This window comes from Staurois parvus, unplaced genomic scaffold, assembly GCF_062004578.1.
Source record: "Staurois parvus isolate SC_StPar_1 unplaced genomic scaffold, SC_StPar_1.0 ptg000829l, whole genome shotgun sequence".
Lineage (NCBI taxonomy): Eukaryota > Metazoa > Chordata > Amphibia > Anura > Ranidae > Staurois > Staurois parvus.
In genome coordinates this window covers 922,844-1,051,714 of record NW_028318625.1, presented here as the reverse complement: position 1 = coordinate 1,051,714, position 128,871 = coordinate 922,844, and the positions used below count along the sequence as shown (strand labels likewise).

At 41.9% G+C, this 128,871-nt stretch overlaps 2 protein-coding genes across 2 annotated transcripts; one reads left to right on the top strand and one right to left on the bottom strand.

Annotated features, from left to right (window-relative positions):
- Positions 1-30,570: 30,570 nt before the first annotated feature.
- ROPN1L (rhophilin associated tail protein 1 like) lies at positions 30,571-102,826 on the bottom strand. Its single transcript, XM_089655246.1, has 6 exons — positions 102,714-102,826; positions 62,145-62,296; positions 55,779-55,902; positions 43,787-43,948; positions 36,428-36,603; positions 30,571-30,733 (listed from the first exon to the last, which is right to left on the bottom strand). The coding sequence occupies exons 2-6, from the start codon at positions 62,273-62,275 to the stop codon at positions 30,667-30,669; spliced, it is 660 nt and encodes a 219-aa protein (XP_089511372.1). The 5' UTR covers positions 62,276-62,296; positions 102,714-102,826; the 3' UTR covers positions 30,571-30,666.
- Positions 102,827-103,069: 243 nt separating this feature from the next.
- On the top strand, positions 103,070-124,933 carry DAP (death associated protein). Its single transcript, XM_089655251.1, has 4 exons — positions 103,070-103,259; positions 110,552-110,657; positions 116,551-116,593; positions 120,071-124,933. Exons 1-4 carry the CDS (start codon positions 103,205-103,207, stop codon positions 120,188-120,190), a joined length of 324 nt encoding a protein of 107 aa, XP_089511377.1. The 5' UTR covers positions 103,070-103,204; the 3' UTR covers positions 120,191-124,933.
- The last annotated feature ends 3,938 nt before the right edge of the window (positions 124,934-128,871 follow it).

Sequence of the window (128,871 nt, the reverse complement as noted above, 5' to 3'; positions counted from 1 at the left end):
TCACAGATGAGAGCAGGTTCACCCTGAGCACATGTGACAGATGTGAAAGGGTCTAGAGAAGTCGTGGAGAACGTTCTGCTGCCTGTAACATGGTTCAGCATGATCGGTTTGGTGGTGGGTCAGTGATGGTGTGAGGAGGCATATCCATAGAGGGATGCACAGACCTCTACAGGCTAGACAATGGCACCATGACTGCCATTAAGTTTTGGGATGAAATCCTTGGACCCATTGTCAAACCCTATGCTGGTGCAGTGGGTCCTGGGTTCCTCCTGGTGCATGACAATGCCCGGCCACATGTGGCAAGAGTATGTAGGTACTTCCTGGAGGATGAAGGAATTGATACCATTGAATGGCCCCCACGCTCTCCTGACCTAAATTCAAGAGAACACCTGTGGGATATCATGTTTCGGTCTATCCGACGCCCCCAGGTTGCACCTCAAACTGTCCAGGAGCTCAGTGATGCCCTGATCTAGATATGGGAGGAAATACCCCAGGACACCATCCGTTGTCTCATTAGGAGCATGCCCTGACGTTGTCAGGCATGCATACAAGCACATGGGGGCCAGTGCACGCCTTCTTTGTTTGTATCAGTGTTCCCTTAAATGTTGAATAGACATCCTCAAGAGTTGGTTCTGGCCAGCTCAGTGGATTGCTTCAAAAAAAGGCCTGAATTCTTTCTTAGATACACAGAATATAACTGGATACTAACATTTATAGGTAAAGTTGCTCCAGGGAATATCTGATTGCCTCTCGGGGGATCAGGAAGGAATTTATTTCCCTGCAGGAGCAAATTGGATGGTGCTTTGCTGGGTTTTTGTTGCCTTCCTCTGGATCAATGGTGGGTGTAGGATTATAACTTTTTTTTTCTATGGTTGAACTGGATGAACTTTTGTCTTTTTTCAGCCAGACTAACTATGTAACTATGTAACCATTGGCCTACCCACTTACAGGAACATCTACCACCATTGCCATTAGTTACTGCAACCCAGCAAGTGCTTCTGCCATCTCCTGACAGCTTTTTGCCTAAACTTTGCAACCTGCTTAGTGCATTAAAGAAACACTTCCCAAGTTAAGTGCCACTTAAAGGGATAGTATCTGTTCTTTCTTTTTCGTCCCTGGTATTAATCGTTTGAGGGACTGCAACTTTCATCTTTTCCCACTTAAAAAGTCTGGATTGTTGTAGTGCACCAACTGGGCCCCAACGAGCATGCGGAAGGTTCCTCACTGCTTTAAAGGGATGTTGACTACGCTAATTAAAGGAGCTTCTTTCTATTTCAGATTTATACCTTGCCATCAGATCCTAAGGGCCCAAAGTGAGCTAGTTCCACCTTTGATAGTTTCCTTGCTCACTGGGGACTAGAAGCACCTCAGGTTTGAGGTTTTGAGATAACTTCTGAATAGCAGGCCTGCCAATACTGATTGAGATTTTGCTGTATGTGTTGGTTTCTTTGCTTAGAGTTACTAAGAGTGATAATTTCCATTAGGTAGATATATACCACTTTTTACTGTTTGACTGAGCTTACATTCGGGTTTAATATAGACATCATATCAGTTCACTGTGTGAGTCTATTTTCTGGTGATAATTTACTCTGGTCAGAAGAGTACTGTGGTGTTGACAGGGGTTGGGCTTTCAGAGAGGGATTCAGAGCGACAGGGAGCCTGAAAATAACTCAGTGACTCCTAAGGGGGTAGTGCTACCCCTAGTACAAAAGTTTTCATACTGTATGAAAAAATATTACACATGTAATTATGTCATGTATATACAGTATGTAGGCAGTCTCCTTCTAAAAATGTCCATGACCTGCAACAAGAATATTCCCCACAACAGAAAATGTGTTGTATTTAAAACACCACTGAAAATCTGTGCAGTGTGCTATAAATGTTGCAGCTGTGATGACTTTGGAATTTTCGCTCAGTGCTAATTTTTCCCTTTGAATTAAGTCCACTCCAGAAATGCTAAGGGCTTGTTGGCCCTCATCTATTTAATAAATGTGGTAGGAGGGGGGATTAAAGGGAATTTGGGCTAGGAGAGGGGATGGGGGGGGGGATTTGGGCTGGGAGAGGGGATTCGGGGGATTTGTGTTATGAGGGGGGATTTGGAGGGTTGTGCTAGGATGGAGGATTGGGGGAGTTGTGCTAGGAGGGGGAGATTTGTGCTAGGAGGGAGATTGTGCTAGGAGGGGGGATTTGGGTGGGAAATTGTACTAGGAGAGGGGATTGGGGGGGAATTTTTTTCTAGGAGAGAGGATTGGGTGTGTGTGGGGGGGGGGGGGGTTGTGCTAGGGCAGGGGATTTGGGTGGGAATTTGTACTAGGAGAGGGGATTGGGGGGGGTTGCTAGGAAAGAGGATTGGGGGGGGTTGTGTTAGAAGAAGGGGTAGGAATTTGTACTAGGAGAGGGGATTGGGGGGGGATTTTTGCTAGGAGAGAGGATTGGGGGGGGATTTGGGTGGAAATTTGTATTAGGAGAGAGGATTGGGGGGGGGGTTGTGTTAGGAGCAGGGGCGGACTGACAACTCATGGGGTCCCGGGCAATAGGGGATCATGGGGCCCCTGTGTCCTTGCCCACACTCAAAAAAGCCTATGAAAAAGATACCAGGGGCATCTCATGGGGCCCCCTACTGACTCTGGGCCCTCGGGCAGTGCCCGAGTTTCCAAATGGTCAGTCCGCCCCTGGTTAATAGAAGGGATTAAGTGGGGATTTATATAAGGAGGGGGGATTTGGGGGGAAACTGTGTTAGGAGGGGGGATTGGCAGGGAGGGGTTATGTGCTAGGAGGGAGAATTGGGGGGGTTGTGCTAGGAGGAGTGATTTGGGGAGAATTTGTGTTAGGAGAAGGAATTGGGGGGATTTTCTGCTAAGAGAGGGGATTGGGGAGAATTTGTGTCAGGAGAGGGGGATTGGGTGGTGTGGTTGTGGTAGGAGGAGGGATGGGGGATTGTGCTAGGAGGGGAGATTGGGAGGAGTTGTGCTAAGAGGAGGTGAGATTTGTGCTAGGAGGGGGATTTTGGTGGGAAGGAAGGATTTGTGCTGGGAAGGGTAATTTGGAGAGGGTTGTGCCAGGATGCGGGATTTAGGGGGATTTGTGCTAGGAGGTGGGATTGGAGGGATTTATGCTATGAGGGGGGATTTGGGGAGAGGATTTGGCGCAAGGTGGAAAATTTGAGAGGAAAGCGGATGTGTGATAGGAGGGGTGGAGGCGAAGTATTTTTGGGGGGAGGGGGTGCAAGTAGCTGGTCTTGCCTAGGGCCCAAAATAGTCTATCACCGGCCTTGTATGCGAGTACACGTATGGTGTGCGGAGTCAAATTGTAAATGTCCTATTCCCATTGCATATCACCTACTGTAACAGCACAACTTATCCCCTGTTATCTGAAGTGAAACACATGAAAACACCTTCAGCGTCTGATTGACAGCTGTATTAGTCAAGTAGAAGTCAGAGTGGGGGATCACCTTCTTCACCTGTCTGTTACTTAACCACTTCCAGTTCGGACACTTTTACCCCCTTCCTGTCCAGGGCAATTTTCAGCTTTCAGCGCTATCACACTTTGAATGACAATTGCGCGGTCATGCAACACTGTACCCATATGCATTTTTTACCATTTTTTTGAGACAGATAAAACTTTATTTTGGTGGTATTTATTCACTGCTGGGATTTTAATTTTTTTTGCTATGTAAATGACAATGTCCAAAAATTTTGAAAAAAAGGTGTTTTTCTTATAAAATTTTGCAAATAAATAGTATTTCATCTTAAATCTTGGCCACAATTTATTCCGTTATCTTTTTAGTAAAAAAAATAAGCCAAATTAGTTTATAACCAAAAATTATAATTTTTAAATATTTTTCTTACATTTTTATTTTTTTTTATATTATTATTTATTTTATTTATTTATTTATTTTTACATACTGTCACCCTAGCAGTACAGGGTCACCATGGTGACACTGTACTACGTTTGGGTGGTGATGAAGATTTTTTTTTTTTTTTTTTTTTTTTTTTACACTGATTGCTTTTACACCCATATAGGATGTAAAAGCAATAATTTCTCTTTCTCTCTGTCTGCATTCTTGCAGCTATTGAGAACTACTGAGTGAGCTGTGATTGGTCACAGCTTGTCACATGGTACAAGGCTGTTGTGAATAGCCTTGTACCATGTGACCTCTGTGATTATTCACAGATTTCACATGTAGTAAGCAATGATGTCACAAGTGACATCTTGCTTACTACTTTGCATGTGATCACTGATTGGCCAATCAGTGATCACATGATCGGGACCTCGTACAGAGGTCCCATCCGACAATCGGTATTTCACTGTGGGCACCGGATTGCGGTGCTGCGCACTCCCGGGGAGTGCGCACAAGCAGGGTGCGGGGAGGCCGTTTATAAACGGCCACCCGACCCTGCAGTGCCACCGTGCAGCTGTTTATATACAACTGCCGACTGGGAAGTGGTTAAAGCAGTATTAAACCCCAAAACAAAAATGTAATACATTGCAACTTACCAATCCTTAAGTTAAAGACAATGTCAACCCAAAATTTCATAAAGGTATCCTGTTCTCTTTGTATTGCTTCCTTTTTGTCAAATACCTGGTGTTCCTCCCAGCCACGCCATTAAATCTTGACCACACTAGGCAAGAGAGCTTAGTGTGGTGAGTTCTCCAGCCGTGCTGAGAACTCAGCCTGCTCTCCTACATTGATCAGACTTGTGCTGACACCCCCCCTCTCCTATCTCCCGCACAGCTATTCACTGGAAACATCAGTGTGCTGCTGCCTCTCCTCCCCTAGCTCTCTGAGCTCCTTATGCAGCTAAGGGTGTGATCAATTGTAAAAAAAGAGATAAAAAGTTATTTACATTTTTTTATATGTATAAATAGAGATGAGCGAATCGAACCAGGCGAAGTGGAATTCGTTTCGAATATCGGGAAAAATTCGATTCGCATCGAATCCGAATTTTAGCAAACTTCGGGTGCACGAATCGAATTTTTCCCGATCAGCCGGCAAAAGTGTCACTGCAGAGAGCTCCGCTATTTCTGACAGTTCTGACAGTTCATTTACAGCGGTTGAACAATTGTATCTATTTGTTTCCATTTAGGATACAGATGTTTTTATTCGTAAATAAATAGATACAATGTTTCAACCGCTGTAAGTGTGAATGAACTGTCAGAGAACTGTCAGAAATAGCGGAGCTCTCTGCAGATACACTTTTTGCTGTACTGGAATACTTCTTCTTTTCATTCTTCTTCTTCTTTTCATTCTTCTTCTTTTCATTCTTCTTCTTTTCATTCTTCTTCTTCTTCTTTTCATTCTTCTTTTCATTCTTCTTCTTCTTCTTTTCATTCTTCTTTTCATTCTTCTTCTTCTTCTTTTCATTCTTCTTCTTCTTCTTTTCATTCTTCTTTTCATTCTTCTTCTTCTTCTTCTTTTCATTCTTCTTCTTCTTCTTTTCATTCTTCTTTTCATTCTTCTTCTTCTTCTTTTCATTCTTCTTTTCATTATTCTTCTTCTTCTTTTCATTCTTCTTCTTCTTCTTTTCATTCTTCTTTTCAATCTTCTTCTTCTTCTTCTTCTTTTCATTCTTCTTCTTCTTCTTTTCATTCTTCTTTTCATTCTTCTTCTTCTTCTTTTCATTCTTCTTTTCATTCTTCTTCTTCTTCTTCTTTTCATTCTTCTTCTTCTTCTTCTTTTCATTCTTCTTTTCATTCTTCTTCTTCTTCTTTTCATTCTTCTTCTTTTCATTCTTCTTCTTCTTCTTTTCATTCTTCTTTTCATTCTTCTTCTTCTTCTTCTTTTCATTCTTCTTCTTTTCATTCTTCTTTTCATTCTTCTTCTTCTTTTCATTCTTCTTTTCATTCTTCTCATTCTTCTTCTCATTCTTCTTTTCATTCTTCTTCTTCTTCTTCTTTTCATTCTTCTTCTTTTCATTCTTCTTTTCATTCTTCTTCTTCTTTTCATTCTTCTTTTCATTCTTCTCATTCTTCTTCTCATTCTTCTTTTCATTCTTCTTCTTTTCATTCTTCTTCTTCTTCTTTTCATTCTTCTTTTCAATCTTCTTCTTCTTCTTCTTCTTTTCATTCTTCTTCTTCTTTTCATTCTTCTTTTCATTCTTCTTCTTCTTCTTTTCATTCTTCTTTTCATTCTTCTTCTTTTCATTCTTCTTCTTCTTCTTTTCATTCTTCTTTTCATTCTTCTTCTTTTCATTCTTCTTCTTCTTCTTTTCATTCTTCTTTTCATTCTTCTTCTTTTCATTCTTCTTCTTCTTCTTCTTTTCATTCTTCTTCTTCTTCTTTTCATTCTTCTTTTCATTCTTCTTCTTCTTCTTTTCATTCTTCTTCTTCTTCTTTTCATTCTTCTTTTCATTCTTCTTCTTCTTCTTTTCATTCTTCTTCTTCTTCTTTTCATTCTTCTTTTCATTCTTCTTCTTCTTCTTTTCATTCTTCTTCTTTTCATTCTTCTTCTTCTTCTTTTCATTCTTCTTTTCATTCTTCTTCTTCTTCTTCTTTTCATTCCTCTTCTTCTTCTTTTCATTCTTCTTCTTTTCATTCTTCTTTTCATTCTTCTTCTTCTTTTCATTCTTCTTTTCATTCTTCTCATTCTTCTTCTCATTATTCTTTTCATTCTTCTTTTCATTCTTCTTTTCATTCTTCTTTTCATTCTTCTTCTTCTTCTTCTTTTCATTCTTCTTTTCATTCTTCTTCTTTTCATTCTTCTTTTCATTCTTCTTTTCATTCTTCTTCTTCTTCTTTTCATTCTTCTTCTTTTCATTCTTCTTCTTCTTCTTTTCATTCTTCTTTTCATTCTTCTTTTCATTCTTCTTCTTTTCATTCTTCTTCTTCTTCTTCTTTTCATTCTTCTTCTTTTCATTCTTCTTTTCATTCTTCTTTTCATTCTTCTTCTTTTCATTCTTCTTCTTCTTCTTCTTTTCATTCTTCTTCATCTTCTTCTTTTCATTCTTCTTTTCATTCTTCTTCTTCTTCTTTTCATTCTTCTTCTTCTTCTTTTCATTCTTCTTTTCATTCTTCTTCTTCTTCTTTTCATTCTTCTTCTTCTTCTTTTCATTCTTCTTCTTCTTCTTTTCATTCTTCTTCTTCTTCTTTTCATTCTTCTTTTCATTCTTCTTCTTCTTCTTTTCATTCTTCTTCTTCTTCTTTTCATTCTTCTTTTCATTCTTCTTCTTCTTCTTTTCATTCTTCTTCTTTTCATTCTTCTTCTTCTTCTTTTCATTCTTCTTTTCATTCTTCTTCTTCTTCTTCTTTTCATTCCTCTTCTTCTTCTTTTCATTCTTCTTCTTCTTCTTTTCATTCTTCTTCTTTTCATTCTTCTTTTCATTCTTCTTCTTTTCATTCTTCTTTTCATTCTTCTCATTCTTCTTCTCATTCTTCTTTTCATTCTTCTTTTCATTCTTCTTCTTTTCATTCTTCTTCTTTTCATTCTTCTTTTCATTCTTCTTCTTTTCATTCTTCTTTTCATTCTTCTTTTCATTCTTCTTCTTTTCATTCTTCTTTTCATTCTTCTTCTTCTTCTTTTCATTCTTCTTTTCATTCTTCTTTTCATTCTTCTTCTTTTCATTCTTCTTCTTCTTCTTCTTTTCATTCTTCTTCTTTTCATTCTTCTTTTCATTCTTCTTTTCATTCTTCTTCTTTTCATTCTTCTTCTTCTTCTTCTTCTTTTCATTCTTCTTCTTCTTCTTCTTTTCATTCTTCTTCTTCTTCTTTTCATTCTTCTTCTTCTTCTTTTCATTCTTCTTTTCATTCTTCTTCTTCTTCTTTTCATTCTTCTTTTCATTCTTCTTCTTCTTCTTTTCATTCTTCTTCTTTTCATTCCTCTTCTTCTTCTTTTCATTCTTCTTTTCATTCTTCTTCTTCTTCTTCTTTTCATTCTTCTTTTCATTCTTCTTCTTTTCATTCTTCTTCTTCTTCTTTTCATTCTTCTTTTCATTCTTCTTTTCATTCTTCTTCTTCTTCTTTTCATTCCTCTTCTTCTTCTTTTCATTCTTCTTCTTCTTCTTTTCATTCTTCTTCTTTTCATTCTTCTTTTCATTCTTCTTCTTCTTTTCATTCTTCTTTTCATTCTTCTCATTCTTCTTCTCATTCTTCTTTTCATTCTTCTTTTCATTCTTCTTCTCATTCTTCTTCTCATTCTTCTTTTCATTCTTCTTTTCATTCTTCTTTTCATTCTTCTTCTTCTTCTTTTCATTCTTCTTCTTCTTTTCATTCTTCTTCTTCTTCTTTTCATTCTTCTTTTCATTCTTCTTCTTCTTCTTCTCATTCTTCTTTTCATTCTTCTTCTTCTTCTTCTCATTCTTCTTTTCATTCTTCTTCTTCTTCTTTTCATTCTTCTTCTTTTCATTCTTCTTCTTCTTTTCATTCTTCTTTTCATTCTTCTTCTTCTTCTTTTCATTCTTCTTTTCATTCTTCTTCTTCTTCTTCGTCGTGCCCCGTGACTGCCCAAATGAGTGAAGTGTGCGGTGATTCTAAGATCGACGGCACTCATCTGCATGTCATACTGACTGACAGTATTATTTCTCTTCCCCAGCAGACTCCAAGGGCATTTAAATTAAAGGTACAGTGTTCTGCACTAATATAAAGGCTCTCTGAAGCCTAGGAACCCTTTAAATAAGTTAAATTCGCGGCGAATAAATTCGCATTGAATCGAATTTCTCCCGCAAATTCGGCAAATCAGCCGAATCGAATTTTTGAATAATTCACTCATCTCTATGTATAAACAAATGTTTTGCCCTTCATTTCTATGTTAAACTGAATTAGTTGGTATGCTTTAAGTGGCTGCATCAGTTTTCATCAGTAACATGCTTCCTGTCTTAGGGTGTCTCCAGTTTGAATGGAGGAGCAATGGAGACACCTTTGAGCAGCATCATTGATTGTCTAGGAAGAGGGTAGTGTTGAATGCACTACTTGCAGATTGAAGTGGACTCGACTAACAAATTAAAGCCAGATTCCAGATAAATCTTTTTGGGATAAAGGTTTTACAGGAATAAATAAAAGCTGACCATTATAAGCACCCCTGTCACTAACTTCCACTTTTGCTGGATAGCTTGGTCAGTTGAAAAATAACAACAGGTGAAAATGAAGAAAAAAATAAAAAATAAAAACAACTAATGCAGCCACCACATCTAATAATTGCAATATAATACATTTTGTGTTTGGGTTTAATACCGCTTTAGGTAATGCTACAACAGTTTTGTACATTCCCCTTACCATGTCCCACAAAATGTCCTGCAATGCAAAACCCAGAATTAAGCATGTGAGTGTGAGGGGTACCAAAGAATGTGTTTATAAACATGATAAATCCTCTATTTATTTGTTATTTTACAGTAGGCATATAAATAGCACAAACAATTTAAGCAGGCTTTACATAATTTACATTTGTAGGCGGGTTATCTCGTTTTCCCAGCACCTCAAAAGCTCTGCTCTTGTAGAGGTCACAGTCTATTAACCACCTAATGCCCAGAGCACCTTCTCACATAGACCTATGTTTTACTCGTGGTCCAGGTTAAGGCTCTGGGAATCCGACCCAGGACCAGTGGCGGACTGACAACTCATGGGGCCCCCGGGTAATAGGCGATCATGGGGCCCCTGTGTCCTTGCCCAAACTCAAAAAAGCCTATGAAAAAGGTACCAGGGGCATCTCATGGGGCCCCCTACTGACCCCCGGCCCTCTGGCAGTGCCCGAGTTTCCAAATGGTCAGTCCGCCCCTGCCCAGGACCCATGACACATGAGGGCCCCTTTCACCTGGCACATGATACAAGAGGAGAAAGGTTTCTCTCAGCGGCAGGAAGGTAACCATCACCCACTTCCGAGCCAACACCACACAAAGTCCTCTTGTATACATACCGCAGAGCAATTAACTTCCAAATTTACTCTTCCCCAGCTGCAGCTTTAGAGAGGCAGGTGGTTTATTTGCTTTGAACTCTATTTAAATGAACATCAATATCCACTTAAAGTGGAACTACACTGCATCTGAGCACCTCAAACCAAAAACGCTATTTACATTTTAACATTCAAAGCAAACTCACCTATTCATCCATGTCTCCACGCTTTTTTTTTTTTGCTTAGAAATCACTCAGAGAATCACACTGAGAAAAACACCCCATAGCATTTCTGGCCACAGCCATCTTGGATACAGGCATATGATTTATGTAGCAGTGGATGCACTGAGCAAGCTAGACACTGAGCCATGGGGAGCAGAAAAGAACTGTCAAAAGACCTGCGTAACTTTATAAAGAGGGAAAAGGATATAAAAAGATATCCAAAGCCTTAAAGTACTGGTCAATAAGTGATAAATTCAAGAATCTCTTGATACCAAGCCAAGATCAGATAGACCAAGAAAGATTGCAGCCACATCTGCCAGAAGAACTGTTCAGCATACAAAAAAAACCTTCAGATAACCTCGGGAGGAATACAGCTTGCTCTGGAAAAAGATGGTGTGGTTGTTTCAAGAAGCACAATATGACAATACTTGTACAAAAATGAGCTGCATGGTCGAGTTGCCAGGAAGAAGTCTTTACTGTGCCAATGTCACAAAAAAACCCACTTACAATATGCCCAACACCTTGACATGCTTCACCGGGCTTTTTCGTTGTGTTCACACAGTAAAGGCTTCTTTCTGGTGACTCGACCATACAGCTCAATTTTGTTCAAGTATCACTGTATTGTGCTCCTTAATACAACCATACTGTCTTTTTCCATAGAAGCCTATGTTTCTCCTGAGCTTACTTGTGGGTTTTTCTTCGTATCCCGAACAATTCTTCTGCCAGTTGTGGCTGCAATCTTTCTTGTTCTACCTGACCTTGGATTGGTATCAGGAGATCCCTGCATTGGATTCATATGATCACTATCCTTAAGTAAAAGACAGTTTTTTGGCATGGTCAGTCATATTTCTAATATCAATGCCAAAATTTCACGATTTCTGCCAGGGAATGCAAACTTTTGAGCACATCATATGATATTATGGTATTGCATCTATATTGTGCAGTGGTGTACTTTCTATTTTGTGCTGCCCTAGGTAACATTAAAATCCTAAAAAAGGGGAGAGAGAACAGAGATAGATGTTCCTCCAGCACACACCTCCGGAAGAAAAGCAGCCCGCCATCCCCAGAGATATGGTCAGGAAAACCAAGTGTTGTCCTTGTGTAGGAACGAGAGTTGGCCTCTATCTACACCCTCCAGCAGCCCGCAGCCTCTCTCGGATCCTATGGCAGAGCTCAGGCAGTGCCTTACCTGGTCCCTAATCTCTGTCACCTGCATGCGTGTCCCTTCTTCTGGGGGGCAGTGCCGCCCCCCTGAAAAATGCCACCCAAGGCAAACGCCTTGTTTGCCTCATGGAAAATACGCCCCTGAAATTGTGACGTCATATGACTTGTTTTTGTATCCTTATCGGTTATTCATTGTAATGGTGAACCTTTCTGAATAAATATGTAAAAAAAAAAAAAAAAAGAGGCATGGCTCTTGGCAGAATTGCCTTGGCATTCAGTGGCACGGGCAACAGGAGTTAGATATTTACAGTCTTCTTTTCAGGCAACATGCTTTTATTATGGGCAACAAGGTCACTTTAATATTTTTAAAGGCTTTATTTCCTATTACCATGCTAAATTTTTAAATATTTCTATTAATGAACACGATCTTAATGGTGATTAGAGATTAGGGATTCGACATTGTGAAATTCCACACATGAAAACTGGGGATGAGAATAGGAGAGAGAATATTCCTGTTATAACATGATAAAGATATTTTCATGCAGAGATCTGCACACCATGCTTATGGCCACATTACAGTTTCTGTATTTAAATTGTTAGTTGTAATTGGTATGTTTTCTTGCCTATAACTCTAGTTTGCTGTATACAGGTACATGCATGTCCCCCAATATCATTGCACTAATGAGAACTAAAATGAAGACACTGTTATATTTTATATAATAATAATAATTTTACCATACTTTCCATCCAAAATAAACTTGAAATTGAAAAAAAGTCTTTATTTTATTTGTAGGTTACTTTAAATGCTTTATGCCTGAAAGATAAATGCCATGATCTATAGGACAAACTGCAGAACTGGAGTATGTAATGTACAGCCCAATGTAGAGTGCAGAGGTCAGGAGTATTAGCATGCAGGACAGAAGACTGTTTGAAGTTGTCAAGAGTAGGTAATGCACAGTATGGCAGCTATAGGAATGTAACATACAACACAGTGTACAGAGTAAAGCAGTCAGGAATATGTAACACAAAGTACAGTAGACAGAGTATGATGGTGTCAGGAATGGACTTGCCAATAGTGGTGGGACTCACTTGCCTTGTGGGCTGCAGTACCAGGCTGGCCAGCGGGTGCTCTCAACAACCAGAGGTTCACTTCGGCAATTAGCCATCACCTGAAGCTGATTGCAGGGGTTGTATTTAAGGGATGGCCAGACCTGTAGTCTGTGCCTTGGTGTGTGTTTTTCCATGGGCCCCTGTATCTTGTAACCTGCATTCCTGTTCCTGTTTCTGCCTGACTTGTTGCCGACCCTGCCTGATCCTGGCCTCTGCTGACTTCTCCTGTTTGATCCCTGGCTTGTGACCCTGACCATTCTCTGCCTGACCCCCTGTACCTACCTGTCCGTTAGTTGCTGTACCCGGCTCGTGACCTGACTACTCTCCGCCTGCTCCTCCTGTACCTACCTGCCCGATAATTATCGACCCGGCCTGCCTGACTACGTTGTGCTCTATATGTGTATGTACTTGTGTATCTATATCAGCTTAGGTTTGGGTTTGTTTCACCTTGTTGTATGTATTTGTGTTAGCTTGGGGTTTGGTGCACTGCGTTTATGTTTGTATTGTTAGTCTTAATAAATTATATTATTTACTATATCTGAAGCCTACGTTTCCCTGTGTCAGTCCACACACTTCTGGTCGCACCCGCATCCCTGACAGATGGTCAGGAGTACATAGTACTATGTAAGCAGCTACACAACGTACCAAAAACTACCCTTCACAGCACAAATTTACCTCCACCCAGCACATGCCCCCCCCCCAAATTCTCCATCTCCACTTCACAGGAAACAAATTTCCCCCCAAATAAAAACTCTTCACCCCCCAATCAAAACTCTTCCTCAAAAAGAAATTCCATCTTAGGAAAAATCCCCCCAAGTATAAATCCTCACTTAAAACACTCCTCAGAACAAATCCCCCTACCCCACTGTGAACATCCCTCTAACTAGCACACCTACACAATCACAAATGCCCCCCTGCCCAGCAACACCCACCCCAAAACACATGACCTTCTTCCTAGCAAAAAAATCTTCTCCTCTGCAGAACACTCATCAGACTTCAGATACAGTAGTACCTGCAGCAGAGGGAGGGGAAGGTCTCCCAATTTTCACTTAGCTGTGTCATGTGACACATCAAAGTCAAGAAGGATCCAAGGAATGTGAACCTAGGCCTAGTGATAGCCGTATGTTGAAGAACAGCTGTCAGCTAAATGACAAAGATTGGTCCACTTGTGACCAACATAACTATATAACAGAATTTGCTCACAGCTATTGTATTTCAATGAGTAGCATTACTGGTAGGGATGAATGAAGTAGAATTGCTAATTTAGTACTCTTTGAGTCTTCTGATTAGTTGCATGTCTGATCTACATGGAATGACTCTTTCTACATGGAATGACGCAGCCAGGGACCAGGTCGCGGCCCCCGAGTAACACCAGCTGCGGTAATGGGTGCCGCCAATGGCGTATAGCTGGTGGGAACCAAATGGGAAACGATAGCGTAGTCGGACAGGCCGGGTCGATAACAGCGGGACAGACAGAACAAAACGGTAGATAAGAATTCACAGGTCACGAGCCGGGTTCAGTAACGGGAGGTCAGATAAAGGGATAAGCCAGAGAATAGTCTTAGTCAAAGCCGAGTCGGTTTCCAGGAGAACAACGAGAGTAGAACACGAGCTTGCTGCAACACAATCATACAGGACACGAATGCAAAGAGCAAGTGCAGACAGCAGGCTTAAATGTGATCAACCACACCACTCTGGGGGATGGACCGCAGAGGCCTGAAAGCATAAAAGGCTCCCACCATGATTTGCAGAAACCTAAGATGGATGCCAGAACATAGAGCAGCACCAACTCTGAGGAAAGGTAGGACCTTGACAAGCATACAGTCGGTATAAAAAAGTATCACCCCCTTTAAAATAATCACATTTTGTTGTTTTGCAGCCTGAAATGAAGACAGACACAGTTTTTGTTTTATCCACCTGTATTTACTTATGACATCCAATTGAAAGATATAACACCAACATGTCAGAAAAAATATTCAAAAACAGAATCAGTTGAGTTGGAAAAAGGATCACTCCCACCTAAAAATGACTTGTAAACTCAATCAGGTATAGCTAATCACCTTCCCAATGGCACACAAAGCCATTTGACTTTCAACTGTGATTAGCTGTGGTCATTATGATTAACCCATCATGAAAAAAGCTTTCCTGGAGCATTTCAGTCCCTGATAGTGCAACTGAAGCAAACAATCAACTATGGATGGCAAGACACTGTCAGAAGATCTCTGGGATAAAGCTGTGGACATGCACAAGCCAGGAGATGGATACAAAAAAATCCAAAGGCTTTATCAATGTCTAGAAGCACCGTGAAGTGTATTATTAAGAAGTGGAAGGTATTTGGTACAACACAGAGCCCCCCCCCCCCCCGGATCAGAGTTCAGATACTTTCAATTGATCTAAAATTGTCACACAAGCCTGACAAGTCTGTTTGGAGCTTACACAGGACTTTCTTTTTCTGGTTTTGGTGGCTGGAGAAAGAATAGACATGATGCTGGGCTGATATACTCCTATTAAATGTACCTTTAATTTTGTGGGCAAAGGAATTGTATACTTTACTGTAACTAGTTACATAGTTACATAGTTAGTCTGGCTGAAAAAAAGACAAAAGTCCATCCAGTTCAACCATAAAAAAAAAAAAAAAAAAAAGTTATCCTACACCCACAGTTGATCCAGAAGAAGGCAAAAAACCCAGCAAAGCATGATCCAATTTGGTCCTGCAGGGGAAAGAATTCCTTCCTGATCCCCTGAGAGGCAATCGGATATTCTCTGGATCAACTTTACCTATAAATAGTAACCAGTTATATTCTGGGTGTCCAATAAAGAATCCAGGCCTTTTATAAAGCAATGCACTGAGCTGGCCAGAACCAACTCTTGAGGGAGTCTATTCCACATTTTCACAGCTCTCACTGTGAAGAAACCTTTCCGTGTTTGGAGATTAAATTTATTTTCCTCCAGACATATAGAGTGCCCCCTTGTCCTCTGTGATGACCTCAGGGTGAATAGCTCTACACTAAGTTCACTATGTGAACCACGGATGTATTTATACATGTTGATCATATCCCCTTTAATCTCCTCTTCTCAAAAGAGAATAAATTCAGTTCCTGTAATCTTTCCTCATAGCTGAGTTCCTCCATGCCTCTTATCAGTTTGGTTGCCCTTCTCTGTACTTTCTCCAGTTCCCCAATGTTCTTTTTATGAATTGATGCCCAAAACTGAACTGCATATTCCAGATGAGGTGTTACTAATGATTTGTACCGGGGTAATATGATATCTCTCTCTCTGGAGTCTATACCTCTTTTAATACAAGAGAGAATTTTGCTCGCTTTAGAAACTGCAGCTTGGCATTGCATGCCATTATTAAGCTTGTGATCTACCAGAACTCCCAGATCCTTCTCCACCATTGATTCCCCCGGTTGTACTCCCCTAGTATGTATGATGCATGCATATTCTGCGCCCCCAAGTGCATAACCTTACATTTATCAACATTAAACCTCATTTCCCACATAGTTGCCCAATTAAACAGAGCATTGAGGTCGGCTTGTAAATTGGAGACATCTTGTAAGGAAGTTATTCCACTGCACAGCTTGGTGTCATCTGCAAACACTGAAATTGCATTTTTAATCCCAATCCCATTTTTAACTAGTCCTTTAGGAATTTCCCATCAGAGGTCATCGTCCAAACAGTGTAATATCTGCTTGTATAGACACATTTACTTGTGCTGACATTCTTAAATGTAAGTCTGAACAAGACTGGAGTTGCTTCCAGCAATGGATCCACATCATCACGGAGCTGGGTATGATCTTTTACAGCCCCAAGGCATGTTAAGTATAGGTTTTAAACTGAAGCAGTTTGTAACCTTGTAGCCATCAAGTAACACCTGTCTACTTTGCTTTTATTTGCTTCTGGCTGTGTTGTTAAAAATGCTGATACTAAAATTACACTGGACTTTGAACGAAATAAATTGTGGGACCTAATGTTGTGAATTAAATATGTCCTGTTCTATAGCCTAATTATTGAAGTGGAGGAGAATTTAAAGGCAAGTTTTATATTTTCAAGGATGGGCAAACCTTTAAAACTTTTGTCTGCTTGTGACTTGCCCAATTTGCCTCTGTGCCAGCTGTAATCCTTTCAATCTACTGTTAGATTGAAAAATTAAAACTTGATTGAATTAACATGTCCTTGATTTAAAGGATTATTAAACACTAATTCTAAAATCTGCTTGGCTATGGCTACCTTTTAAAAGTTCACTACAAACAAAAAACAGAAAATATGCAACATTCAACACCCAATCATTCATCTAAGGGCCGTTTCACACTGCTACACTGTGGTTTGGCCATAGCGCTGGTGCAGTGCGGGTGTACCTGCTGTTTTCTATAGACTTTCTATTATGTCCCACATTTTTGGCGCATTTTCTGAAAGTGCTGCTGTGCCTCCTGAGAAAGCAGGGAAAAGGTCCCTGCTCCATTCGTATTCATAGAGTAGTGGTTAATGATTCATACTCTGAATGGTCTAGGGTTATCAGTGGTGTACCCCAAGGTTCAGTGTTGGGACCCTTACTTTTTAATATATTTATAGATTATATAGGGTCTGAGATTATAAATCCCATTTCAGTCTTTGCAGATGACAGCTGTGCAGTGGAATAACGTCCTTTTAGGATGTCTCCAACCTCCAAGGCGGCTTCAATGCACAGGTTTTTTGGGCAACTATGTGGCAAATGAGGTTTAATGTTGATAAATGTAAAGTTATGCACTTGGGGGCTAAGAATATGCATGCATCATACATACTAGGAAAAAAAAAACCAAAACAACCCCCTCCCCAAAAAACCCAAAGAAAATGGGCAGACTCGATGGGCCACTCAGTCTTTTTCTGCCATCATTTTTCTATGCAAATAAAATATAAATAGACAGGCGCTACATTTGCCCAAACAATAAACTTCATATAGTGCAATAAGTACAAGATTAATACCACCTGAGGGTTATCTCAATTTTGGCCCGTGGAAAAATTTTTTAGCCTACGGTATTCCAAGCCAGGTCTGACCCTGCTTAATTCCAAGATCAGGCGCATTCAGGGGGATGTGGTCGTGGGCAGCTAAATGTGCTTAGACCAAAAATATATTGTAACCCCTCCATATAGCAATTCAACCAATAATGAACATGTTAAGTAAATAATAAAATAACATAAGTATAATAACAACTCTTGTAACTGTCCCAAAATAGAGTATTAGAAAATTCCAAAGTGGGTAAAAAAAAATCAAAAAATGTGAAAAAAAAACAAAAAACATATTAAAAATAAATGTGACTGTGATCATAACTGTGAAGTGTAGATGACTCACCAGATCCTTTGAACCCAGTTATGGTGACTTCCGGGTCCGGGAATAGCTAAGTGAAAGCGAGGCTTGAAGTGCAAAGCGGCCATCTTTAAAAACATATATGCCTGAAACACTGGTGCTGGTTTACAAGCACCTGTACAAGTGAGTGGAATATTTTTGTCTATGTGATTTTGATTCCTATTAAAGAAATACACTTAGATAAGCTATTCATTTGTCTGATTCATTCATTGTCCAGCTGGGAGGAATATCTAAAACCAACCTAATGTATATTACTGGAAAATCTATTGGAATCCCTTTTAACTGGCTATAATCCATGGAGGTTTAGATTAAAGAAAAAAAAAACCCAAAATATATAAAAATATATAAAAAAATAAATGTGACTGTGACCTTCACTGCATGTTCATAACCGTGAAGTCACCGGGATCTCACCAGATCCTTTGACCCCAATTATGGTGGTCAAATGCGCCTTTGGTTATATAGGGAACCACCCTTTCTTGTTGGATTCTCCATTTTTCTCCCTCTAAATCTCCATGGATTATAGCCCGATATAAGGGATTCCAATAGATTTTCCAGTAATATACTTTAGGTTGGTTTTAGATATTCCTCCCAGCTGGCCAATGAATGAATCAGACAAGTGAATAGCTTATCTAAGTGTAGTACTTTAATAGGAATCAAAATCACATAGACAAAAATATTCCACTCACTTGTACAGCTGCTTGTAAACCAGCACCAGTGTTTCAGGCATATATGTTTTTAAAGATGGCCGCTTTGCACTTCAAGCCTCGCTTTCACTTAGCTATTCCCGGACCCGGAAGTCACCATAACTGGGGTCAAAGGATCTGGTGAGTCATCTACACTTCACAGTTATGATCACAGTCACATTTATTTTTAATATATTTTTTGTTTATTTGCACATTTTTTAATTTTTTTTTTACCCACTTTGGAATTTTCTAATACTCTATTTTGGGACAGTTACAAGAGTTATTATATTTATTTTTTTAATTATTTACTTCACATGTTCACTATTGGTTGAATTGTTATACGGAGGGGGTTACAATTATCTTTTTGGTGGAAGCACATTTAGCCACCCACAGCCACATCACCCTGAATGCACCTGATCTTGGAAGCTAAGCAGGGTCAGACCTGGTTAGTAACTGGATGGGATTCTGCCTGGGAATACCAGGTGCTGTTGGCTAAATTTTTTGTATGGACCAAAATTGAGATAATCCGCAGGTGGTATTAATCTTGTACTTATTGCACTATATGAAGTTTATTGTTTGGGCAAATGTAGCGCCTGTCTATTTATATTTTATTTGCATGTTGTAAGTGTTAATTGCACTTAATTAGGGGCAGCTTCACTTAGAATAGAATAACACTGAGACAAGATTTGTCTAGGGTCACTATAGTTGGCCCAAATTTTGGGGGCCTTAAACTATACAGAGTGATTAGTTATAGGGATTATTTGTATATACATATCCCTTCTATATTGTATTTTGATTTTGGTATATATATATATATATAGCGCCTACCTATTCTATCTTTATATAATTTTTCTGTTTCTATGAGTACAACTGGGGGAATCAATGGTGGGGAAGGATCTGGGAGTTCTGGTAGATCATAAGCTTAATAATGGCATGCAATGCCAAGCTGCGGTTTCTAAAGGGAGCAACACCAGTCTTGTTCAGACTTACATTTAAGAATGTCAGCACAAGTAAATGTAGTTATGTAGATATTACACTATGAACGATGACCTCTGATGGGAAATTCCTAAAGCACTAGTTAAAAATGGGATTGGGATTAAAAATCCCATTTCAGTCTTTGCAGAAAACACCAAGCTGTGCAGTGGGATAATGTCCTTACAGGAGGTCTTCAATTTACAAGCTGACCTCAATGCACTGTTTATTTGGGCAACTATGTGGCAAATGAGGTTTAATGTTGATAAATGTAAGGTTATGCACTTGGGGGCTAAGAATATGCATGGATCATACATACTAGGGGAGTACAACTGGGGGAATCAATGGTGGAGAAGGATCTGGGAGTTCTGGTAGATCACAAGCTTAATAATGGCATGCAATGCCAAGCTGCGGTTTCTAAAGCGAGCAAAATCCTCTCTTGTATTAAAAGAGGTATAGACTCCAGAGAGAGAGATATCATATTACCCCGGTACAAATCATTAGTAACACCTCATCTGGAATATGCAGTTCAGTTTCGGGCACCAATTCACAAAAAGGATACCTGAGAAATGGAGAAAGTGCAGAGCAGGGCAAACAAACTGATAAGAGGCATGGAGATCAGCTATAAGGAAAGATTAGAGGAATTGAATGTATTCTCTCGAGAGGAGGAGGTTAAAGAGGGATATGATCACCATGTATAAATACATCAGTGGTTCATATAGTGAACTTGGTGTACAGTTATTCATGTTAAGGTCATCACTGAGGACAAGGGGGCACTCTTTACATCTGGAGGAAAAGAGATTTAATCCCCAAATACAGAAAGGCTTCTTCACAGTAAGAGCAGTGAAAATGTGGAATAGACTCCATCAGTTCTATAGATTGCTTTAAAAAGGCCTGGATTCTTTCCAAAATATACACAATATACCTGGATACTAACATTTATAAGTAAAGTTGATCCAGGAAATATCAAATTGCCTCTCAGGGGATCAGGAAGGATTTTTGCCCCTGCTGGAGCAAATTGGATCAGGCTTTGCTGGGGTTTTTTGCCTTCTTCTGGATCAACTGTGGGTATAGGATTACGTATATAGGATTGTATAAATTCCCTACCCCCCTTTTATTGGTTGAACTAGATGGACTTGTGTCTTTTTTGAAAAAGACTAACTATGTAACTTTAGGACTTTAACCTCCTTGGCGGTATTCCCGAGTGTAGCTCGGGGTAACATTTCAGTACCAAAAGCGGTAACCCCGAGCTACACTCGGGCTTACCCTGCGGCACTGCTCCAGCATGTATTCTTCACTTACCTTACCCTGCGCTCCCACGATGTGTCCCCTGCAGCGTCCCCGGCCATCTCCTCCGGCCGATGCCGGCATCCGGCTTCTGTGTCCTGTCCCTGTGACGTCGGGACGTACGGGCGCCGCCGTCGGCGGGAAATTTAAAAATTTTAAAAAATGTCATTTTTTTTTTTTTACATTTTACATAGTAAAACATTGCTGTCTCAACCAATTTCACATACATATTGTCCCTAATGCTTTGTCCTGCGCCCTGCCTGCATTTTGTCTGTTCTTTCTGCCTGGAAACTGAGAAATGTCCATGGCGTCCAAAAAGTGTCCCTTTAGGTCAAAAGCGGTTTAGACCAGCTAGAGAACAGCGATAGTAAATCAGAACCACTTGCAGAATTGAGTGATAATGATTCGTGGGGAAATTCGTCATCAGACACTGAAAACGATTTTGCGACTGAGCTCAGCAATGTGCGAACTTGGCGCTCTATTTCACATTTCAGTGTTTTTGGTTTGATTATATTATTGAATTAAATCTTTTATTATTTTTATATTATTTTTATGATTATTTATTAAATTATAATTTATGATTTTGTGTTTCAAATTTTATCATCCCCGGGATGTTTACTAGACTCTTGTTCGGACAGATTTCAGTGAGTTTTTCCTAAAAATTACAGCCTACAATAAAAAAAATACATATTTCCATGCAAAAAAATGGTACCGCTTTCAGCACCAAAAATCTGAAATAATCATACCGCCAGGGAGGTTAAGGAGCCTCAATGCACAAACAAAAATAAATACATTAAAGTAATGTTAATCAAGTGTCAAAAAGAATTTACCATGTTGGCTGGGGACCTGCCCTGGATCCCACTGCTGAATCAGGTGTGTTTCCTGTTTGAGCGCTGCTTCCCTGCTGTCACATTCGTATGGCCGTAAAAAATACCTGAACAGTGCCTGCATCTGATTGAATGTATACACCGTTTGAAGAAGCGGGGCAGAAAATTGTCATCCAGTTTTTCAATTAAAGGATGTTGAGTCAGCTAAGGCATGTAATTTCTTGAATGTAATGCAGGACAATTTCATGAGTCAAATGGTGGAAGCCCCAACTAGGAATAATACTCTGCTGGACCTACTGATTATAAGCACTCAGAGCTGATCACAGATATGGAAGTAAGGGATAATTTAGGTAACAGTGATCACAGTAGTTATGTTTGCCCTATATTGTAGGAAAAGGAGACATGAGGGTTGGACAAGAAAACTCAATGTCAAAAGAGTCAACTTTACCAAGCTGCAGTCCATGCTACACTACATGATACTAAATGGAATCAAATTCTTGCAACAAAGACCACTGAAAGAAAGTGGGAGTGGTTTAGGATCTTATTAAATGATGGCATAAGTCAGTGCATTCCAATGGACAACAAATATAAAACAACAAATGTTAATCCTGCTTGGCTAAATACTAAAGTAAAAAGGCATATTAGGGAGAAAAAAATCTGTCTTTAACCCTTTCACTGCCAGGTCCATATGGTGTACAGACCTACAGCACTGCTTCAAGCTAGCCAGGTCCTTATGTCGCACGGACCTGACATTTCTCCTTCTACTATAGGCTCATGGTCACTTTGGAGACCATGAACTTATACCAAAATTGTTCAGTAGACAGTTCTGAACAGAACAATAGCTGTGCTCAGTGGATGACAATTCACTAATCAGAGCTATTCACCTAAATTGTGGCACCCCCCTCTTTCTTTCCTTAATGAACACAGACAGGGATCTGTGCTGATCCCTTATTTGTTTATTTCAGGCACTTATATAGCGCCGTCAATTTACGCAGCGCTTTACATATATATTGTGCATTCACATCAGTCCCTAACCCTCAGGGGAGTACAATCTAAGGTCCCTAACTCACATTCATAAATACATATACAAGGGCCAATTTAGATAGGATCCAAATAACCTACCAGCATGTCTTTGGAATGTGGGAAGAAACCAGAGTACCCAGAGGAAACCCACACAGGCACAGGGAGTACTCTGTGTTCATTTATCACTGACACATACTGTAGTAAACTGTGTTTATTACGTATCAGTTTATGAATGAGTAGGAGTCTAGGCAGAGATCTTTATTTATTCATGTGCATTACAGCTAGGGCTACAGAGAAAGGGACTGAACTCTATATCTTCAGTCCCCTTCTCTGTCTCAAAAAATATACATCAGGGGTCTGTTTAGACCTCTGATATCTCACCAAAGCCACCACCCCCTTAAAAAATTTACAAAATATTAAAAACAAAATTATAAAAAAAAAATTAAATAAAAAAAAAAAACTTAGTATGGCCTGGTTCACACAGAGCATACTACAGCATACGCCCCTGTGAAGCCATGTTTACCTGCTTGGGGATGCCTAGGTATTCAAATTTATGCCATTTATTGGCCCCTTCCTTTTGTCAATGAACAGGATGAGCAATCGATACCAGTCGTTCCTACTGTATGTCCATTCATATTTGAAGCATAGAAAACTGTGTTTACTATTATTATTAATATTATACAGTATTTATAAAGCCCCGATAGTTCGCTCAGCGCTGTACATTACAAAGGGGGACAGAACATGTGATAGAACAATAACAATACAATGCAAAACACGAGGGGATTGAGTCCCCTGCTCTTTCGAGTTTACAATCTAGGAGGGAGGGGATGGTGGTACAGGAGGAGATAGCTGTGGGGAATGGAGTGGTAGGAAGAGTGGAGGAGGTCAGCAAGTTAGCAGGGGGTGGGGTAGGCTTCCCTGAAGAGATGGGTTTTCAGGGTGCGCCTAAAGGAGAGGAGAGTAGGTGATAATCTGATGGGTTGGGGCAGGGAGTTCCAGAGGATGGGTGACACCCTCGAGAAGTCCTGGAGGTGGGCATGGGAGGAGGAGACCAGGGAACTAGAGAGAAGGAGGTCTTGTGAGGAGCGGAGTGTGCATGCTGGGCGGTACTTGGATATTAGGTCAGTGATGTAGTATGGTGCTGTAGTTTGTAAATGAACAGGAAGCTCAGCACAGTGTACTTCTCATTAATTCACTGTCCAGTGCGGTTGAGGCTGTAGAGAAAGGGACTGGGGAATCTCTGTCCTCAATCCCTTTCTCTGTCCCAAAAATGAGATATTACGCATCTGTTTAGACCCCAGATATTTCACCAACGCCCCCACCCAACTGGGCCGCTAAAACAATTGCAAAAAAAATAAAAAGTGTTAAAAAATAAAATAACAAAAGAAAAAACTATTGACACCATCCACTACTCTACTGACCCCGTTCTGTGCCCTACTGACACCATCATCTGCTCTACTGACACTGTCCACTGCTTTATTGACTCACACTGTCCAACTTTAGGGTAGGCTAAGTTTATATTTTTACAGTGAAATTTTTTTAATGATATTTTTCTAAATTTTTCTTTATTTAGGCCTTGCTAGTTCATTTCTTAAAAAAAAGGGGGAGCTCAATCCTGGTTTACTTTGATATCTTTCATGGTGTTTAGGTAGATCTCCACCTCTCAAAGGTTGTCTACTCCTGATATACAGTAGAGGTTGAGAATAAATAGTTCAGTCTCAATGTTTGCTGATGATACAAAGCTAAGCAGGATGATAACTTCTCAACAGGATATAGCGACTTTACAAAAAGACCTAGTTAAAATAGAGGAGTGGCCAGCTATATTTTAAATACATCAAGGGGTGAATAAGGTTCAGGAGGGCAGTATTTACAACATACTTCCCAACTGTCCCTAATTTAGAGGGACTGTCCCTCTCTTGGGACAAAGTCTCTCTGTCCATCTTTCCTCCCCATTTGTCCCTCAATTTGGTCTGATTTATATACCTGTAATAAAAGCACTTTTTATCTACAAAAAAGTGTTTTAAAGCGCTAAACACTTCATCCAATTCCTATAATGTTGTATTTATACATTTCAAAAGCTAATATAAAGGAATAGTAGCAGTAAAAAAGCACTTGAGGGTTTAACCAACCATTTTCTGTTTATTAATTCTCCATGTAAGGGAGATGTGGCAGGGGCTGTTTCTTATGCTTACCTACTTTTGTTAATAGGTATCCTGCTTTCCCGTCTCAGAAAGTTGGGAGGTATGTTTCAATATGAAGCCAATATCAAGAACATGGGGACATGACCTCAAACTAACTGGAGGAAAGTTCAAAACTTCATTATTTTAAGGAAAGAGTAGCTGATTCTTGGAATAGACTTCCAGCAGAAGTAGTGAGTCAGTCAACAGTAAGTGGATTTAACCATGCTTGGGACAAACATAGATTTACTGTAAGACAAAAAAGTTTCAAAAAAATATAAATTAAAAAAGGATGGGGACAAACTTAAATGAGCACTTGGTCTTTTTCCTGCCATCACTCTTCTATATTTTCTATGTTTCTGTATGGCCGATGAGGCTTAATGTTGAAAAATGTAAAGTAAAGCACTGGGGAGCTAACAATATGCATGCAAATCAAGTAACTGCAAGTGTGTCCCAATGGACATGAATGGGGTGCAGGCATGAGTAAACACGGCCCTCAAACAAGTGTATGCTGTAGTATGCCTGGTATGAACAAGATTTTCAGAGGGGATGTGACTGCAATATACAAATTTCCAAATGGTGACATTGGGAGAAAATCTAAGATGTCTAAAGAAGACAAGTGGCCATACAATGAGTTTATGACTCCCAAAGACCCACTGCTAGTGGAGTACATACAAGTTGCAAATATTGATCCCCAGTTTTCAATGGAATGAGACCTTGCAGTTTTGCTATAAGAACACAGGATACATAGATTATAGTTATTCACATTCTAGAAAATGTTAGTGATGGTGGCTGTGCATTGAGGTTGTGGCATGGAGGATGCTGGTTCAGGTGTTCCATCCTTGCAGTGTTGGTTGTTGTCATCCTGTGTTCATTCAGGCTGTCAGCACTTTTTCTGTTCCCTGGATGCTGATTTGTATTCCAGGGAGCGAGTCCAATCTCTATACACTGTGACATGCAGCAAATCTTGCTCTGTGATGAAAACTCTTAGTTTTTGTGTGCAATCCTTTGTCTTTATTATTGTCAATTAATTATTTTACCTGCCCAATCCAGTGTGCTATTCTTGTTCCTTTGTTTTGTAGTCTCATTTTTCCTATAGAAGTGGATTGTACAGATAATGATTTGATTTGGGTGAATTAGGATTCAGGCCCTAATCTGAAGTGCTCCCAGTCCATTGTAATTGTTTTACCTAAGGGGTGAAAATCTCAGTGAAAGCACTGACACCTTGAGATTCCACAGATTCATATATATATATTCAATATATTGTTCAACTGACTGGTTTTCCAATCATCCATTAAAGATGTTAGCTAGTTTAGTATCTGAACAGTGTGACCAAGAATGGATGTCAGGTATGTGTTCAATATAAAGAAATGAATGAAATAACATCCACTCAAAATTTGATGCTGGACCTCCCTGTCCTTCAAATTGTTTATTGGTAAGGATGTGTGGAACGCTATGTGACAGTGGGAGTTCTGTTGCAAAGCTACTTACCGTACAATAGGACAGTAATGCCCGCCAGGTCTTACATTAGCATAACTGTGTTGTTGCATGGCGACCACTTCCTGTTATCTCACATATATATTCTTATTATTATAGCCACATTTACCACCCTAACTCCTCCCACAGTTTTTACACTACATAGACAGTAATATACCGAAACGTGCGGATTGTTCCCGATTGGTGTGCTATTACTTTGTGGAACGTTTCGCCGAATGGTTCACGAAATATCGGCGTTTTTGTGGTGAAATTGGTCCCATAGGAATGAATGGCGCAATGTTCAAAACTAGAGTGGGAGCTGACAAAAGCTAGAGTGTGAGCTGAAAAATCAGGACATGATCTCTAAACTGCCATCACTCCCTCATTTTGAAGCCCACCTACACAAATCTTATATCAAAACGTTCAGCTATCCCTGCTGCCACTAAAAATGTCCACAGCTAAGCCATAGTTCTGATAGTTTTCACAATATGACCATTTGTTTGTAACTCACGCCACCCATTGACATTCATTGAAACTCCACTCTAGCCCCCTCAAATTTGAAGGGCAAATTCTAAACTGCGACTGTGCCTTCATTTTTAATATTTCAGAAACATACTATGCATCAAAACGTAGGTCTGGGTCTTGTAATTCTCATAATATAAAGCTCTTTGGTGTAGGATTTATAATTTTCAAACTACAACCGTTTGAAGATGGCAATCGCCAGTGAAGTGAGCAAGTTGGAGCAGTTTGTTTTTAACCGCTCTTCTCTGCCCTTGCTGTAGAGTGAGTTGCCATAGGAACCTAGGTGTGTGAGCAGGCAAGAACACTTCACACAATTTCCCCAGAAATTGTAGCTTTTCTAGTTTCATATATTATTTGAGCCCCAACTATTGATATCTGCCTTCTTGTGAATAGAACACATTTGATACAGTATTTCTGTTCATCCATTCCTGTTACTTGCACAGCATAGCCAGGTAGATGAGGCTACTTTTTATGGTACAGTTGTGTCTTCTTTACAGCCCCCCTTGCTGTCTAAACAACAAAAGAGCAGCAGCAGAATGATAAGGTAATCCTCCTAGTCCCCTTTTCTCCTATCAGCATGTTTCTTGTCAGCACATTTGCATTCTGAGTAACGCACAGTTCTACCGCTCTCTATCCTAAGTGCTGCTGTATAGGAAATTGGAAGAAGCTAATATCAAGTCAAATTGACATATGTACACTAAATACATACAATTAAAAAGTTGCTTTAACCTGTCTTTTATATCTCCTTAAATGATAGGTTTTGTAACGTAACCTGTTCCCACTTCTGCAGCCTCTTCCTGATCCACTGCCTCTAGTGACAGTGAGCTGGGGATCTTCTCCCTGCACTCGCTTTTACAATAAAAAAAAAATAATAATAATTCATGGAGTTCTGTGGATGGGAAAACTACAACCACCATCAGCCTTTGCAGCTGACAGCTTTTTGTAGTTTTCAATGAACTCCCATAGTGCTGGTGAGTAACTGCCTGCCCTTACGAGGTACAAGCAAACAACCTACACTGACAGTCTGTAGGAGCCTAGCATTGCACCTGCAATCTGCTGATCATGGGAGTAATGCTTTACAGGCTCCTAATAAAAAAAAATAATACATGCACATTTTTTACTTGCAAAAATGTGCATTTATTATTTTTTTAAAAGGTGAACTTATCATTTTAAGGTTTACCCTTAATTAAATGTATATAAGTATAACTAAGGTACAATATAAAGATTGGGAAAATTGGTTGCCTATGGAAAAAAGGAAGGTTAATATACAGGTGAAACTCGATAAATTAGAATATCGTGCAAAAGTTCATTTATTTCAGTGCAGCAACTTAAAAGGTGAAACTAATATATGAGATAGACTTATTACATACAAAGCAAGATAGTTCAAGCCGTGATTTGTCATCATTGTGATGATTATGGCTTACAGCTCATGAAAACCCCAAATCCACAATCTCAGAAAATGAGAATATTGTGAAAAGGTGCAATATTCTCGGCTCAAAGTGTCCCACTCTAATCAGCTCATTAAGCCATAACACCTGCAAAGGGTTCCTGAGCCTTTAAATGGTCTCTCAGTCTGGTTCAGTAGGAATCACAATCATGGGAAAGACTGCTGACCTGACAGTTGTGCAGAAAACCATCATTGACACCCTCCATAAGGAGGGAAAGCCTCAAAAGGTAATTGCAAAAGAAGTTGGATGTTCCCAAAGCACATTAATAGAAAGTTATGTGGAAGGGAAAAGTGTGGAAGAAAAAGGTGCACAAGCAGCAGGGATGAGGATTGTCAGGAAAAGGCCATTCAAAAGTGTTGGGGACTTTCACAAGGAGTGGGCTGAGGCTGAAGTCAGTGCATCAAGAGCCACCACACACAGACGGATCCTGGACATAGGCTTCAAATGTCGTATTCCTCTTGTCAAGCCGCTACTGAACAACAAACAACGCCAGAAGCGTCTTACCTGGGCTAAAGAAAAACAGACCTGGTCGGTGGCTCAGTGGTCCAAAATCCTCTTTTCTGATGAGAGCAGCTTTTGCATCTCATTTGGAAACCAAGGACCCCGAGTATGGAGGAAGAATGGAGAGGCCCAAGGACCCCGAGTATGGAGGAAGAAAGGAGAGGCCCAAGGACCCCAAGTATAGAGGAAAAATGGAGAGGCCCAAGGACCCCGAGTATGGAGGAAGAATGGAGAGGCACACATTGCAAGATGCTTGAAGTCCAGTGTGAAGTTTCCACAGTCTGTGTTGATTTGGGGAGCCATGTCATCTGCTGGTGTTGGTCCACTGTGCTTCATTAAGTCCAGGGTCAACGCAGCCGTCTACCAGGAGATTCTGGAGCACTTCATGCTTCCTTCCGCAGGCGAGCTTTATGGAGATGCTGACTTCATTTTCCAGCAGGACTTGGCACCTGCCCACACTGCCAAAAGCACCAAAACCTGGTTCAATGACCGTGGGATTACTGTGCTTAATTGGCCAGCAAACTCGCCTGACCTGAACCCCATAGAGAATCTATGGGGCATTGCCAAGAGAAAGATGAGACATGAGACCAAACAATGCAGAAGAGCTGAAGGACGCTATTGAAGCATCCTGGTCTTCCATAACACCTCAGCAGTGCCACAGGCTGATAGCTTCCATGCCACGCCGCATTGAGGCAGTAATTGCTGCAAAAGGGGCCCAAACCAAGTACTGAGTACATACGCATGCTTATACTTTTCAGAGGTCCGATATTGTTCTATGTACAATCCTTGTTTTATTGATTGCATGCAATATTCAAATTTTCTGAGATTGTGGATTTGGGGTTTTCATGAGCTGTAAGCCATAATCATCACAATTATGACAAATCACGGCTTGAACTATCTTGCTTTGCATGTAATGAGTCTATCTCATATATTAGTTTCACCTTATAAGTTGCATTACTGAATAAATGAACTTTTGCACGATATTCAAATTTTTCGAGTTTCACCTGTAATATGCACTGTATATATAAATACATATATGTATATATTGCATATGTATATGTGTATGTGTATACTGTGTACACACATGTATAGTATCTTATGTTTTATGTGTATACATTCTTTATTTTACAAATAGACATTTAAAGCAAAATACATTAATGATATGGGATTCAAAGAACATTATAGATGTTCTAAGGAGACAGCAGGGCACAAGCTGTTTATTTTAGATAATCACTCTCTGAACTGACCCTCTCTATTGCCCTGTCTGTACAGGGAGGGGGAGGGAGAAGAATGGGTCACTCCTCTGACTCACTCAGCTTGTACTACTGATGTCTGCAAACAAGCTTTTTTGCAAAATGGGAAAGGCTGGCTTGACAAATGTAAAAAGGAATCTAGAGCTCTACTTGCTGAAGGGATGTAACATTTCATATGCAAGATTTCATCTGCACCTGGCTAAAAAAATGTTTTTTTTTTTTAACTAATGGTACCCACAATTATATTTATTAAAATATAACGTAATAATCATTTGATCTAGAAGGTTGGTCTGTCTGCCATTGTGGGGTCATGGGGCATAATTTTTTAATTATTTCTGTTTTGTCGTCTTCTACTTGCTTCTGTAAAAAGTTGAATTTGATGGACATGAGTCCTTTTTCAAGTCATAGTAAGTTTATGAATGAAAAATGTAAAGTGCCACTGCAATTGTATTAATAGATTTTGCTGGTTGCCTATGTATTCATGTCAATGTCCCAGAATAAGCACGCAGCTTGGGACCTATAACTTTACTGGATCAATTATCTAAGTCAGAATCTCACTACATAGGGAGGATAAAGGATGAGATTGACAGCTTGGGAGCTAACAACTTGTAAATTAAATAGCAGTGAAAGCACTGAAAGTTCTGTCAAGAGAAATTTCCTTTACCTGTTACTGTACCATCTTCATCATAATCCTGGCAAAAGTCGATTACTATTTAATTTATTGTAAAATCTATTAATCCAATTCAGTGTTGTTATGAGTCATCTTTATTTTGCTAGAACCTTTCTGCAGTCACTGTTCACATTTCAGATGTGTTCATTCTATATTACAATTTAATATTTAAGACAGAGGAGGACAAAGGGCACTTAAAAAGTTTCTGGGCTGGATCATTCCATCTTGCTTTTTCCTAAAAATAAAGGAATTTTTTTAATTAGAATCAGGTTACTGTTCAACATTATTTACCAATAAATTATTCAAAGTGCATCAGGCCCACATCCAATCCCTGTCCAAATCATGCCGTGTCAACCTCCGCAACATCTCCAGAATACGCCCCTTTTTAACCAATGATACCACAAAGCTTCTGATTATCTCTCACCTCGACTACTGCAAGTCCCTCCTCATTGGCTTACCTTTACATAGGCTATCCCTCCTTCAGTCCATCATGAATGCTGCTGCCAGGCTCATCCACCTTACCAACCTTTCAGTGTCTGCTACCCCTCTCTGCCAATCCCTCCATTGGCTTCCACTCACCCAACGAATAAAATTCAAAATGCAATAACAACAACTTACAAAGCCATTCACGACTCTGCCCCAGCTACATCACCAACCTGGTCTCAAAATATCAACCAAACCTGTCTCTTCAATACTCCCAAGACTTTCTGCTCTCCCGTTCCTGTGTCACCTCCTCCCATGCTCGCCTCCAGGACTACTCCCAAGGTTCTCCCATCCTATGGAACTCCTTACCACAATCTGTCAGACTATGTCCTAATCTATCCTTTAGAACCTTTAGAAGATCCCTGAAAACCCTTCTCTTTAAAGAAGCCTATCCTGCTTCTAACTAGTAAACTGCTTTTTACTTCCTCCATCAGCTCATCCCCCACAGCTATTACTATTTGTATCACTCAACCCTCCCTCCTAGGTTGTAAGCTCTAACAAGCAGGGCCCTCTATTTCCTCTTATAATATTAATAGTATAGCAGGCTATATATATATATATATATATACAGGGGCAGACTGACAACTCATGGGGCCCCCGGGCAATAGGGGATCATGGAGCCCCTCTGTCCTTGCCCACACTCAAAAAAAGCCTATAAAAAAGTACCAGGGGCATTTCATGGGGCCCCCTACTGACCCCGGGCCCTCGGGCAGTGCCTGAGTTCTCGAATGGTCAGTACGCCCCGTGTGTATATATATATATATATATATATATATATATATACACTGCTCAAAAAAATGAAAGGCACACTTTGAAAACACATCAGATCTCAATGAGGAAAAATATCATGTTGGATATCTATACTGATATGGGCTGGGTAATGTTCTGGGAACAGAAGGATGCCCCATTGTTTGATGAAAATGAAAATTATCAATCTACAGAGGACTGAATTCAAAGACACCCTGAAAATCAAAGTGAAAAAATGATGCAGCAGGCTAGTCCATTTTGCTGAAATTTCATTGCAGCAACTCAAAATGGTACTGAGTAGTTTGTATGGCCCCCATGTGCTTGTATGCATGCCTGACAACATCGGGGCATGCTCCTAATGAGACAGCGGATGGTGTCCTGGGGTATTTCCTCCCAGATCTGGACCAGGGCATCACTGAGCTCCTGGACAGTCTGGGGTACAACTTGGGGGTGTCGGATGGACCGAAACATGATATTCCAGAGGCGTTCTATTGGATTTAGGTCAGACGAGCATGGGGTCCATTCAATGGTATCAGTTTCTTCATCCTCTAGGAACTGCCTGCATACTCTCGCCACATGAGGCCAGGCATTTTCGTGCACCAGGAGGAACCCAGGACCCACTATACCCACCAGCGCAGGGTCTAACAATGGGTGCAAGGATTTCATCCTGCTAGCTAGTGGCAGTCATGGTGCCATTGTCTAGCCTGTAGTGGTCTGTGAGTCCCTCCATGGATATGTCTCCCGAGACCATCACTGACCCACTACCAAAATGGTCATGCTGAACGATGTTACAGGCAGCATAACAGCTTCTCCAGACCCTTTCACATCTGTCACATGTGCTCAGGGTGAACCTGCTCTCATCTGTGAAAAGCACAAGGCACCAGTGGTGGACCTGCCAATTCTGGTGCTCAATGGCAAATGCACAGGGCCCACTAGAGGACGTCGGGCCCTTAGGCCACCCTCATGAAGTCTGTTTCTGATTGTTTGGTCAGAGACATTCACACCAGTAGACTGCTGGAGGTCATTTTGTAGGGCTCTGGCAGTGCTCATCCTGTCCCTCCTTGCACAAAGGAGCAGATACTGGTCCTGGTGATGGGTTAAGGACCTTCTACGGCCCTGCCAAGCTCTCCTAGAGTAACTGCCTGTCTCCTGGAATCTCCACCATACTCTTGAGACTGTGCTGGGAGACACAGCAAATCTTCTGGCAATGGTACGTTATTGATGTGCCATCTCAGAGGAGTTGAACTGCCTGTGCAACCTCTGTAGGGTCCAGGTATTCCCTCATGCTACCAGTAGTGACACTGACCCTAGCCAAATGGAAAACTAGTGAAAAACAGTCAGAAAAGATGAGTAGGGAAAAAAATGTCAGTGGCCTCCAGCTGTAAAACCATTCCTGTTTTGGGGATTGTCACATTGTTGCCCACCTAGTGCACCTGTTGTTAATTTCATTAACACCAAAGCAGCTGAAACTGATTAACAACCCCCTCTGCTACTTAACTGACCAGATCAATATCCCAGGAGTTTAATTGACTTGATGCTATACTCTGATTTAAAAGTGTTCCTTTAGTTTTTTTGAGCAGTGTATATATCGCACGTCTCACAAAGTACTGCATATTATTTTGGCAAATGTTATCACTGTTCATTCATAAAAAACAACATACATTTCATAAATCTGTCAGCAATACTCCATTTATTCTGGTAATAATGCACCAGTACCATAAAATGTTAAAGCCCAACTCCAGTGCCCTCCCTCCCACTTTTAGTCACCCCGATTTTCCTGATGCTGGGTATCATTCAACCCAGAAGCTTGACCTTGAAGAGAGCGAGTCAGCAAGGGTCTACTCCATTGGGGAAGAGAGTATTCTTTTATAAGAAAACGTTAGCCTATGCATACAACAGGATCTATGAATAGAGGATGGGTGTATGACTGAAAAGCCCACACCTTCCATTCACAGATGGTGTCTCATTCACAGAAGCCTAGTACCAGCTTTTATGAATGGTGGAGCTGGGTGGAAAAGGCAAGCATAGTAGTTGGACACTCTTAATGAGTGCACATGGCATCTCTCTCAGTTTTATTTAACCCCTCCCACACCAGAAGAGGGCTGTGGGGGACAATGAAGGAGGATTTCAAGAAAACCAGGAGCCAGCAGGTCAAGGGACACAGCACAATAATAGAAAGCCATGTCCCTTGTGTTGATATTTGTATTTTTATTTTGACTACACTTAGGCTTTCACTTTAAATAGGGTGTGGCCCAGAAACAGGAAGCAGCAAAAAGCAAGGCCGGGCCACTATATTGCCAAAAGTATTGGTATACCCCTCCAAATCATTGGATTTAGGTGTTACAATCACCTCTGTAGCTGCAGGTGTATACAATCAATCACCTAGGCATGGTATTAAAACAAAGTTAAAGCAACTGGGAACAACAGCAACTCAGCTACCAAGTGGTAGGCCACGTAAAATGACAAAGTGGGGGTCAACGCATGCTGAAACACACAATGCGCAGATGCCACCAACTGTCTGCAGAGTCAATAGCTAAAGACCTCCAAACTTCATGTGGCCTTCAGATTAGCACAACAGCAGTGCATAGAGAGCTTCATGGAATGGGTTTTCATGGCCGGGCAGGTGCATCCAAGCTTTACATCACCAAGTGCAATGCAAAGCATCAGATGCAGTGGCGTAAAGCATGCTGCCACTTGACTCTAAGTGGAGACGTGTTCTCTGGAGTGACAAATCACGCTGCTCTGTCTGGCAATCCGACGTGTCTGGGTTTGGCGGTTGCCAGGAGAATGGTACTTGCCTGACTGCATTGTGCCAAGTGTAAAGTTAGGTGGAGGGGGGGATTATGGTGTGGGGTTGTTTTCCAAGGATTGGGCTTGGCCCCTTAGTTCCAGTGAAGGGAACTCTTAAGGCATCAGCATACCAAGATATTTTGGACAATTTCATGCTCTCAACCTTGTGGGAACAGTTTGGGGATGGCTCCTTCCTGTTCTAACATGACAGTGCACCAGTGCACAAAGCAAGGTCCATAAAGACATGGATGAGCGAGTTTGGAGTGAAGGAACTTGACTGGCCGGCACAGAGTCCTGACCTCAACCCGATAGAATACCTTTGGGATGAGCGGAGACTGTTAGCCAGGCCTTCTCGTCCACATCAGTGCCTGACTTTACAAACGTGCTTCTGGAAGAATGGTCAAATATTCCCATAAATACACTCCTAAACCTTGCGAACAGCCTTCCCAGAAGAGCTGAAGCTGTTATAGCTGCAAAGGGCGGGGCCAACTCAATATTGAACTCTACAGACTAAGACTGGGATGCCATTATAGTTCATGTGCGTGTAAAGGCAGGCATCCCAATATTGTTTACATATAAAGAATCTAGGCTGTTCAAGTGTATTTGTGACTGGTATTAGCATGCTTACTTTACTTTTATATGATCCCTTCAAAAAAGGAAAATATATTTACTTTTTCTTTCCATGTTACTTAGTACACCTATTTAAGTTTTATTGTGTAGCGACCTCTAGTGCAGACAGTTTTTGTGTATAGTTAGAGGCTTGCTAGAAGCCTGGGTGTAAGTCAGCAAGATTATTTAAGGTTAGGGCTGGACGGCTCTACAGGTCAGTCCTCTGGTACCTCCCACTGCTCTAGAAACTTGGAGAAGTTTCTAGAAGCCAGTAGGCGGAGGTGAGGAGGGGCTTATCTGCATACTCATGGGAATCTGACCAATCCCAGGCAGGAGGAATGGCAGTGTGAGAGATCAGCCCATAAATATGAGAGGGCCTGGCCAGCAGAGGAGTCTGGTAGAAGATGGATTAAGGAAGGTGCTGCTGGTGAGGAGCCTGGGAGGGGGCCCTGACGAAGAGGGATCTACCTACAGGCTGGGAGCTGGAAAGAGGGACCTCCACTGTTCTACAGTCTACAGGGAAGGGCAGCCTGTCAGCAGGCGAAGAAACCAGCCCAGCGTAAGGCCTGAAAGCGGTTTCACCTGTAAAGGTACAGGAACAGGAGAATGTGAGTACCTCTACACCCCCTGGGCCTACAACAGAGAGGGTAGTTAGGAGCTGTACTCAACTAGTTCTCCCTGAGACAGTATACTTGTGTGTCTCAGAATCCCTTGCTTTGAGATACTTTTCAAGACATCCAGGTGGATAAGATTTTCATCTGGGGTCTGAAGAGGTTCATCTAAGGGAATAGAGTGCTCCTAGTAAGGACTGTGTGCTGATCTGTTAAGAGACAAGAGCCGCTCCAGAGGGAGAAGAAAGTCCAAGATTGAATTCTTGCTTCTTGTACATAGAAGATTGTTCTCCAAGTAGTTTTACTTCCATTGGGCATACCATATACCCCTAGACCCCATCCAAGTTGTTTAACTTTCAATAAAACAATGAAAACAAGGTAATGGACTGATCACTGACGTTGGATGCAAGAGTGGAAAATTCATGTTGCCTGGCTGTGCAGGAAAATAGGGGACCCAAAAGCAGCTGCTCTCTTTCGAGTGTAACTCTACAATTAGTTTTAATTACTTTATGACATTATGGGCATGCAGCTATGTTTTGTTATAGCTATCCCAAAGTATGAAATATGCCTTTGGGTGCAGTTTACTGCATACAGTCTATATTAAAGCAGCCAGTTAATGAAAAATAATTTTTAAATTTGTCAGATTAGCTCAGCTTCTCTCATGGCACAATATACAATGCTTTACTTACGCTTCAGTCTGCAGAGCAAGAATTGCCTCCTCGATCTGTGTATCTGGTATGTCTCTATCAACCTGAGCAAGATACTTATAAAGGAATGTGAATGTCTCAAAAGGAATACGAGCAGCACCACCTTCTGGGTCTTCTGTTAGTATTTCACAGGCATGTTTCAGTGCAATGGAAATTGTCTGCAAAGAGGAAAAATATATGTCTGTGTGTGCAGATGAAAAACAGTAAACACTTGTAGTATCACTATCAATAAGGGAAACATAATTTAATTTTATAACTGAATGGTTTTGCTATGTGTGCAGTAATTATTAGGTTTGCTGGACAGTTGAACATAACAGTAATGCTCCCCCTAGTGGCTGCCCCAGGCCTTTCAAGCTGAATATGTGTACAGCAGGCATGTCCAAAGTCCAGCCCGCGGGCCATTTACGGCCTGGGGGTCAGTTTAATACGGCCCTCCAACAGCCCCCCCTGCTCTGTGTAATGTGGCCCTCCCACGGCCCTCCCTTCTATGGCAGACAGTCTTCTGCTTGAGAGCAGAGGGCAGTGCGCATGCCTGACTGCGGCGCGTTCTCCCTGGTCTGTGTAAATGCCGCTGTCGCACGGCCCTCCCTTCTGTGGCAGACAGTCTTCTGCTTGAGAGCAGTGCGCATGCGTGACTGCGCCGCGCTGGGAGTGACAGAGGGCGGTGACGTCAGGGCCGGGCTTCCAGCGTGAAGTGTGTTTCTCTTCCCCTCCCGGCTGCCGAGCAGAGACTTCAGCTCCAGCTACCTTTTTCACCCTTCACATTAGTGCAGGTAAGTTTTTTAAAATTTATTTTCAATACATTGTGAAAACTCAGCTGTCAGTTGATCTTAATGTTATGAAATGAAAAGTATGTCGTTTGCAATTAACTTGGCATAAAATAATTTATTTGCATTTAATTGTAATGGTTCAAAGAATGTTCGGAAAAATGTTCGGCCCTCCGCCATGATCACTTCATACAATCTGGCCCTCTTTGAAAAAAGTTTGGACACCCCTGGTGTACAGTGTACTCTACCAGCTCAAGCTTTGCTAAGCAGCAAGCTGCTCTGAGCGTTCAAACTCTGTGCACACGCAGTGTGTGGTCTCCTTCTCTAGCTGAGCTCAGCTAGAACTGCAGTTGCCATGGTGCTGCACATGTGAACAGTTATGACACCAGTTTGATGGCTTCACAGTCGTTGAGAGCACAAGCACTTGTGACTGTTATCATTTATCGCTTGCCTTAAATGTACCTGTTTTGGGAAACAGTTAAACTAATGGGTTTAGTTCTGCTTTATGTCCATGAAGCCAATCAAGAAGCCTAAACCTGACAGATACTATGTCCCAGATACTAAGTTCCATTTTAGAAAAAAATGCTTAAATTTTAATGCCGCATTTAACGCACATCTTTAATCACCCAGCCTATAGACAACTGATGGACGAGCGGGAGCTTTTCCTCCCTGGGTGGATGTCCTCCCAGTCAAATGCCTTGTATGTTTCCTAGGGGCGGCACTGCAGCACGATCTGTCACCTGCTGTGTCTACAAATGACAGATCATCATACCAGGCCTTGTGATTGCTGTACCAATCACAGCGATCACATGACAGTTCTTAACTATGAATGGCTTTCATTGATAGCCATTCGTTATGTACTGTTGTAATGATCTCTGTGATTGGTCACAGTGACCACATGGTACAGAGGGGAAAAAAAAAAATCACAGTGCATCTGTAACATGTGATAGCTGTGGCCAATCACAGCTATCACAATAGTACACAATGAATGGCTATGAATGAATGAATGCCATTCAAAAACATTATTGCCTATTAGAGTGATCATCACTGTTATAATTAATCATAGTGTAAAAAAAAAAAAAGAATCCTGGTCACTTCCCCAGAGTAGTACAGTGTTGCAATGGTAATACTGCACTGCTCTGGTCACAGTATGTATAAAAAATTGTAAAAAAAAACCATAATAAAACAAAAAATGTAAAACAAGAAAAAAGTTTTAAGAATTGAAAAAAAATATAATTTCTATCCATACTGTCACCTGTCAGTGTCCCTGCTCACCCCCCCCCCCCCACCACCACCACCAGTACCGTACTGCTCTGGTGGCTGTATGTAAAATAAATTGTGAAAAAAGACAAATTTAAAAAAATGTGATAAAAAAATGTATAACTTCAAAAAACTCACTATAACTCTTAATTAAATACCGCAGACCGTCTACTTTTCAAAAAAGGGTTATTTGGGGGGTATATGTACTGTCCTGGCAGTTTAAGGCCTCAAGAAATGAGATGTCAGTACATCAGGATTGATCGATTTTCAAATATATATACAATAGTTTTCCTAAAAACTAAATAATATAGATTGTTATTTTCACCAAAGAAATGTAGCAGAATACATTTTGGCCTACATTTATGAAGAAAGGCTATTTTTTTTTTGCAAATTTTATTAACAGAAACAAAGAAAAATTGTTATTTTTTCATGTGACAGCCCTGAAAACTGAAAATTTACCTTGGCAAAATGGGGGTGAAAGTATCGGCTATTGAAATGGTTGATTCCTTTTAAACATGATAATTCCCAATCAACTAGATAAGCCACTCTCCTCTACAAATCTTTGTCTGGCATAATCAGATACTTCTAAGGTCATTCGTCTCTACGATGTGTGGAACCCCGACTTGCCCAACTGACGGATTGGGAAGAGGGTGTTCAGCAATATATCACCCTTACGATCTCTACAAGGGATAGATGGAATCAACTTAAATTTCTACATAGGGTATATTATTCCACCCAACGTCTCTCTTTGATATACCCTACGCTAGATCCTACATATCCTAAATGTAAGGGGGATGTTGGTACTTTTATACACATAGTCTGGTCTTTCCCTGCTATACAATCTTTTTGGAGCCAGGTGGTTTCTGACCTGAGTTCCTTAAATGCATTGGAGGTACCTTTGGACCCGTTAATCATCCTCTTAACCTTTACCTGCCCGGCCTATGGCCAGATGGCGGCCGGCAAAATTCCTCAGCATTCCGGGAGGACGCCATATGGTGCAGCGGCGCGATCTGTCACCGGCCGTGTACCTCGGACACGGCCGATGACAGATCTGAGTACCAGCCCCGTTGCCGGTACCATGTGACCAATCACAGCAGGTCACATGACAGTTGTATACAATGGATGGCTTCATTCATGCCATCCATTGTATACTAGTGTGCCTAGCTGTGAATGGTCACAGCAATCACATGCACAAGCTGGGCCAATCACAGCCCAGCTGTGTCATGTGATTAGCCGTGGCCAAAGCACAGCTAAGCACAAAAAAAAAAGCCCTGAATGAATTGATGTCATTCAGGTAAATGTTTGCTTATAGCAAAGTAATTCTTTGCTGTAAGCAAATTGTGTAAAAAAAAAAAAAATACTGATCACTTCCCCAAAGTAGTACAATGTTACTATGGTAACACTGTAATACTTTGATCATAGTGAAATATGAAAAAAAGTCTTAAAAAAAAGAAAAAAATGTAATAAAAAATCAAAAATAATAAAAAACATTTAAAAAAAATTAATTTCTTTTTTTCATACTTTCACCAGTCAGTGTCCCTGATCACCGCCATGCCAGTTATATGATGACGCTGTACTGCACTGGTGACAGTATGTAAAAAAGAAATAGTGAAAATAATTTTAAACATTTTTTCATTTTCCGAAAAATTCTGACAAAAAAAATACAACTTCAAAAAACTCGCCATGCCTCTTATGAAGTACGTCGGACTGTCTACTCTGCAAAAAGTGGTCATTTGGGGATATCTGTACTGTTCTGACATTCTTGGACCTCAAGAAATTAGATTGGCTGTCAGTACTTCAGGATTGATCAATTTTCAGATCTATACCATAGTTTGTGAACTCTATAACTTTCCTACAAACTAAATAATACATCCTAATTTGGGTTATTTTCACCAAAGACATGTAGCAGAATACATCTCGGCCTAAATTTATGATGAACAATTATTTATTTGCAAATTTTTATAACAGAAACAAAGAAAACGTGTTTTTTTTTTATTTTTTGTTCTTTTTTTGTTAATTTAGCAAAAATAAAACCTCAGTGGTGATTAAATACCATCAAAAGAAAGCTCGAGTTGTGTGAAGAAATTGCTAAAATTTTAGTTTGGGTACAATGTTGTATGACCGCAAAATTGTCATTCAAAGTGTGAGAGCGCTGAGACTTGAAAAATGGCCTGGGCAGGAAGGGGGTAAAAGTGTCCGGTATGGAATTGGTTAAGCATCTGTGATACATTTAATACTACCCATTACAAAAGATTGTTTTTGTTTTATGCATTATATTATTCTATTCTTCTTAAATGAAAGATACATACTCCCTCCACACTGCAACAGTGGTGTACTTTGGTTAACCAAGTGTTGCCTCTATATAAACTCACGTATCCGGGTTGTAACTGCCTCACAAAATTACAAAAAATATGGGGAACCTGGATCAAGGCCAGAGACATAACGCTATGGCCTACTGAATTGCCCTACTCTAATTGCCACGGGATCACCTCCATTGAAACCCCGTCACAATCATGCCCACAGGGAGAGGTGCGGTTCTCCATTTGACCTCAAACTTCTACATTTTGGTATTGCTCTTAAACTCATATGCCATCACCTGAGGGAGGGGAAGGTGTAGTATCGTGCATACAAGAGCCAGGCACAGGCTCCCACTGTATTAAGAAGTCTTCTGTATCCCCTCATTCCGCCCCCTCCCTCAGGAATGCGGTCAGTGTAGCTGTTTAAACAATCCTCTTGCGAAATAAAGTATTGGCTTGTCCGTGATAGGAAGATACCAGTTGATGTTGTGTGGAAAAAGAAGCTGTTATGTTTTGGGTGTAGTCAGAGAAGTGAGGACATTCTGCATTTTACGATCTAGCAAACCGAGAGGAAAGGAGAATCGCCCTGTACCAACGAAACTGAGTACGAGACCAGAAATCCCTTATTAGCTCATCAGACTTGAAACTGCTTAAGCCCAGGCATTTATTTGGCAAGTACATATTTGCCTAAACTTCTTTCTGTTATCTGTTTGCTGCGCTGTTGTGCTCTGTATATATATATATATATATATATATATTGGTTACATCTTGTTTCTGTAAATATTTTTACTGCACCCTTTCGACCTTTTGGTAATAAATCTTACTTTCTAAAAGTGTTGAACTGTTTCTATAGCTCCTGAATGTAACTTACGAATCCCTGCCGCTGAAGAGCGCTACTATGAGTATTTAACCCTCTGTATATAACCGGTCTGTAGAGATAGCGGGATACTGATGGTTAACCAATCATCCTAGTGTATTGCTGAGTTTCCTCTTTCTCTGTATAAAAAGGAGGTGGTGGCAGTGTGAAGGGTTAATTGCGTAATTAACCTGACCCAGTAACAATCGCATTCAGGCTGCTGGTATGCCGATTGTGGTCCAATTAGCTGCAAAATCGGTGTGCAGGGTGCAGCTGGGTGTGGCATTGTTACGCACGTGACATCGCGGTTTTAGATTGGCTAGTCCTTCGGTCACGAGTTTGGTGAGAAGGGCTGGGGTCTGACACCACACTTGTCACCCCCCCTTTTTTTTTTCTTTTCTCTCTTGCCCCCCCCCCCTCTTTGTTTCCTGTCTCGGTACCTGGGGATGACCTGAATATTTGAATGTTTTACTATTCTACTCTGAGCTTAATTGCATTGTGAATTGATATGTTGTACACTGATCTGTCCACTTGTCATCAGTACCTGTCTCATTCTGGTATTGTAAACTTGTACGCCAATTTTCTTTGTTACTTTTATGCCTACTTGCTTTAGCTGTAATTTTGTTGCCATCCAATAAACTGTTATAAACAAAAAATGACAATTCCCTTTTGCCAGATTTGTATTTTGGTCAAGGGACTGGAAACTAGACTGAACTCCTTCTTAGGCAAGATCATTCATAGGGACTAAGTGGTTTTCATTCCTCGAAGACAGGCAGGGAACAAGAGGTGATCCCATTTATCGAAATAATATATACCTGCTCTTTAAAAATTATGTTATCATCTCTGAATGTATGCAAAGCAGTTAATATGCTTTCTTGGAACTACAGTTGCAAGAAAAAATATGTGAACCCCTTGGGATTACGTGGAGTTTTGCATGAATTGGGCATAAAATGTGCTCTGAACGTCATCTAAGTCACAACAATAGAAGAACACAGTCTGCTGAACATAATACTACACAAACATTAGATGTTGCCATGGCTTAATTGACTCCAATCAGTGTGATGATATTGGATGTGTTGCTGACAGCTGTCCTTCCCCTAAAAAACATACACCTGTTTTGGGTTTACTGGTTTCAAGAAGCACTGTCTGATGTGAACCATGCCTCGCAGAAAAGAGCTCACAGAAGGCCTACAATCAAGAATTGTTGACTTGCATGAAGCTGGAAAGGGTTACAAAAGTATCTTGCAACTGTACCTCACCATTGCGCTACTCAAATGTGGCTTTCACAAGGACTTCTTCATATGCATTTGGCTCTCTACTCTAACTCAAATACTTCATGAGATACAGCAGGTTCTCTTCTAGTGTTTATCAAATCCACAGATGCACCAGGCAACAATGACCTCTCTCACCAATATTATTTTTCTTAGCCCTAGAGTCCTTAGTATTGGTCTTTATAAACAATCATAATTTCCAAAGAATAGAAATTGTGATCATTCACCTCAAGTCTGTATTTTGCTGATGACATTTTAATCCACACACTACTTTGCCTAACTTATTCTCAATACTCTCTGCACTCAGTGAAATGTCTGGCTTATGTGTGAGCTCGACCAAATCCAGAGATCTTACCCCCCATATTCACAGCAACCTAATTATGCATTAACCTCAAGACTCCTTTAGCTGGGAATCTATCTTTTCTTGACCTATGATACAATTTATGGGACAAACAACCTCCCTCTCCTCTAGGATATGTCACAATACTTAGATAAAGCTGTTTGCTCCCCCTCTCAATGCTTACCTGAATTCTGTATTGATCCAGTGCTGTGCCCGACTGCAGCAGTGCTGCTCTCTCTTCCTGGGCTCACAGGGCAGATTGATAGTGGTGGAAGCCATTGGCTCCTGCTGCTGTCAATCAAATCCAGTGAGTTGGGAGCAGGGGGCAGAACTGAGCCACGCTGTATGTGTCTATCATCGCACACAAACCGTCTCGGGAGTGAGCCCACAGTTTGCCCTCATAGCAAGTGGAGTGGAGAACGCCGGCAGGGGCTGCTCTATGTAATACTAGTGCACAAAGCAGGAATGTATAAACCTCCTTTTTTATTTTAGGTTAAAAAAGTAGTCTTTAGAATCACTTTAATTCTCTAGGAGCTTGAAGACAACTTACCCCACCGAGAGTGCTACAGGCAAGAGCCAAAAACTTTAGCCATTCCACTTCTCTCCCAAAATTATCCAGTTCCAAAATACTTTGCAGTTGAGCTTGGGGTAAGCAAAGATCTTTCCACTTTTGTTCCAGTTCATCTTCATTTACAATTATCTTCAAGGACAGCTGAACAAAAAAAAAATAGAATGTGGAGAAATGTATTTTACCTGACTTCACCAGATATACCATCAGTGTTAACATGGACTTCTTCCTTTTAAAGGGCAATCCCATTTTCATTTAAAAATAGTTTAAGGTATATAATTGCTACACAAGTATTTTGTACTTTTTGTGTCAGTTCTGTACACTGCTAGTGTAAAGAGGTTCCTTAGAATTGTCATTTCCAGCTCATATGGTTGTTCCACTAATATTTCTTTTATTACAACACTGGGGTTGATCACGTAACTACAGAAGAAAGACCATCCCATTTCAGCACTCAGAAAGTGGAAAGGGGCTGCAGGAATGAGTGTGATCTGTGTTTCAGTAAAACAGCAGTAAGTATGATTTATAATCTTGCAATATATGTATCTGACCAGGGAAGGATATGAAAAATATATAATTATTTCTCTAAAGGCCGCTTGCACATGGGGCCATCTAGGAGCGGTGGATGCAGGTGCAGCAAACAACCCAACTGCAGACAGCAGACAGTCAAAGTGAGGGACCTAGAGGGTTGGGTGGTTTTGTCATTTTGCAGAGGTTTACCAATCAATTACAAAGCAGATGCTTGTTTTTATTTTTTACCTCTGTTGAACAATAAAAACCTGACAGAAGTTCTATCCCCTTTCCACTCTATTACTAATGAAAAAAAATAGAACTTTTTTACTAACCACAAATGTATTTTATTTTTATTCATTGTTACATAGTTACATAGTTAGTCTGGCTGATAAAAGACAAAAGACCTTCCAGTTCCACCAATACAAAATTAATTCTATACCCACAATTGATCCAGAGGAAGACAAGTGTGAGATACAAGTAATTGGATTTGTAGGTTTATGCTGTCACTCTCAGGAGAAGGAAGCTGGGTGCACTAATAAAGCAATCCAGGGGCCATACCACCCTATGGCTAGACCTCACTTCTGCTAGAGAGCTCAGTCAGTAGCAAGCAGTACAAAGAGCAATATACTCCCAACATAGGCAACAGTGTAATAAAAACCAGAGGGGAGAGCTGTCTCTTATGCAGGCCATAGACGGGTCGAAAATCGGCCGAGTTAATTGGCTGTTTTTCGGGGTTTTGGCACATTTTTTTTTATTGGTAAAGTTGGAAAAAAATCGGCTGAAGAAGAAGAAAAAGAAGAAGAAGAAGAAAAAGAAGAATTCCAGTCCGCTATTATATTTGACATGAAAAAGTCTTGCGGTTGCAACAATGTACTGTATCTATTTGTATCCGAATAAAAACATCTGTATCTGAAATGAATACAAATAGATACATTGTTGCAATAGCAAATATGTCAAATATAATAGCGGAGTTCTCTGCAAGGGACAGAAGTAATTAAATACCGGCCATAGATGGGACGAAAATCGGCCAATTTTTTTTTATCGTTGGTGGTAACGTCGGCCTATTGAAAGACCGATTTTTCATTTTTTTTTTTAAATGGCCTGTTCTCAACCCGTCTATGGCCTGCATTAGGGCTCATTTACACCATAAACTCTGCGTTTCACTGTGTGTTTCTGCATGCACACTTGCGTACATTTTCAGTGCGTCTGCAATGTGTTTTCAGTACGTTTTGGACTTTTTTCACTTATTTCAATTTATTTCTTTACTAAGTTGCATTTACATATGTCTGCACGTGTTCATGTGTGTTTGCGGTGCATTTGTGCATGTTCGCAGTGTGCGTTTTTATGCATTTGCATGCATTTATATGTTTTTGGGGCATTTCAGTGCGAAAAAATGCAGCATGCAGTATTTTTTTTTTGAAGTGTGCATGAAAGCACTGTGGTGGTGTAAGATTTTGCTTGCATCACAATTTCAGTATTCCGGATGATTTTTTGAATATGCATTTGCACACATTTTTTATGCAGCCACCAAGAATTCGCACACAGGCTCGTAGAGCCCATAGTGTCCTTCCGGATGTGCTTGCAAATCCCAATTGGCAGCCCACAAATTCTGCAGCACCCGTACTTCCCCCCCCCCCCCATTCATTGCCCAACCCGGAATTCAGGTGGAAACAGCAAGTTTAACTACTCCCCTTGATTTTTTGGAGCTGTTTTTCACGGAAGATCTGTATGCATTGATTGTGGATCAAAGCAATTTATATGCACAACAGTTTTTCGCCGCCAACCCAAATTCAAACCTTGCCAGACCATTTGCAGGGAAACCCATTACAGTTTCAGAATTTAAAGTTTTTTTGGGCCTAACCCTCAACATAGGCATTACTAAAAAAAATTAAATTGTGGTTGTATTGGTCCACAGACCTGATTCATCATATGCCCGTGTTCTCTGCTGCCATGGCCAGGCATAGATATGAGAATATAATGCGTATAAAACAAAATGCATAAAGCATTTCAACAACAATACACTCTGTCGACTCTGAATTTGACCGGTTCCACAAAATTCAGCCCCTCATAAATCACAACCAAAAATTTGCAGATGTGTATACTACCCAACAAAACATCTGTGTTGATTAATCCCTCATTAGTTTTCTGGCCGCCTTCCATTCAAACAATTTCTCCCCAGAAAGCATGCCAGATATGTAGTCAAGATGTATAAGACCTGTGAGAGGGCAACAGGCAATACATATAAATTTCAGATTTACGAGGGAAAAGATAGTCACATGGAGCCCCCCCGGATGCCCAGACTACATGGGGAGCAGTGGCAAGATAGTTTGGGACTATCTTCTAATGGTGTGCCCACCATTAGAAGTAGGCTTCCCCCAACAGCTTGTAAATACCCATCCTGGAAAGGGGGGAAAAGTCTGCTTAAGAAATTATTAATTGCTCGCAGTGAAGTGGAAGGACAAACGGGATGTTTTCGTCCTGTCTTCCATTCACGCAGACATGACCATCCAAATTGCCATGGTAGCTGGTGTTGTTGAGAAGCTCCTCTGTGACTATAACCTTAACATGGGAGGGGTGGACATCAACGACCAGATGATGAAGCTGTACTTAGTTTTCCGAAAAGCCAGACGCTGGTACAAAAAAGTGTCTGTTTATTTATTTCAATTGTCTCTATGTAATGCGTTTGTGCTTTTCAAAGCAACTGGACGTAGTGGATCCTTCCTGAAATTCCAGGAAGAGATCATCATGGCCCTTTTGTATCCAGAAGGTGCTATGGCCCAAACCCCCAACCTAGATGCAGTTAGTCGGCTGCATGAGAGGCATTTTCCCAATGCTATTCCTGGTACCCCAACCCAATAGACACCCCAAAAAAGATGTTGTGTCTGTAGCAGACATGGAATTAGGCATGACTCCAGATTTTTTTGTCCCTCCTGTCCTGGCCAACCTGGTCTCTGCCTCAAGGACTGCTTTCGTTGCTACCACACACTAGTGGAGTATTAGTATAGCGTACAGCACGGCACAGTTCAGGGCACATATTTGCACAGGGTCTCAAAAGATGCTAGGTAGTCAGGAAACTGGCTATCGCATTTTGAGAGACCCTACAATCTGGTTCAAGTAAAAAAAGTAATAAAACCCATAAAAATAAAAAGTAAAAGTACAAAATAAAATTAAAACATTTTAAAAACCATAGATAGTTGTAGTTTTTTTTATTGTTGTCGAGTTACTGTTCTACTGTTCCATTTTACTGTTTTATTATTAACCATTGTGGGGGAAAAAAAAATCTTCCATGGACTCAACATGACTCTCAGCAGATAGCTTAGGGTGTCTACTTTCCGAAAAGGGGTCATTTGGGTTTGTTTGTACTGTCCTGGTATTTTAGCACCTCAAGAAATGTGATGGGCAGTCAGAAAGTAAAAGCTGTGTAAATTCCAGTATCTATACCATAGTTTGTAGATGCTATAACTTTCACACAAACCAATTCATATGCAGCTATTGGGATTTTTTTTACCAAAGACGTGAGAAAATATTGTTTTTTTTTTTCAAAATGTTCAGTCTTTTTTTGTTTATAGTGCACAAAAAAAAAACAACCAAGAGGTGATCAAATACCACCTAAAGAAAGCTCTATTTGTGTGAATAAAAGGACATAAATTTTATTTATGTACAGTATTGCATGACCGCGCAATTGTCAGTTAAACTAGCACAGTGCTGTATAGCAAAAAATGGTATAAATTCCAATATCTATACTACCATTTGTAGACGCTATAACTTTCACACAAACCACTTAATATACAACTATTGTTTTTTTTTTTTAATTTTCAGTCTTTTTTTGTTTAGAGCGCAAAAAATAAAAGTGCACAGGTGGTAAAATACCACCGAAAGAAAGCTCTATTTGTGTGAAAAAAAGGACATCAATTTTGTTTGGGTACAGCACTGCATGACCGTGCAATTACCAGCTGAAATAGTAAAAAAAGGCCTGGTGGGAGAGGGGTAAATCCTCTGGAGGGCAAGTGGTTAATGGACACAAAGAAAAGAATTTTAGGTTACTATCTCCAGCTCTATTTTCTCTGAATACAAAACTGTATTCGTGGAATGTGTGGGACTTTTGTTAGCAGTACGCTTGCAAAACTTTACAGCCTAAACTAGCATCTACTACTACTTTTAAAAGCACGTACTAATGACCAAGGGAGCCCCTTGAACACCTGAAACACTAAGGTTTGATTTCAAAAGGCCTAAGATACAGTAACTGCTCTGTTGAAATGAACAGTGACTAGAAAGGGTGCTGCTCTGCACTTCACCTGATAAATAATTTTAAAAAACAATTAAGAAATGGTGGCACCACTGATGGCACCATACTCTTTGGGTAACCTTCTGAATTTGGTAAAGTACAATCTAATAACCCTTACCAAAGCAACATAACATGAAACACAATCCCTTTAGGAAGTACTAGAGCCAGCTGTGTCTCTCAATGCATAAAACCATCTCTTAAAGTTGATATTACGGCATCACAACAGGCAGAATGAAATTCTCTGATGCAAACCACTTTATCTTTTTGTAGGATAAGGAATGAAGGCTTACAGGCTAGAGTTGCCAATTCTGGGATTTATGCAGCCAAGTAATGGCTACACGAAAGGCAAACTTGTGTGAGAGAGCCGACAGTGGGCTTTCCTGAATGTTTAGTAGCTACTGAAAGGTTGACAAAACTAAGTTCAAATCCCAACAGTTTTTGTTTGTGTCCCCGTTAGTGAGATTTCGCTTTACATATGGTCCTGACAAGAAGCTGAGGGAGCATCCCCCTAATACATGCACAAACAATAAATAAAAAATCTGACAAAGGTTGTAACCCTTGCCTGTTCTTCCCAATCCACCATAAAATAACAAGATTTTGTACTTTCTGCAAAGTTCACTAATGTACACACTGTTAATCTGAGATAAGTAGGTTATATTGTCACCTACAGGAGCATCTGAAGACTGGCAAACAAAAAAGCAGTTGACCAGACAGGTATTACCCTCCCCCCAACTCCCCCCAACTCTCTAACAATTCTCTTAGTCCTGTATAATCTGCTTCCTGAGGAAGACATCTAAGGCCTCCTTCACACCATATGTGCAGGAAAAACTGATGGAAACTGACATGCAGATTTCACTTGCAGAGACATCAGTTTTCATGCGCACTTCAATGACTTTTATGTTAGAGATTCCAGCGCAGAAAAATTCTGCAAGTGATACTAGTGTGGTGGTGTGCACAGGGCACATAGAGAACTATTGATTTTGTTGTGCCCTTGCAGAACTCGTGCAGAAAAACTGACATCTCTGCACCATGGTGTGAACAACCCTTAAAAGTTTTTTGAAGTTGTTGACATTCCCAGCTAGCATCACTTCCTGAAAGTGGGAGTTACACATTTTTACTGCTCCAACTGTAAAGAACCTGCTCCAATCTAAGGTAAAATCATTTTCTTCTAACCTCAAATCATAGCTGCGTGTCCACTTCAGAGACCTTAGAGTAAACAGTTTATTACAAATACTTAATTCATTGTTGATATATCTGTACATTGTAATATTTTTGGCACCCAAGTGCATAACTTTACATTTCTCAATATTGAACCTCATCTGCCATATAGCCGCCCAACCCCCTATTTTGTCAAGGACTTCCTGTAATGATGCTTTATTCTGTGCCAAAGTTATTTCCCACGATAATTTGGTATCATCAGCAAACATTGAATTCAAGCTCTTCATTCCAACCTCTATTTCATTAACAAAAAAAAATTTAGTTAATTCAGCAAAAGAGTCATTTATCACTATTCTCTGGACCCATTCATGTATCCAGTTTAGCAGTAAACAAAACTCCAACAGGCCTTCAAATGAATAGAATAAAGCTGGGGGCTTGCTCTAAAAGCTGCCTGAAGGACCTTACACTCAAAGCTGGCATCAGATGAGGCCTAAACATTCACCTGCTAAAACTTAGAAAAAGTATGAACAGAAAAGCATGTGGCAGCCTTGCAAATTTGGGAAACAGTTGCCTGATGATTAAAGGCCAATGAAGCACTCACCATTCTAGTAGAGCGAGCCTTCACAGGAAAGGGTGGAACCTTGTTCTTAAGACCATAAATAATTCTAACTGAGCCACCAAGAAAAGGTGGAATTAGAAGCTGGTTCTCCTTTCCGAAGGCCATCAGGAATGGTAAAATAGGAGTTAGTCTTTCTAATGGAAGCAGTGGCTGAGAAGTAAATCTGTACAGCACAAACCACCTCCAGGTAGCAAAGGAAAAACTCCTTCTGATGTATTAGAATCAGACAAAGAGATGGAAAAACGATCTCCTGGATGAGATGAAGGGCTGAAACCACCTTAAAAAGGAAAGAGGCTCTAAGTCTCAATACTACCTTATTCTTGTGACCAAATATGTTCTTTACAGGAAAAAGCCAACAGTCACATGTCTTGAAAAGGTGATGGACACAAGGAATGCAACATTGTAAGAGTGGAAAGGGGAATATTTCTAATGGTTCAAAAGTTGGTCTTTAAAGAGCTGATAGAACCAATATTATAAGCCACATAGCCACAGAAGGTTGTAGAGGTGGCACCACATGAGATGCCCTACACAAAATCTCAACCAAAGAAAGGTAGGCTAGTGGTCTTTAAAATAAAAATATAATTACGAAGGACATGATTTGTCCCTTGATTGTATACAAGGCCAAATCTTGATCTAAAATAGATTGCAGAAGGTCAGGATCCTTCCCACAGAGCATTTTCTGGGGTTAAACATTTATTTCTTACACTAAAGAAAAGTAAGCTTTCCATGTGTGATAGTAGACTTTATGAGATATAGATTTCCTAGCTTTTAAAGGTGTGGGAAATACGGCATCAGAGAGACCTTTAAAGCTAGCAACTGTGAAGCAGGGTGGTAAAGTGGACCTTGAGAGAGATGTGGTTGATCTGTAAAAGCTCACAAAGTGTCTGCCAAAAGTCTGATCAGGTCGGAGTACCACTGTCAGGATCCAGATCTAAACCTACAACCTCTGCTACGTCTTGCAATATTTCTTCCTGCTGAGCTATCTGAGATAATGGACAGCTCCTTGGACAATCTTGTCTTGAACCTTGTTTCTGGTGAACCTTGAACTCTTTGTTCCTCCCATGAACTTCCTCTTTAAGACATGCCTTTGCACTTCCTGTTTGCCAGGTTATTGGGTGCTCTCCAGCCAAAATCTCGCTCCTGTCACTCTTGCTTCCATCCATATCCTAGCTACTTCTTGTTACTGACCTTTGGCTTGTTCTTTGACAACGCTTCCACTTGATCCCAACCTGGAACAACTTGTTACCAACCTTTGATCCCTACCTGCTATATCTGCTACAGGACCCCAGCTTGCTCACCTTCTGGTGGGGTGATCCTGCAGACCACGGTCTGGTACTAACACACAGCGAATCCCATCTCCACCATTAGGAGCTCTGGTGAATACCGTATAGTGATTAGACCCCCCACTCCAGGTGAGCCCTGCATCATCCACCAGGTTGACTTGATTGTATACTTATCCTGCTGGCCAGTGGGAGTTTTTCTACTGCTATAGTTCTTAGGCTCCAAGCCTGAACCTTGACCATGACAACTACATCTGCCTGTGCCTTTTGTGCTATTTGGATCACCGGAATACCCTCTTTTTCTCAATCCTGTGAAGTAGATGAGGTGAAATGGCATATATCAGGAGGTACTAATCCTGTGATGTCACCAAAGCATCTACTGCTACTACCTCTCTGCATCTGGAGACAATTCTGCATAGTTTGCTTTTGCATCTGGAGGTTGGGAGGTCAAAATCCAGCATCCCCCACCTGTGACACAGGTCCTGAAACACTTGGTCCAGGTATTTTACCTGCCAATTGTCTAGACCTGAAATGGTGGACAGTGTTAGAATGTTTAGTGCTGCTCAGGCTAGAATTCTTTCTACCTCTCTTGCTACAGTCATACTTCTGGTTCCTCCTTTGTGACTGATGCACACCACCGTCATGGCATTGTTTGCCGGGATCCTGAGCAGATGACCATCCAAGTAAGGTATCCAGCATTATAGGGATAACCAAATTGCTCATATCACCAAAATGTTGATTGTAAAATGAGATTCCACTGGACACAAAGTCTCTTGCACCATCAAGGTGTCTAGGGCTCCTCCTGTGTCGTTCAAGCTAGCATCTGACTGCTGATTTTCCAGAACAGTGGGAGGAAGGATTTTCCCATCACTAGAGCTGGATTTCAGAGCCACCAGGCCATAGTTATCCTGGTCTTTGGTGTAAATGAATAGGTTGAACTGATTTGTAGCATGACAGGATATTGTGTTGTCGGGGTCTAGAGTGAGAAAATGTGACTGCCTAGAAGGAGGCAACCTTCAAGCTCAGAACTCTCATGCAGAATCGCATTTAGACAGTCTGAGTCTGGGAGTGAAGAACCAGAAGTTTTTCTTGGGGAAGAAAATCTTTGGCTTGGGCCGTATTTAGGACTAGACCAAGTTACTCCAAACAATGTGTTAGTTCCTGAGCTGATTTCTAAAGGATCATAATCCAACCAAACCTTTCTAGTGTCTGAACTTGTCCACATCACATTTGCTTCCATAGTTTGAGCTGACTGCTTCCTCGGTAGGAGGGTGTCTAGGTATCTCACAATAGGAATACAATGGAAGCATAGTAAGGCTAGCACAGGGGCCAAAACCCTAGAGATTAGTAGAGAGGTGGATGATAAGCCAAATAGCATGGCAAAAAACTGGTAAATGTCTTGTGCCCACAGCAAAACCTAGGTAACATTGCTGCACTAGAAAGATGGGGAAATGAAAGTATGCAGCCATGATGTCCACTGAGGTCAGAAAGTCTCTATGGTAGAGGGAGACAGATTTGGTGAATTCCATGTGGGACTTTTGGACTCAAGTGAAGACATTTAGGGGTTTATTTACTAAAGCTGGAGAGTGCAAAATCAGACTCACTTCTGCATAGAAACCAATCAACATCCAAGTTTTATTGCCAAAGCTTAAATAAACAGAAGCTGATTGGTTTCTATGTAGAAGTGAGCCTGATTTTGCTCTCTCCAGCTTTAGTAAATAAACCCCTTAATGTCTTCATATCAAATGTTTTCTTTTGGATTTGTTAAAACCCTTGGAGCTTTTCCTGCATTAGCATACTTGCAATAACTCCTTGGTTCAAAAGTCCTGCAAGAGCAGAATGGTGGTCAGCTAGCCTTTATGGAGAAATGGGTAAGTTGAATACCATGAAGGAGGAAGCAGACAGCAGAACTCTAGCTTGTGACCCCTGGGCACAATATCTCTTACCCAAGCATCTGAGAAGCTTTGTGACCAAGTGTCTGCAAAGGCCAACAGATATTCTCCCATTTTGGAAAGTGTTGAAAAAAACTTTGTGCTTTGAGGTTTGCACTTCAACTGAGCGCCTTACATAGGCTTGGCTTGGAGTGAGAATCATGGGAGAAAGGAAAGTGCATCAACACACTAAATGTACATTACTACAATGTGTGTAGTGCACATGTGTATGGTGTGTGTTTGTGTTCCATGAGTTCATAGCAGAAGGGAATACAGCCAACGTAAGGCTTACATCAGTGGCAGCCAAAGGGTAATGGTAGAACTGTCAGCAGTTATACAGTTGCATTATTAAAAAATAATACATGAATTACTATAGAATTTTTTTTTTATTCTACATATTTGTCAATTTTTTTTGCCTGAAATCAAAACAACGCAGGGTATTTTAAAATATACAGTTGCAGTATTTAAAAAAAATAATACATGAATTAATAAATAGAAAAAAAAATGTTTAAACAATTCTACATATTTGGTATTTTTTTTGCTTGAAATAAAAACAACGCAGGGTATTTTTAAAAATAAAATAATGTACCAAATAAACATATACACTTTTGAGAATTTACTAAAACTGGAGTCCACAGAATCTGGTTGTCAGGAACCATGAACCAGGCAGAAACAGAGAGTGCAGTTAAAATCACACTTTTAATGAAATAGCAAAAATAACACAGTTCAGGAACGTAGTCAAAACAGAAGCCAGGGTTTGGATGCCAGAGTGGGTAATCAGACGAACCAGGGTCAGGAAACCAGAAATCAGCGTAGTCATAGTTACATAGTTAGTCTGGCTGACAAAAGACAAAAGTCCATCCAGTCCAGTCTGGAGCCAAAAATCAGGAACAGGAACTGGAAGAGTAGTCAGTCAGACCGAGTTGTACACAGGAACACAGGCAGGAACACACTGGAGAACACAGACCATGCAAGGGCAAGGAGGAAGTGAGATAAGCTGCTAAAATAGCAAAAAGGGCGGGTCGTAGTCTGGAATACTAAGGCAGGTAATGGTATTCAGGTGAGTCACTGTGGAGACAACAAGTGGTTGGTAATTAACCGACAGCTTGGCAGCTTCTGAGCATTGAAAGAAAAGAGTTGCTCATTAAGTAGCAGAAGCCCAGCCCTGATACTGGTGCAGCTGTGCAATAGTACCCAATGAGCTACTAGGTTTTATTGTCAAAGCTTAATTGAACAAGCTGAAGTCAGAAGCTGATTGGTTACTATGCACAGCTGCACCAGATTCTGTTGCTCCAGTTTTAGTAAATCCCCCCTATAGTGTCCCTAAAAAAATACAATAATGATTTAGGTATGTGCAAATTAGTCATACAGTTATTAACTGACATATACTGATGCTTATAATTTGGCATGGGCATTTAGGCATCAATAACACCTTGTTACAAAGGGGTTTAATTATAAAACTCCTTGAAATATTGTTTTTTTTCTAGTACAACCTGTGAGGTGACCCAGCAGATTTCAAGGCTGCAAGGCGCTAAGGAAACACAAGGTTAAGGTCTGAACTAGGCTGAGATATCAGTGAAATAAAGTCTGATATAATGATCCTTATTCACTTTTTATAACCATAAAGATAAGCAGAGAATGACTGTCTCAGGCATTCTGCAGCTGGTCTGTATTTAAATTAGGTTTGCACTGTGTAAACCTCCAACATTATAACCAACTACTATTTCTTTCAGTTATAAACACGCCTAAATATTAGGATTATAGAGTAACATCACACATGAAATTTGACATATCGAGACAGGTGGTTTTATTACACATGGCCATGATTTGACGTTAGCAGAAAGCAGGTGTAACCTCAGATTGTGGAAAAGGATTTTTTACTGTTAGAGCAGTAAACAAATGTGGAACTCCTTCCCCCAGGAAATAGTACCTGCTGAGAGTGTAAACTTAAAAAAACTGTCAGATGTCTTCCTCGGGAAGCAAAATATACAGGGTTATGGGAATTGTTACAGAATAAAAATCGCACACACACACACACACACACACACACGTGGGTGCTCGGGCACACACATACACACATACACACACGTTGAACTGGATGGACCTGTGTCTTTTTTTCAGTCTTATAAACTTTGTATTTTTGTTCATAGTAATCCTCTTTACATTTGATCATAAAAAAACATTTACTTACTTGTTTATGCAACACTTTCAGAAGTCCTGGAGTTAATCCTGTTGTAGTCTTTGTATTTGCTACTGGCATTTCAACTCGTTCCTTCACTGGCAGAGACTCACCCCTTGATAAGCTATCAAAATACCTTCAAAATGTCAGAAAATGTTTTATTTAGTGGTGATGGATGTGTCTTTGAAATCTAGCAATGTCATGCCTTCATTTAAATTGTCTTACTTTTCTAACTGATAGACATTCACAATCTGTAGAGAAAGGTACCCAAGCAAGGGTCCCCAGACAGAAGGAATGTTAATCTATGTTTCTTAAAGACTGCCCGCCAGGATTTTTGTCGTGCTGGGTGGACGTCCTATGACATCCTCCTAGAACAACCCTCGCGTGCGGCCGTGCTGCGGCGTGATCGGTCCCCAGATGCATCCACCAGACACAGCCAATGACTGATCAGTGTACCAGCCCGCTGCTGATAGCATGGGATCACTGTCACGAATCACAGCAGATCACATGGCAATTGTAAACAATGAATGGCTTCAGATCATGCCATTAATTGTTACAATTGTGTTGTTAGCTGTGATTGGTCGCAGTGATCACATGCTACGGACAGGGCCAATCATAGCCCATCTGTACCATGTGATTAGCTGTGGCCAATCACAGCTAATCAGAACAAAACAAACTGAATGAATTGATTTTTTTGTTTAAAACTCACCATGCCTCTTACTAAATACCTTGGACTGTCTACTTTCCAAAAAGACGTAATTTAGGGGGTATCTGTACTGTCCTAACATTTTTAGTCCTCATGAAGTCCTCAGGACTGATCGATTTTCAGAGATATACTATAGTTTGTGGACTCTATAACTTTCCTACAGACTAAATAATATACACTGATTTGGGTTATTTTCACCAAATAAATGTAGCAGAATACATTTTGGCCAAAAGTTAGGAACAGTAATTTATTTGCAAAATGTTATAACAGAAACAAAGAAAAACTTGTTTTGGTCTCTTTTTTTGTTTATTTAGCAAAAAATAAATAACCCAGTGGTGATCACATGCCACTAAAAGAAAGCTCTATTTGTGTGAAAGAAATGATACAAATTTTCATATGCATACAGTGTTGCATGACCGCGCAATTGTCATTCAAAGTGCAACAGCGCTGAAAGCTAAACATTTGCCTGGGCAGGAAGGGGGTAAAAGTGCCCGACATTGAAGCAGTTAATTGACAGTTGGGAGCGCACACAAATAGTGCTGTTAGCTCTCACAACTGTGCTATCTTTGACAGCTCTGAGCAGAACTAATGATCAGGAACCATTCAGTACGGTAACCAATAATGTGATCACCATGACGGCCAATCATGGTGATCCAGGTACTGTAGCTGGAGGTTTGTGCAAAAACATTCTTTTCCTGCAGATGACATTGCAGCCTAAAGATGGCAGTACCTCTCTTTAATCCTGTAATTGTCAGATAAAACTGCAATAATTTTTAATAAATAAAAATATGTAAAAAACCTTTCCTGAGGACTCCATGCCAGCATATGAGTAAGCACATGCCATCCCCTCGAGCAGTCTATTAGACAGATCATTAATAAGTTCCATTTTGAGTTACCTGCAGTGTTTATTATCTGTCCTCCTTACTCCAAGATGAATCGTGATAAGAATTATTCTACCTAGTAGCTGTGATAAATCCACAGCAGACCCCAGAGGTGGCTCCCATTTGTTGGGGTCCCTGTATCTGGGTGTCTAAATCAGCCTTATCAGGGAATCCCTGTCTATTGAGCTTCGGGTAGCGCATCCATCACAAGGGGATAGGGTGATGCTGGGGGACCATGCTGGATGGGAACAGTGACTGTGGAGCATGGGCATGGTGTTACAATCCATTGTGCATGTGTGAACATGTGTTGCAGTCCACTGCGTATGTGTAGGCAGAGCTGGCGCATTTTTATGCTCCAACATACCTTAAGCACACAACTTTTGCATACTTAACACTAACTTCCCTACCACTACATACTGCTCTTTGACTGTCCTAACACTAAATCCTGCTCACTGACTGCGACACCACTACATACTGTTAACTGACCTACCACTACATGCTGCTCTCTGCTCTACCACTGTATACTGTTCACTGACTGCCCTACCATTACATACTATTCACTGACTGCCCTTCCATTACATACAACTTACTAACTGCTATACTGCTACATATCGTTCTCTGCCCTACCACTACTTATTGATCACCGACTGCCCTGTCACAATATACTGCTCACTGACTGTCCTGCCTCTACAGGATGTCCCACCTCTACATACTGTTCATTGACTGTCCTATTTCTACAAATGCTTTCTGCTCTACCACTACATATTGATCACTGACTGCCCTGCCACTACAACACTGTTCTCTGCCCTACCACTACATACTGTTCACCGACTTCCATGCCACTACATACGGCCCTAACCTGTCACTAGATACTGCTCACTGACATCCCTGCCTCTACATACTGCTCCCTGACCGTCCTGCCACTAAATACTGCCCTTGCCTGGCATTGCATATTGCACACTGCCTACTTTTAAACTACTTACTGCTCAGCCACTGCATACTGATCTAGCCTGTCACTACATACTGCTCACTGACTGCCCTGCAACTTAGTACTGCTCACTATTACAATGCTGATTATGTAAAATGAAAATGTATGCTGTGACCATAGAACTACTTTAAAGTATCTGCAAACCCTCTTGGCCCGATGGAAGGACCTCTTGAAAACCAGGGTATTTTGTGTAGAAACATTGTACCAATAGGTTTAGGACATGTGCCAGGCAAGGAACATAGCAAATTTACCCAGGTGAAGAGCAGCTAGCAGGTTAGTTGCACACAATCCTCTCTGGCTAAAGATAGTCTGGGGTCAGCTACCTATCAGCCTAGAAAGCTGCAAGATGCTGTGGCCCAGAGTGGCTTCAGTCACCCAAGCATACAAGCTGCAACACAGCATGCCAGCATTTAGCTTCGGACATTGCATATGCTCTGGGGTGCTTGGGGGGCCTGTTGATCAGTGTAGTTGTAGTAGTCAGTGGATGAGGCCAGTGAGGAAAACGGGGTACTGGTGACAATGCTGCTGGCATTTGCTAACACATGCAGTGGCACCACTAGCTCCAGCGATGTGCTCCATCCTGCATCCTTTCCAGCCACCAGAAGGTTAACCTAGTGCATGGTGAAAGAGACACAGCACCTTTGCCCAAGCTTACATAACCATATGTACTGACATACTTCCAACTTCACCCTGACAGCGTGGTTTGGTAAAACAGACACATTTTGCTCTGCATGTTATTGAAGGGGAGGGATGGTCTTCTCGGAATAATAATGGCAGCTATGTACCTGCTACTGTGGTGTAGAACAGGCCATGGATGTAGTTAAAATGCCAGCAGCTTTGCCAAGCTGGACATTGGTAACAGTTTTCTCTTGAGCTCTAGAACCTGCTGTGGGGAGGATGCTGCTGGAAATGGAAGAGTGGGTGTTGGCGAATGCTGCTGAGGGTCCAGGTTTCGCTTTACCTTCCTCAGCCTGGCCCCACGACCTTCTTCACTATTTAACGTTGAGTATGTTATGCCTTATCCCCCATGTTTGACTGCTCCTCCTGTCACTGGATGCCACAGATGTTGCAGTAGATGCAACAAGATAATGTTGTGGAGGTGGAGCGATGGACTAACTGAGGAACGAGGAGGAGTTTGAGCCTCTTGCAGTGAACTTGTCTCCATTAGGTGCTGCTCCCACTGACTTCTGTGTTGCCTTTCCGTGCACATAGTACCCAAGTGGCTGTTACTTATATGCTGCAGGCAGAGGCTGCAGACCACACAGGTGCTTTTGACAGCAGACACATTAAAAAAGGCCCGAACTGTAGAGTTCTGTGGACTATTCCTGGGAATAGCAGTGGCCTGTAACTGTGTGGCAATGCAACCATAAGGATTTTGATGGATGCTCCCTCTAGTTAGATGCAAGGTGCCCCTGCTCCTGTTCTGCCTCTCACTCTGAACTTTCCTCCTTTCCAATCTGTGGTACCTATTAAAGGTCTGACACCTGTGACAATGAGAGGCCCTGTCACTGTGAGTATATACGAAAATGTGACACAGGATTCACATTAAGGGTTAATGCGAAGTTTCAGACTATTATTTCTGAGCGGAGAAAGCTATGTTTTTGGCTTTTTCTGGATTCTGTAGTCTTGGATTGCGGTCTGGAGCTTGAAGATTCCAAAGTGTGTTGGAAGGGATGGAACTTTCCAACCTGTGATTGGGTTTTACTAGATGTCTGCAACCAGTCTGAGTACACAGGTGTTCAAGGTCATTATATACTCAAGCCTGAGAAAGCTCAGAGGTCCAGCATCCAGTTGGGAGACCACTCCCAGTGTGGGAGACAGGGGTCTCACCCTGGGGTCAGAGGTTTTCCAGCCAGAAGTCAAGAGACAGGAGGTCTCACCTAGGGGTCAGAGGTGCACCAGCCAGAAGCCAGGAGACAAGAGGTCTCACCCAGGGGTCAGAGGTGCCTCAGTCAGAAGCCAAGAGACAGGAGGTCTCACACAGGGGTCATAGGTGCCCCAAGCAGGAGCCAAGAGACAGGAAGTCTCACCCAGGGGTCAGAGGTGACCCAGCCAGTGGCCATGAGGTCTCGTTCCAGGAGTCAGGTCAGCTTATATTGCGGTGTCAGGAGAACCCCAATCCATAGGCCAGCAGTGGGCCATGCAGCATGGCACTGTGACCAAAAGCTAAGAGAGCCAAGTGATTCAAAGGAGCTGGACAACCCAGTCAGAGGGACTAATTAGAGGAGTAGTGGTGCTGCCAACAAGGGGGCCAGGTGGCTCAGTATTTTCACTGGAATGTTCATATTTATGTGGAAGAACCCCTGCATGGGCAACTGATGTGTAAGCGAACTTTCCGTTCATTGAATAAAAGTGAGCTGCCATGCCCTAAAATACAGTTTGGTCTGGTGCAATTGATTTGAACAGCACTTATCACATGAGTATAATCTCCCCAATGCCACACACTTCATCAGCCATCCCTTTTTATTGCTGGAGCTGCAGTAAAGGAAAGACAGTATAACTGCCTCTTGTTGTTCCCTGTCTTCCTTAGTATTAGAAAGGAGGCCAGCTACTTAAATAGTTTATAAGGTTGAAAAAAAGACATAGGTCCATAAATGACACAGTTCAATCTATGTGTGGTTATGATTTGTATTCCCTATCAATTCTTATAGCCCTGCATATTCAGCATCCTGAGGGAGCCATCTAAACGTTTTCTGAAACTCTCAGCTAGCGGAGGGAGTTCCACATTTTTACTTCTCTAACAGTAAAGAACACCTTCCCCAATCTAAGGTTAAACCTCCTTTCTTCTGACCTCAAATCAAGGCCATGTGGGAGTACGCAGGAATATATATGACCCACCACACTGCAATCCACAATATATTAGTGTAATATAGCACAGTATAGCACCATATAGCATGTGGGGAGGTGCAGCATGGAGTGGGCATTAAATACACAGAGACCGGTAGCATTAAAACTTGTAACTTGTATTAAACAGAAAGTCAACGTTACAAACACTCTTGCGGGACAGCACAGTTTAATGTAGTCAGATACAGTGGACGAGAGGTGCCGAATGCGTCTGTTTCAGAGGGTGAAGTGCAGCCTGGCCAGGCTAGTCGCAAGAGGGAAGCTCCTTTTCAAGATAGCAAGTCCCTAATATTTCCCTCCTTGTCAGGAACCTTTCCCTACCACTAGTTACTTTCCCTAACAAATGGGGTCTCTCTCTCTCTCTCTCTCTCTAAACTAGCCACGTGCGAGAAGCGTGCCAAAACCCTGCTGACCCAAGATGGCCGCTGAGGGTCACATGGATGAAGTGTAGCCAACTGGAACGCTGCTCTATTGATCCAGGAAAGCATAAAGAAAAGTTGTTTCCCTTGGGCTTCCTCTCAAGGATGTAGTACCACTTGGATTGTGCACCACCTACAGTGGAGGAAACAGACTGCACCTGCCTACAAGCACACCAATACTCTCCCTACCCAGACTGTCAGCTCTTCGTACACTACTCCAACATGAAAGCCCCATGACTGACTATTGTAGCAATGCTGGTCTTCAGTATCCTGTGAGAACTTAGGGGGTAAGAATTCCAACAGTGCCAAACAGTAAAATTTAATATGGTCTGAATAATGTATACCATTATATAACAATTATTATTTAATGGGCAGTAGAGAGGTGCATTGATTAATCTTTTTTTGTTAAGATACACTTAGCCTTTAAATAAGGAACATATGATTTACCAAAAAAAACTGTCTGAAAACACAATACAAAACAAAAAAACAATATTAACAAACACTATGAACTAGACAGATTTTCAACAGTTCATTACTTACGCAGCAGACCACTGGAGGACATCATGAGGTTGTGTCCTAATGGCAGCCTTTGTGAATTGCTTTAAGATGTCTGGAAGTTCTGGTGGAATATCAATTTGCTGAGGACAAAACATAACTTCAGGGAGAGGCATGGCTGCTTATGTTGTTTAAACCTGTGATAACAAGAGAAATAAGTCAATAATAAAATATGTATTTACAATCTACCAGCAACCTTCAAATGTTTGTAATACAGTAGTTCTAAAATAGTTCTAAACCCTAAATAAATTAGATTCAGTTTTCTAATACACTTTGTATTATAAAACATACTTTTTTTTCATAAAATACTGCTTTCACCATTTTCATTACTTTTAAATCTCAGCACTGTCAATCTCCTTCAGTGTCTTTCTGTTGCTTCCTTTGTACATGCATATCATTCAGCAGGAATTCTTTTAATAAAAGCTACAGATTTAAAACTTTTAAACATTAATGTTTAAGTGCATAGTTTAACAAAATGACATAGCTGGTGTCTGTGCATTGTCAGTTTGTAAGTGTTAGAGCTGATTAAAATTGTGTGAGAGATTAAAAAAAAGTATGTACCGTATTTGCCGGCGTATAAGACGACTGGGCGTATAAGACGACCCCCCTACTTTTCCTGCTAAAATGTAGTGTTTGGGCTATACTCGCCGTATAAGACTACCCCTCTTCCAATGCACACCAGTGGGGGGGAATAGTGCCCCATCATTGATGTCAGTGGGAGGAATAGTGCCCCATCATTGGTATTAGTGGCAGGAATAGTGCCCCATCATTGGCATTAGTGGCAGGAATAGTGCCCTATCATTAGTATCAGTGGAGGAATAGTGCTCCATCATTGGTGTCAGTGGGAGGAACAGTACCCCATCATTGTTATCAGTGGCAGGAATAGTGCCCCATCATTGGTGTCAGTGGCAGGAATAGTGCCCCATCATTGGTATCAGTGGGGGGAATAGGTGCCCCATCATTGGTATCAGTGGCAGGAATGGTGCCCCATCATTGGTATCAGTGGCAGGAATAGTGCCCCATCATTGGTGTCAGTGGGAGGAATAGTGCCCCATCATTGGTGTCAGTGGGAGGAATAGTGCCCCATCATTGGTGTCAGTGGGAGGAATAGTGCCCCATCATTGGTATCAGTGGGAGGAATAGTGCCCCATCATTGGTGTCAGTGGGGGGTGGAATAGTGCCCCATCGTTGGTGTCAGTGGGGGGGGGAATAGTGCCCCATCATTGGTGTCAGTGGGGGGGAGGAATAGTGCCCCATCGTTGGTGTCAGTGGGAGGAATAGTGCCCCATCATTGGTATCAGTGACACCAATGATGGGGCACTATTCCTCCCACTGAGACTTGCTGACCCTGTTCTCGTATGGTGCTGCTGCAGCCAGCATATGTGGTTGCAGCAGCACCTCTACACAGAACACTTACCTGCTGCTCCGGCACTCAATTTTCGCGGGGCCGCTCGGCTCCGCCCCCTCGCCGGTGATTGGCCGCCTGTGTGCCTTTCCTGAGCTACAGTTCTGGCGGCCAATCACCGGTGAGGAGGCGGAGCCGAGCAGCCGCACGAACATCCAGTGGCCGAACTGAAGGAGACGCCGCGCTTCCTGGACCGGATCGTCGTGGGACTGGATCCAGGTAAGAGACATCAGCCCCTGCAAACCCCTGTACTTAATGCCGCAGCCCCCCTAAACATGTGTACCGGCGTATAAGACGACCCCCGACTTTTGAGAAGATTTTCAAGGGTCAAAAAGTCGTCTTATACGCCGGCAAATACGGTATTTACATTTAAATACATCACCTGCAGCTGGTATTTAACCACTTGCCCTCCAGAGGATTTACCCCCCTTAATGACCAGGCATCTTTTTGCTACTCGGCGCTGCACTAATTCAACTGATAATTGCGCGGTCATGCAATGCTGCTTCCAAATGAAATGTACGTAATTTTTTTCACACAAATAGAGCTTTCTTTCGGTGGTATTTGCTCACCTGTGCGCTTTTTATTTTTCACGCTATAAACAAAAAAAACACAAAAATTTTGAAGAAAAATGATATTTTTTACTTTCAGCTATAAAAAATATATAGTAAACTCAAAGTTAGTTATAAATTTAGGCCAAAATGTATTCTGCTACATGTTTTTGGTAAAAAAAATCCCAATAAGTGTATATTGATTGCTTTGTGTGAAAATTATAGCGTCTACAAACTATGGTATAGATACTGCAATTTATTTTTTTGCTATACAGCGCTGCGCTAGTTTAACGGACAATTGCGCGGTCATGCAATACGGTACAGAAATGAAATTTCCATCCTTTTTTTTCCCACAAATTGAGCTTTCTTTCGGTGGTATTTGATCGCCTGTGCGGTTATTTTTTGCGCTATAAAAAAAAAAGGCTGACAATTTTGAGAAAAAAAAAACATATTTTGAACTTTTTGCTATAAAACATGTCCAGTAAAAAAAAATTTAAAAATCAAATTTAGTCATAAATTTCTGCCAAAATGCATTCTGCGACATGTCTTTGCTACAAAAAACCCAATACGTGTAAATTAATTGGTTTACGTGAAAGTTATAGCGTTTACAAATGGCGGGAAAGATACTGGAATTTTTTTTTTTATATACTAATAATGGCGGCGATCAGCGACTTATGGCAGCGAACAGTGACTTATGGCGGCGATCAGTGACTTATGGCGGGACTGCGGCGGACATTCTGACACTGGGGAGGAATTGGCTTGGGGTCACTGACATCCCCAGTGACACCAATACAGTGATCAGTGCAAAAAAAAAACACTGACACTGTACTAATGGCACTGGGGAGGAAGGGGTTAACTTTATTATGCAGTGAAAGGGTAAACTGTGTGAGGGGAGTGTTTTACTAGGGGGCGGGGGTGTGTACTGCAGAGAACACCGCTGATCGGGACAGATAAACTCTTCTGTCCCGATCAGCGTGTCAGGAGCTGTCAGGGAACTGACAGAAAACACAGCTACTGCAGCTGTGCTCTCTGTCACTGATTGCCGCTAATCGCCGGGACATAGCCGGTAACGACTGGCTGTGACCCGGTGACTGACATCCGCGGCCGTGATCGGCGGGACAGGTAGGGCGGCGGCGCGCCTCGCGCGCGCCCCCTACCTGTTTTAAAAACACACGTTTTAAAACGTGGTTTTGCCCAGCCGTGCCGCCCTGCCGCCGTATTTCTACAGTGGCTGGGCGGCATGTGGTTAAAGCTAATCTTCAACTTTACCGTTCCATTCATTAGTTAGTTGGCCAAACTGGCTATCCTCAATATTATTAGCCCATCCAGTTTTAAAAAGGGGAAAGTTACGCTTTAAGGCTTTGTCCCCTACTCCCCATTAAGGATTGGCACCTTTGGGGAGTGGGTACCCGAATTTGACAGGTACCCGCTCCCACTTCCAGTGCGCTCGCCTAAGGCAATCGGAAGCGTAGGTTACCCCCCCAGTAATCTTCTGGGACACATGACAGGGCCCAGAAGACTATGGGACTATTCACAAAGTGCAGCGCTACTCACACATGCACAATGGGTACCAAGCTGTCACAGCTGAGTGCCCACACTGAAGATGCCGGCACAGGGGAGAGAAGACGATCGGTGAAACCAGCCAGGGTGAGCACACCGCTGGACTGAGGGACAGGTGAGTGTCTGTATTTTAAAAGTCAGTATTTTTTTTAATTCAACTGGAACTCCGCTTTAACTTCTAGAAGTTGTAATCCTTACTACATAGAACTCAATAGAACCAAATATTTGCAACAAAGAGCACAAGGCAAGTGGCAGTGTTTTAAAGAGGAGCTAAACAAGTGCATTATGCACTGTATTCCACTGGGTAACAAACATAAAATAACACAATTAAAACTTATGTGGCTAAAACCTAGTGTAAAAAAATATTAGAAAAAACAGTCCATTGAATGTACAGAGTAGAAGGAAAGCCCTCAATGTTCCATATTTACAAGAAATACAGAGAAATGCAAGAGAGCAATCAGGGCAGATAAAATAGAATACAAGAAACACATTGCTACACCAAGTAAAACAAATCCAAAAAATGTTTTCAAACACATCAATAGTAAAAAATATTATGACAGACTCCATAACAGATGAACAAGAGACTTTGGCTATAAATATAGTTACTTAGTTAGTCTGGCTGAAAAAAGACAAAAGTCCATCCAGTTCAACCATAAAGAAAGAAAAAAAAAGTTATAATCCTATACCCACAGTTGATCCAGAAGAAGGCAAAAAAAAACCCAGCATAGCACAATCCAATTTGCTCCTGCTGGGAAAAAAATTCCTTCCTGATCCCCCGAGAGGCAATCGGATATTCCCTGGATCAACTTTACCTATAAATGTTAGTATCCAGTTATATTCTGTGTATCTAAGAAGCAATCCAGGCCTTTTTTGAAGCAATCCACTGAGCTGGCCAGAACCAACTCTTGAGGGAGTCTATTCCACATTTTCATAGCTCTCACTGTGAAGAAACCTACAGGGAAAAGGCAGATATATTGAAAAGGCGGGTCTGATAGTTGTAACAATGTTTCACCACAGGTACCTGTGACTAGGGGCGGACTGAACATTTGGAAACTCGGGCACTGCTTGAGGGCCTGGGGTCAGTAGGGGGCCCCATGAGATGCCCCTGGTACCTTTTTCATAGGCTTTTTTGAGTTTGGGCAAGGACACAGAGGCCCCATGATCCCCTATTGCCCGGGGGCCCCTTGAGTTGTCAGTCCACCCCTGCCTGTGGCTGTCAGCAAACCACCAGGTGCAGATAGCTTACACCCGCAATTCCCTAAGAAACTTAGCTCAGTTATAGACAAGCCGCTGTTTGTAATTTCTGAAGACACCGTAGTGACTGGAATTGCACCGATTGGAGAAAATGTACCAATTTACAAAAAAGTATTGAGATTTTTACCTGGAAACTACGGACTATGGAAAGTTTAGTCCAAACACAAATTCAGACCTAACTTTGGCTGTTCTTGCTTTCGGACAACTGCCCCAATATGTACCTGTTCAGCGAAGCAGAATGCCATGTGTAATAGTGGTAATACTGCCACTATTACACATAAGAGCTTCCAGCTGTGGATGGTTGTTAAGGACGCAGGTGGATGCAGGCTCATTACTACTACAGACCAGTCAGCCTAACATCAATAGTATGTAAGATAATTGAGGGAATAGTAAAGGCATCTATTCAGAAATGTGACTGCGATAAAGATATTCTAAATGACAACCAGCATGCAGGGCTGTTGGGGTAGGGAGGTAGGGCAAGAGGGGCATTCCCTTCCATGTGAAAGGGAGGATGCAGGTCCAGCTTGGATCAGTTCCACACAGAGTAGTAATAGCATAACGTAGTTTTTCACCAGAACTCCTTCCCCACAGCTTACACAGGATGCTGCATATCCTCCTAATTCTTGCCCCTTCAGCGACAGGCTCACTTGCTGGCTGCTGAAGCTTGTCTTTTGAGGGTAAAGGGAATGTGTGGAGGAAGCCACACACTGATTGGCCTCTCACCAGGCCGCACACAATGTATCAGAGTGGAGTAGTGTGCTTGACACAAGCAAAGCGACGCCCCACAAGTTATGAGGGAGGGCATGTAGCCTCCTGAGCTCTACTACTCCCAATAGATCTCTCCACACATGCTCAGCAAGGCAATTCTACATCCAGGCTGGGCTACAAATTGCTGTATGGTGTCACTTATGTTTTTAGCCATTTGCTGCCCAAAGACGTCCCTGTACATCCTTGAGTTTGGGAGTTTGAGTGATCATACTGAAGCCATGGCTGCAATCTCTTCAGCTAGCAGTGCTGAATAAAGTAAAAGTGATCTGAGAGGCTAAGTAACTGGATCACTTTTACAAGCACGGGGGGGGGGTCCCCCTTCCTGCCGCCTTCCCATCTCCGATCATCTGTCACTTACAGTTTTGGTCTAATTAAACAATTTGTTACTGGCCTGTGATCCCCCAGTAAAGAGTACCTGTCACTGCCTACCACAAGGGATGTTGTTCACCCCTTGTGATAGCAATAAAGTTGATAAAAAAATTAAAAGGGACAGTGTATAAATATATAAAAAAGAAAGAAAGAAAAAGTAAAGTGCCTCTGCCCCCAGCACAAAGGCGAACACATATGTAGGTTGCACACGCATATGCGAATGCTGTTTTCACCAAACGTGAGGTATCCCTGCAAATGTTATAGCGAGAACAATAATTCTACCCCCAGACCTCCTGTATAACTCTAAACTGTTAACCTGTAAAGGAGTCACCTATGGAGAATTTTAGGTATTGTAGTTTGTCGGCATTCCACAAGCAATTTTAATGCGTGACATGTTAGGTATTAATTTACTTGGTGCAACATCATCCATTATATTTTACCAAACAATTGGTTATTATATTGTGTTTTTGTGTATTAAAATTCATTAAAGTGTATTTTTTTCCCCAAAATTGCATTTGAAAAACCACTGTGCAAATACCATGTGACATAAAAAAAATTACAACACCCACCAATTTATTATCTAGGGCCTCTAATTACAACCAACTTTTTTTGCTAGAAAAGGGGGTTCTAAGTAGATTCCTAGCAAAAAAAAAGCTGATGTTTACATTTATGTGAGAAATGTCAGAATAGACTTGGGAATCAAGTGGTTAAATGTGTTTCTTGACAAACTCCATAGCAGTGGGCACTGACCTCATCATAGACAGCTGTCAGTGCTGTTGTTTCCCTGCAAGCAGCTTGCAACATTTTCCCTAATCGCTGTGTGCAATCATCACAGGTATTGCTCTGCATTATTACCCTTGTGTGCTGCCTGTGCCTTTCTGTGATCTCAGTGCATTCTAATTATATTAATGACTCTAACAGCAGTGCAGATTGACTGACTGTGCAGTTCCGCACTATGGATGTATCATCCCCGCCCCTTGTGGCCAGCCGTTACGTAGCAGGTATGAGAGGCTGTGTTTACCTCTTTCCTTGCTACTCTGTTGTTTTTTTTAATTTTGTCAGTCCTTCCAAGTCAGACCGACAACACACGGCACAAGATGATAGGAACCGCATTAGGTCACAGCATCAACATACTTCTTCCAGATCTAGACGCAATGGGGTTTATTTACTAAAGCTGGAGAGTCCAAAATCAGACTCCCTTCTGCATAGAAACCAATCAGCTTCCAGGTTTCATTGCCAAAGCTTCATTGAACAAGCTGAGGTTAGAAGCTGATTGGTTTCTATGCAGAAGGGAGTCTGATTTTGGACTCTCCAGCTTTAGTAAATAAACCCCAATAGGTCACCGTCAAGGTCCAGGAATTGCAGAAGAAGCTCGGATTCCTCCTCCAGGCACTGCATCCACGTCAGCTGCTCTGCTGAGGAAGGCTGCTGAGGATGCAGGACTCAGGTCCCAGAGGGCAGTCTCTGTTGGAGCCATGCTATGCCCAGGTGGTTGGGGAAAGGGATGGTAATAACTAGCAAATGGAATCTCTGGTGTGGCGCGTGGTGCAGGAGTCCCTTGAAGAGTGGGGTACAAGCCACACGCAAAGCCTGCAAGCCATTATGTTATACTCTTCTGCTAAGGATGGCCAGGAAGAGTTGGAACCATCCAAACTAAGCCATCCATCTATGAAGACCTCAGACAGTGATGCAGTGGGAGACAAGATTTCCTTTGCTCTAGTGACAACTTTGGTCAAGGCAGTTAAGGAGGCATTAAAATGTCTAAAGACTGTAGAGTCTCCTGCAAAGCAAAGGAAGCTCTTTAAGCACCTCAAGGGGGAGTGTAAAAATTTCCCATTCCTAACTGAACTAAGGGACATAATTTTGGGATGAATGGATCAATGCCTCGAGACAGACCTCCCTTTAGAGCAAGATGGCCAAGCCTTAGCCATCCAAGGTTAAAAATGTGAAGCATCCAGAGAAAGATTATCTAGTTGTTGAGGCCTTGTTGAAGTTAACAAAGTATGTCACTATCCTTTGAAAAATGCAGTGAATGGCCTGTAAACTGGCCCTGGCTCTCGCAGCCATGTTTAAAGTAATTGAAATTTGGAAGCAGAATGTGGACAAAGCATTCTAAGAGTGTTTTCAGATGAAGCAGCCAAAAACTTGGTAGTTCAGGAAAGCTGATGCCGGTTTTCCATGGTGAGGTGTCAGTTGACATCATCCACTTGGTGGCACGGATTATACTCTTGTCAGTTACGGCGAAGTGGGCGTTATGGCTACGGCCTTGGCTTGCCGATCCTGTCTCTATACAGGCATGGTGTAATATCCCTTTTGAGGGAGCTCCATTTTCTTGGCAACAAGCTTGATAGTACTATAGCCCGGGCTACAGGTGACAAATCGTAGTTTTTGACCTTAGAACCGAAGAGAACACAATCTAGATGACAAGTTGTAATTGTACAGGATTTATATAGCGCCAAGAGTTTGCTCAGCGCTTTACAATATAAAGGGAGACAATACAGCAACGATACAGTTCAATACAAAAGGGTTAGGAGGGCCCTGCTCCTTGGAGCTTACAATCTAAGAGGGAGGGGCTGGTGGTACAAAAGGTAATAACTGTGGGGGATGAACTGATAGGAGGAATAGAAGATTCCGTTTTTAGCTGAAGGTGGGATAGGCTTCCCTGAAGAGATAGGTTTTCAGAGATCGCATAAAAGTGGACAGAGTAGGCGATAGTTGGATAGATTGGGGTAGAGAGTTCCAGAGGATGGGGGAGGCTCTGGAGAAGTCCTGGAGATGAGCATGGGAGGAGGAGAGCAGGAGGTCAAGGGATTTGAGTGATATTTGGAGACTATATTGGTGATTTGGGGCAGAGTTATAAATGGCTTTATATGTTATTGTTAATGTTTTGAATTTTATTCATTGCAAAGTCTGGCTGAAAAAAGACAAAAGTCCATCCAGTTCAACCAATAAAAAAAAAAAAAGTTATAATTCTACACCCACAGTTGATCCAGAGGAAGGCAAAAAAACAGCAAAACATGATCCAATTTGCTCCTGCAGGAGAAATAATTCCTTCCTGATCCCCCGAGAGGCAATCGGATATTCCCTGGATCAACTTTACCTATAAATGTTAGTATCCAGTTACATTCAGGTCCATAAATATTGGGACATCAACACAATTCTAACATTTTTGGCTCTATACACCACTACAATGGATTTGAAATGAAACAAACAAGATGTGCTTTAACTGCAGACTGTCAGCTTTAATTTGAGGGTACAGTTGTGACCAAAATTATTCAACCCCCAATGCTGTAAAGGGGTTTAGGGACTATAGTGTACATTTGGAATTGTATTCAGAATCAAATCCTACAAGGACGTTGTAACTACCCAAATGCAACTAAAATGACATCAATTGTTTATGTAATACAGTAGTAAATGGTTCTTATGTGGTTTCTTCATTGCCACAATTATTCAACCCCTTAAAGACTACCACTCTGAAGAACAGAGGTTCATACAGGTGCTTTCCATCAGGTATTGAAAACACCTGTGGATGTCACCGAGCAGCAATCAAGCATAATAAGCACCAATTAGGCAGCTTTAAAATGACTGTGATACTCAGCTCCTTCTAGACATTTACTGGTGTGGTTACAAACATGGTGAAGGCAAGAGAATGGTCCAGGAAGACAAGAGAAGAGGTGATTTCTCTTCACAGGAAGGGCAATGGCTATAAGAAGATTGCAAAGATGTTAAACATACCAAGAGACACCTTAGGAAGCATCATTCGCAAATTCAAGGCAAAGGGCACTGTTGAAACGCTACCTGGTCGTGGCAGAAAGAAGATGCTGACTTCGACTGCTGTGCGCTACCTGAAGCGTAGAGTGGAGAGAAGTCCCCGTGTGACTGCTGAGGAACTGAGAAAAGATTTGTCAGATGTGGGTACAGAAGTTTCAGCCCAGACAATAAGACGCACACTGCGTAATGAAGGCCTCCGTGCCAGAACTCCCAGGCGTACCCCCTTGCTGTCTCCAAAGAATAAGAAGAGTCGACTGCAGTATGCCAAAAGCCATGTGGACAAACCACAAAAGTTGTGGGATAGTGTTCTGTGGACTGATGAAACAAAATTAGAACTGTTTGGGCCCATGGATCAACGCTATGTTTGGAGGAGGAAGAACAAGGCCTATGATGAAAAGAACACCTTGCCTACTGTGAAGCATGGTGGAGGGTCAATCATGCTTTGGGGCTGTTTTGCTTCTGCAGGTACAGGGAAGCTTCAGCGTGTGCAAGGTACCATGAATTCTCTTCAGTACCAGGAGATATTGGATGGAAACGTGATGCAGTCCGTCACACACCTGAGGCTTGGGAGACGTTGGACCTTTCAACAGGACAATGATCCCAAGCATACCTCCAAGTCCACTAGAGCATGGTTGCAGAGGAAAGGCTGGAACATTTTGGAGTGGCCATCGCAGTCACCAGACTTAAATCCGATTGAGAACCTCTGGTGGGACTTAAAGAAAGCAGTTGCAGTGCGCAAGCCTAAGAATGTGACTGAACTGGAGGCCTTTGCCCATGAAGAATGGGCGAAGATACCCGTAGATCGCTGCAAGACACTTGTGTCAAGCTATGCTTCACGTTTAAAAGCTGTTATAACTGTAAAAGGATGCTGTACTAAGTACTAAGATTGAATGTCACTTGGGGGTTGAATAAAACTGATAATGCTGTGAGCACAGAAAAGACATTTGTGGTTATTTCATTATAACTGTTATGTTATATTTGTCTGACCTACAAGTGCCTCTTTAATGTAAATGTAAGCAAGATGACTGAATGATCAAAAGCAATGTCAAACTGGCCAAAACACTCAATTTCAGTGGGGGTTGAATAATTTTGGTCACAACTGTATATACATCCAAATCAGGTGAACGGTGTAGGAATTACAACAGTTTGCATATGTGCCTCCCACTTGTTAAGGGACCAAAAGTAATGGGACAGAATAATAATCATAAATCAAACTTTCACTTTTTAATACTTGGTTGCAAATCCTTTGCAGTCAATTACAGCCTGAAGTCTGGAACGCATAGACATCACCAGACGCTGGGTTTCATCCCTGGTGATGCTCTGCCAGGCCTCCACTGCAACTGTCTTCAGTTCCTGCTTGTTCTTGGGGCATTTTCCCTTCAGTTTTGTCTTCAGCAAGTGAAATGCATGCTCAATCGGATTCAAGTCAGGTGATTGACTTGGCCATTGCATAACATTCCACTTCTTTCCCTTAAAAAACTCTTTGGTTGCTTTTGCAGTATGCTTTGGTTCATTGTCCATCTGCACTGTGAAGTGGCGTCCAATGAGTTCTGAAGCATTTGGCTGAATATGAGCAGATAATATTGCCCGAAACACTTCAGAATTCATCCCGCTGCTTTTGTCAGCAGTCACATCATCAATAAATACAAGAGAACCAGTTCCATTGGCAGCCATACATGCCCACGCCATGACACTACCACCACCATGCTTCACTGATGAGGTGGTATGCTTAGTATCATGAGCAGTTCCTTTCCTTCTCCATACTCTTCTCTTCCCACCACTCTGGTACAAGTTGATCTTGGTCTCATCTGTCCATAGGATGTTGTTCCAGAACTGTGAAGGCTTTTTTAGATGTCATTTGGCAAACTCTCAACTGGCCTTCCTGTTTTTGAGGCTCACCAATGGTTTACATATTGTGCTGAAGCCTCTGTATTCACTCTGGTGAAGTCTTCTCTTGATTGTTGACTTTGACACACATACACCTACCTCCTGGAGAGTGTTCTTGATCTGGCCAACTGTTGTGAAGGGTGTTTTCACCAGGGAAAGAATTCTTCGGTCATCCACCACAGTTGTTTTCCGTGGTCTTCCGAGTCTTTTGGTGTTGCTGAGCTCACCGGTGCGTTCCTTCTTTTTAAGAATGTTCCAAACAGTTGTTTTGGCCACGCCTAATGTTTTTGCTATCTCTCTAATGGGTTTGTTTTGTTTTTTCAGCCTAATGATGGCTTGCTTCACTGATAGTGACAGCTCTTTGGATCTCATCTTGAGAGTTGACAGTAACAGATTACAAATGCAAATAGCACACTTGAAATGAACTCTGGACCTTTTATCTATCTGCTCATTGTAATTGGGATAATGAGGGAATAACACACACCTGGCCATGGAACAGCTGAGAAGCCAATTGTCCCATTACTTTTGGTCCCTTAACAAGTGGGAGGCACATATGCAAACTGTTGTAATTCCTACACCGTTCACCTGATTTGGATGTAAATACCCTCAAATTAAAGCTGACAGTCTGCAGTTAAAGCACATCTTGTTCGTTTCATTTCAAATCCATTGTGGTGGTGTATAGAGCCACAAATGTTAGAATTGTGTTGATGTCCCAATATTTATGGACCTGACTGTATATTCTGTGTATCCAAGAAAGAATCCAGGCCTTTTTTAAAGCAATCCACTGTGCAGGCCAGAACCAACTCTTGAGGAAGTCTATTCCACATTTTCACAGCTCTTACTGTGAAGAAACTTCACTGTATTTGGAGATTAAATTTCTTTTCCTCCAGACATAAACAGTGCCCTCTTGTCCACCGAGTTCACTATATGTACCACTGATGAATTCATACATGTTTATCATTTCCCCCCCCCTTACTCTCCTGAATAAATTCAGTTCCTTTAATTTCCCCCCCCCCCCCTTACTCTCCTGAATAAATTCAGTTCCTTTAATCTTTCCTCATAGCTGATCTCCTCCGTGCCTCTTATCAGTTTGGTTGACCTTCTCTGTACTTTCTCCAGTTCTCCAATGTTCTTTTTATGAATTGCTGCCCAAAATTGAACTGCATATTCCAGATGAGATCTTACTAATGATTTGTACAGGGGTAAAATGATATATCTCTCTGGAGTCTATACCTCTTTTAATAAAAGAGAGGATTTTGCTTGCTTTAGAAACTGCAGCTTGGCATTACATGCCATTATGGTGTGTCATCAGCATAGAGATGCTACTTGAAGCCATGGGAGTTTATCAAGTGACCAAGGGAGGAGGTGTAGATGGAGAAGAGAAGGGGTCCAAGGACAGAACCTTGAGGGACCCCTACAGAAAGAGGATGTGGAGAGGAGGAGACAGAGTTATAGGTAATGCAAGTTCAGAGCATGCGAGGTACAAATGCTTTTACAGTCAAGGATTTTAGGAAGAGCTAGTGAAGAGATCTGTTATCGCTTCAGAAGTCTAAAGAAAAAAAAAAAGAAAAACTCGACCTTGGGTAGCATAGGAGCGACTATGTCTTTTGAGTTTGGGCCTTATTCTCGGTCTATTGGACTGTTGAAGTGGTCGATTCAGGACACGCATGGTCCTTTAGAAATCCCCCTCATCTCAGATTCACCTCACTCTGTGGAGCAGAAGCACATACTCTTATTTTAAATAAAGTCACTGGTGTCACAAGGTGCTGCTGGGCCAGTTCCAGAATGAGGGAATCTTCATGAAGAAGAACGGCTTGTGGAGGTCATTTATATTCATCATGCACCTGAAACAATTTCCTTAAAAAGGAGATGTCCAAGATGGACACATTGTCCACAATTCACAGGTGGTCCAGCCAGGTGTCTGGCTCATTTCCATAGACCTAAAAATGCTTGCTTTCATGTGTCCATTGCAGAACACTTCTGAAAATTTCAGCAAGACCGTCTCCAGCAAACTTTTCTATCATTCAGGTTTTCAACATCACCTTGTGTGTTTTTCAAAGTCTCTTTGGCTGTTATAGCCTTATTCAGAACAAGGGGCATATGCCGGCATCATTATTTGAATGACCTTCTGCTATTGTCCCAAGACAGAGAGCAGCTGTTGAACCACATAACTTTGGCTGCTGAACCTGGAAAAGAGCCAACTGGGGCCCACTAAGTCTCTTGTGTACCTTGGGGCTCAGTTCGATAAAATCAAGAGCACCATTGCTTTGCCTCGAGAAAAGATCCTGACAATCTGGAGCAAAGTACTGGCTGTGTTTTCTTTCCACCTGTGAGCCTCTCAGTGTCTAGAATTATCAGCACTTTGGTGTCTACGGCTCCAATGGTTAAGGGGATGCTCTGAAAGATATGGCCCTTCCAGAAGGAGTTTCTCCAGGAGTGGGAGCCAAGAAGCAGAATTCAGCTCATCTACATAACCTTGGTCTTTCCTGGTGGCTACAATGGAGAATTGTACTCAATTACCAATTCTTTGCCCCCTTTTCCTCGTTCACAATCATGTCATGCCAGCAATACAGGATGGAAGGGCTTACTGCCTGCTCAAAATAGCTCAAGGCAGTGGGGCTTTTCACTCCCACAAGATTGTTTTGAGCATTCTGGAGCTATGGGCAGCCTTCTCCACCCTACAGGCCTTTCACCATCTGATGAAGGGAGCATCAGTGCTCTTAGGCTAGACAACACTACTGTGGTCCCTTACATAAAGAGACAAGGGGGGGAGTTGCAGCCGTTCTCTATTACAGGAAGTGGAGTCAGTTATGTTTTGGGCTCACAAAAGTAAAGCCAACATCTCAGAAGCTTATGTCCTCAGAGTCCAGAATATTCTAGCAGACTTTCTTTCCAGAGTCCATTTGGACAACATTGAATGGTCTCTCCATGTAGAAGTTTTTAGATGGATTCTGTCCCTGGGAGTCAGTCCAGAAGTCAATCTGTTTGTCTCCCCAATGCAACAACAAGCTTGAGAGTTAATGTACGAGGGGCCGGTATCTCCAGGCCTTTGGGACAGATGCCCTGACAGATCATTGAAAATTCAGCGGGGCCTGTGCGTTTCCTCCAGCTCCAGTTATCCTCAGGTTTCTACAAAGATTCATAACAGAAGATGTGGAGGTAGTGGCAGTGTTGCCTTATGGGCCAAACAGGCCATGGTTCCACTTGCTAGTACAGCTTAGCTACCGGGGCCCAATGCCCCTTCCCCTCAGCAACTAGGCTCAGACCTCAGAGAAAACCGAGGTTTCCCAAATTGGACCTGCCTCTTGTCCTCAATTCCCTCTCAGGAATGGAGTGGCATGTGCTTGGTCTCTCTCCAATAAAGACCTCTCTATCAAGTCCGCCTTTTTTGTGGCCATCACGTCGGCGTAAAGAGCCTCAGAAATCGGAGCAATTGGTCATAAGGAACCTGTATTAACATTCTTACCAGATCAAGTGGTGCTGTTACCTATGCTTGACTCAAATACCAAGGTAACATCAGTCTTCCATGAGAACCAGGAAATTGTTCATCCAACATTTCGGACTTCTGAGGGTTCCAGCATACACCCATTGGATGTGAGAGAAACTCTAAAGCTGTAACAGCTAGCTACAGCCTCCTTCCGACCGTCTATTTGTTCCCTTTCATGGGAACCAAGAGATGGTTCTGTCAACCTTTAGAGTGCATGAGAGTACTAACATGCATTCTTTAGACATGGGAGATATCGCGCTGTGGCTTAGTTGGCTAAAATGCCTTTCTAGTAAACAGGGGATCCTGAGTTTGCCTCAGCGGAGCCTTTCTTTGGTTTAGTTTCTAGAAGCAGGAGGTTCTAGGAACTGCTCTGAGACTCTGAAGTTATATCTACAAGCTACAGTTTCCTTCAGGCTTTCAGACTGTCTGTTTATTCTCTTGCAAAAGAGAAACATGCCTCATCTAGAACGATGATAGCATGGAGCTAAGGCATGGCTCCTCTGGAGGCGGTAACTGTTCACTCAACAAGAAGTGTGTCTATGTCTTGGGTGGCTTCACAGCAGGTGGCTCCCAATGTATTTATAGGGTGGCCTTGATCAACACCCTTAGGGTTTCTTATTGAGCCTGCTTCTCTATCTTCTGTCGATTTTGGTTTTAAAGTCCTGTCAGTTGATAATGCAAATAAAAAACATTTTGTTTAAGAAACTGCCCACCCATGTGTGTATGGCTAGTTATTTCCTGTACGTATGCTGCCAAGAAAGCAGAAAATTTCCTATCAAATACTTACTGTAATTTTCCTTTCCTGATGGATCCCATGGCAGCAGGACTACCCTCCCAATAGGCTAGTTATGGAAGGTGGCCTCTGGCTCTGAGCATAGATTTATGGGAGAGGGGTCCTATAGGATTTGAGAGGGTGGGGCAGTATGTATGCTGCATGGAGTCCATCAGGAAAGGAAAATTACAATATTTGTTAAGAAATTTTCCGTTTTTGTGCAAACATCTGCTAGCTGAAACGGTGACAGCAGCAAGAGCATCGTTGTAAAGGCATGAGAAAAAAAATCATGACATATGAACATCTTCCAGCAAGTGATTTATACATTGCTTCCTTAGTATATTTAACAAGCTTTGTACATAATTTGTTTACCTTTAGGAAGGAGGACTTTTATGTGATTTTTCTCCTTTTCACTTTGAGAGCTAATTCACACTAGATGTGTTAAGCTGTGTTGATCTGCATTTATCAACCTAGGATCAACAAAAGAGCACAGAGAAAACAATTGTTCTCTGTGTGCCCTGTTCACACCATGCATTGGTGTGTGTAAGTATTATAGTATTTACTACAACATAATTACAGTTGCAAGAAAAAGTATGTGAACCCCTTGGGATTACATGGAGTTTTGCATGAATTGGGCATAAAATGTGCTCTGAACGTCATCTAAGTCACAACAATAGAAGAACACAGTCTGCTGAACATAATACTACACAAACATTAGATGTTGCCATGGTTTAATTGCACATAACATGTAAACATTCACAGTGCAGGGAGGAAAAAGTATGTGAGGCCCTAGCTTAATGACTTCTCCCAGAGCTAATTGGAGCCAGGAGTGAGCCAACCTTGACTCCAATCAGTGTGATGATATTGGATGTGTTGCTGACAGCGGTCCTGCCCTTAAAAAACACACACCTGTTTTGGGTTTACTGGTTTCAAGAAGCACTGTCTGATGTGAACCATGCCTCGCAGAAAAGAGCTCTCAGAAGACCTACGATCAAGAATTGTTGACTTGCATGAAGCTGAAAAGAGTTACAAAAGTATCTCCAAAAGCCTTGATGTTCATGTGTCCACAGTAAGACAGACTGTCTACAAATGGAGAAAGTTTAGCACTGTTGCTACTCTCCCTAGGCGTGGTCGTCCTGTAAAAATGACTGCAAGAGCACAGCGCAGAATGCTGCATGAGGTAAAGAAGAATCCCAGAGTGTCAGCTAAAGACCTACAGAAATCTCTGGCACATGCTAACATTTTTGGTGACACATCTACAATAAGGAAAACATTAAACAAGAATGGAGTACATGGGAGGACACCACAGAGGAAGCCATTGCTGTCCAAAAAGAATATTGCAGCACATTTGAAGTTTGCAAAAGAGCACCTGGATGTTCCACAGCACTACTGGCAAAATATACTGTGGACAGATGAAACCAAGATTGAGTTGTTTGGGAAGAACACACAACACTATGTGTGGAAAAAAAAAGGCACAGCACACCAACATCAAAACCTCATCCCCACTGTAAACATGGTGGAGGGAGCATCATGGTTTGGGGCTGCTTTGCTGCCTCAGGGCCTGGACGGATTGTTGTCATTGATGGGAAAATGAATTCCAGAGTGTATCAAGACATTTTGCAGGAAAACGTACGACCATCTGTCCGCCAACTGAAGCTCCACAGAGGATGGTTGATGCAACAGGACAATGACCCAAAGCATACAAGTAATTCAACAAAACAATGGCTGCAACAGCACAGAATATGCCTTCTGGAGTGGCCCAGTCAGAGTCCTGACCTCAACCTTGAAATGCTGTGGCATGACCTTAAGAGAGCGATTCACACCAGACATCCCAAGAATATTGCTACACTGAAACCGTTTTGTGAAGAGGAGTGGTCCAAAATTACTCCAGATCGTTGTGCAGGTCTGATCTGCAACTACAGGAAACGTTTGGTTGAGGTTATTGCTGCCAAAGGAGGGTCAACCAGTTATTAAGTCCAAAGGTTCACATACTTTTTCCTCCCTGCACTGTGAATGTTTACATGTTATGTGCAATTAAACCATGGCAACATCTAATGTTTGTGTAGTATTATGTTTAGCAGACTGTGTTCTTCTATTGTTGTGACTTAGATGACGTTCAGAGCACATTTTATGCCCAAATCATGCAAAACACCACGTAATCCCAAGGGGTTCACATACTTTTTCTTGCAACTGTACTTTGTTTTTGACAATGTATATTACCTACAGAAGTGTAGGGCTGCAATGGGAGCAAAGTTTTCGCCCTCACTCGCCATCCTATTTATGGGTTGGTGGGAGCGGTCCCACATCTTTGGGGACAGTAATCCATTTAAAGGCCATATCAAAGCTTACTATAGATATATTGATGATCTAATACTGATTTGCAATGGTAAAAATATGCAACCAGACACTTTTTTGGAATATCTGAATAAGAACTGTTGTAATTTGTCCTTTACCGCACAATTTCAGAAATATACTATAGAATTCCTGGATGTATATCTGGTTGGAGAGGAACAGCGAGTAGGTACTAAACTCTATAGGAAGCCACTTTCTGGCAATAGTCTTTTGCTAGCACAGTTGAGTCATCCTGGATATACTATATAAGGGATACCGGAGGAACAGTTCTTGCGGTTACACCGTATATGCCGAAACACTTTGTATTTTGAACGTGAATCACAACTACTGTTCCAACGGTTTATGGAGAGGGGATAGGTGGGCCCTCGATAGACCCTATTTAAATGCTATACACAAAGATAGATCGGAAATGCTTAAAGGTACCAGGAAAAAAACAATTGGATAAATTTAGTTTGCCCTCTCTAGTTCTGTCTTACAGTCCAGAATTCAGACAGGTGAGTAATATTATTAATAGATACTTGCCTATTCTATACATTGATGTCACCTGTATTAAAATTCTAAAAAAAGGGTATCATTATTATTCCTAGAAGGGCACCCTCTTTGGGCAAAACCCTTCTCCTAGCTTTTTTAATCCCACGCCAATGCAATCAACTACTTGGCTTCATTTCGTAGGCAACTTTAGATGTGGTGCCTTAGATCAGGGGTCTCCAAACTGTGGCCCGAGGGCCGGATGTGGCCCTTTGCTACCCTTTATCCGGCCTTTGGGGCACTATTCCTACCACTGAGACCAACAATGGGGCAGTACTTCTTCCATTGAAACCAATGATGGAGCACTACTCTTTCCACTAGAACCAATGATGGTGTACTATTCTTCCCACTAGAACCAATGATGGGGCACTATTCTTCCCACTAATACCAATGGTGGGGCACTACTCATACTGACCATCAACCCAGAGGCCATGTTTATTCTCACTGATGCTAGGGCCAGGACATTTTCTATCCTCACTGGCCCTAATCGGGCCCTCCTAAAGTCTGAAGGACAGTATACTGGCCCTTCGTTTGAAAAGTTTGGAGACCCCTGCCTTATATTGTTTGTCCTGCTCCCACATAGTTATGGGAAATAGTTTTTGTTCCACTTGTAGTGGAAAGACATTCCAAATTAATTTTTTTAAAATTGTAACACCAAATATGTGATCTATTTGATCACTTGTAATATTTGCAATATACAATATGTGGGACGGACAAGCAGGAGATTAAAAGACAAGTTCCATGAACACTTGGGCGATGTGAGGAACAATCGTTCTACAAATGTGTCTAAACACTAATTCCTTACATGAAGGTGATTGCTCAGCGATTGATTTTCAAATGATAGCTAGAGTTAAAACCCCTGCATGGGGAGGTGATGCTTTCCGTCTTTTGGGAAGTGTTCTGGATTTTTCATTTACAGACACGTATCCCTCAAGGGTTAAATACTGATCGGGATGTTACCCATTTCTATGAGTAACATTCATTTTGATGCATTAATATTATTCTTATTTTGAGTTTTTTTGGCAAGCCCACCTCTCTGTCTCCACAGGATGTACTGAAAGTGATCCGTTATTCTATTGTAGTACATATCAGACTTTTTGGTACGGTATTAACTAAAAGGTTGTTACTTTCCTGCTTTTCCTTTTTGTGTTTTTAGTGATGTGTTTTTTTTTTTAATTTTTTCAGTTACTTTGATGTTTTTATCATTTCTGTTTCTGGAAAGAAGTTAAACCTCAAACTCCAATCAGCTGTGATTCACTATTTAAGCTGTTCTCTGACAGGTGAAACTTAGTAATGACTAAGCACGTGTTCGTGTAAAACACATTTACTGTTTTTCTGTCTAGTCTTGGAGCTGTAATGTTTTTATCACATCGTTTGTGAAGATTCCAATAAAGGATTTTAATTCTGCTACACTGTTGATAGTGAGGCCAACCTTTGTTCTTTGGCACTGACATAAAAATGCAGCATGACTGCATTTCTATGCAGAACAACAAACATCACTGCAACACATTACGTTGAATGAATTGTCTTTTGTTCATTCTTAATACAATAAAAAAGTAAACAGCGTGATGCATTTTATCCATGCGTTGTACTGTGGGTATGCATTAAGGGGACCATAACGCGCACCTACTGATGATAATTGTCCCTAAGTGCTAACAACGGTGTAAAATTCATGAAGCAGTTCCCTACCTATAGGCTGATGCATAAGATTTGGTACAAAACGAAACAACTTCAGGGTGTTAAAGGATATACCTGCTTTAGTACTCTCTGGCACAATCCCATGTACCCCGAGCTGGCTAAGCTTCAATATGTATCTAAGAGGCAGGAGTATGGCACCATCCATGTGAAGCAGGTTTTTGAAAATAGCAATTTGTTACCCTTTGCAGACTTGCAATCTAAATTTAATCTCCCTGTGCAGATGCATTTCTATTATCTACAGTTAAGACATGCGGTAATGGCCCAGTGCTTTTCTCCTGACTTCTGCCTCTCCCCTACCCCCATTTTTCGATGGATGCAACAGGTTCCCTCCACTAAGGGCTTTATCTCGAATTGCTACCAACACATCCTGGGACCCTATTTTGATTATTACCCTTGTAGGGCTCGAGAGCAGTGAGTGCCAGATGTGGGGGAACTGCCTGGAGAACAATGGGAGGAGGCTGTGGAGGCGGTTTGCTGCAGTTCTTTGAATGTGTCGCAGCGCCTCTCACAGTTGTACATACTGCTTAGAGTACATTACACCCCCTTTAAACTGCATAGGATGGGTTTACTGACTGACCCCCTTTGTCCTAGGTGTTGAAAGGACCACGGGGACCTGATTCATATGCTGTGGCGCTGCCCCACGCTTCACAGATACTGGTTTGGAGTGCTGAGTATTATTAACCAGGCCTATCAAATTCAGTTATCATTGGACCCTTTGTCTTATATTTTGGGTATTTTAGATCTATTGATTCCTGATGTGTTTGTTAAGGAGGCGGTAGCGAGAACCCTGTTCCAGGCCCGAAAGGCAATGTTGTTGCACTGGGAGAGCCCTTTGTTCCCATCTATGCAGGACTGGCTTAACAACATTCATACCACCCTGCGTTATGAGGAGCTAATATACCAACATAGAGGATGCCCGGGTAAATTTAACAACATATGGGATGGCTGGCTTTCGATTCCTGGCCTGGCTCCAGTGGAGTTGGTGCTGCTTCATTTGTTAGGATATGGTTAGGCTTCTTAGTGGAGGGGTTGTCTCTCTAGGACAGTTCCAATTTCATATGGAATATGAATTATCATAATACTGCTCTAGTCATGATATTTTTATTGGTTTTTGCCTTGTCTACTTACTAAAGAAATGCGGAGGTGTTGTTGTACGGTCTGCTGCTTACTACTTAGCTAGTCTGGCTGAAAAAAGACAAAAGTCCATCCAGTTCAACCAATAAAAAAAAAGTTATAATCCTACACCCACAATTGATTCAGAGGAAGGCAAAAAAAAACCCTGCAAAGCTTGATGCAATTTGCTCTTGCAGGGGAAAAAAATTCCTTCCTGATCCCCCGAGAAGCAATCGGATATTCCCTGGATTAACTTTACCTATAAATGTTAGTAACCAGTTATATTCTGTGTATCCAAGAAAGAATCCAGGCCTTTTTTAAAGCAATCCACTGAGCTGGCCAGAACCAACTCTTGAGGGAGTCTATTCCACATTTTCACAGCTCTCACTATGTGATAGTTGGATAGATTGGCGTACAGAGTTCCAGAGGATGGGGAGGCTCTGGAGAAGTCCTGAAGATGAGAATGGGAGGAGGAGACAAGGGAGCTAGAGAGTAGGAGATCATGGGAGGAGGACAGGATGGTTTGGGTGATACTTGAAGACAAGATTGGTGATGTAATTTGGGGCACAGTTATAAATAGCTTTATATGTTATTGTTTGTTAATGTTTTGAATTTTATTCTATGCATAGTTAGTCTGGCTGTAAAAAGACAAAGTCCATCCAGTTCAACCATTAAAAAAAAAAAAAAAAAAAGTTATAATCCTACACCCACAGTTGATCCAGAGGAAGGCAAAAAAAACCCAAGCAAAGCATGATCCAATTTGCTCCTGCAGGGGATAAAATTCGTTCCTGATCCCCTGAGAGGCAATATTTCCTGGATCAACTTTACCTATAAATGTTAGTATCCAGTTATATTTTGTTCATCCAAGAAAGAATCCAGGCCTTTTTTAAAGCAATCCACTGAGCTGGCCAGAACCAACTCTTGAGGGAGTCTATTCCACATTTTCACAGCTCTCACTATGTGATAGTTGGATAGATTGGCGTACAGAGTTCCAGAGGATGGGGAGGCTCTGGAGAAGTCCTGAAGATGAGAATGGGAGGAGGAGACAAGGGAGCTAGAGAGTAGGAGATCATGGGAGGAGGACAGGATGGTTTGGGTGATACTTGAAGACAAGATTGGTGATGTAATTTGGGGCACAGTTATAAATAGCTTTATATGTTATTGTTTGTTAATGTTTTGAATTTTATTCGTTGCATAGTTAGTCTGGCTGTAAAAAGACAAAGTCCATCCAGTTCAACCATTAAAAAAAAAAAAAAAAAAAAGTTATAATCCTACACCCACAGTTGATCCAGAGGAAGGCAAAAAAACCCCAAGCAAAGCATGATCCAATTTGCTCCTGCAGGGGATAAAATTCGTTCCTGATCCCCTGAGAGGAAATATTTCCTGGATCAACTTTACCTATAAATGTTAGTATCCAGTTATATTTTGTGCATCCAAGAAAGAATCCAGGCCTTTTTTAAAGCAATCCACTGAGCTGGCCAGAACCAACTCTTGAGGAAGTCTATTCCACATTTTCACAGCTCTCACTGTGAAGAAACCTTTCCTTGTTTGGAGAATAAATTTCTGTTCCTCCAGATGTAAAAAGTGCTCCCTTGTCCTCTGTGATGACCTCAGGGTGAATAGCTCTACACCGAGTTCACTATATGAACCACTGATGTATTTATACATGTTGATCATATCCCCCCTAATCTCCTCTTCTCAAGAGAGAATAAATTCAATTCCTCTAATCTTTCCTCATAGCTGAGCTCCTCCATGCCTCTTATCAGTTTGGTTGCCCTTCTCTGTACTTTCTCCAGTTCCCCAATGTTCTTTTTGTGAATTGGTGCCCAAAATTGAACTGCATATTCCAGATAAGGTCTTACTAATGATTTGTACCGGGGTAATATGATATCTCTCTCTCTGGAGTCTATACCTCTTTTAATACAAGAGAGGATTTTGCTCGCTTTAGAAACCGCAGCTTGGCATTGCATGCCATTATTAAGCTTGTGATCTACCAGAACTCCCAGATCCTTCTCCACCATTGATTCCCCCAGTTGTACTCCCCCCTAGTATGTATGATGCATGCATATTCTTAGCCCCCAAGTGCATAACCTTACATTTATCAACATTAAATCTCATTTGCCACATAGTTGCCCAATTAAACAGTGCATTGAGGTCGGCTTGTAAATTGAAGACATCCTGTAAGGACGTTATTCCACTGCACAGCTTGGTGTCGTCTGCAAAAACTGAAATGGGATTAATAATCCCAGACCCTATATCATTTATAAATATATTAAAAAGTAAGAGTCCCAACATTGTACCTTGGGGTACACCACTGACAACCCTACACCATGCAGAGTATGAATCATTAACCACTACTCTATGAATACGATCTTTTAGCCAGTTTTCTATCCATTTACATACAGATTTTTCTAAGCCTGTAGACTTTACCTTACACATTAGCCATGTGGGGGGAACTGTGTCAAATGCTTTTGCAAAATCCAAGTATACCATGTCCACCACCACCCCTCTGTCCAAGGTTTTGCTCACCTCCTCATAAAAAGAAATCAGATTTGTTTGACAACTTCTGTCTTTCATGAAAGTAGTTGCTATATACAATATTTGTCAGATTTTTCTGAATTGCTGATTACCATCTTTATTGTATGCTGTTTCGTGACACAGACATTTTGGAAATGGTACCTAAGTTTTGTTCAATAAACTCTTTTCTGATTTAAAATACAAAATTCCTGAAGCAGAAGAAGACAAAATTTCATCCTTCCCACTGAAAAGATGATCCTCACCGTGAGTGTATGCAAAACTGTTGCTCCCCAACCATAAAAATGCAGTAGAATCCAGTGGGGAGCCTCAAGGCAGTGGGCTTAGGGGGCACTGGCAGGTTGTACAGGGCCAATGACTTCTAATTAAGGTCCAGCACAATGGGCTGTCTACTACTGCAATATCAATCTCTGCACTGTGCTACTGAATTGTGGTAGGGGTTCTATGTACCCATACACATTTCATTGATGGAGTCTACTGCTAGCACGCTTCCTGACAGAGGTGTGCTGTCAGCTATGCACTTGTGATTTGAGTTCAGTGATTGTGATGCACATGCACTTGTGATTTGCACTTTAGCCACAGTGCTGGAAGTGATATCAGTGGGCTCTGTCACTGGTCAAGGCTGAACAGTGACACTGATGGCAGAAGATAGCTTTAGCTTTTCTGTTAGCCTCCATAAAAAGAGGGATCAGCAGTGTCAGATCTGGAGGAGGAGATCATTGAGTTGGGAGTCTGATAGGCAAAATATACCTCTGCTGGAAGCTAATGGCAACATTAGCATGGTCCCCTGGTACGTTCTGAATGCAAACCTCTCCTCCATCTTATACCACTTCCATCCTACCGACCTTTTGCCGTCTCCAGAACTTTCCTGCTACCCATCTCCCCCCCGACCATATTTCCACTGCCTCTGTGCCATGCACCTCTCACCATCCCACAGGTCACAGCACCTACCTTCCACCATAACCACTTTCCCCCACACTCAAACCCCCCTCCTTTCCCTGTGGTGGGAGGATGCAGTTTGGCATCTTTGCCCTGGGCATAGGATAACCTTGTCTCGCAACTGTCAGCAAAGATTTAAGAAAAAAACACACTTTTTTTGATACATTATACAATAAACCAGTTTCTTTATATTTTTTAACTGAAAGCTTAGTACCATGAAAAAGGCAAATCTCTGGGTCTTTTGAGATATTAACCTCTGTAATTTTCTGAATCAGGCATACTATTTTCCCCCAATACTCTTGGATTTTAGGACACTCCCACCATATGTGATACATTGTACCTCTACCTCCACATCTGTGCCAGCATAAGGATGAATTGTCTCCACTTTATTTGTGTACTACACTCGGTGTAATGTACCATCTTGACAAATATTTATAATTCATTCCACCTCCTTCATAATTACATTCTCATGAATTAGACTATACATTTTCCTTTGCTTTTCCACATCTATTGTTACTCCTAAGTCCCTTTCCCATTTCTCTATAAATGATGGCCTTATATCCGTAATTATTTCAGTGAGGATCTTATATATTTTAGAAATCCCATGTTTCCCATCACCCCGTGTATCTAATAAGTGCTCAAAAGGGTTCCAATCCTCTCTTGTTCTCAATGGCCTTGGCAACTTCCCTATAAAATGTTTCAATTGAAAATAACGCCACTCGTCCATTCTCATAAATATTTCACTCTTATTTTTTAATTCCTTAAGTGAACCCATTTTCGCTCTCACCACTTTGTCTCTTAATTACATCTTTCTTCTTTATCCACTTTCCTGTGATACTTTCTTTACCTGGAGGAAAAAACTCTGTGGATCCTAAAGGCATTAACAGTGAATTAAACTCCCACCCCATCTGTTTGTGTAAGACATACCAAACTCTTAAAACATTTAGTGTGAACAAACTTGTGCTATCTGCTAATCCTCTATACTGTGGAGGTAACCATACAATTCTACTTAAATTAGTATAACTTAGTGTATTTTCTATTTTTACCCAACTTTTCCCATGTGTACTATGTGTCCAATCAAAAATTCTCGCCAATATTACCGAATTATAATATCTTTTCAAGTTCGGTACTCCCAGTCCGCCTTTCTCTTTATTTCTACTTAAAATTTCATGACTTATTCTAGGTTTTTTATTCCTCTAAAAAAATTTTAACATTTTTTTAATTATTCTAAAGTATGCTTCTGGTAGTTTAATTGGTATAATTTGAAATTTATATAACATTTTTGGAACAATTACCATTTTAATCAAGTTTATATGACCTATCCATGAGAGTTCCCCCACCCAATTTCCTTAGTTCATCCTTGATTTCATTTAACAATGGGATATAATTTTATTTAGATAAATTCTTGGAGGGTACAGTTAATTTTATACCTAGTGTGACAGTGTGGCGATCTGTCACCCTGGATTCTCAACAAGGCAGGTTGAGGGGCTCCAGGGTAAAGGTTTGATATGGAGGAAAGTGGCTTTTCACTTTCCTCCTTTGTTTGTAAGGTCCATTTTGGGATCTGGAGCCTGGAGATTTCGAAGCGATTTGGGAGGGATGAAATCTCCAATCCTGGGACCAGATGTATAGGGAATAGGCCAGGAGACTGATTGCACAGGTGTGTTCAGGCCTTTAGATAGAGTCAGGACCAGGGTTCTGGGCTCCACCCCGGCAGATAGGAGTCAGGAGGGCTCCACCTAGAAGACAGGAGTCAGGTGGGCTCCACCTGGAAGACAGGAGTCAGGTGGGCTTCACCTAGGAGAGGTGAAAGCCAAAAGCAGCAAGGGGCTGCTAGAGACTAGCTGTGTGCTAGTGGCCAGCTGTGTGCAAGAGCCATAATTCTTGAAGAAGTCTGCAGGAGGCAGACATCAAGCTGAGTGTAAGCCAGGAGGCTGAATCGTTGTTTTGTTTGATGGTGGATACCCCTGCGTGGGAAGCTTTATGTTATGGGACATTTGTTTAAATAAAATTGGGCAAAAGGGCCCTTAAAGAAGCGAGTCGCTGTGTGCTTTAAATGAAAAGCTCTACCACTTTGAAGCGAGTTCCCACATATGGTGGTGGATGCAGTGGGCAGAATTGGAGATCCTGGCAATTGAAGTAAGTTCATCAGTTATATGAACTGTTTGGTGCATAAGTCTGCACTATCTGTGTGTGCAGGTGAGGAGAACCTGCTAGAGAAAAGGACCTTGCCTTAAAGAGACAGTGTTCCATGGTGTTGCTGAACTGTGTAACGCACTGCTGTGTGCATGACTGCAAAGATGAGGCGGTCAAAACAGAAAAAGGAGGCAATGTTTGCTGAAGCAAGAGCAATGTGTCACGGCTTGAAAGAGGGTCCAGCAGAGAGAAGCCTATGCTATGTGCAAGGAGAGGGGCTGACCAGAGGCCAGGACCAAGAGTGAAGGCCCATAGCAACACAGAGGAGGCCACTCGGGCTGTCTGTGTACAGGGGGCTATGTCGTACAAGGATCATGGCAAGTGGCATCAAGAGGAGCCAATACAGCGTGTTAGCCAGCGAAGTTCTGCTTGGAGAGTGCAATCTCCCATGGCGACCGGAGAAAAAATATTGCCTAGAAGGAGGAGCTGCATTGGAGATGTGGTTCAGTATCCCAATAAAGAGAAGTGTAGAAATATACCCTGCGTGGAATGTGGTCAGTGGGGGCATGGGATCTTTTACTGTCCCAGACTCTGGAATACCGCTGATACTGCGCAAATGTCTACAACTGCAACTCCAGAGTCTTGTTTTAAAATGTTGGCAGCCACCTCTGGCAACAGGGAGGAAGTTCCTGTTGGGCCTGCAGGGGGTGCCAGAGAGTCCATGGAGCCTATGATGGCGTCTGTTACTTCACCTTGGGGCAAGGGGAAAGTGCAGTTGAGGATGCGTTTATGAGACGACGCACTCAAATGAAGATGGCGACACCTACTACTGTGGTGGGTAAGACTGTGTGTGATAAAGCCATGGCTGGGACTGTCATGTTGAGAAGGACTGGTTATGAGACTGTCCATTCTGATGTAGGAGTGACCCCAGTTAGTTGGGTCACTGAATGTGCTTTTGAGAATGACTTTTCCCTGTGCAGTGCCTTGTACAGTGGGGAGGTAGGAATTAACGTAAAACCTGTGCATGGTTCTCAAAAAAAAAGTGATGTCAATAATGTGTGCCAGTTACAGGTTGGTAGTAGGCTAGTACAGCCCACAAGAGCTAAAAATGCTAATGATGTTGTTGATGAGAAATGTACTGCTGTTGGGAAAACCCTGAGCTCTTGCAGTGCAAAAGCTGTAATTAAAGATGGGTAATTTCCCATAGCAACTGGTGGTAAGGCAGCACAGGTGTCCTTAGACATCTCCAGGGGAGCCGGAGGTTGCCCGGGACAACTGCGATGTCACTCTGGAGCAGAGTGGAACTGCACCTTGTCATAGGAGTGTGTTGGTGCAGCCTAATAATACTGAAAGTGTTTAGGTGAACAATGGGTTAATGCAGCGTGGCAAAAATGCAAATGTATGTGTAATTCAGGAAGCACCACCAGAGCAAAGTGGTGGATGTGAGGTATTGCAACCTGCAGTGGGAAAACAGGTGTTACCTAAGTTTGACATGATCCAGAGTGATTTGTGCAAGGGATCTACAACTAAGCCCGTCTATTCTTATGTGTCTCCTTGGGCGGATGGTTCGGTGCTAAGGAGCACTGGTGAATTGAGCACATATACAATGGATTGGGATAGTTGGGGTAAAAGGCTAATCTCGTTGATAGATGAGGTTTTTATGCAAAAAAATAAGGTGGACACTGTTTCTGCTGTGCCAGCAGGAGGATCTATAGAACAGCCTATAGATAAGGGCGTATATACAGCAGAGACTTTGTCTGTGACCCACAAAAGTGTGGTTGGCATGGAATGTCAAAATGATGTTGTCATTGGGAATGATCAGGGGCAGCTTGTGGATGCTGAGTCTGAGATGTTGAGAGTGAGCCCAGCACATGGCAGCACTCTGGTGGAGCACCAGGCTGCGGTTATCTTCAGCTTGGAGGAGGTCCCTTTAAAAATTTCAACTTCTCAAGTCTCAGCAGGTGAGTCTCTCAGCGTTCCCAGTGCCCTAAATATGGTCAGGAAGGTCTTAGGTTTAGAGTCAAGTAGTTGGGTTGTAACCAAAGTATTAAAGGAGATGCTTGAACTTTGGAATGTACAACCAATGTATACTGGGGTGTCTCCTCCACAGTCGGATGGTCTGGTACTACGGAGTACCACTAGGTGGAGCACCGAATGGCTGGCTGTACAGATCAAAGGAAAACAAGAAAGTTGTTTGTTTCAGAATTTGTTGATGGTGTTAAAAGTTGTATCAGGGTATGCTGCTGGACTACCTGTCAATGTATTTGAGAGAAGTTTTGGAGTATTGGAAAATGAGTCAAAGGTTTCACCTCCTAACAGCCAGGTGGGAAGCATTTCTGCTGCTATGGTCCAGGATGGTGCTGGTCAGCTGTCAGTTAAGGGTGTGTTTACTGCACCATTGGACAAACCACATGAGATGGAAGGGCCGAGCATGGGCAAGGGGACAGCAGAGATCCTGACCAGGGCTCAAACGGATGTGCATAAGGAAATCAGGGTCATTGGGCCAAAAAGAGGTTTATGTAGCAGGTCTGATAAGACACCTGAAATACAGGGAGAAATGGTATATGAAAACTGGCAAAATGGATCAAAAGAGAGCTCATCTGTACAGGGTTTGGATACAGATCCAAGTGGTGTAGGAAAAGTTAAAATGGTTGGACAGCTGCTTGCAGATTGCATGACACCGGGTGAAGTGGCATTTTGTGAGGTTCACGTGGGTGATGGATGCCCTATGGCAGGGGTGGCCAACCTGCGGCTCTCCAGCTGCTGCAGGACTACAAGTTCCATCATGCCTCTGCAAGTCAGTTACTTCCCATCTTTGCAATGCCTCATGGGAAATGTAGTTCCACAACAGCTGGAGAGCCACAGGTTAGCCACCCCTGCCCTATGGTGTGTGTGCCCTCTGCAGACACTGTCCTAACAAATGCTGGAAAAGATATTGAAAGGTGTAATATTGACTGGAATATAACTGTTCATGGTAAACTGAATGCTGTGGTAATGAGTCATGCAGCTTTGATAGCTAAAGGTACAAGAAATCAGGGGGGTGGTCCTGGTACAAATACAGTAGAAATAGTTCCCCTACAGCCTTGGGACAGTAATACTGAGAGAGGTATTAGGAAACCTGATCACCTGAAGCAAAGGGGCAGAAAGGTCGGTAGAAAGGCCAGGGGGACCCCATTAGGATTTCAAGAGAGAAAGTGTTTATGGAAGTGCACCCGGAAAAAGAGTAGGCAAGGTCTGATTAGAGCCCATAGCAGAGTGACAATGGGGCTTGGGGAGAGACACCAAAGGAATCATTGGGTAGAGTTCCCCTTTAGGAAAGGTATGGTCAGACCAGATTGGACCCCTGTAAGTGAGAGCTGGCACAGAGGTGCCAGAAGATATATGTTGTGTGTTCTGCCCCCTACGGGGTCAAAACAAAGGGGGGGGGATATGTGACAGTGTGGCAATCTGTCACCCTGGATTCTCAACAAGGCAGGTTGAGGGGCTCCAGGGTAAAGGTTTGATATAGAGGAAAGTGGCTTTTCACTTTCCTCCTTTGTTTGTAAGGTCCATTTTGGGATCTGGAGATTTTGAAGCGATTTGGGAGGGATGAAATCTCCAAACCTGGGACCAGGTGTTGGAATAGGCCAGGAGACTGATTGCACAGGTGTGTTCAAGCCTTTAGATAGAGTCAGGACCAGGGTTCTGGGCTCCACCCCGGCAGATAGGAGTCAGGAGGGCTCCACCTGGAAGACAGGAGTCAGGTGGGCTTCACCTAGGAGAGGTGGAAGCCAAAAGCAGCAAGGGGCTGCTAGAGACTAGCTGTGTGCTAGTGGCCAGGTGTGTGCAAGAGCCATAATTCTTGAAGTCTGCAGGAGACAGACATCAAGCTGAGTGTAAGCCAGAAGGCTGAATCGTTGTTTTGTTTGATGGTGGATACCCCTGCGTGGGAAGCTTTATGTTATGGGACATTTGTTTAAATAAAATTGGGCAAAAAGGCCCTTAAAGAAGCGAGTCGCTGTGTGCTTTAAATGAAAAGCTCTACCACTTTGAAGCGAGTTCCCACACTAGATATTTTAATTCTTTTTCTCTCCAAACAAGGGAAAATTCCTCCTGTAACATGTTTTTCTATTTGGAAGATTTATATTTAAAATCCCTGTTTTAGTTGGATTAATTTTTAAATTTGACATCTCCCCATATTCTTTCAATGATTTCATTAAATTTGGCAATGTTATCCTTGGGTTTCCCACATAGAACAGCATGCCATCTGCATAAGCTGCCACCTTATACTCTGTATCTCCTATCCAAATTCCTTTTTATATCTATATTATTTCTTATTTTAGCCAAAAGAGATTCCAGTGATAAAACGTATAGCAGTGGAGACAAAGGGCATCCCTGTCTGCATCACAAAATACTCTAATTCTCCATTAACCATGATTGCTGCAGAGGGTTGACTATATCATTTCCTTATCCACTCTCTCATTCTGGGTCCCATCCCCAGTACTTCCAATGTATCCAGCATATATCCCCAACCTACTCTATCAAATGCCTTTTCAGCATCAATAGAGTACCACCGCAGGGATTTTCTCTTTCCTACTTTTTCGTATGAGAAACAGAGATCTCAATCCGTTATCTCTACCCTCTCTCCCTGGGACAAAGCCTACTTGGTCAATATGTATCCATTTCGGCATTAGGTCTTTCAACCTATTTGCCAGAACTTTTGTATATAGTTTGGTATCTGTGTTTAATAAGGAAATCGGTCTGTAACTTGAACAGTGAGTATCATCTTTACCTTCCTTATGTATGAGAACTACATGGGCTTGTAGGGATTCCCTCCTCATTTCCATCTCTCCTCCCAATACATTCATATATATCCTCAGTTTGGGTACTAATAATTCTTTATATTTTTTATAGTATCTCACTGTGTATCCATCGGGTCCTGGACTTTTCCCAGCTATAGTGCTTTTTAATGCTAAGTGTATTTCTTCCTGTGTTATTGCTAATTCAAGGGATTTTAATTGTTCATCGCTTAATTGCTGTAATCCCGCCTTTTTTAAGTATGTCTGTCTTTTTTTCTATTTTTCCTACATCATCTTTACTTATGGAACTGTGGAGGATAATATTATATAGCTTATTATAATATTCTTTAAACACTTTAGCTATATCTTTAGTTGAATACACTAGTTCTCCTTTGTGATCTCTTATTTTCTCTATTTAGTTCCTAGATTTTTTTTTTTCTCTACGCCCTCATTAAATACTTTCCTGGCCTGTCTCCCCATCTGTATCTCTCACTTATCATTTTATTGAACACTCTTTTCTTCTTCCAGAAATGTATTTAACTCTTCTTTTTATTTATTACCCTCTGCATAATCTCTTTTGTTACTCTATGTTTATGTATCTACTCTAACTCACTGAGTTCACTAAGAAGCGAATTTATTTTTTCTCTTCATTCCCTCTTATTCTTTGCTCCACTCGCTATCAGGATTCCTCTAATATAGGCTTTATGAGCCTCCCACACCGTAGCTACAGACACTCCCCCAGAATAATTTTCCTCAAATTGCTCTTTTTTATTTTTTTGATCCATCTCTGGATCCTGGAGAAGTGTCTCATTTAACCTCCATAATTTCCCCCCAATCAGCTCATTTCCCCATAATAATTGCTTGTGACAGGAGTATGATCCGATATTGACATCACTTCTATTTTTACTTTGACCAGAGACTCTATAAGTCGATGGTCCAACAATATATAATCAAATCTTGAGTACATCTCATGAGCATGAGAATAAAACATATAGTGTCTGTCCTTCATGTGCTTAATTCTCCATATATCTACAAGTTGGCATTGGTATATCATTTTTTTTCAAGGATTTCAGAGATCTACTACCTTCTCTCTACACAGGAGACGTCATATCCATCTGAGGATCCATGCAAAGATTAAAATCACCTGCCACAATTAAACCTCCTTTTTTGAAATCCATTAATTTCCTCAGAGTATTTTTTAGGAATACCTCCAGTTTCTTATTCGGGCAATAAATATTTGCTAATGTGCAATCTATTTCCTGTCATTTTCCCTTCAAAAACAGAAATCTCCCTTTCGGATCTACCAATCTGTCTTCCAACTTAAACCTTATATTTTTTGCAAAACCTATTGCCACTCCCTTGGCACGTTTAATTGGGAAATCTGCATAAAACCACATTGGATAATATCTGGAATTTAGTTTCACATTTGTTTCTTGCACCAAATGAGTCTCCTGTAAAAAAAAACTACTGAGGAAAATCTATGCTGAATTTCTTTGAGAATCCTAAATTTCTTCCCAGGGCTGTTTAACCCTTTACCATTATAGGTCACAAAGTAAATATCTTCCATTCTTCCCTTCTTCTCCTCTCCACACCTCTACCTTCCCCCATCTCTTCTCTCCTCCTTTCTCCTCCATATCTTCCCCTTTGTTCTCTAGGATTTCTCCACACTGATGTTTCTCCTACTATTTTGCAGAGTCTTAGACTACCTACTCTCTCCCCATACTCTCCTCCCGCCCGCCCACCCTTCCATCCCTCCTCCCATCCCCCTCCCTTTTTAATAATAATAATTTGCCTATAAATCATTTGTGGTCCTAATCCCACTCTTGATTCCACTTTAAGGTGAAGCTCTGAGCATGCTCACCCTAACCCATTTGCACTCCCCCAGCGTCTGTCCAGGTTAGCCAAAAAGAGGAAGAAGAAAAGAAAAAAAAAAAAAGAGAGAGAGGAGAAAAGAAGAGAGAGTGGGGGGAGAGAGGGAGGAGAAAGGGAAGGACAACAGAGGGAATGGAGGGGAAAGAGAGAAAAAAAAAAAAAACAACTTCAACTCCCCCCTCTCCTCCTCCACCCACTCCCAATATATCCTCCTCCCCTCCCATTACCCCCCTCAAGTTCCCCCCCGGACCACCTACCACCTCTCACTCTCTATATTCCACATCTCTTCCTCCTCATCACCCCACCCAGGGATATCTATGTATTGCAACTCAAGTCTCTCACAGAAGTCTCTCAATTCTTCAGGAAACTTTAGTCTTGCAGAGCACCCATTTTTCTAACCGATTAAACATGCTGGGAACCCCCAGCTATATCGAATGTTCTGCTTCCTCATTTGTTCTAGTAATGGCTTCAGGGTTCTCTTTCTTAACAGTGTCTCTGCAGCAAGATCAGAAAAGATCTGTATATTTATTTCCCCATATTTTATAACTACTCTTCCTTTCATCCTCTTCCAGATCTCTTCTTTGTCCTGGTAATGATGGAATTGTACAATGACATCTCTTGGGTTTCCTTTCCTCCTTTCCTGATGAATTCCCCCAATTCTATACACCCCATCAATTTTATAGGGTTCTGTAGCAGCTCTATCCATTATTGTGTCCAACATTTTCTCTATTGTTTCCTTCAAATCTTCTCCTTGAGAGATCTCTGGAAAGCCTGGTATCCTTAAGTTGCATCTTCTATCTCTATTCTCCTGATCTTCTAATGTATATAGCAGATTTCTATATTCTTTTTTAATTTCCACCGTCTGTTTTCCCAAGGACTGAATTACTTGGGCATGTTTATTTATTTTTTCTTCTGTCTCTTCCACTCTAGATAGCACCTGCCCCAGATCTTTATGTAATTTCGCCATCTCCTGTTTTATAGATTTTTCCAATCCTTTACACATTCCTGAAATTTCAGATTTAGTTGGCAAATGTGTGTCTTGTTCTTCTAAATTCTCCAGTGAACCTATTTTCTCAGTATCTACTTCTTCTAAATTTTGACTAATATTAGGTAGTCCCAAGGATGGTCTAGAGCTCTCTCCAATACTATTTTCCATCAGACACTTTCAATTTATTCCAATTTGACTCTCAGGAATCCGTTTTTACTGCCCGGGAATATATTTTTTTATTGAACTTGATTAGGGGGCCTTTGACCCACCTCCCTTTTGTTACTTTGTTTTTCATTTCGATTTATATCTGATTATATTAGGGTTTCAAATTTCCACTCCTCCGACAAAATATTTTTCTCCTCTCGTCTTCACCTCCTCTCCTCCCTTATATCCTCCTCTCTCCCGCCTCCCTCATTAACCCCTTACAGGAACAGAAAATGCTTTTCAAATCATCTCTCTTTTATTTTTCCTTTCATCCGTTTGGGTACAAGACCCTTAGTAGTCTCCATAGTGACCCCAATATCCATCCCCACAACTTTGTCCATCAATTTTTTTTACTTCATTTTCCATTTAACTCTTAAAATGTGTCACATTCTTGTGTGTCATTCTTGATGTGTCAAAATTTTCTGCCGCTCTCGCTCACCTATTTAGCTCTTACTTCATTCACTTCTGGGGGAAGGTGGTGTCCAACATATTCGCCAGAAAAGAAAGGGGGTTGCAAAAATATGGACCTTCCAGTTCAGTATGCTTTCCAACTTTGGGGTTCTCAACATGTGACTCCCTTTGGGTTCGGCAATGCACAGTATCAGAGAGAGATTCAATTTATGGGGGGTGACAGAGACCGAAGCTGCATGTTATCTCTTATACCATCCGGCATCTCTCTCCTCTCCACACTCCTCTGCAGCTGGTCACGTGACCGCTCGGCGTCCTCCAGATTCCGACTTCCAGGGCTCTCCTCCTCGATCTCAACCCGCTCCACCGCTCCCCCTGCACACCGGGATATGAGGTAGACAGACCGGAGGGGACTGCAGCTACCGCAGATAAGTCCCCCTCATCCCTCTTGGACTTTGGCCATCTGGAGGTAACGCTGGAGGAGCCGGGTGTCGGGAGATCTCACCACGATCTCCCAATCAGCGCTATGCTCAGGCTCCTCCCCCTGAACGCAGCCAGGTTTGTAATGACCCCCCCCCCCAGACCAACTTTTTCAGGCGTCCCTGCTTACTGATCCGACTTTATGTGCCGACAGAACTCCGCTTGTTTTTCCATGATAATGTACCCACAGCCTCGTCTGCGGCCACGTTCTGGGCAGCTCATAAAGCGAACATCAGAGGAAAATTGATCCAGTTGGCTGCTACGGTAAAACGAGCCAGAGATCAGGTAATCAAACAACAGGAAGAGAAGCTTAATGACCTGTTACAGACCCAAAAGCATAATCCCCATACTGACCTCTGACAGCAAATTAACTCGGCTCGCCTTTCCCTTAACACTAGTTTGACTAAAGCCGAAAAACGTATGCGCTTGTCCAGACATAAATATTATTATTTGGGGGACAAACCAAACACTCTCCTGGCTCTCAATCTAAACCTTTTAATCCGGCCCTGCCTAAATTGCATACATGTAATGGGACCCCAACTCAGAACCCCCAAGTCATTATCCAGGAATTTTTTGAATTTTCTGAAAAATTGTATGCTATGCCAGGATCATTTATGATCCTCTTAGAAGATACATTCTTTCGGAGCCTTCCACTACCTAGCTTAAAACGGGCATATACATAACTGATGGATTCAGATTTTATGGACGCTGAAATATTAGCAGCAATTAAATCCTTAAACTCAATCAAAGCACTGGGCCTGGATGGATTTTCCGGGATTTATTATAGAAAGTTTGTGGATATTCTGATTCCTCACCTTTGTTCATACTTTAATGAGCTGCAGAGGGGAGACCCAGCTGCCGCCACATGAGAATCACACGATGATACAAGTAATCCCTAAACCAGACAAAGACCATTGAGATTGTTCAAATTACGGCCCGATATTGATTAATGTAGACTTGAAGATCATGACAAAGGTCTTGGCGAACCGGCTTAATACTTTTCCATCCCGTTATATACACCCGAAACAAGTAGGGTTTGTCCCAGGCAGACAGGCACCGGACCAAAGGAGGAGACTCAGATATCATTTCGGCGATTCATTCTGATTGGGATAAACAAGGCCAGAGAAAAGGTATGTTTCTGTCTTAGAGTTACAAAAAGCTTCTGATTCCCTGTCTTGGGATTACCTTTTTTATGTCCTAAAAAAGTTTGGGTTTGGTTCCAAATTTTTTACTTTGCTAAGCGCACTCTATAGGAGACCTACAGCTCATCTCCAGATAAAGGGTTACAGCTCCCCTCGTTTAGTAATAGGCAGAGGAACACGTCAGGCATGTCCCCTGTCTCCCCTGCTGTCCATTTTAGCAGTAGAACCTTTAGCCATCAGAATTCAAGAAAATAATGATATCCAGGGTATCCCCTTGTTAGAGCCTGGGATTGAACCTTGGCCTTCTGCGGTGAGAGGCAATGTTTCTTCTCACTGAGCCACCTGGAATGCTGGACAGCTCCCTTGACAATTCTTTGGATGATCCTGCCTTGGCCCAGTTTGTCTTGAACCTTGAACTCCTTGCTCCTCCCATGAACTTTCTATAAAAGCCATGTCCATACACTTCCTCCTTGCCAGATTATTGTGCCTTCCCAGCCAATATCCTGCTTACCGTTCCTGCTGCTGTCTACATCTTCGTTACCGACCTTTGGCATGCTACTGACTACGATTCTGCCTCATCCTATCTACTACCATTTGTGACCGACCCTTGGCTTGTGACTGACTCCGCTTCTGTTTGATCCCTAATCTGTTTGATCCGCTTTTGGTTTCCAGCTTGTTCATTCCCTGGTGGGGTGATCCTGAGATCTACGACCTGGTATTAGCACGCAGCCAAATCCATCTCCACCATTAGGAGCTCTGGGGAAAACCGGTTAATGCTTAGACCCCGCACCTCAGGTAAGCCTGCATCATTCCCAGGGTGATCCGCTGGTGTGCCAACCCTGCTGGTTTCAGGTAAGCCTTACACTGCTGTAGCAACTGGTCTCTGAACCTGACCCAGACCGTGACACCCCTGTAGGGGAATGATAAACAAATGTGCGTTATTCGCAGACGATATGTTGCTGCTTCTCTCCTCCCCAGTTACCTCTATTCCTAACTTAGTCCTTCTCCTTGATCTTTGGTCTTTGCATTAATCAGCACAAATCTCAAGCAATGAACATCTCCCTGGACGAGGGTACAGTCCAGGCCCCCCAAAGCTCCCTTTCATTTAAATGGCAACCGGTTGCTGTTCCCTATTTAGGAATAAAGTTAACTCCGAATTTTCAAACCCTGTACAAACAGACTTTCCCCCACTATATAAAACACTCTCAGAAGATATGGCACGTTGGTCAATTAACCCCCCATCATGGTTCAGCAGGCTGCACTCGCTCAAAATGAATGTGTAACCTAGATTGTTATACCTTTTTAGGATGCTTCCAGTGCCTATAAATATATCGGACCTAAAGAAGTTTCAACGTTCAGTATCTGTGTACATCTGGGGCAACAAGAGACCTAGGGTGAACAAAAATCCCTTCATACCCCTAGGCTACAAGGGGGATTGGGGGTCCCGGATTTGCTGTGTTATTATCACGCAACTCAGATAGCATCCCTGCTCACTGACCATACGAAACACAGCCACCCCATTTGGATGCGGCTTGAAGCTTCAATCATACCCACAACCCCAGTCTCCCATTTGCTATGGCTCCCATCCAAAGCTTGTCCTCCACTTCTATGCCCCACTTTATCATTCATAATGAATATGCGGGATAGGTTATCCCCAAGACATTCGTTTTGATCAGCCCAGGAGGGAAGGAGGGACAGCTGCCCTGTGCACAGCAAAGCAGGGAGGGCAGAGAAAAGCCACAGGGCAGAAAAAACAATTTTATGGCATGCATTAAGAGTGGGGGAATGCAGTTCTGTATTCTTGCCCTGGGCACTAAATTAACCTGTCCCTGTACTGATCAGATTGTATAGGGCAGCCTTTCTCAATCAGGGTGCCCAGGCACCCTGGGGTGCCTTGAGGTTTCACCAGAGGTGCCTTGGCAAAATGTCTAAAAATTTCCCAAAACTTGTACACAAGCCAGCGAGTGGAACAATCCTGCCTTTTAATTATACAAAGTCACAGGTTTTCATTGTGCACCATTACGACCTTATACACGTCTGTCCTGACAACCAATGACATCATCAGGTGATAAGGAGGATGTCAGCTGCCTGCACAGAATCCTAGTTTGACCCTCTCCTGCCCTTCTCTATCAGTGCTGGGGGTCGCATTAGCTCAGTGATGGATAAAAACTGAGAGAGAAGAGAAACATGGGAATACTAGTCTGTACCAGTGTGCAAAGTGTGTTTGTTTTGGAAGAATAAATCCCCTCTAATGTTGGGTGTCCTACATATGTGGATGTTGCTGCGTTATATAAAACTATTAGAATAGCTTTTCACATTTTAGAATGGGGTGCCTCAGGACTGTCCATGATTGTAAAGGGTGCCTCAGGACTGTCCATGATTGTAAAGGGTGCCTCGGGACTGTCCATGATTGTAAAGGGTGCCCTCGGAACTGTCCATGATTGTAAAGGGTGCCCTCGGGACTGTCCATGATTGTAAAGGGTGCCCTCGGGACTGTCCATCGTTGTAAAGGGTGCCCTCGGGACTGTCCATCGTTGTAAAGGGTGCCCTCGGGACTGTCCATCGTTGTAAAGGGTGCCCTCGGGACTGTCCATCGTTTGTAAAGAGTGCCCTCGGGACTATCCATCATTGTAAAGGGTGCCTCGGGACTATCCATCATTGTAAAGGGTGCCTCGGGACTGTCCACCATTGTAAAGGGTGCCCTCGGGACTGTCCACCATTGTAAAGGGTGCCCTCGGGACTGTCCATCGTTGTAAAGGGTGCCCTCGGGACTGTCCACCATTGTAAAGGGTGCCCTCGGGACTGTCCACCATTGTAAAGGGTGCCCTCGGGACTGTCCACCATTGTAAAGGGTGCCCTCGGGACTGTCCACCATTGTAAAGGGTGCCCTCGGGACTGTCCACCATTGTAAAGGGTGCCCTCGGGACTGTCCACCATTGTAAAGGGTGCCCTCGGGACTGTCCATCGTTGTAAAGGGTGCCCTCGGGACTGTCCACGATTGTAAAGGGTGCCCTCGGGACTGTCCATCGTTGTAAAGGGTGCCCTCGGGACTGTCCATTGTTGTAAAGGGTGCCCTCGGGACTGTCCATCGTTGTAAAGGGTGCCCTCGGGACTGTCCATTGTTGTAAAGGGTGCCCTCGGGACTGTCCACCATTGTAAAGGGTGCCCTCGGGACTGTCCATCGTTGTAAAGGGTGCCTTGACTGAGAAAAGGTTGATAAACACTGGTATAGTGTATGGTTCACAATAGCCAATAGCAGGGGCGGACTGACCATTTGGAAACTCAGGCACTGCCCGAGGGCCCGGGGTCAGTAGGGGGCCCCATGAGATGCCCCTGGTACCTTTTTCATAGGGTTTTTTGAGTTTGGGCAAGGACCCAGGGGCCCCATGATCCCCTATTGTCCGGGGGCCCCATGAGTCGTCAGTCCGCCCCTGGCCAATAGTCACATCAATATCAACAGCTTTCTGCAAGCCAGTTCAAATCATGACATGTAACACCCCACTGCGAGAAATGGTCGATTAAAAAAAATTCGCTGAGCCCGCTGCGCTCCTTTCTCCTACCTGTAGCCGTCCTCCTCAGTCCCCCGTAATAAACGTGGAAATACTATGGCTTTAGGAGGCGTTCTAGTCTCTATGCAACTATTTCCATAGCAACATGGACGCGCCAACCGTACGTAAGAACACGTGAGGCGTGAAACAAGCCACGCAGACATCTCCAGCGTGCGTGCACGCTCCCCTGCGCGTTGACGCCTTTCCTATTGTTACTGCGCATGTGCGCCTAGGTCGCTCTTGGGAGGAGGAGAACGCCAACGTGTCTATCACATTATTGTTATCAATAAAGTTAAGTAAAAAAAAAAAAAGCCTGGCATATTAGTAAAGCCACGTTGAAGGAATTGGTATGGGCGGGTGTTCAGGAGGAGCGTGGAGTAGGAAGGAGAAGGGGACAGGCGAGATTTGGGCGGGGATTTGGCGGCTGTAGACTTCCAGCGAGTTGTGGAGCGTTGTGCCCTCCGGGTGTACAGAGAAGAGCGGAACACCTTCCACTAGACAGCATGTCTTCTCCGCCTAGAGAGAAACCGGACACCAAGGCTGGACACCCGCCGGCCGGTATACATTGTACTTCTACGCAGGGGAGGGGAGTATAGCAGGCCGTGTGTGATGAGTGCCATATGGTACCGACCTCAGGAGGGGAATGGCCCCCGCGACCGTCTACAGATGACTATAGTCAGTGGGATTCATAGAGTGGGCTGACAGGGAGGTCTGTGCAGCATTGTGTCCGCTTGTCGTGCTCACAGATGGGGGGGTTCTGGGGCCAAGAGGTGCAGGAATTGTATGGGGTAATTGTATGGGGAAGCTAATTCTAGTGTGGGGGGGGGGAGATGTGTATTCATCTTTACTCAGCATATTGCAGCCGTCAAAGCATCTTTAGGTCTCAGTACATTGGGAAGAATGGTGCCCTTATAGTGGGAATCGCAGGACATGCCGCCCCTTGCAGCGGGCGGTCGCGGGGCATGCCGCCCCTTGCAGCGGGCGGTCGCGGGGCATGCCGCCCCTTGCAGCGGGCGGTCGCGGGGCATGCCGTCCCTTGCAGCGGGCGGTCGCGCGTCTTGCCGTCCCTTGCAGCGGGCGGTCGCACGTCTTGCAGCGGGCGGTCGCACGTCTTGCCGCCCCTTGCAGCGGGCGGTGGCGGGGCATGCCGCCCCTTGCAGCGGGCGGTGGCGGGGCATGCCGCCCCTTGCAGCAGGCGGTGGCGGGGCATGCCGCCCCTTGCAGCAGGCGGTCGCGCGTCATGCCGCCCCTTGCAGCAGGCGGTCGCGCGTCATGCCGCCCCTTGCAGCAGGCGGTCGCGCGTCATGCCGCACCTTGCAGCAGGCGGTCGCGCGGCATGCGACCCCATTGTGTCCGCTTCTCGTGCTCACAGATGGAGGGTTCTGGGGCCAAGAGGTGCAGGAACTGCCGGTAATTGTATGGGGAAGCTAATTCCAGTGTGGGGATGTGTATTCATCTTTACTCAGCATATTGCAGAGGAACCCTTCAAAGCATCTTTAGGTCTCAGTACATTGGGAAGAATGGTGCCCTTATAGTGGTGATTGGAGGACAGGCCAGCCCTTGCAGCAGGCGGTCGCGCGGCAGGCCAGCCCTTGCAGCAGGCGGTCGCGCGGCAGTCCAGCCCTACAGCAGTGATCACACAGCATGCACCCCTACACCGGCAGTCACCCACAGTCAGGGCTGCTGTTAGAAACCACAGTTTGTGATGCTTCAGTTATGAACGAACATAGCGAGTGATTGGTACCGATTTACTGTAACAGATCCCCTGTATGTGCAGCAACTGAAAGTCAGCAGGAGGGATAGAAGAAGAAGCAAGCTTTCCACTGCTGCAGAGAGAGCCACATGGGGATCGGTTCCAGTAATTGCCCCTCCCCGCCGTTCCAATCATCCTCCCTGCCCACATCTGATTCAACCAGTGGCTTGGGCCCCGAACAGTGTGACTGGCGGTACCCCCTTATCCACGACCCTGTGCTCTTACAGCAGTGGGCATGCCCAATGCCTCCCCTCCTGTTAGCCTGGCAGTCGCTCACATCACCATCTTTACAAATTAAGACAAAAAATGCCCCTTTGCTGCAGTAAATCCCTTTTCCTTTCTCCAAGTAATTAAAAAGCTAAATACTGAAACTGAGAACTGCTACCACTATTTTGTGAGTCACACAAATTCACCACAAATACAATCAAACCTGTATATAAAGATGTAGATTATTTTTACTATTACTAGTGAGAAGGTAGTAAAAAGAGCGACTGCTAGTAAATGGTTGTTACCAATTTTTTGGCAATTTTACAAATTCCATGAGCACATGCTACACCGATACCACCATCGGGGGCATGAACAAAACATTGGTCTTTTAAAGTAAAGCTGTCAAAAGTTAGAGCGTGTGATGAAGGAATTGCATAATTAGAAGTTACCTTTGATGAAAACAATCAGAAGAATCTAAGAACTAGAAAGTACACTATACAGCATTTTTCTGTAAAACCCAAACTTGACTTTGCCTCTCCTGTTTCATTAGGCTACCCTTTTGTAAGGTGACCAGTAGAATGCTCAAGAGTTGGATCTAAATTTAGCTGTTTAAAGTAGACAGACCAGATTGTTTGACGTGCAGCTTTTCACTGATGGTAACCTCTGCATGGCAGTAATTTCACCGTATGTAAAGTTTATAGTGCACCTATAGTCTAACTTTTTTTTTTTTTTTTTTCCCCCTCCTCGTCTTTCAGGACAGCACCTTGAGACCTCGGCTCCTCCCCACCTGAGGAAACACCACCACCCAGAATAAAAGTGCGACCTCCCCCACCGACCTCAGTAATGGTGTTTTCTCCAGTGGGGAAACAAGGTCTTGGAAACCCTTCCAGGGCGGTGCCTGGAAGATGGGGGTTTGGAATGGGTGCAGTTTGTCTGGTGTACCCCCCACCCACTTTGCAGAAGGAGGGACTGACCCTCTCGGCGTAGGGGGGGTCCCCTACCTGCATCTTGCCCCGTCCCCCACCGGGGGAAGGTTTGGGGTGTCGGACGTCCACTATTTGGTGTCCAGGGGGACCGAGGGAGAAGTACTGCCACCCCACGAAATGTGCTGGAAAATGGAGGCCGGGCCAGATGGACGTCACATCTGGTGGAGGGGCGGGACTTCCTCCCGGGATGCGGCTTCCAGCTGCGCCCCTTGAAGCGTGGACTGGAGTGCAGCGGTCTGCATCCTGCAGAGGTGGGTGACACAGGACCTCAGGGGAGACCACCAACTTGGAACATGTCCGAAGCAGAGGCCACGGGACCAGGTGATGCCAGCACCAGCCAGCCTCAGGTAGGTGGCTCAGAGGAACTTTTTTTTCCCCTATCTGTTTGCCCCTAGCTCCAAGGGGTGTCCTTGGCCCTCCTGGTGGTCGGAGGGACTAGAGCAGGGGGTGAGAAGGGGTCTCAGCTAGAAGACTCCCACGCCCTGCCAGAGGGGGGGAGGTGGCCAGTCCCTGCCTTTTGGTAATGGGAGCCCCAGTTTTGTGTGCTCTGTTTGCAGGTGAAAGCCAGGGAGAAGCCCAAGCCGAACCACGGAGCTAAAAAGAAATGACCCTCAAAGACTCCTGGACGAAGGTGCTGTGTGAGTCTTGTGTTGATGGCCTGATACGGGAGGAAGTTCCTTCTCGGGGACCTGGTTAAATCAGAGAACTGACGGCTCACCTTTTTGATTCCTTTAGGTCTCTGGTTGAGAATTTATCTGTGCCTCAGACACCGACTGCACTCCCTACCCCCACCCAAACAGATCAAGGTTTCGCTAGGCACACTTTAGCTAGGTGGCAAAGACTTGCACTTAGGCATATCTGACCGAGGGTCTGGAAGTCACGGAGGGTATCGTGGTGCACTCCACCCAGGCCATGGCGGTCAGGTATGCTGAGCTGGCTGGTGCAACCCCAGGACAGATTTGTAGGGCTGTTACCTGGTCCAATTACACACCTTTGTTAAGCATTACAGACTTGATCTGGTCTCGGTAGAGGAGCAGGCCTTCATGCACAAAGTTCTACAAGCGGTGGTCCCGACCTAGGGGTGAGTGCTCGCGTATCCTCTCAAGGTGCTGTCCTGAAAGACTGGGAGGGGAAAAAGCAAAGTTACACTTACGGTAACACCTTTTCCAGGAGTCTTTCAGGACCGCACCAGTTACGCACCCTTTTTTAGCATTTGGTTATACAGTACAGTTCTTTTTTTGTGTCTCCCCAGGTGACCGGAGGTGCTAAGTCATGAACTGAGGTCAGTGGGGGGAGGCCACACTTTTATTCTGGGTGGAGATGTTTCCTCAGGTGGGGAGGAGCCGAGGTCTCTCAAGGTGCTGTCTTGAAAGACTCCTGGAAAAGGCATTGCCGTGAGTGTAACTTTAATACCTGTTCTGGTGGCACGGCTTTACCAAAACAGGAAAATCTGCAACAGAGAAACGGACAACAATAGAAATCTGCCAGAGGTTCTAGCATTTCCCTACTTAAAGCGATCATAAAAAAAAAAAAAATATGGGCCCCTGCAGGTTTAGGTCATAATGTATTAGTATGCATCCATGCTAGTACATTGTGACAGACTTGCCTTTACGCAGAACCCTACAGCTCCCTGGCACTGCCATCTTCACCTAGTCACCTGCAAGTGCTGCGGTACGGACTCTAACCCTAGATTCACACCTAAGCATTTTCTGCAACTTTTTGCATTAGAAACAGTCCCTGACCCTTTCCAAAAAACGCACAGGTGTGAACATGTTCCATAGAAAATCATGTTAATAGAATTAACATGATTTCCTATAGGACATGTTCACACCTGTGCATTTTTTGGAAAGGGTCAGGGACTGTTTCTAATGCAAAAAGTTGCGTTTTTCAATGGAAACACTGCAGAAAAGAACGTATTGCGTTTTTGCTGCGTTTTGCTTTTTAATTATGCCTAGCAACAAGAAAAAAAAAAAGGGTGGAAAGCAAAACGCGTCAAACGCAAGTGCAAAAACGCAACGCAAAACAATGCAGAAACGGCTCAAACGCAACCTGCATAGGTGTGAACCTGGCCTAAAGGTGCGGCACAGCTATGCCATTCCTTCAGAGCCCATGCACCAGTGACGTCACCGACTGCATGCTGTGTGAGTATCTCTTAAACCGTGCACATTTAGGAGATATTCACAGTACCTACAGGTAGGTACAACTTAAACAAAAGACTACTACCACTTTTAGTTAAAAAGGGGTTTTCATTTTTGTCTGTTTTTTGTTGTTGGAAAGACTCCCTTACTTCCTCTCTTGTGAAAATGATGTCACCAGACCAGAAAGTGAGAGGGAATCTCTTTAACCTCCCTGGCGGTATTCCCGAGTGTAGCTCGGGGTAAAGTTTCAGTACCAAAAGCGGTAACCCCGAGCTACACTCGGGCTTACCATGCCATGTACGTCGGGACGTACGGGCGCCGGAACCGGCGGCAAATTTTGAAATTTTTTTTAAAAATGTCATTTTCTTAAATGATTATTACATAATAAAACATTGCTGTTTCAAACCATTTCACATACATTTTGTCCCGAGTGCTTTGTCCTGTCCCCTGCCTGCATTTTGTCTGTTCTTTCTGCCTGGAAACTGAGAAACGTCCATGGCATCCAAAAAGCGTCCCTTTATGTCAAAAGCGGTTTTAGACCGGCTAGAGAACAGTGATAGTAAATCAGAACCACTTGCAGAATTGAGTGATAATGATTCATGGGGGAAATTCGTCATCAGACACTGAACGATTTTGCAACTTTGCTCAGTGATGTGCGAACTTGGCGCTATATTTCAAATTTCAGTGTTTTTGGTTTGTTTATATTATTGAATTACATTTATTATTATTATTATTATTATTTTTTATGATTATTAAATTATAATTTATGATTTTGTGTTTCAAGTTTTATCATACCCGGGATGTTTACTAGACTCTTGTTCGGACAGATTTCAGTGAGTTATTCCTAAATTACAGGCCTACAATTAAAAAAAATACATATTTCCATGCAAAAAAATGGTACCGCTTTCAGCACCAAAAATCTGAAATAATCATACCGCCAGGGAGGTTAATAGGGTCCTGGCCTATTAGACAAGTTCTAACCCTTTCCCACTCAATCAAACTAGGAAGTAAAATTGAACTATAAATGCACTAAGTTGCTAGAGTTTGCTTTAGGGCTCACTCACACAGTGTGGTTACCGGTGTTTTTCTGCACCTGATCAACATCAGCAAGGGTACACAGAAAACAATTGTTTTCTAGGTGTCCTTTTATACCACAGCACTGGTGAGATGTGCATTGTGAAAAAATTACAGACTTGCTGTATTCTTCCACAGTGCCTCGGATGGCATGGCATTACAGTGCTTTTCACTGTGGATAATTGAATTAGAAAAGCAAAATATATAAAGAACTTTTTTTTCCTGGTAAAATGCAAGGTCTGCTGAAATTGCCTTGGCAATCTTCCCCCCTTTACACATGACCTACTGTTATTGGGTGTATAATTTACCTGTAAAAATAAGTTCTACTTGCCTTACCTCATCTTCCATATCTCTGGACATGATGTCATGAATATTCCCAAGACTTGCAGAGCAGGTAGATGCTCCAGTCCACTGCAAGAGCACCTACATTTTAGACAGGCTTCTGTGTTTCCCAGGATCTAGCCAGAAGGTGCATGATTGTCTTTTATGCTAGGCGCTGCTTTCAGAAGACAGGGTTACTGTAGGTGCATTTTACACCTAGTAATAGATGATGTGTGAAGGGGTGCAGGGCCCGGTGACAGTGGTCAGTATGACAAATCGTGAAGGAAAATCACCCCAGCTGGGATATCAGTAAGGACCCATTAACACCAGGGTGGTCCATTTACCTTGTCTTAAGGCAGCCCATTCTTTTGAATAGCTGAATAATATGCCGCAATGTGCCAAATATCAGACCTGTAGCATTTTCTGTTGCTCAGTTCAATGCACGTGTGACCAGAAGTGTGTGGACTGACACAGGGAAACGCAGGCCTCAGATATAGTAAATAATATAATTTATTAAGACTAATAGAAATATAAACGCAGTGCAGCAAACCCCAAGCTAACACAAATATATACAACAAGGTGAATCAAACCCAAACCTAAACTGATATAGATACACAGGTACATACACATATAGAGCACAATGTAGTCAGGCAGGCCGGGTCGATAACTATCGGGCAGGTAGGTACAGGAGGGTCAGGCAGAGAATGGTCAGGGTCACAAGCCAGGGATCAAACTGGAAAAGTCAGCAGAGGTCAGGATCAGGCAGGGTCAGCAACAAGTCAGGCAGGAACAGGAATGCAGGTTACAAGATACAGGGGCCCATGGAAAAACACAGACCAAGGCACAGACTGCAGGTCTGGCCATCCCTTAAATACACCTCCTGCAATCAGCCCCAGGTGATGGCTCATTGCCGAAGTGAACCTCTGGTTGTTGAGAGCACCCGCTGGCCAGCCCTGGTACTGCAGCCCACAAGGCAGGTGAGTCCCACCACTATTGGCAAGTCCATTCCTGACAGCACGGTAGTGTGTTAACGCATGTTGCAGTCCACAGCAATGCAAGTGCAGTGGGATGGTGTGTTGGGGTGCTTTTCACAATAAATGCCACTGCTCGGCACTAGCACATGTAACATGTTACCACGTGTTGTACTATACTATATTCTAGTGGTGTGAATGGTCCCTAAAGAAAAGCGTAATGCAAAAAACATGGTCGCTGATATTGCTGACCTTTTTCCAACAATGTTAGTTGCCTGGGAGTCTCTGGCATCAGTGAAGAATTACTGATATGAAACAAACCTGTAGATGTTAAAGTGGCTTTGAGACTTTTAACATATGCTAAACGTTGCATTTATCTTTTAATTGTACTGATTTGCAGTAAAAGCTGGAGGCATGAGAATTGTGCAAAAGCATCCACATACACCTCAGGCTGAAGCAAAAGAGGAAAAAGATGAGGAATCTGAGCAGTGGGAAAGTGGCATTGTGTAAGTATTAAAGATGAACTCCGGAATGAAGCAGACTTTTTTTTATGATGGCTCGTTCTCATTAAACTCCTTAAATTAATACCTAAAAATATCTTTATTTTGCCGCAGTCTTGCTTTTTATTCCTTAAAACGTCACCGCTGCACAGCCAAAGAGGTGGCACACATCACATGCAGCGTTGTTCCCAGCACTCCGGTGCACTACACATACCATGATCTCTTGGGAATGTAGTGACGTTGGTGGGTAGATGTGTGGGCAGTGACCAAAGAATTGCCTGTGGGTGGGTTATGACTGTGCAATGCTGATTGGACCCGCCTACTCAAGTGTGACGCAAAGACATCAGTGCTACCGTATCTGATCTACTAAAAGAAAAAAGTGCATTTGGATGCTGTGCTTTGTGGGGCGAGAGCAGCAGCTGGGCATGCAAAACAGAAATGGCTCTACACAGGCTGTATGAGGGACCTGTTTCTATCACAAGATTACCAGCATAACTGCACATTGTAGTACACACAATAACTTCTCAGGGCTAAGGTTTGGTTGGGGCTTTCATTGTATTGACATTTTTTCCTTGTCTGGCATTAAAGAATAATTCCAGGCATCAGCAGTTTAACCAATTCAATACCGGGCAATTTTACGCCTTCCTGCCCAGGCCATTTTTCAGGTTTCAGCGCTCTCACACTTTGAATGACAATTGCGCGGTCATACAACATTGTACCCAAACTAAAATTTGATCATTTTCTTCACACAACTAGAGCTTTCTTTTGGTGGTATTTAATCACCACCGGGGTTTTTATTTTTTGCTAAATTAACAAAAAAAGCCCAAAAGTTAAAAAAAAAAAAAAAAAAAAAGTTTTTCTTTGTTTCTGTTATAAAAGTTTGCAAATAAATAATTGTTCTTCATAAATTTAGGCCGAGATGTATTCTGCTACATGTCTTTGGTGAAAATAACCCAAATTAGGATGTATTTTTTAGTTTGTAGGAAAGTTATAGAGTTCACAAACTATGGTATAGATCTGAATATTGATCAATCCTGAAGTACTGACAGCCAGTCTAATTTCTTGAGGTCCAAGAATGTCAGAACAGTACAGATATCCCCCAAATGTCAGGACAGTACAGATATCCCCCAAATGACCCCTTTTTGCAAAGTAGACAGTCCAACATACTTCATAAGAGGCATGGCGAGTTTTTTGAAGTTGTATTTTTTTTTGTCATAATTTTTCGGAAAATGAAAAAATTAAAAAAAATATTGTCACAATTTTTTTTTTTTTTTTTTTTTTTTTTTTACATATTGTCACCAGTGCAGTACAGCGTCATCATATAACTGGCATGGCGGTGATCAGGGACACTGACTGGTGACAGTACGAAAAAAAAATATATATTTTATTTTTTTATTAAATTTTTTTTCTTTTCTTTTTTTTAAGATTTCACTATGACCAAAGTAGTACAATGTTACCATAGTAACATTGTACTACTTTGGGGAAGTGATCAGTATATATATATTTTTTTTTTTACACTTTGCTTATAGCAAAGAATTACTTTGCTATAAGCAAGCATTTACCTGAATGACATCGATTCATTCAGGTTTTTTTGGTTTTTTTTTTTTTGTGCTTAGCTGTGATTTGGCCACAGCTAATCACATGACGTGCATGTGATTAGCTGTGACCATTCACAGCTAGACACTAGTATACAATGGATGGTATGAATGAAGCCTTCCATTGTACACAATTATCTTGTGACCTGCTGTGATTGGTCACAGCAGGTCACATGGTACCGGCAACGGGGGCCGGTACTCAGATCTGTCATCGGCCGTGTCCGAGGTACACGGCCGGTGACAGATCTTGCCTCTGCGCCACTCTGCAGGAGCGCAATCTGCGCATGTGCGGGAGGACGCCATATGGCGTCCACCCGGAACGCTGATGATATTTACCGCCCGCCATTCAGCCATAGGGCGGGCGGCAAATGGTTAAACATAGTTTGGTTGGCCCAGCTTGGACCAACGTAACAGTGTATATACTTCACCTGGCCAATACCGCTGGAAATCACTGGGGTCAACACCACTTCTCCAGTACTGTTCACTTGCTTCTGGGCCCCGTGCTGAGCAGCTGGACTGGTGTATTGTGAACACAGGAGCGTAGCCACTTAGCACGGGTGCCATTCAGAGAATGCACAGTTTTCTATGACTGGATGTGGTGGAGAGCATGACATCACTGCCCGCCTCTCCACCTCCGCTAATCGGAACAATTTGGATTCATTCAGTGAATGCAAGGCATTCTCTGAACGTACCGTTTGTGCCAAGCTGCTACCCACCTGCCTTCACAATGCAGTGGGCCACCTGCTTGGCATGAAACCCGAAAGCTAGTGGAGATCACTGGAGTAGTGGTATCTACTTCAGTGATTTCCAGCTTCCTGTGATATCAGCCAGGTATTCCTGATATTGGTCATAGCTGGACCAGCCTAACTATGTATGACATGCTCATGTCTGGAATTATTCTTTTAAGCTTTGATGGGTTAATCCAACCACACTGAAACATCAGTTATATGTCGTGCTATCAACCCAATTTCCAATTTGGAATTAGTGTAGGTGAAAGGGTGTTTTTTGTTTTCACATTATATTTATATCATTTTCACATTATATTTATATGTCGTGCTATGCTGCCTCAGCTGGGTAGAGTGTAGATTCACACGTGTGGTACAAATTGAAGCTCTGTTTGCACAGCTAATTGACAAAGTAGTTGTTAAACGGTTTAGATCAGGTTTAGGTCAGGATTTTATCCTGTTCAGAAACTGATGTGTGCTTTAGAAGCGGTTTTCATAGAACTCAATAGCCGGTAATCCGCACCTGAACCGGATTGCACTGCTCAGAATTCGGATCGGATTCTTTATCGATCCACACTGCCAGTGCACTGGACATATGTGAACAGACGACTATTATTATTTTTTTTTTTTTCACGTGTCATGTGGATTGGATGCGGTTTAAACTGCATCCAATCCGCATATATGTGAACCGGCACTAAATCTTTGTGCTACATTCTTAGAAATAAATAATCCAACAGAGCTGTGATGGTGAGAGAACTTAAGAATTTAAGTTTTGAAGGGTCATAGTTATGTTTCCCAAGAAGCTTAATAACTGAATTTTTGGAGACGGTTTTTTTTTGTGAATGTTTTTTAGAGTAGACCTTCACCTGATAATGAGTCAGAATTATTCTTTTCCTCCTCAGCCTGTTACAGGATTGCATTTTTCTATTTTTTTTTTTTTTTTCTTAGACAAGTTCCTTTTTTTGGCAGTACTTTGTTCTCACTTCCTCATTTCACTCCCTCATTCCTCGCCCTAGCCAATGATGATGTATAATATATTTTAATACATTTTTAATGAGGGTTTACAAGATTACAACACAACAAAGCATCAAGACAAATACAGGGTACATAAGTAAAAAAAAAAAATTGTAGCAACAAATTTAATGTCATCAGAAACAGGCATAAAACCTCTTCCCATTGCCTATGGACAGGAGGCTTTGCTGATGTAGGCTAATGTACCTGTATGTCAGCCCGCATCGACAGCTCAGAGAGCGCGTACCTGTGAGCCCAGCAATCTGTGTATTGCCCGAACACAGCTGGTCACATGGTGTTTTACCATGTGATTGCCGTGACCAATCACAGCACTCGCATTGTAAATATTGAAAGGTAAAAGTAAAGATCGGTTCTCTCTACTTTCACTGTGAGAGCAGAGAGAAGTGATGCAGCAGCTTGTGAGTGTGCAGCAGCCTGTCAGGCTGCAAGTTCACTCTCAAATTGCTCAGCCAGCCATCCCAGTGTCCCTGATCACTGCCATTGTAGTCAACAATAAACAATACAGCCAGCCCTGTCCCAGTGCACACAATAACATGGCAATACACCATACCAGTGTCCTAATCACCGCCATACCAGTGCCTTGATTACCGCCATACCAGCATTCTGCTCACCCCATATGCCATACCAGTATCTTGATAATCACCATGCCCCATACCAGCGTTGTGATCACTGCCATAGCTCATGCTAAAGTCCTGATCACTGCCGTACGTCATACCAGCATTTTAGGGTCTCAACTGTTAAATTTTCAGATATGTATCACAGTTTGTAGACTCTACAGCTTTCACGCAGACTAAATAATATACACTGTTTTGGGTTATTTGTACCCCACAAATGTAGCAGAATACATTTTGGCCTAAATTTATGCAGAAAGATTATGTATTTACACATTTTTTTTTTTACATAAACTAAACAAAAAAAACTTTTTTAAAAAAATTTTTCAGTACTATTTTATTTACATACAGCAAAAAAAAAAAACAAGTGATAAAATAGACTTGGAAGTCTCTGAAGTGTTAAAGGAATGTTGCATAACAAGATCTCCAAACAATATAGTCAGATGCATAATATCCTTTAGGTTCTAAAGCTGTATAAACAGGTATGTATTGGTATCATTGTGAACTAAGCTCTGTTGTAGGAGGATTTGTTGGGGTCTCTGTTATCTGCAAGTTGGAGAAAAGTCTTCTAAGATGTCTCCATAGAGAACACCAAACGCCAGCATTATACCTTGAGCACGCCTTTGCTGCACACACTGCCTCTGGTGATACCTGCTGTACTGTTTCCTTCTCCACATACTGGCTGCTCTCAAATGCTCCACAATTATTACTTGCATTTGTTGCTTGCTGTTATACGTTTCACACTCCTTTTCTGCACCTACTGTTCAGTATTTCCACTTTTTGCACTTGTGCATATACAATATGCCCTTCTCATTCCTCTCCTGCACATACTTTTCCCTTTCATATCTTCCTTACGCCTCTTCTATACATATTACCTGGCTTCATACCTTCACATACGTCTTGGCTATACTGCCAGCCGTCTTATTCTCACTGCTCACTTGCCCATACTAGCTGCAGTCACACCCACTGCTGTGTTCTTAACATTTTTGCTTGCTAAAATGCTTCTTCAACACTTTGTGATATCTCTGACATTGCCTGTCTTGGAACGGACACGCTTTTGTTGATCGTTTATAAAGGAATAGAAAAATATGTTTTGTCCTATTTTTTTTTTTTTTTTTTTTTTCCACTATTTTTAGGGCTTGTTTACACCACATGCAGGTGAACCATTTTTAAGTGCAGTACCAATGCAGGAAAAATTTACGTATTTCAATGAGCCTAGTGTACACCATTGTGATGCAGGTGAACACACTGCAAAAAAAAAAATGTATATGAAACTCATTAAAAAAAAAAAACTTACAAGATGCATAATAAAAGAAGCTGTTTGGGCGGTAAAAACACGACTCAATCATGGGATTTTGCTGCCGCTCAACTGCTATAGTTAATGAGTTCTGTGTGTGTTCACATATTATCTCTGCTTGTTGCAACTGTTATAAAAGAATCTCCTAATTTAAGGTGAGAAGCGCACAAAAGGAACATTTTAGTTAAAAAGTGAAATAAGATTTGTACACAAGTAATTTGCAATTTCAATGCTGGTATTTATCCATGTCATACCACACTGGGATGGGTTTTTTAAAATACATTTGTGTTTTTAATGCAACAAAAAGTATTCTGTTTTTGGATAGGATTTCTCTGTATCTTCAAGTGTCTGTTTCTGGAACTGTCTCACTGCCTTTACCCATAGATTGCACAGAGATTGAGGTCAATTGGCCTGTCACTTACCTGTCACTTACCTGTCCTAGTTTACAGCACTGACTCTTTATTAAGTTAGTGTATTTCTGAAATAACTTTTGCAGTAAAATATTTTATTACAGCACTGATCATGTGGGAGGTAAGAGTCTCCAGTCAAAGCAAGTGCAGTTGCATGGCCTATTGTCAATTTTTACATTTTAAAATATGTGGTGCTTATTTTTTTTCCTTCTCACTTTTCTCTTTTTAGTCAAGCCAGACCACCGCTAATAATCTCTGGTGCTATTGCAAGGGTAAGTTTATTTACCAATACCTATTTTTGTTGTAGTGTTTTGTTTTTTTTTTTTAATTTGTTGTTACAAATATAATTTTAATATTAGTCTTGTATTATAAAGGGTAGAAGTAATATATGACCATTTTTCATGTAAACTGTACTTTAACGTTAAGCATCTGTGTTTTTTTTAGAAATTTTAGTAAAATATTAACCATTTGCTGCCCCTCCGTTATACATTTATTGCGGCAGGCAGTCAGGTGTATATATACGTAATAGGCCTTCTTCCGGGTTTGGGGCACACACATGCGCGCCCTCTGCTGCGATTGGAGAACACAGGTTTTGGCTGAAGTCGGCTAATCAGCTGTGTCCAATCACACACAGAGTTCTGTGTTTACAAAACTCAATATTCTGTGTACAGGCAACAGTTATCTGGTTGTTTGTTTTTTTCTTCCTGCAATGTAGGGAGAAAAACAGCCATATAGTAAAGTAAAAACAGCACATGTTACACTTTGTTAGGCATACAGTTAACCCCATATTTGCCACTAGATATTAACACCTTCCCAGCCAGTGTCAGTACAGTGACAGCGTACAGTATTAGCTCTGATCACTCTATTAGTGTCACTATTGACGTTGGTTAGTGGGCCAGCGTCAGATTGCCTGCCACACTATCACAGTCCCACTATGCGTTGCTGATCACCACCATTACCAGTATAGAGTCATAGCTGGATAAATTTCAATGTGTATATATACCATAGTTTTGTAGATCCTATAACATTTGCACAAACCAATTAATATACACTTATTGGATTTTTTTTTTTTTAACAAATATGTAGTAGAATACATTTTGGCCTAAATGTATGAAATATATATTTATATATTATTGTTTTAAAACAGGAAATAGAAAATAAATAATAAAATAAACCCAGTGGTGATCAAATACCACCAAAAGAAAGCTCTATTTGTGTGAAAAAATGAAATAAATTTCATTTTGGTACAGTGTTGCATGACCACTTAATTGCCCGTTAAAGTAGCACAGAACTTTGGTCATGTAGGGGGTAAAAGTGGGTAAATATACATGCACTCTTTTGGGAGGAAATATAATAATTTTAAATGAAAGAAAAAACAGAAAATGTAGGGCACTGCAATGAAAATATTTTGTGTTTTGTGATTCATAAACTTGAATTTTCAGATGTTTTACAAGTCCAGGTTAAGGGCTGAAAAAGAAATCTGTGTTCTGACATTGTCTGGAACTACTATTTAAGTTGTCCCTCTACCTGTGCAGCATATGAACATAATTGTTTTTCTTAGATGTGTGTTTATCTACCCCCAAAGTCCTGGTCACTACATTTCTCCCTCCACTATTGCAGAAACGGCAAAGTGAGGGCAGTAATGGCGTAGTAACCTTTTTGTATGTGACATCAGGCACTGCTTTAGGACTGTATTTTCCAGCATGTAAACAGCCAGCTCCATGTTGCAGCTTGTGGGTCAGCTTTTTACTGTAGACTACTGGAAATAGGTGTTACCACAGCAGTGTCACTGGCAGTCTGGGTCTGACTAGGAAAATGGAACATTGTGTACTTGTCTTTCCACAATTTTCCTTTCCTGGCGTCTGTTTATGGCAGCATGTTTCATTAATGGTGCTCTGTCCTGTCTAACCCATAGCACCAACCATAGTCTATAACAGGGGTCTCCAAACTTTTTAATCAAAGGGCCAGTTTACTGTCCTTCAGGCTTTTGGAGGGCCGGATCATGGCCACTTGGAGTAGAAATTGGCATCAGTGAGAGTAAACAATGAACCATCTTTAGTATCAGGTGGAGGAGTAGTGCCTCATCTTTGATGTCAGTGGAAGGAATAAAGCTGCATTGTTGGTTATTGCCAAAAGTTATGCCCCATTGTAGGTCTCAGTGGGAAGGATATTGCCCCAAGGGCCAGATAAAGGCAAGCAAAGGGCCACAGTTTGGAGACCTCTGGTCTATAATCTAGAAAAGATTAACCACTTCCTGTCCGGAAACTTTTACCCCCTTCCTGTCCAGGGCAATTTTCAGCTTTCAGCGCTATCACACTTTGAATGACAATTGCGCGGTCATGCAATACTGTACCCATTAGAATTTTTTACCATTTTTTTGAGACAGATAAAGCTTTATTTTGGTGGTATTTATTCACCGCTGGGATTTTTATTTTTTTTACTATGTAAATGAAAAATTCCAAAAATTTTGAAAAAAAGTTTGTTTTTTTAAATAAAATTTTGCAAATAAATAATATTTCATCATAAATCTTGGCCAAAATTTATTCCGTTATTTTTTTAGTAAAAAAAAAAAATCCAAATTAGTTTATAAACAAAAATTATAATTTTTAAACAATTTTTTTTTTTTTACATTTTATTTTTTTTTTTTTTTTAATTTATTTTTTTATTTTTTTCTTACATACTGTCACCCTAGCATTACAGTGTCACCATGGTGACACTGTACTACTTGTGGGGGGTGATGAAGATTTTTTTTTTTTTACACTGATTGCTTTCACACCCATATAGGATGTAAAAGCAATCATTTTCTCTTTCTCTCTGTGTGCATTCTTGCAGTCATTGAGAAGTACTGAGTGAGCTGTGATTGGTCACAGCTTGTCACATGGTACAAGGCTGTTGTGAATAGCCTTGTACCATGTGACCTCTGTGATCATTCACAGATTTCACACGTAGTAAGCAATGATGTCACAAGTGACATCTTGCTTACTACTTTGCATGTGATCACTGATTCGCCAATCAGTGATCACATGATCGGGACCTCGTACAGAGGTCCCGTCCGACGATCGGTGTTTCACTGTGTCCGGAGGACACAGTGGGCACCGTATCGCGGTGCTGCGTGCTCCGAGGGAGCGCGCACAAGCAGGGTGCGGGGAGGCCGTTTATAAACGGCCACCCGACCATGCACTGCCACCGTCCGGCCGTTTATATGCAACGGCCGGCCGGGAAGTGGTTAAAGGCCAAGTTCACCTTTTGGAGCATGTGATACCAATATTTGGGGTGTAATATGTAACGTGCTCCAGCAGTCCCCAGCCATGCTGTGTAGCTACACCATGACTGATCCTGTGTGTTGGAGGGGATAGATCACAGTGAAGGCACCAAGAAAGAGGAGTGTGTTAAAGTGTAGCTAAACCTATGAAGAACATCTAGTGCTGCTTTCCATTTGGTGACTGCATTACGTCATACGATATTGGTACATTTTGTCTAACCCATATTTTCAATATAAAATACACAAACGCAATATAATACCCATTTTATTTTATGTTCAACTTACCATATTGGTAATGTATCTTGCCAAAGTCCCATGGGCAGTTAAATTTTTGTTTGTTTTGGTTTAGAGCTACCCGTGAATAGTATTGGCATGTATCTTATTTTACAGACTATAGAAAAATTAAAGAATGAAACTGGAATTTCTTAATGTTTTTGCCCATTCAATCAAAGCTATGATTTAAAAAGCAATTTACATATATTCACAGGGTGACAAGGACTTCCCTCCTGCTGCTGCTCAAGTTGCTCATCAAAAACCACATCCCGCTGTGGAGAAGTTACCTCCTGCCCAACATTTTAATCAGCACATTCATCAGCCTCGCAAGTAATGAGACAGTCTAAAAGACACTCAGATATGCATCTATAATTCAAGAGGATGCAAGAGTTCCTCTTGTAAATTATGGACTTAAAAAGAAAAATTAAAAACCAGCTTTGTATTACAACTTTGCTTACATTCAATGAATTTTTAAATTTAGGAAAATAAATCCTAGCAAAATTTTACCAAGTATTTGAAATTCAAAAACAATTAAAACAATAATAGAGACAAATTTTGTCATTGAGGAGCATATTGCATTCGATGGTTAATAATACATCATGGTGGTGATTGCCCTTTTGAACCTTAAGCTGTTATGGGGTCCGTTATTGCTCAATGGCTGCACCAGTCTGAAATGTTAATGAATATTTGTTCTAGTTGGCTCTTTCGACTGGTTATTAACACTAAAAGAATTGTGGAGAGTCTTAAAGAATATATGGCATCGTATGGGGTGTGATTGTTTGTTTTATATTTAATCATATTGACAAAAACACTTCTTCTGTATGGCCAGCATTTGGTTTAGAAATAAAGACTCAAAAAAAAAAAAGACTTGTTAATACAGTGTGATTTGAGGAAAAATGTGTAAAAAGAGCTTTGATCTCAGTTAAATTCATTTTATGACCAGGTCTAGGGTCCATTATCAATAGTTTCCTTTCTATAATGTTTGTTTAAACATGAATCTATTCTTTTCCAACATGAATCTATTCTTTTCCAACATGAATCTATTCTTTTCCAACAATGTGTCTTGTATTATTCATGTCATTTTATCAATTTATTAGCCTGGTTTTCGTTTGTGTTTGGGTACATTGGGTTAATCAACTGACTTTCCCTCCTGAGGATTTACCCCCGTTCCTGACCAGGCCATTTTTTGCGATACGGCGCTGCGTTACTTTACCTGACAATTGCGCGGTCATGCAACGCTGCACCTAAATCAAAGTTAGGTCTTCCCCCCCCCCCCCCCCCCCCCCACAAAGAGAGCTTTCTTTTGGTGGTATTTGATCGCCTGTGTGGTTTAAATTTTTTGTGCTATAAACAAAAAAGACAATTTTTGCTATTAAACATGTCCAGTAATAAATTTTAAATCAAATTTCACCATTTAGGCCAAAATGTATTCTGCGACATGTCTTTGCTAAAAAGAGAAAAAAAATAAATCCCAATGCGTGTAAATTAATTGGTTTACGTGAAAGTTAGTGTTTAAAAATGACGGTATTTCGAATTTTATTCTTTTTACTAGTAATGGCGGCGATCAGCGACTTATAGCGGTGGGCATTCTGACACTGGGGGGGGAACTGACTTGGTGTCACTGACATCCACAGTGACACCAATACAGTGATCAGTGCTAATGAAAAGCACTGACACTGTACTAATGGCACTGGGCAGGAAGGGGTTAACATGTGGGGTGATCAAAAGGTTGACTGTGTGCTGTTTTACAGTATGCTGTGTGTGTGCTTTCCACTGTAAGCACACTGCTTTGTATGGCTTTGCTATGCAGAGCCATGTGCAAGAGCTGACGGGAGAGATCTGTGTTTATACACAGGTCTCTCCCTTGTCGGAGATACTCGGCGATCACCGGCCAGGACCCGGTGATTGACAGCCGAGGCAGCGAATGGAGGTGCGGGTAGGGCGTGCATGCACCCCCTACCCGGAGCTGCGAAATCGCGTGTATATATACTTGATTTTGTGCACCCGTGGCGCCCTGTAGCAGTATTTCTGCTGTAGGGTGGTGAGGAACCGGTTAAGGGATTGAAGATAGGCAACAAAAGCTGTAAGGACTGCCCAGTATAATCCCTTACTTACAATACTTTACAAAACATAGGTCCCTCCCTTCTGTTCCTGTGATCCACTCCCATTATTGCTTCTGAACAAAACTGAGGCATGCTGAGAGTGGGAGGGGTTATTCCAGACTGTCTTGCAGCTCTGTTTTGCCACTTTTCTGAAAGTAGCATCATAACCCTGGCCTGGATTCTTTCTCAGATACACAGAATATAAGTGGATACTAACATTCATAGGTAAAGCTGATAAAGGGAATATCCAATTGCCTCTCGGGGGGATCAGGAAGGAATTTTTTCCCCAGCAGGAGCAAATTGGATCATGCTTTGCTGAGGGTTTTTTTGCTTTCCTCTGGATCAACTGTGGGTGTAGGATTATAACTTTTTTTTTTTTTTTTTTTTTTTTTTTTTTTTTTTTTTTTAATGGCTGAACTGGATGGACTTTTGTCCTTTGGTTTTCAGCCAGACTGACTGTATAACCCAATGTACCCTGAACATTCATCCTTGACTCCAAAAAAAGGATTTTATGACAAGTAAAAAATTCCTATTTTCTCCATACTGCACCAGCCTAGATGAGACAATAATTAAAGTAAATCTGCACAATCAATATACAATAAGGGCTCTGAAAAAGATACCCTAAGAATCTACCTTTTTGCTGGTGCAAGTAAAGCCTCCCAAAACGCTTCTCTTCTGAAGCAGTGGGCTAATAAGGACACATACATGTAAAGTATTTAAAATCCCTATTTGTAGTTCTTACACTGTCATGTGGGAGACATTCCTGTGGAAATGCATACTTTCAGAAATTCTTCATTTACATAGAATAAAATCAAACAGAACATCAATAATTTACAGAAATTTCTAACAACCCTTATCCTAAAGCAAATCTGCATTTTACCCGTTCAGGGCAAGCAACAGGTTTGCTTTAATGTCCCACCCGCAGCAGCATGTATGCACCTTTTTCTTCTCTCCACCTGTCACTATGTTCAGCCACCAGAAGCGGAAAAATACCCTAGTACTTCCAGCTGTGTAGGAACATACATGTATATGTGGACCATAAAGACAACCAATGTGTAGAGCAGGCAAAGCAAATTGTCACTTAAAAATATTTGCTAATGCAGGTATATGCAGAATTTTATGATATTCTAAGCAATAAAATAAATTCTTTCCTACCACATATACTTTTTTATTTTTTTTTAACAAAAATCAATTGAATCAATCAATTGAAAACAGAATAAACTAAACTTGATATTAAAACTCCCTGGGGCTTTGAAGTTTTCCTAATCGGAGTAATGAAACCCAGTTCTTTCTTCTTCTTTAATATTTTTTTTTTTTTTTTTTTTTTGTTCCCACTCATTCAGACTACACAAATGCTTGCTACAATAATTCCAAATTGACCTTCAAGGTGAATGTGATAACTCAAAATTTAAACTATGTATAATTATATAGCCCCTGTCCAGCTCTCTCTACCATCTTGCTCCCACAACCACATTTTATATATGCACACCAACCATCATGCTCGGCCTCACACTCTCTTCTTTCAAAGGTTCATGATTAGATCACATTCAAACTTCTATCCCATCAATGAATGAGTAACTACTTTAGCTTGTGCTCTGCTGCCTCCTTTACCTGCTCTGCGTTCTCTGCCTCTCCCCGTGTTCCATGGTTAGCTGCTGCTCCTCCTCTCTTCTACACTCTGTGTCATTGTCATCTTTTGACATGGTCTCTGTCTCCCCTAACTACTGGCCATTCTGCCTCCTCCTGGACTCCCACCCCAAGACTATGTTCAGCCACCATTTTGCATCATGCTTACCTCAGTTCATCAGCTCCATCGCAACCATTTCCCCCAATTATCTCTGATCTGCTCCTTACTAGTGTGTTTATCACTCAGACCAAAAAACAAGCAGAGACAAATTTTGCTTTTAATTGCAATATTTTGAGAAGTTTTGATATTTCGTCTCATAAGTGTGAGTGGAAAGTAGATGCCATCTAGTTATTTCTAATAAGCGGTCTAATTCTTTTTACGCATAAGTGTAGATGAAAAGCGGCACTTCTGTTGCCACTCTTGGGGAACATATCCTGGCCTAAAACATTTCTATAAAGTAACAGCGCTGAAGTGTTTTTTTGATGCCTAAGAGTACCTGTGTTAGTCTGCAAGTTAGTCTCTTTAAACCCCTATGATCCTAGGCACAGTCTGTTTTTAAGGCCTTAACTTTTTGCCAAAATCAACAATCTCCACACTGTTTTTGCTTTAAAAATGCTTTATGCTATGTAAGGTTAAGAAGTATACATTAATCAAACATAAGAATTTGATTTTGAATGGATAATATAATGGTTTTGGGTCCAGTTTAATTCACGTTTCTGTTTAAGGGGTTAATACAGGGTACCCACCCCCTTGTCAAAATACACATACAGACACACACACGTGTGTATTAACACACAGTATAGCACTTAAAGTGCTTCCATAGATGAACAAGGAGGGTGGTATATTATGTGCGTAAAATAAATGTTTAGAATAAGTCATTTTTAATTATAGATTCTTTATATATTACCTTAACTCAAAATTTATACTGTCTACACCCCTATGATTCCTTATGTTCTTAAATCCTAGTTGAGTTTCACAGCACATCAAACCCTTTTTTTTTTACAATATGTGGAAAATCTTGATAAAGTGTGTATTACTACTTCATATGCTTTATATACCAGTCCGTTTTTACACACACACACACACACACACACACACACACACACACACAAAATTTGGCTGTTTTTGATCTTTCTTCTTAAACAATTCTAAATGTTTGACATCGTTATATTACTGAGGTCCTCGGTATTAAACACTGCTATAAAATGTTACCATTGTAACAGATGTGGAATCCCAGGTTGTGTGAGGTTGGATTGAGTGATGGAAAAATTATTGTTTGATTGTATATTTATTGCTTTAATTTTGTCTTTGCAAAACTTTAATAAAATAGTTTTGTTAAAAAAGCCAAGATTTTCTACATAAAACTATCTGTTCATAAAATTTGTTGATGTCCTAATGGTATCAGTACATCTATGGAGCACCATGGGAACTGGTGATGCAGTAATCTGTTAATGGGAAAAAAAAACATTGTGTCGAAACATCTTTTACTCACTAGTGGACAGGGTGGATTTGATTTAAATCAAACTGATTTAAATCACTAGTTAGTAAGGCTTGATTTAAATCCTAGTTTTCTACATAAAGACTAATTCTTGCTGGTATAACTTTAATATGCAAGTAGATGAAGATTTTTAGAATAACAACTTTTCATATTAGTTTTTTTATCCCCAGTTTAATAGGTTAATCATTCGTATTTGGACAACTTTTCTGTTGTACTTAGGAAGGAGAAAAATAATCATTACCTTAATAACAATTTAAATAGATTTATTCATCTGAAACAATAACATTCCAGCATATGTGATTTGCTTAAACATCCATGTTTGTTATATATATTTTGTTTAGCCAAATTAGTTATTTTAAGAAACTTAGACTGTCAGCCCCTTCCTCCTCACACTTCGTTTCACTTTCTTCTTGTGCAGATCTATTCCACTCCAAACAATCAGAAAAATATTGTTTCTATTCTATTCACTGAACTTCTTGAAACTTAGCAGTGAAGGGGTTGATTCTGTATTCATAGGTTTGTAGAAGTTAGGATGAAGGTCTTTTTCTTAACTCTGTTCATGTTATAACATTTTTGCTGTGAAGAAGAGGCCTGTGATCTCCGCTGAGTCAAATTCAGTTTTGAGAACTGCAAAGTAAACCAATCATCTGTGATAATATCTTGTAGGCAGAGAAACTGCCCAATAATCTTACAAAAACCTCTGGAAGAGCATGACATTGTGAATGGATTCATGGAATTTATTTACCAAAAAAATTAAACAGATGCAGCCTTATTCTACATAATTAAAAAACTAATCTTTATTTCATGATGGAATAACCTTTGGATAGTAATATATTTTCCTCAAAAAGCATTTTATTCAAAAAAATCCGATTTAAATAAAAAAAAATCCGATTTAAATAAAAAAAATCTTTTTTTTTTTTTTTTTTTTTTTTTAATCATTGATTTTTATCCACCCGGCTCGTGGAAGCTTGCTGTTACTTTCCCATGTTCTCCCAATCTGGGTACAGCTGTTTCTTGCCACATCTGGCCTTCTCGATGGTTGCCAATGTACAAGAGATTGGGAGGAATGGGGGGGTGCAGTCATACAGCTCTGGGCATTTGTGCACCAGAGTGATGAGAGCATCCCCATCCAGCCACTGTCTGCCAGCCATGATATGGTTATTCTGCTGCACTTCTCACTTTCTGGAGGCTCCAAAGTGTCTAGGACACAGCAGAACCGGTGCAGGCCTGCTGTTTCACCTTGTGCATTAGTGTGCGTTGCATTGTTCTGACATGTGAATATGCAATGCATCAGGTTGCGCTAAAAAAAAAAAAAAAAAAAAAGCTTGTTCTACCTTTTTTATCAGTGCAATTTGCTTGTTTGAACTTCTCCCGTTAAAATACATTCATTTTTGCTTCGGCATGCATTCAAAATGCCAATGCATCTGGTCTGAATAGACCCAAACTCGCTTCTGTTGCCAAGCTGTTGCTAGGTGTTTTGCCAACACCTAAAGCATATCTAAATCCAAAACCAAAAATGTTAATTATTGCAGCTTACCAATGCTTTGATATGGTGGCTGCTTTATTTAATCTCCTGTATACTTTATTCCTTTTCCTACTTGCTCATCTGGCCAAGAACTTGTTTCCTGTCCTAGGTTATAAACTCTTTTTGTATTTATGGCGGAACACTGTTTATTACCATAGGCTGCTCTCTTAATTTGGGCTGCAAACACTTCTCCCTCTCCCGCTTTACATTATGGTGGTGGGGTCTCTGAATAAGAAAACAACTGCTACAAAAGTGACTGCAGAGCTCAATCTCCATCTTCACGGGACTGAGATTGAGCTCTGCAGTCACTTTTGTAGCAGTTGTTTTCTTATTCTGGGTCACAATCCTGCGCAATGTCCTTTTTTGTCTCTTTTGGTCAGTTGACCATGTTGACCGCGCTTATGCTTAGCAGACAACGTTTTTCCAGAAACTACACATGCCGTAATAACCTTTTGACACTGTACATCGCAGCATGGCAACTTCAGTCGCACCAGTTAAGCAGGCACCAACAATTTGACTTTTTTGAAGCTCTGACATGATGTATTACTAGCAGCACACGCAGTGAATGATGAACGTGAGTTTTCCTACCTTTTAGCTAGGTGTCTCATCACACAGCAGAAGCAAAAAAAAAAAAGTTACATCACTTCAGCATTCAATGTGAAACATGTCTGTTGTCACTTTCACAGCAGCACATCATGTAGTGTTTTCCGTATGAAGAATTCATTTTTAAATCCAATGCACAAAACATTCAAGAAGTCCTTGTCAAATTAATCTCTAGCAGTAGTAACCATTTTAGTTATGCGGATATTGCTTGGGTGCAACTATGCACACTCTGCTTTGATTAACAGCATAATCAATCTACACATATAATATTAAAACGTTCTTGAATATGCATTCATCTGTATATTTTCTGTGCTATTTTTATCTGTTGGCTATGCTATTCTACTACTGGTTTTTCTTTTTGCTGTTCTGTAATATTGGGCTAATAGGAAAACATTCTAATCCAGTCTCTCGTGTGTCTAAAACAATGCAGAGGGAAAGTAGAACCAGTTCACAAAACCATTAAGTCTTGGCTTGCACTGCTGCGATCCAGTTTTGATCTGATCTCCAGTGTGATTTATGTAATTCAATTTGGATGTGGTTTGCATATCTTATGAGGCCAAAATCATGCTGGAATCACACCAAAGTAGTACAGGAACCCTTTCCAAGATAGCGTTGTGCTGAGTTGCATTGATGCGAACGAGCATTGTTGAAAACAGTGTTATCTCCATTGTCATGGGAATCCGTGCAATTTACGTCATATATCAAATGGCACTGCACTAAATGGAGCCTAAGTAATATAACTTTGCCTTTATCACTGATTAGGAAAGATGTGTGTGTATGTATATATATTGTGAGGGATTAGCCCAGTAGCGGTTTGTGCTCGAGCCCCTAGATGAGTCAGAGCATGGTGAAAGAGGCTCAGCACGACAGCAGGATCTTGGTGAATAAAGTTGTGCTTTATTTACAAGACTGGTGAACACAAGGTGCATATATTCAAAACAGCAAAAAAAATACAAACAGAAAATAAAGCCTTGCCACACTGGGCATCTAACTGCAAACACAGGTTCCTATCTACCTGTCTGGGTACAGCCTATCACTGCTCAGACACAGGGTTCACAGAGAGTGTCTCCAAGTCCCAAAATCACACAGATTTACTCTCACCACAGTTTGGTTGCTCCCCAGTCCTATACAGCAAACTGGTTCCAGGTCGGAGCGTTCTCTCTAAGCAGCCTGAGAGTTTTATAGAGCCCAGAGCCCTTAACTTACTACAGCTGAGCTCATGAAATCATCAGTGAGCCAAACAGGTTCACTACAAAGCACCAAAGGAGAAACAGTCAGTGTATAACATGAACCTGGGGAAAATATACCTCCCATCCAGGACACATCCCTTACTTCTTCCTGCTTTCCTGTCACATACCCCCCCCCCCCCCTTCTTGTTTCAACCTGGGGGTTGGAACACAGGTTGCTAAGCATGCATGTACTTGGGACAGGGCATCTGCATTCCCCATTCTAGCACCGGGGCGGTGCTGTATGATGAAACTAAATTCTTGAAGGGCCAGGAACCACCTATTCACTCTCCTATTGGTCTCTTTGTTCTGTGCCATCCACTTTAAGGGAGCATGATCTGTTACTAGTCAAATTGTCTACCCAAGAGATAGTAGCAGAGAGAATCTAGAGCCCACGTTATTGCTAAGCATTCTTTCTCAATAGTGGCATAATT

Excerpts from the sequence above, each read along its gene's own strand:
- ROPN1L (XM_089655246.1), bottom strand. The coding sequence starts at position 62,275 with ATGCCTCTCCCTGAAGTTATGTTTTGTCCTCAGCAAATTGATATTCCA. Across the intron at positions 43,949-55,778 it reads TGAAAGTGTTGCATAAACAA|CTGTCCTTGAAGATAATTGT; the intron begins GTAAGTAAATGT and ends TTTTTTGTTCAG. Across the intron at positions 30,734-36,427 it reads CTTGCTCTGCAGACTGAAGC|GAAAAAGCAAGATGGAATGA; the intron begins GTAAGTAAAGCA and ends CTTTATTTTTAG.
- DAP (XM_089655251.1), top strand. The coding sequence starts at position 103,205 with ATGTCTTCTCCGCCTAGAGAGAAACCGGACACCAAGGCTGGACACCCG. Across the intron at positions 103,260-110,551 it reads GGCTGGACACCCGCCGGCCG|TAAAAGCTGGAGGCATGAGA; the intron begins GTATACATTGTA and ends ACTGATTTGCAG. Across the intron at positions 116,594-120,070 it reads TCTCTGGTGCTATTGCAAGG|GGTGACAAGGACTTCCCTCC; the intron begins GTAAGTTTATTT and ends ATATATTCACAG.